We start from the raw sequence: 128,403 nt of genomic DNA, 5'->3' as shown, positions 1-128,403 counted from the left end.
GTTTCCAACTTTATAACCAACCATTTGATCTGCATGCTGACGCCTACATGCTAGGAATTGGTTCTGTACTCTACCAAGAACAAGAAAACAAGTAAAGAATTACATCACAGTCGCATGAAGCTTTATTCATTTTAAAACTTCATTCTCTGTACATCTTATATTTAGAAACCACTGTTACAAACCCTTATCTAAACTAAAACAAACCTACAAGAGTCATTTTGGATATTGCAATTCTGACTGTTTGAAACAGTTTGAATTGGAAAAAGAAGAAAAGGAAAAACAATCCTTATTAAACTTTTCTTTGACAACAAAGATTTCGGTGCCATCAACTTAAGAAATATTCTCCCTAATTTGATCAGTCTGTACCCATCATTTCCTATACCTATACCAAACCAATTGCAAATAAAATTTTCACTTATAAACACGTGTTAATTGCACCTGTTCTAGTTTCCTATTCAAGTATAACATGGCTGGGCACGTTATAACTGATGACATTAACCTTGGCAATAACACTTCGCTGAGAATTTTGTTATTAAAAGACCCGAAATATTGTGAGCAAAAAATCAATCAATTGGAAAAACAACTTCAAAATACTGATGGATTCAGTCGGAGATTATGGCTGGCGATGGGTATAACGAGAAAAAGAAGACGTGGATACTCTTTCCGAGTGGATTATCGCTGAGAGATTGTTGATACAAATCAGAAGTGATTAACTAAATGGGTCTTGAAAACCCATGCTACATCAATCTTTAAACACCCAAATGTTGCAAAAATAAGGGCAACAGTAGAATATCGCTGTTCAAAAGTCATAAATTGATTGAGAGTAAACAAATCCGGGTTAAACACTAAAACTGAGGGAAACACATCAATTATAATAAGAAGAACCAGATGCTCCGCAGGGCGTAGCTTTATACGACCGCAGAGGTTGAACCCTGAACGGTTAGGGCAAGTATGGACACAACATTCAAGCTGGATTCAGCTCTAAATTTGGATTGTGATTAAATAGTTGACACAGCATAGGTTTCTGACACAGAATGAATGTGTTCTAATGAACTTAAAATTTTTGTTTCTCTTAGAGCAATTCACTATGCTGTTGAATATTAATCCTCTCAAAAAAATGTTTGAAGAAATTTTCTTTTTTATTTATGAAATTTCAAATGAGAAAAATTGAACCCAATTTTTTTAATCACATCCCCCTTTCCCTTATTCCAAAACTAATCTCAATTAAAATTTCTAATGGAGTTTGCAACAATAACTACTCATTTAAATACATCATAAAATATTAAGATGTAAAAAAACTGCTTGTTATCACTGAATGGTAAAGATTATTTTAATTCATCAGTTGGTAGTAAAAAGTGAATATACATTGTATATTGTATATAACAAAGATTTAAGTTGATTCTGGACAAAGAAAGATAACTCCAATTAAAAAAAAATCTTGCTATTGCACAATATTTTGCAATTAGATATTTCTTGCTTACTATTCTGGACAAAGAAAGATAACTCTAATTAAAAAAAAATTTGATATTTCACAATATTGTGCAATTAGATATTTCTTGCCATTGCGCAATACTGTGCAATTGAAAAGACTTGCTATTGCACAATACTTAATATAATAATTTTAGATCCTGATTTGGACCAACTTGAAAACTGGGCCCATAATAAAAAATCTAAGTACATTTTTGGATTCAGCATATCAAAGAACTTCAAGATTTCAATTTTTGTTAAAATCAGACTAAGTTTAATTTTGGACCCTTTGGACTTTAGTGTAGACCAATTTGAAAACAGGACCAAAAATGAAGAATCTACATACACAGTTAGATTTGGTATATCAAAGAACCCCATTTATTCAATTTTTGATGAAATCAAACAAAGTTTAATTTTGGACCCCGATTTGGACCAACTTGAAAACTGGGCCAATAATCAAGAATCTAAGTACATTTTTAGATTCAGCATATCAAAGAACCTAACTGATTTATTTTTTGTCAAAATCAAACTAAGTTTAATTTTGGACCCTTTGGACCTTAATGTAGACCAATTTGAAAACGGGACCAAAAGTTAAGAATCTACATACACAGTCATGACAGTTAGATTCAGCATATCAAAGAACCCCAATTATTCAATTTTGATGAAATCAAACAAAAGTTTAATTTTGGACCCTTTGGGCCCCTTATTATGTTGGGACCAAAACTCCCAAAATCAAACCCAACCTTTCTTTTATGGTCATAAACCTTGTGTTTAAATTTCATAGATTTCTATTAACTTATACTAACGTTATGGTGCGAAAACCAAGAAAAATGCTTATTTGGGTCCCTTTTTGGCCCCTAATTCCTAAACTGTTGGGACCTAAACTCCCAAAATCAATACCAACCTTCCTTTTGTAGTCATTAACATTGTGTTTAAATTTCATTGATTTCTATTTACTTAAACTAATGTTATTGTGCGAAAACCAAGAATAATGCTTATTTGGGCCCTTTTTTGGCCCCTAATTCCTAAACTGTTGAGACCAAAACTCCCAAAATCAATCCCAACCGTTCTTTTGTGGTCATAAACCTTGTGTCAAAATTTCATAGATTTCTATTAACTTAAACTAAAGTTATAGTGCGAAAACCAAGAAAATGCTTATTTGGGCCCTTTTTGGCCCCTAATTCCTAAAATGTTGGGACCAAAACTCCCAAAATCAATACCAACCTTCCTTTTGTGGTCATAAACCTTGTGTCAAAATTTCATAGATTTCCATTCACTTTTACTAAAGTTAGAGTGCGAAAACTAAAAGTATTCGGACGCCGGACGACGACGACGACGACGACGACGACGACGACGCCGACGCCAACGTGATAGCAATATACGACGAAAATTTTTTCAAAATTTGCGGTCGTATAAAAACGGAACAACAGAAACACTGAAGTGCAGCAAAATCAAACAAAAATATACATGGAAACGATACATGTACAGGAATTTAAAAAAACAAATGCTGAGTAGATAGTTATCAAAGGTACCAGAATTATAATTTAGTACGCCAGACGCGCGTTTCGTCTACATCAGACTCATCAGTGATGCTCATATCAAAATATTCATAAAGCCAAACAAGAACAAAGTTGAAGAGCATTGAGGATTCAAAATTCCAAAAAGTGGTGCCAAATACGACTAAGGTAATCTATGCCTGGGATAAGAAAATCCTTAGTTTTTCGAAAAATTCAAAGTTTTGTAAACAGGAAATTTATGAAAATGACCACATTATTGATATTCATGTCAACACAGAAATGTTGACTACTGGGCTGGTAATACCCCCGGGAACGAAACGTCCACCAGCAGTGGCATCGACCCAGTGGTGTCAATAGTTAGATCCTGGTTTTAAGACTAGCCACAATTCCCGCTTATATGTCAATATTAAAGAATATCACAAAAATGACAGCATTACGTGACAGAAATACAACACATCTGTATTAGTCGTTATATCATGTAAACCACAGTTTCGGCAGTTTCTGCGAATACACTCCTGTATATGAAGTTTGTATAGTGTGAACATGCACGAGCATAACGTATCAATTTAGATTTATAAACACCATACGACGGAGCAGAGGTATATTACTCCTGAGAAATGGAAAATTGATAATAGGAAAGTTGAAAGGTCTTGAAAGCATCCCGTTTGTCATAGATTTTACTGTAAAGTCGTCCAAGTGTGTCAATATTGAGGAAAAAATAAACACTTGTCCAACATCCATGATAAATAAATTGTTATCGTTGTAGATAAAAGCATCGTTTGTGTGTGCAAATCACATAACATAAACTGCTTGATATACAATTTACTTGGAAACCAAAGAAGGCATCCTGGATAATCATAGGTCTGTTTTATATTCCTTATGATACCTTTACAAACAACGTTATATTGCTGGGTCTTCCAAGTGCCCCAGGAATCGTTTTCTAAATTATAACATCAACCAAACCCGGGCTTCAATTTCTTTGTGAAATTACCTATTACCTATTCTGGAGATTGCGTGAATTAGATATGGATACTGAAATGTTCCAAAGATCTTAGAGTATTTACAATCTAAGACTCTTTCATCTTGCAATAGTATTAAAACATTTGATTTTTCTACCGTTTTTGCAATTATTCCTAATTCCGAACTAAAAGACCAATTGCTTAAGTTGATCCTATCTTGTTTTTATTAAAAAGAATGACCAGAGTAGATATCTTGTCTAAGGAAGGGATAAGTCCAATTTTGTTAAAAAAAAAATCACTCTGATTCATACATAAAAATCTCTGAAACTGACATTATCAAGATGTTTGATTTCTTGATTGACAACATATTTGTTGCATCTGGAGGACGTTTTTTTTTCAACAAACAGTTGGCATTCTAATGGTACGAACTGTACCTCTCTTCTTGCCGCATTGTTCCTTTATTCATATTAGATTGGCTTCATACAGGAACCTCTTGGGAAGAAAGAACAGAAATTGGCAGTATTCTTTTACTTTACGTTCCACTAAATAGATGATTTTCTCTCACTGAATAATTCAAAATTTCCTGGCTGATTTATGTTGAAGACATTTATCCCATCGGACTGAACATAGGATACAACAGAAACATTTAGGTCTGCCTCATATGTCTAGAAATTGACAACAAATCCTGACGACAAAAGACACGATTTCAGCTTCCCAATTATGCATTTTATATTTCTATATACGTAGGCAACATTCCAGCAGCGCCTGCATACGGAGTATATCTCTAAATTGATATTACAGGGCTTGTGTTTTCTATCATGGTTGCCTTGGTAGCTGCTCACAATGAAGCTATTAAATAAAGTTTTGAAGCAGTAAAGTTGAAATCATCCCTTTGTAAATTTTACGGAGCAGTTTGACCGTAAACTAACAACGCCATGGCTAAAAAAGAAAAACAGACGTCAAATAATAGTAGACAACATAGAAAACTAAGACTAAGGAACACGAACCCCACCAAAAACTTGGGGTGATTTCAGGTCGTTCACAAATGATAGCTGATATGTTTCAAGTAGCGTTACTACAATCCCAATCACCTTCCCCCATGTATGACCTATAGAATTAGATGTATAACAAGGTTATGTACTAACATGACCAACACAACAGGTGCCACATGTGGAGCAGGAACAGCTTACATTTTTTGAACACCTGAGATTCACCTCCAGATTTTGATGAGGTTTTTATTGCTCAGTCTTCAGTTATCTATGTTAAAAGGAACAGTAGACATGTATTATATGTCTCTGGTACAGGTAGATCTCAATTATACATTTTTTCATATGAAACCCTCTCGTGCACACCAATCAAAAACTAATAGTTTAAAGGACAATGAATAGAAATTACAATGAATTGAATGTACATCAACAATTTTGAAGACAATGTTCATCACTATCTACGTTTTGGCCTTAAAACTTGTTCAGACTGTCCAAATAATTTTGAAAATACATCAATCTTGCTTCATTTTTATTGTTTTTCTATTAACTGTAAAGTTGATATGAACATGCAATCATAATACATTTGTATGTTCTTTGAATTAAGAATTTAAAAGACAATAATGATAGAAAATTCAGTATAATAAATTAAACAAAACAAAGATGAATTTGTGAAAGAGCAGATTGTTATCCTTTAAAAAAAATATTGTGCACCTCTGCTCTGCCTCGATAGACAATGTTTTCTCTGGTTAACAATCTGCTCTATCATCCTCTTAGGAGTATAAGCTATGTGTTATATATATTATAATCACTGCTCATCACCCAAAACTATGCTGTCAGAAGATACAAAAAAATCTGATATGGTAACATTCATGTTATAATTGTTTTCTAATAGATGATATGAGGCAAATCTGAATTGTGCATTGTTTATTTAAATAGAAGTATGAAACTATTTACAACTTATGATACATATGTATCCAGGATGTATATACAAATTTTCTGCAATATTTCATGAACAACATAAAAAAATGGAAGGGTTTCAAGTAATCCAGTGTCTTGCCTACCTTATGAATCTAATAAATGTTTTAAAAATTGTTAACTGCAGACTGTAGTGTATGTAATGTTAATAAAATTTCCTTCTTGGTACCAGCTTTTGATCATAAACAAGCTTCTGTCCAAGAATGAAGGATCGCTATGTCTCACTTTGGCGACAAAAGTCTCAGACTTGACGAAAATGAATAAAACAGAATATTCATTTTGAAATATATTAACATTTTAATTGTATTTAGTCCAACCATCATGAACATTAATAATGCTTGTTATTTCATTTGTCTAGCCAAACTTTGTTTCCCCTTTTCAGGTAAAATAATAAGACTTCCATAAGTCACACTTACAAAAAATTGGTCAATCCATTATCACGCTTGGACCCCAAATGAGACCAACCTGACAAATTATTTATCTGTAACACTGACTGTTTAAATGACTAAAATTTCTCTTTGTAGAATTATTTATATGTATTGCTTGTGGTGATATAATGTTATCTACTCTAAAGCAAAGTGATAGGCTGAATAATATGAATATATCATCCTTTTATAATTACATTAGATGTATGTTTCATTACAATATGTTATTCTGATTGGCTACACTACAATCTCGCATTATTCCTTAAGCAACTTCATTACACAATAAAACTTATCATTCATGATTACGCAAGGTCCCATAATAAAGTGCACAGGTAAATTAAACAAAAACTTGATAAAAATCGTGTTTTCATGATTCTAGCTAAAAATGTAATTACCGGTATAAGTATTGAATGCTTCTTTTTGTAACTTCATAGGGTTGTAAAAGCGTTGACAATGCACACATTTTTAGACTGAAGCACTTCTGTGCTTCATAAGCGCTTCATACAAAATGTACTTTGGTCAACGCTTTTACACCCCAATGAAGTTACAAAAAGAAGCATTCAATTCTTAAATGAAAGTTGGTCAACATACCTTTGAAACTGATGTTTCCTGATATTCATGTTGTTAGCTGATCTTATCTGGACCAATTCTTAAAAGGAGTTAGTTATTACATGTACTGTGTACTGTGTGATAGGGTATTTAAATATTTTCTTGGCTTACAGTAAATGATTATCAAAGACTATTAGATAACAGTACAGCAAATCTTATAAATAAAATAAAAATATACACAATAACTTTAAAAACTAAATCATAAATAATTTTTTCTTATATACATAGTTGTAACATAACCAATGACAAATCACATAATCTGGTCCAATACAAAGGCACAAAATTAGTTGAAATACTGTTGAAATCCCCTTTGGTTTGACAAGACTTCCATTTCAAACAACTTACTGGTGTATTTTACTTATTCTGTCAACCAGGGTGGTCCAAATAAAAGTCTATCCATCTATAGTCACAGGCATCAGAATAACCATTTTATTCATATCAACAACCCTACTGATGTTCTTAATTTGTTCAAAAAGATTTTCATAATCTGCTTGTTTTTCAGACTTGTTTTAAGGAAAGCTTTCATTGTCTTTTAATCTTTATCAACTGTTTGGTCAAATCATTTAATAAATATCATGAGAATGAAACAAAGTACATGTCAAATGAAAAACATATATATATTTACCACATGTTTTTTAAGTGTGACTACATGAAATAAACTAACCAGTCATCTATTTGATCATTAATATGTAGGGATAAATGCTTTGTTTTGTAGTAAAAACATTTTTGTCCAATTTTGTCTGACTATATGGTATTGTTTATGCACATTGCTTTAGACCAAACAATGACCAATAGTTGCTTAAATCTAAGTAATTCCTGTTCTCTTTACTATTATTGTCTATCTTTTTAAGGCAGTTTCTGCATTTATTGTATAACAATACACTGAAAAGAATAATTCTTCCCAGATGTTTACATTTCACAGAAGGAAAACCCCTTCCTAAATATAGAATATAAATTAAGCAAACCGTGCTAAGTAGTAATGAGAATCACATGATCAATGATTGTAAATGTTACCCGTCAATAAACTGCAAATCTGTATGCATTGCTTCCTTTCTCTTTAAAGAGTTCAATGAATTCTTACTTGATACAAATTTATCTTGTTTTGAGATCTGTAAAGAGCTAACATCAAACACTTTGTTATTCACTGTCAAAAAATCTAAACTAAGCTGTGATGACATTGATTTTCTTTTTCCATTATTGAGCTGTTCATTTTTCTTTCTTTCCTTTTCTAAATCAAATTTTCTAAAGCTGCGACAACTTTTAACGCATAAATATAATCCAATAGTCAACATAATACCAAAAATAAAAGACCCTGATGCAACAACTATCAGGTTTAACAAAGAGTAATTTTTCTCCGTCTCTTCTCGTTCTTTAATAGGTGCCACACCAATTCCTAAAATATAGTAAAATAATGTTTTGTAAGCAAGAATTAAGGTGGCAAATAACACTACAGGAAGATAACTCTGCAAAATCAGCTGAATGTTTCAATCCTGTTCTTTTGTTAATAAAATATTGAGCTGCTTGAAAATAAGTGTTTGTCAAACTGATATGTAATAATCCACTGAAATTTTTCTGATAAAGTGCTTGTGTTTGGTTTTTTTTATAGAAATTTTCATATTTTTGTCAAAGCGTCAAAGTAAATCTTTTGTTCAAATGTTATGAAAATTAAACAAGCCAAATTAACTTTTGTCAAGATGCTTGGTACCACTTTAACTACACATTTAAAAAAAAAATCATGTATTCTTCTTATGGTTGAAGACTAAAGACTAATGGATAAGGAGGTAAACAACTTCAGGCTTGTGATACAGTTATTGTAATGTATCATCTATAGCAAACCAAATGAAACATTTCCACAGAATCATCTCCTCTTGGTCCAGATATTTAAAATTTTGACTGATCAATTATCCCATTGAATAAGTTTCTGTAGAAATTGTTCATTTGGTAAGCAATATAATGCACAATAGAAATTGACACATATGACAAAATTAACAAGAATGTGTTCTAAGTACACAGATGCCCCATCCACACTATCATTTTCTATGTTCAGTGAATTGTGAAAATTGGATACAATCTCTAATTTGGCATTAAAATCATAAAGATTATACCATAGGAAACATGTTTACTAAGTTTCAAGTTGATTGGACTTCAACTTCATCAAAAACAACCTCAACCAAAAACTTTAACCTGAAGCGGGACAGACGAACGACTGAATGAACAGACAGACGAACGGACACACAGACCAGAAAACATAATGCCCATAAATGGGGCCTAAAAATATATAACACTAAAATAGTTTACTATTGTAATAAATTTTTACTGATAAAACAACACCTTTTCACATTTCCAGTTGTATCCAAAAGCATACTTACTGAATGGTATATATTCACAATTGCTAGTCTCTATTCTATGACCTTGACATTCCTCATTTGAGGGATGGTCTATTTGACACTGTCTGTGTCGATATTGTAAATCTTCTACTCCACACACAGTCCATTCAGACCAATGATTCCAACCAGCTGATACTATAAAGAACATCATATTGTCAACATTTGTTAGAATTACTCCTGGTAGGTTTGATTTCTATAACTAAGCAGTTTATATGGTAAAAAATAAAGAACTGAGACCGAACACAAATTTACATTGTTTGATTGATTGAAGGTTGGTGTTTAAAGTTGATGTTTTAAGCTCTTGGTTGTTCTTTGAACCAATCCTGTTTCATTAAAAGCATAGTGGTGCGTTGTTGTTTGAATTTTTGGATGTCATTTTGTTTTTTTGTCATATCTTGACCTGACATGTAGAACATGAATCCTTTATGGTTATACATTTTTGTATACAGTAAAAAAAAAATGTATATAGTAATAGGAAGGACATTTGGAAATCTTTTCCTTCTCTATACTCTTTCCTTGAATTTAATTCATGAAAAGTTAGAGTATAATCTAAATCACACATGTACTGTGCATGCTTCTAAACTAATTATGATTTACTTTCTTTTTCAATATATAATATTTCATTTAAGATAACTTGTACTCTCAACTAAACAAACTCCATCATTTGTATGTGTATGTTTAACTGTAAGTACATACCATTACACATCGACTAATGAAACAAAATCAGGCAAATGAACTAATTCTGTATCTAAGTATTATATTGTATGTTCTTACCATTACAAAGGGGAGTTGTGCATGGCTTGTAATCAGTGTCCTGTCCTTTGCAAGGAAGAATAAATTTAGTTCCTTGAACAGAACTGTCACATCTTCTCACTCTAACATGACTTCCATGTCCACATGTAGCTGAACATACAGAATATTCTGACCAACATCCCCATACACCTTCAAAAATAAATACTGTGTGTACTCATAGGAGAAATGAATGATCAGTAAGTGAAACATATAACTAATTTTTGAAGTAGCAGAAAAAGGAGTCAGTTCGGTATGGGCCATATTTGGCCCCGATTTAGAAATTGAATGGTACAAGATAAAATATGTTATAAGTTGTCTTAAAGACATGTGAAAAAGTAAAATAGAACAATGTGTGTAAAAGCTTTATTCCAAAGGGTTGATTTCTACATTCAAAATAGGTCAAAATAAGAGATTTAAACAAATTTGACAAAATTTGCCGGATTTCAATCAAATTTAGGACAAGGAAACATACATGATAGAGCACAGGTGTCACCAAACTAAATATTCAAGTTACACATACAAAATGTCATTACAAACATTCTGTTCAAAGATCTTTTTTGTGGACGTATGCACTCTATGTTTCCTGTCTAATGATCAATGCAAAATTAACCATTTTCATTGATTTTTCCGGGAAAATAAAAATGGGTACTGTTTGTGACGTCATCAGTAAAAAGCAGGAATGTAAATTTTCAACAAAAAGCTCTTTTCCTATCTAGTCAATGTATTAACTATGATTCATTGTGATATTGGTCAATAAATCATAATTTTAAATTTGAGGTAAACAAGAGGGCCATTTTAGGGCCTTTATAAACATTGAAGAACATTTATGTTTGATACAACTCAGGATATAATAAATTGGTTGAATAGTTAAGGGACGACATCAAAAGATCGATGTAGGATAAAAAACTTAAATCAAATAGTTTGGGGTGAGAGGGTTAAAATTCTGCAAGTTTTGTTTATCTAAAATCGATTTTTACATATATCCCTATTGGTAAATCAATTTTTCCCAAATCAAGTTAAGAGGGGGGTCAGTGAAAAAACTATATGAATTAAGTTTTTAATCCTATATAGAACTTTTGATGTCGTCCCTAAATAAGTAAAAGTCTGGTATCCTAAATTTTTCACTGGTTCTAAGAATATTATTCATAGATAGCTTAATTTGCCTCTTTGTATTTTTAGTAACAAAATGCTTTAAGATTGAAATTTGAGGGATTACCTTGGCAAGAATGTATGTTACACTGCCTAGCTTCTATGTCATGACCTGAACAGTCTTCTCCAAAACCCATTGGCTGAGGATTATCACATGATCTCTTCCTGTGTTGAGTTCCTCCTCCACAATCTTTAGAACAGTGTGACCATGGTTGCCAAGACGACCAGCCACCCACCTTTGTTAGGTTCCTTGCTATTTCTGATGGGACAAGAATGCATTATAAAAAAGTACAATATTCCAAGAACATTCCATAGGGCATTAGGTTGTTTATAGAGCCTGTAATTCAGTGGTTGTCTAAGGTTCATATCTGCCATATTAGATTTTTTTTTGTAAATTGACTTGTTATAAGGCTGTTAGTTAGAATTGTTTGCAATTTTTCGTGTCAGGTGTTTTTTATTCGACTACTCAGTAATGGGGATTTTCTCACTGTTGAAGGTTGTACAATGACATATAATTGCTTATGTCCATTTCATTTGGACTATGAAGGATATTTGTCTCATTGGCAATCATACCACATCTCCATATTTTTATATTTATATACAGCCACTAATATTAGAGTGTAGGACAGCATGATTGATATATCTGCAATTAATGCCTTTTTTTCAACAATTACACTTATTTCTTCATGATGTACTATTTAGTACTGTTTTAAGTATATTTGTTTTTGTTGTTGTCCAGGATACCACTGTCATAAAGTCAAGTACTTTACTGAACTGATGTTAAGTGTATATAATCTTCTATGATAAAAATTTAAAGGGGTGAGTTCAGTGTTCATCTAAAGGTGTCAGACCACCAATTTAAAATCCCCATCTATTCAACCATTATTTTAATTTCCACAGATTCTAAATATTTTACCTTAATTTTCACTTCATAGAAACCAAGTATATCCTGAATTGTATGTGTATTGACTTTCAACATGTCAATTTTTTCAACTAACGTTTAAAGTCTAACAATGAATCATGAGCGTACGGAAGGCCACTTGTACTTAAAGTAACCCTTGATTTTCTGGTAATCTTTAAAAAAAAAAGTCTTCTATGGAGCGCATTGATTCTCAACTTTTAATGTAATTCATAGATAAGTGAATTTTAGCTCAAAAGGGACTGAATACATTTTTCTTCCACCAAAATGTTCATTTCTGCTAATTTGATGGTTAGTTTAAGAATACAATGACACTAAAAGTAATATTTCTTGTTGGGGAAGGGCTCCTTTCACGTATTTTTCGAAATTAGAGAAGGTGAAAGACTTCAAAGTGAATTGCTGGTCTGACACCTTTAGACAAGCAGTATGTTCCTAAACCATTGTCAGTGTGTTGTCTTAGTAAATAAGTTGTATCTGTTTATTGTCCTTGAAGGAATCTGAAGATTCTGACACAATTTTTTTTGTCTTTATAAGACTGTATCATCTTGATAACTATTTAATATTTTCTGACAGTTTATCTTATTCAATTGATAAATCTAGTTGAAATAATTCCAACAGTATGGTAAGGCATGTATTAAATCATCAAGGTTAATAAGTCACATTTTTTATTGTTCTTGTTTGCATTAATATCATAAGACAAGGCTGTCACTTATAGTCTCTACAAAATCATCAAATATATGCAAATAAATATTACTAAATATACATACATGTCATACAATCATTACCAATTTTGTCTGAAATGAACTGTTACGGTGATTTGATTCTTAGAAAGGCTTTATATACAACATAGATCATAAGCTACATACACACAATTTGTAAAAAGTCTTTTTTAAAGTACATTTATTTACATATATATCCTTTATGAATTATTCTCATTCATTTCATCTGTACATTTTATATTTCTTCCTTGCATATAAATTCTTGTTATTTTTTTTTTAGTTACTTCCCCTTTTTGTTCCATTGCTTAACTTAAAGCATGTTTAAAGTCTTATCATCTTGAAATACATATCATTTCCCCCTTTCCGTAATGTGGACCATGGATCAATCAATTACAAATTATTTATGACATAACAGTTTTTAACTTTAATTTTGTTTTTAACTATTTATTCCCTTGAACTGGGTCTTTTCCTAAAACAAAGGAGAAATAGAGCTTATCAAAACTCTACATAATTTGGAATTTTACTCTTGTTAAAAGATTTGCAGCACTTGAATGAATGGTCTTGATGGACCAGTCATTTGGATTATCTGACACTTTTAACATTTTTGGATTGAAAAATTGCAAAGTGGTCCTCATATAGTCAAATTGGAAATGGAATTACATAATGAAATCATACCATTTTTCTTTTCTTTCCTAAACCCTGATTTTGTCACCTGTCTGTACCAACAATGTGTAAACTCTTTTAAAATCTATTACAATCAATAAGGGAGATTCACAATTGGAAAATCTTCAAATGAAAAGAAAAACCTTTGATTCTTTGAGTATAAGTAAAATTAGGTTCTTTTCTCCATTCCTTGAATTTCTAATAGAAAATTAAACACTACAAATGTACAAGGCACTATATATATATATATATATAATTATATATAAATGTAAAAATAAAAAAAACAAATGCAAAAATATAAATAAATCTTATATTTACATCTGTACAATATTAGCACTGATTAAAATATTTGTAGAATGTAAAAAAAAATTGCCATTTTCATCATTACTTAATCTATTAAGTGTTGGAATAATCGAATTTTCTGTTATGCAGATGTGATTATTAAACATCCCTATGAATTATTCAATGAGATAAGTAAACCTAATTTCTTGCCTGCTTTGTAGAAAGATAAAGAAGACATTTTTTACTTCTGAAACATACTTAAAACTAAAATATTCTAGTTGAGGACCTAAGACTAAGGATTCCTGCCTCAATATTTTCAAAGAAGACTAAAACTTAATATTAGAAAACTGGTTGATAGTTTCTACTTTAAACCAGTCAAAATGTTCTTCAGAAGTGATGACACTATCAATGCAATTGCATTGAAAACTGCAAGTACATGTAACAAATACATATCGTATCTCTGGAATTCAATCAGGTCAGACAAAAACAATAATCTCTTATATAAAAATCACATTAGCTTTTATTTACATATTCCAAGCATGTATTTTGAATTTAATTTTTAAAATTTGTTACTGAATTCAAGAAACATTGCAGCATAGGTTAGTTTTTGTAACAATATTGAGTTTTTGCAAAGCTCTTTAAGATGGTTCAGTATTTTGGCTACAGAGGAGGATTTATAGGAAGGGCCCAGGGCCCCAATTCCGCCCCTTTTTGTTGGAAAAATTTGGTTGAATAAATAAGGGAATCACTGATGCATGACCGACACCCTCTTAGGCAGTCAGTGGCCCCCCTTTTATGACAATTTCTGGATCAGCCACTGGGCTATGAATTATTCGAGAGACTCAAAGAAAGACAACAAGGATCTTTTATTTAGATTAATAGAATATGCAGGAAATGTTTTAGGAGAAACATATATATATGATTACATTGTACTACATAAAGAAGAAATAACAAGAGATTGGCATAACAACATAACAATATTTGGACTTGGATTCATGCTCAGTTCTGGAAGATTTGATTAAGCAGACGTTACAAGGAATAACTTCAGTGATGAAAATTGTCAATGAACATACACAGTTCCTTGATCTTAAACTTATGATTTATATGGAGGGAAATAACAATTTAGTAATTGATTCAATTCCATTAATTTAAACTGTGTAGATTTGTTAAGTACTAAAAACGATTCATAAAAATAAGAAACAAAATTACAAAGTTCACATTAAATAATCAGCACATTAATCAAGATATCTTATACTTATGCTGAGTTCACACGTAATTCGAATTCGATTAGTTTAATTCGTAATAGAAACGTTTTACATCCTAACATCAATTCTAATTCGAGATTGCAATTCATGTCAAATCCACTTTACTGTCCAAACGACCTTAACTTTAATTCATATTGACAAAAGTCAATTCGAATTAATTCGAATAAAAAAAGAAGAGTGTGTGAACGCGATTAGCGAATTTGATTGGCATTTCGATTCAAATTCAATCGAATTAAATATACATGTGAATGAGGCATTAATTAAAACAACTTAATAGGTACATATAATTCAAGTGAAAATATACTGGCTTTAAAAATATCAGGGTCCAGCCCTTATAACTACTTATAGTATAGTACAAAATAAACAAAAACAAAAAGTAATACAGAAGTGGTGTTAATATACATCATGCTGTTGCTAAGGAAATGTTGCTATGGTAACAAGAATGAACCCGCATTCTGTGAGTCTATATTCTAAAGGTGGAAGAGCAAGAATCCACATTCCACATGTGCTGTTATATATTTTAGTATTCCACACATCCATGTTGACGAAGTCACATACTAATTGCTATGGTTACGATGACGGAATCACACAATGCAAATATTCTGTATACAAAATGGCTGAACCACACAATGCTGTTTGCTATTATAACGATGAATACTCTTTGGCAGTGATTGTATTAGATGTTAAACTGGGACTATCTATGACGACACTTGGAACAAACTAAAAATATCCCTAACGTTCGACACTTGCAATAATCTCGGAAATATTGTCTCCTGTATTTGCACATACTTCTAACTGCTCGACTAAGTGGAGCATAAAATGGGTCTATAGTATTTCTAAGCTCACCTGCTTTGTGACACGTCCCATCATTTTTAAAACAAAACCTTGTATGTGTTTTCACATAGCTTGTTTTTATCATACTGACATCAGGAACATTTGCTTTACACATATAACGGAATCTCTGTTCAAAATGTCCACTAGAAGTTGAATTTGTTTTAATCCAATTGGTCCATGGTGCATATTTTTCTAATTCTGAAAAGTACATAGAAAGCTAGTGTCATGCAGTGACTACAAACGTGTATTCTGTCATTAAATCATCATGCTCAGTGTCTCAAATGTGTTTAACTAATTACTTAGTGACCTATATTTGTAAAATTTTATATAATTTGGTGTCTGGTGGAGAGTTGTCTCTTTGCAATCATACCACATTTTCATATTTTTAAAGTTGTAATAACATTTTTGAAATTGTTTTTTTATTTGCTTCCTAATTTAGAATTATTAATGAATTATGTGATAACCTATACAAAATAGTTGTGACAGAGGTAAATCATTGGTAATTTTCATATAAGCATGCTAGGTTTGGTATTCATTTGGTTATAAAAATGTTCATAAAAATATTTTGAAGCATAAGTATGTGTCTGAAGAATTTCAAAAAATACCACTTGGCCCTAAATGTATATTCTATTAGTATCTAATATGAAAAATAGGCTGTAACCATGGTAACAACCAAATTGTATTGTATCATAAAAGTGATTAAGCTTCAAACGATTGAGTTGGAAAATATGTTTGATAAACATTTTCTGCCCTTTGTTCAGGTTGTCATCTCTTTGACACAATCACCATTTCCATTGTCAATTTTAACAATATATTGGTGTGTTTAATTATAGGGCTATTTTTAATGCACCACAATGATGCATAAGCATCAAATATAATTCATGCTGACCAAAATATTTTGGAGCGAGAGAGAAATTCTTACAGCATTCTTACTTATCTCTGAAATCAATAGAAAATTAGATTACATGTACATTGTACTAAAATTTGTGTGTTCCATGCATTCTAGGAATATTCCATGAAATACTATAAAACATACTTGTTTATCATGACCATTTTTTGTGAACTTTGTGATTTCATGCATTATTCAAACATGACAAAAAAACATCAAACTGTGATAAGTATTACATCTATATACTTTATATTATAACTGTCTATCTATCTTACATATCAGACATTTGAAATAACTTTAAAATAAAGTTAAATAAATAATTCATTTTTTTTTTTCAAAACAAAAAATAATTTGAAATTTACATTTGCAAGACAATTGACAAACATACAGAGAGAAATGCTGAAACATTTTTACCTGGACAATGATGGGTATTGCACATCCTCCATTCTTGAGTATTTCCCTCACAAGGTCTTCCCTTGGGGGATGGTGGTGGTTGAATACAACGACGTATCCGTGTTTGTATTCCACCATTACAATCAGCGGTACAGTCACCCCATGGTGACCAAACTGTCCATCTACCATCCACAGGTGGTTCTAAAAAACAACACTCTATTAAATTTAAAGGGGCACTAGCTACAAGATATAGAAAAAAATAAAATAAGATCTTTATTGTCAATTAAGAACTTTATTGTCAATAATTGTAAAAACAAGAAAACATTGCTAATGAAATATTCATTTGCAAGTGAATAATTGGACCTCAATAAATCTGTATTCATGTGAACTTCAATTGAACCTCTTAGCTAGAGATGGGTTACACGTGAACTAGGCTTGATCAGCTAGAAAAAAGGAAAATAAATGCATTATAAGTTATTATTTTAGACTTTTTGTTTTATTAAAATGGATACATGTTTTAGAATGTTATAAGTCAAATATGAAATTTGCCCAAAATTGAACTATTCGATGGGAAGCTTCATTATATTTTACGGAATTTCAACTGCTGCTTTAGGATTGGAGAATGCTGATAATGCCACCTTATTTCTATACAAGAGAGGATCTTACCTGGACAGCTAGGGTTACCTGGACAATAACCCTCATCTCTGTCAGACCCTATACAATCCCTACCCATATATCTAGGCGGAGGATTACTACAGTAACGATTCCGAGATCTTGTTCCGTTGTGCCCACAGGTAATAGAACACTTAGACCAAGCAGTCCAAGCTGTCCACTGGCCATGTGCTATAAAGGATAAAACATAAAATAGATGGTTGATTTCTGCTGATGAGATCATCACCTACACCCACATAATAATTTGACTGAAAGTTTTTCTGTTACACATTTTTCACATTGCTCTCAGTAGCATTATTTCATTTGTGTTGATGTTATACTTATCTTTTTTAAATGGATAATAATCAGCATGTACACTCTTACAAACAAATATTCTTCTGTTTACTTAGTGTTATTGTAGCATTTTTTTTGTATGCTTCCAGGATCTACTGCTTGTTGATTATTTGTCTTGGAAACAAGAAGAATCTTAGTCTTGTGTAAATACATTCTTCACTAGGCCATATTTTTTTGTAAAAATATAATTTCACAGAATATAACCTGTTCATTCAATTTAATTAATTCAAGCAACAATTATTTTTAGGAAACATTTGTGATAATTTTCTGCCATGCTCAACAAAATTACAAAAAGTTTTTTTACAAATATATCAAGATGTTACTTTATGAACTGCTTTACAGCTTTTTCTTCTTAAAACAGTCAAAACATAAAAGCTTCTATATGCTATTCATGTAAAAAAATATTTTTCTATGTGATGTGTACCTGTACAATTGGTGACCTCCACAACTGATCCTACACAGGATTTCCCGCCAAAAGCAGGTTTAGGATTGTCACATGATCTTGTTCTACAAAGGCAATCCCCTGCTGAAGGATCTGGAACTGTCTGCTGGCATGTTTCCCAGGATGACCATTCTGACCACATCCCATCAATAGGATGTTCCACTATTGGACAGGATATGATGTCTTGCATCCAGTAATGTATGGAGGGGTCATTATCTGGAGCAGTTGTACATTTACTGGAAGCCTTGTTCCATCCACAGTATGGATCCATGGAATTTTTACACAGACTGGAATGTAAATAGTTTGAATAATCCAGTTTCTAGTTGATATTTTTATTCTGTAGCTTAGACTTTACATCTTATACTTCTTATACAAGGAATACTAACATTACAATTTTTGTATGCCTTCATATATATATTCCCCTATGACAATCTTAGGGTTAAGTCAAACACATTTTTTATAGTGATTTTTTTCAGGACTATTATTAACAGCAGAGAAAATGTTTTGACTATTGCAAAACCATCACTCCTCTACAAAAAAAAAATGAAGAAAAGGTTGGTGTAGAAAATAAAAAAAAACTTTTTAATAGTATAATACTTACTCTTGATCAGTAAATCTGTCACATCTTTGTACTGGTATTTTTATGATTTTTCCAGTCACTGTAACATACACTGCACCCTGCATAATAAAAAAACTAAATTGTTAGTTCCAACTATCAATGCATTCTGGTAAAAATCATATTCCTTTCCAAACTGGTTTGTCAAAACTGTAATTCCAATTGCATGATTTTGATTTGAAAGTAATTTGTAATTGAGCATGTTTTCAATTATATGCTATTGAAAGTAATGACATGACTTTTTAATTACATTGTTTTTGTACTTTCAGTTATATTTGCTTGGAAGTTAAAACATTTATTGTTTCTTTAATGCACTCACACCTGTGAAATATATATATTTTTTTAAATGTCAATTAAAAATGCATAACTGCATGAAGTAATGAATATTCTGTTAATGTACTGAAATCTATTCACTGGTAATGAAAGTGCTGCTTATGGGTGATACTGATTGTTGGACAAAGAATACACAAACAACTGGTGCTCTTGAACCTGTAGTATTGTGCTGTACCTTATCTTCTGATATCCTCAGATTTTTAACAGGTTTGTGATCCCCATTAGGTACAATCTTATGTTCTTCTATGAGAAAGGCCGAGTTAAGCTGAGGTACCTACCTTATCTTCTGATATCCTCAGATTTTTGACAGGTTTGTGATCCCCATTAGGTACAATCTTATGTTCTTCTATGAGACAGGACGAGTTAAGCTGAGGTAAATATGCCATTTTCCTTATATAACCATCAACAGTTGCCAAGAAGATCACATGGTATTGTTGACCTTTGCCCTTGACACTGTCAACTACTAAATGTGTCCACCTACAAGAAAAAACAAGAATTTGCTAATTCATATATTGCATTTTTCTGATATTAAATTAAGAAAGAACATATAGCCAAGGGTTCTTTTTTCTAATATTCAATCTATGGAAAATGTATTTTACAGATTATTTTTCTAATTCAATTGATTTAGAAGTCCCTCCTTGTGTAAGAAACTTTACCCTTATATACCCAGAAAAGATATCTTTAGTCTATAGACTCCTGTTTGAAAATTTAAATCTCACCTTTCATTTTGACCAAACACAAGTGGGTCTAGAGTGTGAGGTTGTATGGCATCATCCATCAATTGGTATTTCTGTGCTTGCATTATCTGCAGTGAAGACTTGCGTAAACCACCATCATCCGATGATCTTTTATCTGTACCACTATCATCTGGACACTACAATTAACAAATAAACCCACATTATATATGTCATGTTTTGCCTCCTCAAGCAGATTAATACACCACCTTTGTGGATCTTCTATTTCATATTTTGATCACAATAAAAATTTTGGGTTCCTCATCACAATTTTTTTTTTACTTTACCTTTTATCTATTCATGCTAACTCTAATTGATATGAAACAAACCTCTACAGAAATTCTTCATTTAATATTTAGTTGAAAATTTTGATTTTTCAGGTTTTGCCTTTCTAAATATGGGGAGGGAAAAGTGAGAAAATGTTCCTATAACATTGATTTATTATTGACAGAAACTTAACAAAATGGCTTTCATAATTCATACAAAATGGAGTTTTGTTCTAACTTTCCTGTTACCCACCGATAAAGGCTTTTCACTAGTGTCTTTCATCCAGGCAGATCTCACATTCTCCTGGTATTTGTAAGCCCCATTAAATACATTAGTGAATGATGTCATGTTGTAAATACACACTGCTGATCCTGCTATGCTATTTCTGTGAGAGAGAAAAAAGCAATGTTATATTATAACTGTTTGTGCATTTATAAAGCTAACAAGTTTAAAAACTGTTCTTCAAACTTTGATCACTTTATAATTAACCTATGGATGAATGCTAGAAGTATACTGTTGTTGTTCCATCATTGAGTCTTGTATATTTGGAATTGGAGTATTATAGTTTGAAACATGACTAAAACATTTTGTGTTTTCTGCATTGAAATTCTGTACTGTTTATACAAAATTGTGTCTACCTGAACAGCTTATTACATTGCTGTCTGAAATCTTATAATATGATAGGCATGAACTCATACCAGCGTTTTAAGGATTTTGTGAATCAGCTTTCAACAAGAGCGAGTATTCTTAGAATATTTTGTATATTATTGTTTTGTTTGTAATTTGATTTGTTATTTATTATACTTTTATTTTAAAGTTTTGGTGTTTAAAGTTATAAGCTCCTGTGTAGATTTTTATGTTACCATTTTTATTCATCTGATCAAGATTAAAAGGGGGAGGGTTGAGTGCTAAAACCAAGTTTATCCCACCACATGTCCATGTACCTGTTCCAATTAAGTGGATGTCTCGTTATATTAATGTGTTTTTTCTCATTTTGTCCTCGATCCAAGAGCTTTGATAGAGTTTATTATTTTATTTCATTCTTTTGTAGATTGGACAATTTTTAATTTGACATATATTATAGACACCAGCCCTTTTGTTGAAGACTATAGATGTCTAGATGTCTTTTTTATGATTTGTAAATTGGTATATTGGATAACTTAGAGTGTGATTATAAATAAAACACACATAAAAACTTACTCTGATGTAGTGAAAATTGCAAAGAAATATTTTTCAGTTCCAGATTCTAGGAAATATGTACTCTGTATTTGGTCAAAATAAAATGGATATTTCCCTGGTATAGAACAATTCATTCTAGCCTTATTGAATGTGGTCCAATTGTCTTCAAATAATAAATCTCCTCCTTTATCGCTCTGGAAAATAATTTTTGAGATGTGCAGTAAAATAACAAGAGTGAATTATCAATTATACAAAAATATTTAAATAGTTGGCGACTTAATCATTATAAATTACTGTTCTATGATGTCAAGTCAAAGTTAAAAGTGGTCCTTGCATATTTAGCATAACGGTAATACCATTTGGTGCAGCAAAACTCTTATTTCTATCAAAACTTAGTCTATTATTTACCTAGTAACCATACATTTGTATAAAAAGATTGTTGTTTAATTTTAAATAGGATTATTTGTACAACATGAAGAAAAAAACTGGTATAAAGATAGTGAAGACAAATAATGTTCTAACCTTACAAACTCTTGCCACACGGGAATAGATTCTCTGAAATAGAAGTATAAAATTGACATTTATGTTCATAGCAGCCATATTTTCCAGTTTTAGATCACCTTCAATACAGCTTGATAAAACATTGAAAAAGTATCAATTTTGGAACTGAAGAAAGGATGATTTCTATCTCCTTACATAGTGATGGTTACACCTTTCTTGAAGCCCTTCCAAAAAATATATAGATAAAGAAAAGCAAGCAAGTAGTTGTCTTTTGTTAATGTGGTTCATAAGTGTTCTCGTTTCTTGTTTTTTATATAGATTAGACCGTTTGTTTTCCCCGTTTTACACAAGTAATTTTTAGGCCCTTTATATCTTGCTGTTCGGTGTGAGTCAATACTCTGTGTAGAAAGCCCTACTTTGACCTATGTTTTACTTTCACAAATTGTGACTTGGATGGAGAGTTGTCTCATTGGCACTCATACCACATCTTCTTATATCTATTCATATGGTTATTCCAAAGAATCTCAGGTGATCATTTTCAGTGAATTAATTCTCAATCTCCTCTACTAAAAGGTAACATGCAAGTTTTGTTATTTAGAGATTTTGATGATGATGGAAGATATTTGATAACCAGATGCTCCGCAGGGCGCAGCTTTATACGACCGCATAGGTTGAACCCTGAACGGTTGGGGCAAGTATGGACACAACATTCAAGCTGGATTCAGCTCTAAATTTGGATTGTGATTAAATAGTTGACACAGCATAGGTTTTGGACACAGAATGAATGTGGTCTAATGAACTTAAAATAATTTTTTTGTCTTTGAGCAATCACTATGCTGTTGAATATTAATCCTCTCAAAAAAATGTTTGAAGAAATTTTCTTTTTATTTATGAAATCTGAAATGAGAAAAATTAAACCCCACAATTTTTTTTTTCACATCCCCCTTTCCCTTTTTTTAAAACTGATCTCAATTCAAATTTCTAATGGAGTTTGCAACAATAACTACTCATTTAAATACATCATAAAATATTAAAATGTAACAAAAAGTGCTTGTTATCACTGAATGGTAAAGAGTGTTTTAATTTATCAGTTGGTAGTAAAAGTGAATATACATTGTGCATTGTATAAAACAATGATTTAAGTTGATTCAACTACTATTCTGGACAAAGAAAGATAACTCCAATCAATTGAAAATTTCTTGCTATTGCACAATATTGTGCAATTAGATATTTCTTGCTATTGCGCAATACTGTGCAATTGAACATTTTTTGCTATTGCACAATACTGTGCAATTGAAGATTTCTTGCTATTGCTGAATACTGTGCAATTGAAAATGTCTTGCTATTGCACAATACTTAATATAATAATTTTGGATCCTGATTTGAACCAACTTGAAAACTGGGCCCATAATCAAAAATCTAAGTACATGATTAAATTCAGCATATCAAAAAAGCCAAAGAATTCAATTTTTATTAAAATCAAACTTAGTTTAATTTTGGACCCTTTGGTATTTAATGTAGACCAATTTGAAAACGGGACTAAAAATTAAGAATCTACATACACAGTTAGATTTGGCATATCAAAGAACCCCAATTATTCAATTTTTGATGAAATCAAACAAAGTTTAATTTTGGACCCCGATTTGGACCAACTTGAAAACTGGGCCAATAATCAAAAATCTAAGTACATTTTTAGATTCAGCATATCAAAGAACCCCAAGGATTCAATTTTTGTTAAAATCAAACGAAGTTTAATTTTGGACCCTTTGGACCTTAATATAGACCAATTGGAAAACGGGACCAAAAATTAAGAATCTACATACACAGTTAGATCCGGCATATCAAAGAACCCCAATTATTCAATTTTTGATGAAATCAAACAAAGTTCAATTTTGGACCCTTTGAGCCCCTTATTCCTAAAAACCTGTTGGGACCAAAACTCCCAAAATCAAACCCAACCTTCCTTTTATGGTCATAAACCTTGTGTTTAAATTTCAAAGATTTCTATTTACTTATACTAAAGTTATGGTGCGAAAACCAAGAATAATGCTTACTTGGGCCCCTTTTTGGCCCCTAATTCCTAAACTGTTCAGACCTCAACTCCAAAAATCAATCCCAACCTTCCTTTTGTGGTCATAAACCTTGTGTTTAAATTTCATTGATTTCTATTTACTTATACTAAAGTTATTGTGCGAAAACCAAGAATAATGCTTATTTGGGCCCTTTTTTAGCCCCTAATTCCTAAACTGTTTGAACTAAAACTCCCAAAATCAATCCCAACCTTCCTTTTGTGGTCATAAACCTTGTGTCAAAATTTCATAAATTTCTATTTACTTAAACTAAAGTTATAGTGCGAAAACCAAGAAAATGCTTATTTGGGCCCTTTTTGGCCCCCAATTCCTAAAATTTTGGGACCAAAACTCCCAAAATCAATCCCAACCTTCCTTTTGTGGTTATAAACCTTGTGTTAAAATTTCATAGATTTCTATTCACTTTTACTAAAGTTAGAGTGCGAAAACTAAAAGTATTCGGACGACGACGATGACGACGACGCCAACGTGATAGCAATATACGACGAAAAATTAAAATTTTTGTGGTCGTATAAAAACAATATAGTCTCAACTTAAATTGATCTAAATTTTTTATCCAATGTAAAGCACTGCTGTCTATTGGATTGTTGGAAGACTGTGCATTCAGCTCTAGATGTCTATCGGTTTTAGAATTATTTTTTTTTGTTTATACAATTTAGTAAGCAAGACCTCCTACTTTTGTAGACCATGTTGGAAGTAACCACCCAGGCAATCTACATTATGTTTTTATTTGTCATTGTGCAAGACTTAATCTTGGTATCCAATACATACCTTTCCACAATTGATATATTCAACAGCAACTTCCCTATAGAAAAAGTAAATGTGATCATCTACCTCGTAAGCTGAGACAAAATCTGGATCTGTGGAAAAAACAAGAAACAGTTGACATATTACAATATCTCGACTGCTGCAATACTCAAATACCATATTTATTTTTAAATATATTGAAAACTGCAAATTAAATTCAAAGTACCATTAATTTTTTAAGAATTTACGATGAAGTTAATTCAAGATACATATCATCATGATTAGATAAGTTATGGTTTTATATTAATTTCAGATTAATTTTAACAAAATAAAACAAATGTAAATTATCAACAAATTCTACTTTTACAGTTTCATATTTTTTTGCTCCCCTTAAATATGTTTACTAAACAACTGGTTCATTTCTTACCATTTAACCATTTAGAGTTATATTGTTTGGTCCTTAAAGGTCTGCTACCCATTGGTCTATAAATAGCTTTATCTCTTCCTTGTATATCTAACACTGTTCCACTATAGTACATTTTATCCTTTGTCAAGATTGCTGTTGAGTTATGGTCTGGTGTAAACGGACAATAGCCAACTGCATGGAATTCCTCTTGTTCTATCACAGTCAAATTTTCTGCCTGATTACAAACATAATAATATTGTAATAGAATCTTTTCCAACAAAATAAATCATCCTTAAAGTGTTCATATATTGTACAACATATAAGAAATCTAACATCAGCAAACTAGGAAAATCTCATGCGATTAGTAGATTTGCAGTATCAATCAAGACTTGTCACAAGTGGGAAGCTTCTCAGGGTGTTTTAGATTCCCAAGTCTAGCTCACTTGTGTTACTTTCTTAACCATTATAAAGATAATTTTATGTACATTTAGAAGAAGAACCTTATCACATTCTAAAACTATGAATTAATATTTAGAAAACAACCAAAGGAGAAGGGGCTATAAGGGTCAAAATTGGCCTCAACTTCGAGAATTTTTCAAATTCTACTTATTCGTATGTGTATGGCTTTCTTTTTCCATTAGACATATTCATTTTATGAAAAAAATGTTTTTTTTGTAGTTATGACGTCATAATGCCGTGTTTTGACAACACTTCACATGCATATTTGTTGACTTTTCACATTTTTTACTCATTTTCACTTACTTTTTTTACGAAAAAAGTACCAGCGCATTCTTGCCCCAACAAAATATTTTGTCAGAGCAATAATACCAACATAAAGCATCTTATGTTGAAATATTTCAGTGGGACAAAGCTGCGCTCATACTGAATTTTAATTAAAAACTTGCTCAAAACCGGCATCAAAGTTCCAAAATTTTTTGTCCGTTTTTCATATATACCGTTATCGGACTAAGGTTGACCAGGAACAGTTGTATTTTTTTAACATATTATTTGTCAATGGTTGATAATAATACAGTTTCATTATAGAAAGTAAACTATAAAGTGTTTTTCTTCATATTAAAGTATAACATAGCCTCTCAAGTACAGCCTACCCCTTGTCGTCTATATTTATTGTAAGTGATTACGGAACTGACAAACGGAATTTACTGGTTTCTGTTGTTACGTAGTTTTTGATAGCGGAATAGAAATCAGTGTATCATTCGTTAAATACTTGCTATTAACAGACAGAATTAAAAAAACTTTCAATATATAACTTAACACGTAAAATAAAAAATTCCACAGCACAGCAGGGGAGTGTATTTTTGTTCTTTGGTTGTGAGCCAGAAGAGGTCCCGATTTCTGTTGTTTTTTTTTTTTTTTGCATTGGGAAGATCTTCTGGCTCTCTTCCACCTCTTCCCTTTAAATAGGTGGTTTAGTCGACAGAGGTACAAAACAAAAATGGCGTTATCTAGTCGAAATGACAATAATGAATAGAGAGCCTAATTGCAACTGATTTGTGCAGGTTGTTTTTATATTGTACTGCTACGCTACTGTTTAAGCTTCTGGGATGGTTGAGCGCTCACAAACATGCTGTTATGCTGTTAAACCACTGTACTAGGTTAGGGGATGGTTGGGATCCGCGGCTTACATGTTTATCCACGCCAAATTATGTATGTAAAAAACTATATGCTTGTCCCAAGTCAGGAGCCTGTAAGTCAGTGGTTATTGTTTGTTGCTGTGTTACTTACTTGATTTTCGTTCATTATTTTGTACATTAATTAGGCTGTTAATTTTCTTCTATTGATTTCGTGGCCTTTTATAGCTGAGTATGTGAAATGTTGTCTCTTTGACACATTCCCCATGTCCTTTCTTAATTTTATTTTGCTTATTGTTGAAGAGCATATGGTGATAAATGGCTGTTGATTTCTGCGTCATTTAGTCTCTTGTGAGAAATTGTCTCATTGGCAATCATACTTGATCTTCGTTTTAATATCAACCCCTGCCATATTCTTTATGAACCTGTCCCAAGTCAGGATCCTGCAGTTTAGTGGTTATCGTTGGTTCACGTCTCTCAACTCATTTTTGACAAAATGAGATATAGGAAAGCACAAAGAAAATTGTAACGAACAGACAACACTTTTACAGTCATGCATGTCTACGATACGTATCTGAATTTTCTAAAAAAAAAAACAAAACAAAAGGTCATGGAAAACTTGATTTATGTCATCCAACATAACAAAAATCTGCTATATTCGACGTCAAAGTTAATTTTTATTTTACTCTTCACCAGAAGACATTCTGGAGATGTGCAGAAGAGACCAATAAAACACGCCCCAGACGAAAACCTCAGTTTCCATTTTGCACTATTTATAACGTCTGTTTGGTAAAACAAAAATGATTTAGACCACGACATAATCAACAATGATGAAATGGTCATATCATTGATATAAACAATTTAGTTGAATAAGAAGTAAAGAAATGAAAGAAAAAAATTTTTCCTACCGTTTATGAATCAAAATGATCAATATGAGTTATTAACTTCAAATAGTTGTGTCAATGTGGTCAAATCGCCTACACGCTGCGCATTGGGCATGATAGTGTACGTTCGAGTCCCATCAAATACAATTGTTTTTTCATCGCTTCGTAATTTTTTACATTTGTCTCTTTAAATCACATTATCATGATATTGTAAGGACACCTTAACAACAAAAAATAAAAAATGTGCTAACAATATTTCAGTTTTATTAAGGTTGAGCCGGTATATTGTTGAAATGTATAGTTTATGAAATTGTGATCTTTATTCATATATTATATGTATACTAGTGCGTAATACGTCCCACCTTCTTGTATTTTTATCAGCCGAGTACATAAAAGTACACACACACTCATTTTTGGTTATTCAAGTTAAAAGAAAAATAAAATAAGGCCGTTAGTTTTCTCGTTGGAATTATTTTACATTGTCATATCGGGGCCTTTTATAGCTGACTATACGGTATGGGCTTTGCTCATTGTTGAAGGCCGTTTGGTGACCTATAGTTGTTAATGTCTGTGTTATTTTGGTCTCTTGTGGACAGTTGTCTCAATGTCAATCATATCACATTTTCTTTTTTATACAAGCAATAACTAGATTTTCTCTGGTGAAAAATTTCTATAATTTGGTCATACATGTACATAGAACGAATGTTAACTTGTTGTTACCATAGCAACTATTTTAGTGATATTAAATAGTTAAACTTTATATCAATTTTGTTCTTCATTGTATTAATACAATGGTTCACTGGTAGTAATGTATTCACGTTGATTATTTAAGGTGCAATCTATTGTAAAATGTACACAATACATAAAAAAGGATAAAATACGTAAAAATCTGATATTTAAGCTTAGTCGGCCTACCATTTTTATGACGTCATAACAAGAAAACCGCAAGAGATAACTATAAAATTTTTGATGTTTTATAAGCTCCATATCATAGAGATCAATTGAAAGAAATATCAAGAGATTCTGAAGTGGGGCCAATTTTGCCCCTTATAGCCCCTTCTCCTTTAAAAAAAAAATAATGGGAAGAATATAATCAAAAGCAACCCTAAAATGTTTTTTTTTTTAGTTTCTCTGGTTTTGCAAAAACCTGATTAATACAAGTAATAATTGCAAACTAATAAACTCAAATCAGGAGATTAAATAACAAATCATAAGTCTTTTATTGTCACCTTCCTGATCTATCATGAAAGGATATTTATTTCAGATGAAGTCAGATTTATACCTCAACAACAAACCAGAGTTATTTCCCTTCCACTATAAGATCCTAACCATTTTGTCTTTCAAATTAATCCTATATGCTGAAAATTATTCATACATATTTTAAAGTAATTTAATTCATTTCATTCTGGTATAGTACATTTTATTTTGGTATAGTAAATGATATGAGGACAGTCAACAACCCCATAAAGAGGGAAATGAAAAAATATGAGGTGAACTAATTTGTAACAGAAGAGTGGCAGTTCCTACTCCACTAGTGAAACCTGTCCTGTTTCTGCTATTTAAATCTTTTTAAATATAAGGGCATGTTTAATATACTTACACTTCTCCAGATACATTTAGGTTTAAATGCATAGGTTCCGCATGTAAACAAGGAGTCTCCATGAACAAAAACAACTCTTATAAAGTTATGGCAAGTTTCCTGTAACAGAAAATACATTGTAAACAAACATTAAAAATTCAGCCTCACAGAGATCCTATTTCAGATTATAACTTTTCATTTAATCTTTTTGATAACTGACACAATCCTCATTTCGGAACAATAGAGGTAGTATTGATAAGATCTACATTGCTTATCTCAAAAACTTCTATGTATAAAAAACAATGTACTTAAACTTGTTGTGATGTCTAAGGATTAAACTATACAGTGTAAGTTATTTTCAATTTAAAAATTGCAGCCCTGTTTCTTGTGATCTGGAGAATCAGTAATGAGATAAGTCAAGTATTCTGTATTTTACTTACTTATACAAAGTACTGTGTATTATAGAGTGACTACTTTTATACTGGTTTGAACATTTTATATGCAGAACAGATAAAATTTTTTATAATTGTTAAGCACTTTTTCTATCAAATTCACAAAACAATAGATTTTCTATAAAATTCACAATACAGATCTATTGTTTTGTGAATTTTATAGAAAAAGTGCTTAACAATTTTAAAAAATTTGAAATAATCATCACATTTAGTCGATAATAGTTTTTACTGTTTTGGTTCAGATTTAAACAGTAATATGGAAATAATATGGAAACAAATTTAGTTTCAATACAGATATACAATAAGACATGTTGGTTTTATGGTGTTTTTAAGAAAATTATGTTTACCACACAACTACCGTGGATTCATTTATTTTTGTGGATTATGGAAAACTTGTATGTTTGTGGATATTTAATTTTGTGGTTTTGCCAAGGTCTGCATCCAAGTCTATAGAAAATCTGATTTTCGTTGAACTTTTAAATTCGTGGTAAACCTGTACCCACGAAATCAACGAAAATTTGTATCCAAAGAATAATAATAAATTCACAGTACTTTTATTTCTACTTTTTAGAAGTACATCAGTAAAACAGAAAAGGTAATTGTGGAGAGGAAGTTGTTGGCTTGAAAAGAGAAGTACTAATCAACATGTGAACTTTAAGTCTATCAATGTAATCAATTTTGTAAAAGTATAGCTTGGTTTACTGAAAAAAAAAAAAAAAAATGATAAACAAAAAAAATATTCACAGTTTATAATTCAATGATATATAACAATCTGTTCTACCTATGATTTGTATCATTATTCCTCATGATAAACTACCTCTGTTTTGTGCTGTCTTGTAAAAATTTAAAAAATGATTTAAACAAAGTTCTTTCAATTGATAGGTTACTGGACAAGGTTGTGAAGATATCATACAGATATCTCTTTACACAGTATGAAAAACCATAATTTATCCCATAACACAACTTATGGATTATAACATCACAAAACTATCATGTGCTTGCCAAAAGTTTTAAAATTTATCACTGTTCTGACAAACTAGAAATAAACTTTTCACCTTTTAATACCAGTTGAACAAGGGCCATGGCTAAAACTGATTAGCAAAGAAAATATTTTAAGAAAAAAAGATTTGTTCAGGACTATTAAAAATGTCATTATCATGTAGTCCTAGGATGTTACTGTGACAATATTATTGCAAATGTCAATGTGAATAGTATATGAAAGGATTATAAGATACCATTATCTTATTAAGACAAATATACTTCCTAACTTCAAAGCTCTTCAAGAAGGCAACCCAAAGATGATCTGAGAATGTCCTTCAATCCAACAACTTCCTGAAACTTTTTGACCTTGAAATCTACAGGTAGTTGTTTAACATATATATATCAATACATAAATACCTTTCAAATTTCTAAATGCTTAAGTCACAACGTTAGGCTCTCTAGATAGGATTATTAGTATCAAAAGGAAATAATTGAATCTCTATGACAATGTCTTTTTTTTATCCAATAATACTGGGTCAACCATATAGATGTTGCAATTCATATTCAGAGCATGGTAAGATTGGTTGACTGTTGGTATTTTAACACTATACTTGAGCACCACTTTTTGGGCTATTTCTTGGCAGCCAGTTTTTATTGGTGGAGGAAGCCATATTTAAATAGGTTAAGTACTGTTGCTGAAAAATGCTTTTATTCCTGACAAAGTTCTGAAAGAATCTGTCCTACAACAAGATCAATTCCTATCTTCTAAAGAACCAATATTTTTGTGATATACTATCTGAAGCAGGATCAAACGAAACCACACTGCCTGTGAACTTTTTATCAATTACCCTCTTTCTAGAACATATAGGTTAATTGAGTTTTGAGAAATGTTTTTGAAATGTCTTGTGGTTTGAATTAATTACTGATTTCAACATTTAGATCATACAAAGTTAATACCTATGTTAGTACTGTAAGTAATATAATGTTCTAGAAGTTTCCCAGACAAACCACAATATAGCAGTTGTGTGACATGTCTCATAGGATGCCGTTCATGTCAATGTACTCAAATATTTCAAATTGTTAACTTTCATCCAGATGCATTCAACTTGACAATACTTGACACTAACTGCAGGAACCACTATGTGCTGCAGTCTAAAGCATGGCTGCTACGTCACTAAATAAAATCATAACCTGCTTTTAAGAAAAACAAGAGCTTACACGCTGAAATGTCTGATTGAATTTATATTGAAAGTCTAAAAACACCTGCCCAACAGACATGTACACCAGCATGCAATTGTTCCATGCTAACTGACCTAACAGTAAAAATTTCTAAACAATGACCAATGAACCATAAAAATGAGGTCATGGTCAGATGAAGCTTACTAGAAGGACATGTACACTTTACAATCATTTCATATTATTATACATGTATCTGAGAAACAGACCAATCCACAAAAAACTACCATAAAAATGAGTAAAGATTGAAACCTGCCAGACAGACATACTGGTCTGTTTCTCAGAACTATAAATAATAGATCTATTATGTTTTATATATTATTCTAAAAAGTTAGTGGGTACTTTTGGGCAATATGTGTGGATGCACAATACCAACCAAAAATTTATTTCATTACTTTGTTGGTAGGATATAATAATTCAAGGGACATAACTGGTAAACATGGATGTATATCTGATCTTACTATAGAATATGCAGGATCAGGGTACAGGTATTTTTATTTTCAGTTATTCCATACCTCTGTCTGTCCTTTAAACAAACACAATTGTGTATTTTCTGCATTTGACTTCCATTCTGTTTTCTCCAAGGTCTCAAGGTCATCTAGGTCAAGTCGTAACAAGATATCTCTGAAATGAAATATCCTTATATTTCAGTTAAAGTACCACAAATTTTTGTTATGAAAAAAGTTGAATGCAAGTGGTATAGTCACAGTTTTCTTGCATGAAAGGTGTTTTCTATATTTTTTGGATTTTTATTATGACAGGCTATTATTCAATAAGTTTTGGACAAATTATTGGGTATTAAAGACATAATGGGTATCTTCTAAAAGAAGTGGCACTTTTTTATATTCCAATAACTGCACTCTTGTATACAAATCATAACTGGAAGTTGACATCTGTCTGTGCTATTGTTTGGATTCTTTCCAGATATGTATTCATAACTTTCATTGGGGTCCTCAGTGCTCTTAAATTTTGTACTTTATTTGGTCTTTTTTAACTCTTGAATCGATAGCCACTGATGAGTCTTTCGTAGACAAAATGCATGTTGGGTGTATAGATTTTTCTTGTTCCAACGATTTACAGAAAAGAGCGACGATTTACAGAAAAGAACTGAAAAGGACTGAAAAGAGGATACATATATATTTATATATACGAGTTTTTTATAGTGTGAACAATTCTGCGTAATAATTAAAATTAATGCATAATTCAATTACGGACTTAATAGGCGAATTATAAAGATTTATGGAGAGCATTAATAGGAAGAGGACCTTATACGCTTGTGAGCACACACGAACATTTAAGATTGCCAGGCATGTTTGGGCAAACAAAACTTTAATGGAAAGGTACAAATATTTTGTCAGGTTCCGCCGATACCGTAATAAGACCAAATTGGTTAAGTCAACAGATAGCAGATGGTCAATGAAGCTAGGTCGAAAGGAGAGAAGAAAGGTCAGAGGAAAAGGAAACTAGCTAATAGGACAACTACGGTAAAACGGCAACGTGTGCAGTAAATTAATTTCAAAAAACAAACTGTGTGCAATTCAATGTAATTATATGTGTATATATATTTCTCAGCACTAACTACTTATACTTCTTGTTTTTTTTTTAGAGATAAAATATACATTCAGGTATTGCAGAGCAAATTAATTCGTTCATAGTGTGTTAATTTACGTTTTTTGATTGAGCCAAGCCTTCCAATTGATATTTTATAGTGTGTTTTTCTATGTTGTGATGTTATACTATTGTTTCAGGAAAAGGGAGAAGGTTTGGTACCATAAAAATGTTTAATCCCGCTGCAAATATTGCACCTGTCCTAAGTCAGGAATCTGATATACAGTAGTTGTCGTTTGTTTATGTAATTTATACGTGTTTCTCGTTTCTTATATAGATTAGACTGTTGGTTTTCCCGTTTGAATGGTTTTACACTAGTAATTTTGGAGCCCTTTATAGCTTATTGTTCGGTGTGAGTCAAGGCCCCGTGTTGAAGGCCGTACATTGACCTATAATGGTTTACTTTTATAAATTGTTATTTGAATGGAGAGTTGTCTCATTGGCACTCACACAACATCTTCCTACATCTAATAAAGCTGGAGCACATGAGTCAATGTCAACACTAATATTAATTGAATTATTTGAATTATAGTATATTGCTATTATTATGTAGCGTGTTTTCATGCAGTATTTAAAAAAAAAAATATTTATAACTCACTTTACATATCTATTGTCTGTGTATTGAATATGCTATTGTTTATGATATTATTGTTTGTATGCTATATGCCCTACTAGGGGCCCTCATTTGGTGAATACAAATTTTCATTTCTATAAGATAGGCATCCAATCCTACCTTTAATTTTCAAATGTAAGTTAAAATTAGTCCTGTCACAGTATTAGGTTTTCAATGATATGCAATTTGCTAATTGCCTTCCATTACAAAAAAAAATCGATTTCCTTTTCAGTTCTTTTAGGTCCTTTACGGTTCTTTTCTGTAAGTCGTTGAACCTGATTTTTCTTTCTTAGTCTATAGGATGAGTTTATTTCCAAAGTGGAATGCAAATTCCATTCTTTTAGGAAGATCGTTACACATTGTGGAAGAACAAATTTTACCTTGATCCAACAATGAGCTGGTTTCTGGGTAGATCTACTGTCAGCTGTACAAATCCTGTAAGATCTTCATGTTGGAATGTCTTAAATGTATCATTGTCTTTGAGTAAATCTGAAATAAAGACAAGATTATGATTGTTACTGAAGAAGGTAAATCTAGAGAGTCTCTTCAGACACCCAAAATATATATGTGTATTTCATTAACAGACTTTTATAATGTACAAACAAGATATACATCTTGTTGACGTATAATGTAATGAAATTAAAATATTAACCTCGCTGAAAAGAACTTTTCCCATGAATGAGAAAGATAAGTTGTGATAATAATTCAGAAATAGGTAATATTATACATGTATATACAATATGCAGCAAATATAAATGTTGTTTGTCTTTAATTTAGACCTTGCAAAAAAATTGAATATGTGGAATTTCCATTAATTTTCACAGTAAATGTGCTCTTAGAGAAGCTGGTAAAACTATTAGTTCCCTGTGTTGTGGTTATACTATGTAATTAAGTCTATGCTGTCTACTGAGCCTTCTAATTTAACTCTTAAGATAGTGTATAATACCTTACATTATAAAAGAAGTGTAAATACAAGGTGGGTCTTCAATGAAGGAATTTCATTATATAAATATCTCTCTCTGAGAATCCAATTTTGACATCAAATACTAACTGAGACATGATCAAAATATTACTGGAAATGCATTAGTCAACAGTCAATTTAAGTTTGTTTTCAACACCTTTTCTCCTTTTTTCATTTAGAGAAAAAATATTTGATCTACATTTATCTTGAGCTTCTAAAATGCAGACACATGAAGCATACAAAAGACTTCATTTATTGTCTATTCCAAGCCACAGAACTGAGGATCATTACAATCAGTGCTTTCATACTAGATAAATGTGAGACAGACAACAATCCATACATGTTCTTCTTCAGTACATAAAATATAATTCTTAAAGAAAAAAAATCCAAAAACTTCTTGTACATCGTGTTAAACATAACTGTTTGATATATTTTACCTGACAAAATCCTTACATACAGATTTATTTGAACAAGAACAAAATCATTAGTTGTACCTTAAAAAAATATATCACAAAACGACAAATACCTCATATATTTTGAGCATTCTGATACAGTAACCTAATATATGCCCATCTTTAATCAGTAACCCAATATATGCCCATCTTTAATCAGTAACCCAATATATGCCTATCTTTAATCAGTAACCCAATATATGCCTATCTTTAATCAAACTTACAGTTAGTAACTTACTAATATTAGGAAAAGCTAGTTCAGTTAATTTCATATGACAGTCATCTAAACTGGGAGATGAAACTCAAGAATGCTATTCATGTTGATCACATAATGTGATGTTATAAGAGAGGAAAGATTGTGGGTTTAACAAATGAATCATGTATATAGGTGGTCATCAGGAATCAGGTGGTCATCAGGAATCAGAAAAATCAATAATGATCAACCAAACCTTTAAGGATCTAGTCTACATATGTTAAAGACATGGTTTTAACTTCATGAAAAGAACCTTTAGAGCAAGAATAGCTTCCCTCTTTATAATCAACACCGTTTTATCAAATCTTAAGGGAATGCTGTAGGAATGTTATTAAATAAAAGATGGAAAGTTCACAACAAGAAAATTGAAGTCCTTCTTTTTGTCATAAAAGGCATATTCCTCAACAGGATACAAAGCAGACACCAACAAGAATGTGTCCTCAGTACACGAATGCCCCACTCGCACTATCATTTTCCATGTTCAGTGGACCGTGAAATTTGGGTAAAAACTCTAATTTGGCATTAAAATTAGAAAGATCATATCATAGGGAACATGTGTACTAAGTTTGAAGTCGATTGGACTTCAACTTCATCAAAAACTACCTTGACCAAAAACTTTAACCTGAAGCGGGACAGACGGACGGACGGACGAACGGACGCACAGACCAGAAAACATAATGCCCCTCTACTATCGTAGGTGGGGCATAAAAACATGTTTTACCATCCATATTGTATTCAATGGAGATACTGTCTGATCACTTATGTCATTCTTATTTTATGTTCTATTATCTCAATTTTCAGATTATTCAAAAATTACTTTTGAATTTAAGGGTAAATGTTTGCAAGGAAGTATTTAAATCAGCTTATATCTTGATAATTGTTTTGCTGACAATGTTTTCTTGCTTTGGCATTGCTTTAAACATAACATTGTAATCAAAGTTATAAAAATCAACATAGGTAACCATCCCATCCTCACACCTGTTTATAGAACAGGAAATGACATCATCACAGGTGCTTAAACAGCAAAACACTATACTGCCAACTGAATCTGATACATGTACGGATTAGATTTAAATAAAAAAAGATAAACTAACAAGTACAGACTGTATAATTGTTGATATAATTGTCTTGTCTAGTAACATTATTTGCTGTGCAAGTGTATAATTTTTCCACTTACTTCTTAAACGGTTAAAAGAGATTTTGTTTTATAAAAGGTTAAGAGATTGTTAGATCCAAAGCATTTGATCGTATTCTAGACATGTCTGGAACTTCCTTACTCTTGAGAGAGACAGGTGTAAAAACGATTTAATAATAAAAGCAATTGCTACATTCTTTAGTATTCTTGCCATACTATGATTATTATGAAGTGTGCTAATGCAATTCTAAAAAAATGTACCTAAATGTCAATTTTGGTTTTGTTACAATGTATTTCCGCAGAGGGTGGATCCAGTCAATTTTTAAAGGGGTAAAAATTTGGTTGGTTATATAGGGAATCATTGAAGCATGACTGGAGCGGGCCCCCCCTTAGGTCAGTCAGCGGGCACCCCCCTTGGGAAAAGTTCTGGATCCGCCACTGATGTCCCTATTCAAATGCATTGATTGTCAAAATAAAAGGGGGGATCAAACCCCCAGAACCCTCCCCTGGAACTGCCTCTGTTCCATCTTTCTAAGTTGTTTTTTTATAACTAAAATCTTATTTAAATAGGTTTGCTCCATCCTAATTTCCCAATATGGATAAACCCAAGATATGAAAAACATTATAATTTTGTACACCTGAACAGTATGTCAAGTTCACCTCATTAGATATCCCAATTATGTGAAGTAAATTATATGTCATTTACAACTTTATTGCTGTCTATGTCAGTCAGACTTTTCAATTAACAAACAAAATTTCCTTTGAATTGTATACAACATGTTGGACATGCTTATTTGCATTTGTGAACATTAAGTAATAGTTAGTATATAAAGCAGATGGTGAATCTATTTATATGTAAATCATTCCTGCTATGGGTCAAAGTTCTACTCATAAAATACATATTAAAGATACTATTTTGTAACACGGTACATGCACTTAGTTTTTCTTCAATCATCTTGTGGTTATGATATGACGGCAACACTGGCAAATTTTCAAAAATATTACGCAAAATCAATTTTTTGTCATTTATTGGTATCTACATGTAGCTGCACAATCAATATTGTTTTATAAATGCAGAAAAATAAAGATAAGCATCATCTTTTCTGCCCAAAAGTAGCAAGGCGTCCAGGGGAATAATTCCATTTCATCATTAAAAGTCAGCACAACAAACTTCCAGTATCCTGTGAACACCACAGTAGACATTTTAGGTGAACATTCTATTTTCAAATCAAAAGAGCTCACATTTTGTTGTGAAAGGCACTTGGTATCTGAAAATTGAACTTCAGACATGGTAAAAAAGCAACTATCGGTCACTATTTGATTCTCAACAATGAGCCAAACCCTTATTTTACAGTAAGCTCTGAAAGAAAAATATGAAACAATTCAAAAGATAAAAACATATAAATGTTCATCATTTATAATCAATTATTGAAGACAGTAATCAATGACAACTTGAATATATACATCTTACTTGGGACATGTACATAAGAAATGTGGTTGGAGTACATAATGAATGTGATTGGTTTAAATATCTTGACTCCTTTCATAAATTATAAATCTTTTACAGCAGTTGATACCCTTTAAACATAGAGATCACCCAGAAACTAGATCTTTTATTGAAGAACTAAATGTTTATGTCTTTTAAAAAAAGGTAATAATAAAAATACTGCACTCCAAGGAAAATTCAAAATGGAAAGTCATTTAAACCACCCCTTTGCACATTTTGTATACAAATCTTCTTGCAGCTTGCACATTTTATCCAAGTCATTAAATTTTCTAACCTTTTAAAGAAATAGGAAATTGTTTGATGTGTAAAATTTAAAAAGCTCAATTTGTTTAAAACATGCTTATGTATTTTTCCTATCATCTTTATGTATTCTTATATTAAGATAAATCTATTTCAAATGCAATAAATTTTTAAATCCATTTAAATTTTCACTACAAAAATATGTTAATTCAAATAGATAAACTATTCATGCGCATCATGTTACCATTCATCAAATATGTAAAATCTGGCAAGATTTAGTCTTTTTTAGCTCATCAATTTAAATTACTGTATATGTTCAACCAGATTTTAAGTAAACATCAGGGAACATCTGTTTCTCTGCCAAATTTGTAAGTGCCAACTTTTTCTTCTTTTTAATATCTCAGAATGAATTGGCATAATGTGAAGAGTATACTCAACAGTTTGATAATACCATGGAACATGGGTATTTCTCAATTACAAACTTTTACACAGATAAGGGACAAGTGACTCATTCATATAAAACATGTAAATTTAATTCATTAATAAAATCTATCCAATGAATTCATTTCATAACCCACTTTGTTGACCAACTTTTAGAGGTTAAAATACCATATATAACAAGAGGGTAGGTAATAAACTACTTTCATCAACTGATTTTTTTTTATAGATTTTTTTTCTGACTTTATATACTCTATTAATGTTGCCTTTTTACAAAGAGATATTTCATAAAATATGATAATGATTATGATAATAAATATAAAATAGTTAAATAATTCTATAAATGAATGTTCAAAAGTACAAGACCTCTATTTGCTTATTTGCAATAAAGAACAATAAAACCAAATACTGTTTTGTCAGACTTAAAACAAATTATCTGATTTTCATCTGCTTGCTTCTGCAGAAAAACTGCTGACAATAATAGCTTAAATCCTAAACTAACACCTGCACAATTAAAAAGATTTAGAATGAAACATAAGATAACTCTTGCACTTTAATTTATGGATGGGAATAATTTTGATCTGTATAAATTACCTACACACCCTACAAAAAATGATTTTTACTTTGATAACAAATAGGAATCATCCCCCGAGACCAATTACTTGTATATTTTGTTGTAAGTTGGTCTCCTTAAAGAATCTATTAGCACATTTCAATTTAACTTTATATAATATACGTGAATTACTTCACATCTTCAAATGAAAACTTCTCAAATTTTTTTACACATCATAAATTTGACATTATGTCCATCCTTTTATGTAACTAACAAAAAGGATTTGATAAATTAAAAGACAGCTTTTCTCAAGTGGAAAAAGGGAGGATTTTGTAAACTATCAAATTTTAACATAATATCTATTCTGAATCAAAGCAGAACCTTTTTGACCTTTTCGTTTGGATAAAGTATGCAAATTTGTCCTTAAATATCTGTCAGCTTTTCATTTTCAAGTGTTCCATAAGAATTATTCAAATATTTATGAAAACTATACTGGTGCAGAGCTATTTGTTTAGCCATGTACTTGAGATGTTAAATGTTGGTGAATACAGAGCTGCAGTGCATGACTTATTTAGATTCAGCTAAATTACATATATAAACACTTTAATGTAATAAGAGTTTTTAAACTTCAAACAGATGTTTTAGGTCAATGAAGAAAACTGAACATTTTCACTGAAAAACACAATCATATTAAATTATTTATTTCAAGATGTTATAATTAGAAAATATCAATCTTACAAAAACAAAAGAATTAAGAGTACATGTGTTTGCTACCTATTGTAGTAAGTAAGATGTAAACAAGGGCCTGAACAATTAAAGGTCACATTGCAACTTCCTTTGACAATTTATATTAAACTATTCAAAAGAACTAATTTAAAAAATAACCAGTAATGTGTTCATAGTACACAGATGCCCCACTCGTACTATTATTTTCCATGTTCAGTGGACCGTGAAATTGGGATCAAAACCTGTAATTTGGCAATAAAATTAGAAAGATCATATCATAGGGAACATGTGTACTAAGTTTAAAATTGATTGGACATCAACTTCATCAAAAACTACCTTAACTAAAAACTTTAACCTGAAGAGGGACGAACGAATGAACGGACACACAGACCAGAAAACATAATGCGCTTCTACTATCGTAGGTGGGGCATAAGAACCCAAATAAATTAGATATTCCCAGAGAAATTTTATCTATCATACAACAATAGTATACCTTACTTACTGCAATACACCAAATATAAAACATGTGCAGTACATCTGCAGCAATTTCTGAGATGTTACATTTGGCGTCAATTTAATTTTTTAGTCTACAAAACCGATTATCAGATATGCAAGATGGCACAGATCAGATTAGCTTAACTCCCAAGGTGACTTTCAACAGATTACCCAAAATCCCAGGCTATACAACTTATTGAGAAATGTTACAGATTGGCATCAAAATAAAACTTTATTGACAACTACTTCAAATAATAACTTTAAGTGCAATGTTTCTCATATACCTGCTGGGATATAATATAGATGTTTCCAAAAAATTACACAATTCTCAAGAGAACAACTTGTTAATGTTACATTTTATTAGAACAAAAACTGAAGTCTCTGTGTTGTTAGTGATTTATTTCTATGCCACCCTTACAGAAAATAACATGTAAAACCTTTAATACACTCTTAAAATATAATTTATTTCCTGCTCTGGAAATAAAATATCCAAGGGCAATTTGTAATATTTTAATTGACGTATCAAATTTAACTTCCCTTTTTTAAATCACATGAGTAGTCTATGCACCTGCATCAATTCACACTATTCATATTAGTGTATTGTAAAAGTAATGTCCACTTAGCTACATAAAAGTTTTAATATCCTTTTCTTCAAAAACCTTCTTTATATACTGATTGTTAACTGTGATGATTATGAATTACCATGATATCAAATAAGTCCTATGATTAATGCATGTACACACATCAATAATTGTACTGAATTTTTTGCTATTTAGACTTGTCAGTATATTACAGAATTTGTCATATTATTGAAATTTTTAACATTTGGACAGTGAGTTGCGTCTTCATCATAGAATCTAAAGATTGATATTTTATATTTAGCAAAAATGATTAGAACATTGTGATTTCTTTTATATTTTTCAAACTTATCTTTACTTTTTAAAGAGATTTTCAGACATTTCCTATAGAAAGATAATGATGGTGATGGTAAATACAAAGATATATGCATATTATTGGATGAGAACATGTTAATGTGAAATGAATAGGAATTTTGCTGTGTACTGGACGACATGCAAAACATTATTTCTTATGTGCTTAGTTAAGTCCACATGATAACAGTCCATAGGAACACATGGATGTCACCCTACCCAAACTCATTTTATGACTCTGCTGTGACAAGTCTTTGCTCAAACTCTCAAATGCTACATTATAAGCGAAAAGCAGCATATCCATTTCTTTCAAGTTTTTGTTTTGACCCGACTGTGGACAAAACCAACAACCAACAACCTCCTACATTCAAGGCAAGTACACTTCCATCAGACCACTAAGGCATTGGAACAAGGAGGAAGACCAGTTGGATAAAAAAAAAACACCACATACATAATATGCCACAAATATTGTTCTATCAAAAGACTTTTAAGTTGCCATGATCATCGAGATACAGTCGCATTAACCATGTGACTTGTTCTCTATATTAAGCTAAAATTTGTTTTCAAGTTTGTAAGCAATAAAGTTCAATTTTAAAAATTTGCATTTTTTGCTTCCCTATAAAGTAAACATATGTGATCATGTACGCTTGTAGACACATTTTTTGAAGCAATCAAAGTTTTCTTGATAAAAACAACATTTATCTTTATGTACATGGTTTATCAGTGATCTTAAAATTGAAGAAATAGATGAAAGTGTGATTGCTTTTCCAGCTATAGTGCTGATGAAAATCTTTAGCTTGACAAATGATAGTTTATCATCAAAATCATGCAAGCTGAAAAAGATAAAGGGCATTTAACACTTGTTCTTATATTTGACAATCTTTCAAAAAAAAAAACAACCTTGAATCCTGAATTTAAATAAAAAAGACATGATATTCATCTTAATTTGACTACTTTCAGCTGGAAAAGCCTTCTCTATATATCAGTCACTCCGAATATCTTTCTTATTTTTTTTTCTAACGTTTTGCAACTTCATATGACATATTTTTTTGTTTCTCTTCATTGTTTCATCTTTCTTTTTGACATTCTGGATAAACAAGAAGAACAAATTCCAGTCAAAAAGTACAAAAAGTTAACAATCAAAGGTCAAAGTATAGCCTTCAATACTGAGCCTTGGCTCACACTGAACAGCAAGCTGTAAAGGGCCCCGAAAATAACAATGGTTTACTTAACTCATGGAGTTAACCAGTATGTAGGATTGATCAAAAACTAATTTGTATTTCTTAATCTAATTTCTATTTTTTCATTATTTCTACTCCTCTACTGAAATATATTTGATGTAAAAATGAAAATATTGTTGAATTTATTACCAGTATAAATCATTGTCAATAAAAGTATAGGAATAAAAATCATATTCTGTATTGAGAATAGTCAGACAACATATTTCCAGATCAGTATTTATAATACTGTTTTAGTTTTATCTAGATCATGAAAGTAGACACTAGCAAATAGTGAGATCATCTTAAAAGAGATAAAAATCTTCAAAATACCATTTTCTGCCCCTATTTAAAATGTTATTACAGTTAATAACCTCTTCAGAGTAATCTGACTTTTATTTGACACAGAGTGAATAAATATTGTATAAATATGATGAAAAATTTACTGATATATGGCTTAGATTTGTGTCTGCTTTAAATGGTCATTAGAATTTGTATAGGGACAAAAAGCCTACGACGGGTCAAAAACCTCATGACCAGCATTATATTTCATATCTATTTCATTGGTACATCACCATAAAAAACCTATGTAGGATCTTTACTATACTGTTGAGATAAATATGATTTTATCTTATGGCGGCAGCTTCCAGTACTTTTATATAAAAACTGGTTTGTGAAAGCCGATATAAAATTGAGAATGACAATCAGAAACGTGTCGAAAAGACAACAACCGGACCAAAGAACAATGAATTTATATGATTTGAGGCATTATCTTATATCATAGCTTAGCTTACAAGAAACGTAACATAGGTTATGTTTTGTGCCAGTAAGAAGCATCCACAGGCTATAAATAAAACCTAATAATTAAATTTCAAACCACTTGTCACAACTTTTTTCATTTCATTGAAGAGAACAATGTAACTAAAATAGACTATTTCTTAAAAAGGTTTTAACCTGTAATTAAATTCTAGCTTCACTGTGAACTTATCACTTTAGATACCTCTGCAAAAATAGAAATAAACCCTGAAGCTATAAAATATATACTTTTATACAAGGAAAACTAAGGTACAGATTATACATTTATCTAAATATTTAAATTTATTACCTGACAGTGTTATATTTCATAGGTTTTTAATGGTTTATGTTATAACAGTGATTAATGTGATAAAATATATTGAAGTAAACATTAGAACTATGAACTTCGAAGGTGTCCATGCTTTTTTGTAAACTAAGAAAAAGTTTAAATCTGAAGCTATTCATACATTTGAAAGAACAAATCAAATACTTAAGACAGATCTCCTATTTAGGTGCTTATAAATCGATGGTATATGTGTCAGTAAATAATATAGTACCAATTGTTTGTAAATGCAACATTAATAAATATTTGTCAATCATAACAGGAAATTTCTGTCAATACACAGATTGTAACTTTCTGACAATATGTTGTATGTAAATCTTTAATCTGTACACTCATAAAATTACATGTCTATCAATGCTATATCCCTAACTGATAATAACTCGTTTCTCAATATATTGTAAGTAATTGTTAGTAATATAATTGTGTCTATACAATTATGTAATGCATTCTGCATATGCTATGTCAGTAACTTTCAAAAAATTGATGGTACCCGTCTCCCAGTGTATTGTTAGTAAAATGAATTGTGATGTGACAATGTGACTTCAGTAAAATGTTAAACTGAAGGTAACTTCTATCACTGCTATGTCAGTAACTGTCAGTAAAATTATGGTATATCTGTATGGTATTCATACATCTGTCAATGCTATGTACCTACAAATGGTAAGTAACAAAAGTCTGCCAATACATTCATGGTAACTCCGTCTGTAAATACTTTGTCAGTAAAAGTCTGTCAATACTTCAATGGTACCTGTATGTAAATGTTTTTAAATACTCTCATGCTAACTGTCCGTAAATGATCTGTCAGTAAAATACTGCCATACACTCATGGTAACTGTCTGAAAATACCTTGCCAGTAAATGGCTGTCAATAAACTAATGGTAACTGTCTGAAAATACCTTGCCAGTAAATGTCTGTAAATAAACTAATGGTAACTGTCTGAAAATACCTTGCCAGTAAATGTCTGTCAATAAACTAATGGTAACTGTCGTTGAATTTTATGTATGTCATTGTTTGTTGATTCATTGTTGTTAATTTTTTGCCATATGATAGAAAATGTCAGTCAAAGTACACTCAAAGTAATGTCATGTCATTTTATCAAGTTTTTGGCAATGCTATGAGAGTAGCTGTCAAAACAGTGATGGTAACTTTACAACAATTCACTTCAAGAAGCTTTCTGGCAATGGATTCTTATCAAATTGCTAGTTTTTTCAAACATGAGTTAAACTGGAATAAAATATGGACAATTTTAATTAACAGATAAACTGTCATCTGACAAATAATTCACTTAAAATGATTAGTTCTTAAGAAATAAAAGCATTAGTAGACATGTCTGACAAGGCAATATATACATCAGGGTGTGTAACTAAAACTGTTTATACTAACCCACTTACAACTGTCAGGGATATATTGACTTTCTATAGACTTCATCAAAAACATGTCAAAGAGAAAGCCATAAATTGTTCACATTTTTAGTAATGAGCTTTTGTTAAAATACAACCTCTGTTTATCCCATTTTTTAAGAAATCATGTCTTTGTCTAAGAAATGATTTAGTCAAGGACCCACGCAAACACATTACCATTCAAAATTAGTTATAAAAATGTGCAGAGTGACTGCTACTTGAATTAAGGGAGGACAAAAGTTTGTAAAACAATGCTACATTAATCAGCTTTCACATTCTGACTGTACTTTGGAAGCTGATCAATTTAAAACAAAGAAAAATTTGAAATTGTGTCCCGGACAGTTCCGACACATTATTTAAATGATGCCCCCACATGCATATAAGGTTATAAAGGGACATAACTTAAGAAGGGTAAAAGTGACGCTACCCAATTTTGTACTTGATCTGAGTTTTGTAGTACAGTTAAACCTGTTTAAACCCAACCTCTTCTGGACTTAAGATTTTGTTCGGTTTTATCAGGTTCACAACACATAATTTGATATGACCGTGCTTATGAACATGTTTGGTTTAGACAGGTGTTCGGTTTATGCAGCATTCAGTTTAGTCAGGTTTCACTGTAATAAGCATTATGTATAAGTTTCATAACATTTGATTGAGGCAAACTTAAGTCAGAGAACAGAAATGAAAAATTTTTCCATTTGTAAAGGGGCATAATTCTAGAAAGATAAAAGTGACACCACTAAAATTCAAACTTGGTCTGTGTTTTGTGGTAATAAGCATTGTGTACGAGTTTCATAACATTTGGTTGAGGCAAACTAAAGTAAGAGAATGGAAACCAATTTTGGGACGTACATACGGACAGCCGGACGTGACTGACAAGGAGAAAATTTAATACCCCTAAGCTATGGTTGGGGCATAAAAATCTAGAAACCAGCTGAAAATCCGATAGATTTTGTGTAAATAACCATGTCAAAAGGATAGGAACTATCCTAAGATTCATTTTTGTAAAATTTTATTATTTAGAATTCTTTAATTAAATCTGACAGTCTCAACCTCAAGTGCCTTGACTGATTTATGTTTATACCACAAATTCCTGAACTGTGTGCACATCCATTGTTTAAAAGTAAATTTGAATTTGTTAACATGTACTTAAGTAAAAACTTTAAATATGACATAGGTTTGTTTATCTTAGTGCCCCACATGAATAACAATTAATCTCTAGTTTTATTCATGTCCAGAGACCTATATTAATATATCACTGACTTTTGATCAGGATAAAGTTATTTATTTTGGCGAATTATTTTTTTTTTAAGGAGACAACTTCTTTATCAAGTCTATTAAGCCTGGCCTTCTCTATCAGGAGAAACGAAATTATACTGATCTTCAAAGGATATACCAAATTCTTTATGTTTATCCAAATTATCTTGAAATTAATTTTTGTAATACTTCATAAAACATCTTAACTACTGACAGTTTAAAAATTCTATTGATGTTGTATCATTAGAATACTGTTTAGATATCGTAATTGTCAATAACACAATGGTACCGCGTTCCAGTCTGAAGGGTGACTATTTTAAAGACAAAGAACCAAGAAGTGCCTGGTAGTAGAAATACAACATTTCAAAAGACAGAAATAAATCAACCATTATGATTTCATTAAAACTAACATTTGTCAAATTAATTTATTACTCAGACCTACTCTTCTGCATTATTAGGGTCTCTAATTACTTGCTAATTTAATTTAATGCCTAATTTGTTGTTAACATAAAAGGCAGATTCCTATCTGATAACAGCACAGTAACTTTAGCTTTAAATCTGTCAATTAATTCTTTGTCCAAGTTAAAAAATTATTAAATTTGATCTTAAATGTGTATAACTTTTGTCAAAAATAATCATCATTAATCAATGTATTAGATAATGTTGTTAAAATGGTGGCTACCCATGAACAGTATAAAGTCATCCATATCTTATGTTATGATTTGACATCAAGCCATCTGTTCTGGTTTGAAATAACAAGCATACTGACATTCCTTTCTTAAAGCAAGAAAACTTAAGAAATAAGGACTACATGCATATCATCCATTGAATTTTTACATTTATACTGTAAATTCTGAAAATTATTGCATGCATAGACAATAACTGTTTAGTGTCTTTAAATATCAGTTGTATTTGTACGAGGCTAGGAAACAAGGTGTATGCGAGCTTTTAGCGAGCTACTACACCTGTTTCGAGCCGAGTACAAATACAGCTGATATTTAAAGACACTAAACAGTTATTGTCTTTATCCTGCAATTAATTCTGTTTATTGCTTGTGTTTTGAAAGACACAAAAACTAACATATTTAATTAATTAATTTAATTAATATTTAATTTGTAATCCCTTGAGGCCCGCGTAGTAATATCAAAATCACACATTACGCTGAAGACGGGTTCGCAAAAAAAGAATCTCGAATGGTCAACAATAATACATCGCTCAAGATGTATAATTATCTATTTTAACATAACAACTAATTTCAACAGTAAAAACAAATACCAAAACATTGTCAAATTTGAAACAGAAGTGTACGAGTTGTCCTACGCTTCAGACTTGAAATTCACTAAACATGCATGCTGAAATTGACATGGTTGATTGTGTAACACAATTATACACATTCGACAAGTGTCATCGTCGTTGGAATGCAACTGGAATACACATTCTGAGGTCACACAGGTTCAAACAATACTCAGTCCGGCAGTGGGCGGAGCTTTAAAGCGATATCTGTATAGTAAACAGATACAGCATAGCGATATCTGTAGGGCTGTATCTGTATAGTAGGACACCCAATTGCAGGATAAATTTACATAACATGACATAACGTTGCAAGTTTTGAAGAATGGACGAAAATTCTAGATTGATTATTGCTTTGTCAGGAGAATTAGCATACATATATATGTACAAGTTATCAGATTGTGAGTTCTTACCATTGCTAAATGCACTTAGCTGCATAAATGTAAACATGCAATATTTTTTAAATTTACAGTACGGTAATTAGATGAAAATTAATTTTACATTCAAATTTCAGCGAAAGGGAATGCAATATCATTGATTCAAAATTACAAACCTAACCATCCACACAGTACCCATTTCATACTCTTATTAATATAGTTTATGTGTCAAAGATAGTATAACACATAATGCAAAAAAATGCATCTATCACAATTTGTCTGTAGTAAATACCATCAAAAATTGCTGACGTCATATCTTTTTATACATGTAATTTTAGATATTCTGTGAGAAGCTGGGAGGTCATGGGTGTCAACTGGGTAACAATCAATTCCATAGACATTTAATGCCTCAATATACCATCTTAATTGACAAGTCTCCCTACTTTTACTTAAAAATCTTAAAGAGAAAAAATGTGTCAAATCTTTGTCTGTTGGTGGTATTGTATTTCTATTACCAGATTTTATGACAATTTACATGTTTGACATATCATGATTTCTAAGCCTCAAACTACTTTTACATATTTTATGAAACTTATATTGTAAATAATTACTTAATTTTCTAAAACTTTAAAAACCTAACTTTCACTAAATTAACTTTCATATAAAATTTTAACAACTGTGAAAGATGATGTCGTGATAACTTAGAGAAAAAAAAAGAAATTGTAGGAAACTGCAGCTGATGTTTTGGTGTATAATGTTATAATGGAACTAGACTGGAGCATTGATGAAGGCCGTACAGTGACATATAGTTGCTAGTTTCTGTGTCATTTGGTCTCTTGTGAAGAGTTGTCTCATTAATAATCATCCCACATAGATCTTCTTTTTATATCACCAACACAACTAGCAGCTCAAAGGAGTCTATATCGCTCATATGGCACTAGAGTAGCATCTGTTAATAAAGTGTTAGGGTAATAACTTGTAATCAGTTTCAGGAATGCATAATTTAGCATAATTCTGTATTGTTGCCTAAAAAGTGGTAAGAACCTAAACCATGCCATTCCTACTCAATGCAACATCTGTGTCTTGTATGTATGCATGAGACTTCATGTTCCTGTTTTTTTGAAATTTTACAAACCATATGTCCATAGACCCAAAGGATGATTGCAATCAAGTTTTATTTCAATTAATCAAGTTAAAGGAGGAAAAAATATTCAAAAATATTAGCAACAACAAGAGACAGTCAAGTATCTCATCACAGGTGTCTAGAATTTGGCAATTAAATCAGACTCACACTCATTAACCAGGTGAGCTAAACAAAAAAATTATAAGTAATACAAATATATTTAGGATCATTTATACTTAAATGCTCTCTTGCAAAAAAAACTCTGGCAACTTTTTATGCTAGTTTGCCTTGTATAAATAAATCTATTATCAATGAACCAAGTCTCAAATTGTTGAAAGTGAAAAGTAAAGGGAATTAAAGTCGAAACAGCTCTATAAACTAATCAAGAATAATAACAACTATGTCTGGATTTATCTGTCTTCATGTCAACATAAATATAAAGTAATAATCAATAAATATATACTTGATAAAACAAAGAATAAAACTGTCATCTACAATCAAGGGGGAGATAACTCAATCAAAATGTCTTTTGAATATAAAAACAGCATAAACCAATTAATATTGGATAACTTGTAAGATTTATCTCAAAGTAAATATACAAGAAAGAATATAGTTTTATAACACTTAAATGCTTGGTAATTTAAAAAATAAAAAAGTCCAATTTACTGTGTCAATGACAATACTAGGCTACTCTTGATGTCTTTCGTGGTGATATAGTGTCAGTGAAAGTGTGTAATGTACCTAATTAATAATGATAGTGCACAACTACAACTTGTACTCTAAGGTTTTATAGAAGTATTTAAAAGATCAGTCAACATTAAAATTTTGTGAGTATGATCTATGATGTTATAAACACTAGGATTCATTGGGAGGTCTTAAAGTACACATGATACAAATGTTGCCATATCAGAAAATTTAATTACCCACATGCCTGGCTGTTTATATTCTGCATGGTTCATTCAAAAACAAATTAAAAATATCTCAAAACACCACTGCTCCAATTAAAACAAAACTTTGGCAAGGAAATCTTAATTTGTTCACTAATAGTTATCAATGACCTGGTCTAACCTCTAACCAAATGCTGACCTTAGCTGGCCTAAGATGGCCTCCCATTAAGTAGTTTATTATCAGAGTCTGGACAGTGTTTATGTACATGATAATGTAAGCATGATTTACCAATAATTAATAGTACTCTGATGTAACAGCTCACCTAAGATGACCACAAACTGACCACTAACACCTACCAGGTGAAACATATATGTAAAACATGCTTACAAACTATACTGATATACTAAGAGTTGGTTTGTAATCAAGTATCTGAGTCATGTCTTTATATATATATATATATATATATATTTAATTAATTAATTACCGAGTAATATGCTGTTTACATGATCATTAAATCAGGATTTATTGACAGGGGTCATTTTGTTTACTGTAACAAGTTCTCAAAACATCAAATAATGTCATCCCTTACCAAAAAGTGCTAACATGTTGCACATAAGTTGCACATAAGATGCTCACGTTAGAAACTAACATGATTGCACACAAGTTTTTTAACATGCAAATTAGGTGAGCATTTTGTGAGCAAAAAAATTGCACATATGAAACTAACCTAATTTGCATGTTAAAAACCTCACGTGCAACTGCTCATATGAGCTTTTGTTTCACATGTGCATTTTATTAGATTGCTCATATGAGCAGTTGCTCACATATTGCACACGTGAATATTATAGTTGACCAAAACAAAATGGCTGCTTTAAAAAAGGAATATTTTTTCAAATTTAAATGAAAATCTTAAATAATTCAGTTGAAAATAAAATAACTGATACATCATGTTAAAAGAGTTATTCTTTAATTATTGTCAGTTAATTATGATTTTCATATGATTTTCTTTTTTTTTTTATTTAAACAATAATCCTGATCATGACTAAAAACATAACATATACATTATAAAACTAATAGATGGACTTGCAAGTTTAGTACACAATGAAAGTCTTTGATTAATAAGTACTGTATTTCAAAAAGTTTTAAAAGGAAAAATCTTTATACATGTAGTACTTATTTTGAAGCAACCTGTATATATATTCCCATAAAGGACTTAAAATTGTAATATATTTCAAAATCTGACACAAAAATGAAAATAATGAAATAGAAATGATATAACTTACAAATAATTAACCACAGCCACACTGGTTTTATCAGATTTCAACAATGCCTTTCTTCAAATAGCACACTATAGGACTTAACATTTTCCATATCCATCTACCTCCATTTATTGCATGCTTTTCATGAATTTGAATTTACAGGAAGTACATGACTGGGCATGTCATTTTGAAAAAGCTCATATGATGTAGGTTAGTTTTGAATGGTTAGAAGAATGGAAAAACTTTTCAAAGTACAAAACTAACATAAAACTAACATGGATGATAAAAGCTCACCTGAGGTTTGAATTGCACATGTGAGCATTATGTTAGATTTTTGTGGGCACATATGAACTACCAAACTGCACATATGAGCAACCTGATTTGCATACAATTCTTACTTGCATCTCATGTGCTTCACATGTGAAACTTATGTGCTTTTGTTAGCAATTTCTGTACGGGATCACAGTGGGCCATTGTGGACCTTCTCAAAACAAACATAGTTCTGATGTACCTGGTAATTTGGATATGAACCTGGCTTTGAACTCGAGCGACAGGATATTTTTTTTTATCACTATATATGCCTCTTGTCCTTGCTGTGCCAATAGAAAGATGTTATGATCCGTACGGTTCATACTTCATTTCAGCAACTTTCACCTTTCGAATCTTACACCCCTTTTTTCCACATCACCCTACCTGCAACTCAAATTGCTTTAAACTAACCACACCTGATTACACATATCAATGTAAGAAAATAAAAAGGTAGTCTCTAACAGAAATCAAAACAACAGTCTGCACTATTACCACAAAGTACCCAGTAGCATGAAGTGCCACAACTTCAGACACTACTCATCTGATAAAACATTACCTTTGACATTATTAGATTGACTCTGTTTGACCTTGGATGAGTTACATCAGCTTCTGCAACATGTGGTTTGTTTACTTGAATGAAAAGGTGCATTAAAGATGCTAATTCATGATAACCACTGACAGAACATTTTGATGTAATAAATAATAAACAAATTTGGTTAGTTTCTGCACTGCAACACACAGTACACCAGAAACTTAGAGATCACATTTCAAAGAGATAAAAAGAGATGTTTAAAATCAATAGAAGAAGAAAACCAGATATCAAACCAAAGGAAGATCTAACGTTAAAAAATATACACCATTTTGGACCATACAAAAAGTATGATAAAGTCGGTGGAACATATTTTTTGTGTGTGTATCATCCATATGCACTAAATAAAACATATTGTTTATATTGTTTTGATTGGCACAAATAATATCAAGACATGATAAATTAGACTTTAGCACTACACCAATAAGCTTTCTTATTCTAAAACAACAAACATGATTACTGTATGATCAATACTCATAAATAGACTTTAGTATTATAATAGAAGACCACTCTGGAGCCTTTCTGTATCACTCACCAGATTGTGAGTAACACATTAATGAGTGCTACTAACATCAAACCTCTTTGTGTTTTGCATTAAACTCTGCTATGATATTAAGTATAAATATAAATAAGAAGTGTGACAACTCTCCATTCAAGTCACAATGTATAGAAAATTAATAATTATAGGTCAAATTATGGCCTTCAACTAGGAGCATTGGCTCACACCAAACTGCAAGCCATTAAGGGTCCCAAAATAAGTAGTGCAAAAAAATTCAAATAGGAATTGTCTGATGGAAACCAAATTATACGATGGGAATCTAGTAGGATTAAAAATTTAATCTTCTATTCATTTTTTCCATCAGAGTTTACAGTTCAAAGACAACAAACTGTCTATATGGGAGGTGAACGAAGCTGCCCTTCATGTTATAACTCCTCAGTTCCAAACATACGATATTTTAAACACATTCCTTATACAATTACTTTAAAATAAAGACTCAGAAAAACAACTAAACAATGTAACAAATGTTCTAGAAAAATTTGCAAATTAAAATTTCAGATGCGACAAAAAACAAGTAATTGTCACTTGAGAGAAAATGCGAATAGATTATGTGTCATTCACGCCACTGTTTGATGTTGTTCCAACAAGGTTTTAGATGTGTAATCTTTGTTCCATCACATTTAAAAACTAACAAAACATAAATCATTGTTGTCTAGAACAAAATATTACAAAAATTCAGACTTGCCAATCGCTTAGATCAAAACAAACTAACAAAAAACTGATAAATGGCTTGTCACTTGGTTGTTATGTAATACACTAAATTCCACCAATGATGTGTGAGAATGAGAAACAAAGAAATCGCTACATTTCCAGACAAATGGATTCATTCCACAGAAGATTTTTACCAGGTTTAATAAGTACAATACAATGTTTTTAATCTTCTAAATTTAATTACAAGTCTAACAATTTTTTTGCAATCTGTGATGAGTAGCACTTCAGCTGAAAATGGTACAATGGCAGACATTGACAAATATACTTTCACATAACTCATTTTGAAATTTTGGCTTTAGCACAAGGGTCAAGGTCAGAGTGACCCAATAATGGTATTTTACATATTCTGACCCTACGAAGTTTCTGCATTTATAGTTTTTTCAAAAACTAAGCGCCAAAGTGCAAAAGTGAAGCACCATACACAAATCAAATAATGTTTTACTATCATCAGGGTCAAATCAAGGTCAAGAGAGAGCTATGACACACACCATCCCATGAAGCATTAGGTTTGATTGATTGATTGTTGGTGTTTTAACACCACTTTAAAGCAGCACTTAAGTGGTGGTCAGGTTTTATGGGAACTCAGGAAGCTCGAGTGCCCGTAGATTAAACCATCAACCTTCAATAGGCAAACTAACAATCCTAGTCAATTAAGTTTGGAGTCGAGTACTCCTGCATGAGAGGGGTTTGAACTCACAACCTCAGTGTTGACTGGCTAGTGATTACAGTAGTAGACCACTTGGCCACTGAGGACCCAGCATTAGGTTTGTAAGCTAGTTCTTAGGTATAAAAGTTATGGAAAGGACACAAACCTGACAAGGTTCTACTATCACAGGGGTTAAGGTCAAAATGCCCTGACTTAAATTGATAAATTTTCCTGATGCAACTACATACCATGTTTAGCTAGCAAACGAATAGGACAAGGATTTACTTTAATAAGGGTCATATGTCAAAGTCAAGGTGAGAGTGGCCTGACTTTGGTATAAGAAATATCCCTAGCCCATGATACATCTGTAAAACAAGTCTCAGCAACTCAACTTCAATGGTACAAAAGTCATATGCCAGAAAAATTGGACAGACAGACTGACACTGGACCATAAAATCAAGGTTAAAACTTCTATTTGAGGATATGATAGTCATATCTCATCAGAGTTCACTGTGGAATAGCTGTGCTTTAATCTCCAGATAACTTGTCTTTATCACTCAATAACTCAGGAGATTTAAAGAACAAATCAAAATATGATTGTGCCATAAAAAAATCCCTTTTCAGTCAGGCTATTTCAAAGTTTTATTAGGTTTTCGAATATATTGCTTTTATATAAAATACATGACATGGTACATGTTATTTTGTAATTATTACATTTTCATGTAAATTTGTTTATGCAGTCATTTTCTGCAATAAACGTGTCATAATGTAATTATTCTAGAGGAAAATATATGTATACTTTGCACACTTATATAAAATTACTCATGACACCAGTTTATATCACTTTTTTAAGCACTTAATCAGCATTTAATAAGCACTAAAGATGTCAGATTTCTACAAAATTTCCTGGTGTCCCACATCATCAGGGAAAATTAATGAAAGGTCTTCAAGTCTAACAAAAGTTTTAGGTCAAATGCAAAATCTTGGTCATTCTTTACAACTAACTCCATGTATTTTATAGCACATCTACTTTAATTAATTACTAACCTTAATTTTTCAGCAGAAATGCATGCTTATTTTTTTTGACTCACTGATCATGAATCCACGGGGGGTCAACTTCCTATTATTGGGTATACGGGGATGTGCCAAAAATATGGGTCATAATTTTGCGAGATTTTATATAAAAATGACCCTCCTTTTTAATGACATCCTATATTAAAATGCATTTACGTTTGATAACTATATATTGATTCGGGGTATGATCTACATATCATATATAAATATGCTATTGAGAATCATACATTACTGATTAATGGTCAATTATTATATTAAATTAAATCAATTCATTTGAAAGTTCACCTTTCAAACAAAGTGCTTTCAAATAAGTTCCCAAATGAACCCCGGTGAGTTAGTGGTCATATGGGTCATATTTTAAATATTGTATATAAGTATAGGTCATTCTTTCTTAAATATTTATATAACTATAGGTACTGAATTTCAGTGAATGTTATATTAAAATGGGTACGTTTTTTGATGCAAAAATGGCACACCCCTACCAAGAAAATATCGAAGTTACCCCCCCGTGCATGAATCAGGATGACAAAGCAACAAAGGAACAAAAGAACTGCTCTCCATTTTTTGTCTTTTTCTTTGTATGTCATGTGATGTTGTTGAATCCTGTATAAATAACTGTATACTGATTTTACATGACTTGTATTTTGAATTTTTTATGTTTTAATTCTTTTTCAGGCACTGAAAAGCCCTGGGTTTTTTTTTAGCACTTAAAGCTGTCCATCTGCCAATTTATATGCTTCTTTTTGCCATTTGCAGTAAATGGCAAATCAAAATGGAAGTCAGAGTACTTCCAGTGCAGCTACAGTTAAGGGGGTTATAAAATGCACCAATAATCTGTTATATAATGTCATACCTGAGGAATAAAAACTATTCGAGAGGTTTATGAATGGCATTTATATTTTGATGTAAACAAGCTGTTTGTGATCGCACTATTGTCGCATATGTAAACCATATTCCAAAGTCATTTAATTTGGTCAATGATTACCATCAACTTAATATACTTCTTAGCAAGGCTCATTACATATGTCACCAATAGTGTATAGTAGCTGAAAGTCCTTTGTACTAAGTTTATATTGCTGCATTCACCACTATTCCATCTATGTACTTGAACTGTATAATTATGCAATAGAGATTTCTAATTTTTTTTTTATAAAAGCCAGTGAAATTTTTCTTGACATAAAAATTGTACATCTAAGAAAGTGGAGCCAAATTCACTTTAAAACTAAGCTCTTATCAGTTGTAAATTTTAATTTATGGGAGAGAGTACCACACCATGTGGAACCAGGCAAAAATGTTTGCATAATTTGGAAACTTTTAAATGAAAATCCTCTTTATTGCTAATTTGGGGTGCTCTCTAAGGCGCTCTTGCTACACCCCTGCTAAGGGTATTTTGTTTTGATACATCAGCCATAAATTATTGCAAATTATTTGTGAAATTTTATACAAAATTATTAATTTAAAAACAAGGTATTAGGATGCTCTCCTCTTTACAATGCCAGCTCTGCTTTTTGGTAGACTGTCTTCACACATTAATAGACAAGTTACAGTTGCATAGCAAATAAAGGTAATTTTACTCTTGTCTACTGAAATTGATGTATTTTTCATAGAGATAATATCAGTTAGATTATAGGAGCATGCACTGTTGATATAATCCTTATCTCATCACTGATAAACTTCTATAGTCAACAGCAACTGTTACATGAGGTATATAGATACTAACATTGGCATCAACCACATGCATCTGATTTTGACCAAACAAACAAAAATTAAATAAATAAAAACTTTTTGGAAGTGTTGGACATTTGTGTCAAATGTGTTTGCATTTCATCAATCCCAACAATCTCAAAGAGAATATACATGAACAGTAATGCATCTGAACTTGTGACATAAATTGTGTGCCTCTTTGATTTACATGAAGAAGCATGGTTGAAGACTGAATAAAAAATATAATATATTTAATTATCTTTTTCTTATTTGAGGAAATACTAAAAATCCAAAATATTCTTAAACTTTGTGTATTGTTTAATCTTCTAGATCCCTTTCTCCTATGTTATAGAGTTCTAAACTCATTTCTTTTCTAAAAGTACTAGAAAACAATCAACAAAGATGCTCATAAAACCTAAATCTTTCTATTGTAAACTTTTTGTCTTGATTGACTTACTAAGTAATATCAGACAAAAGAAGAGTGATAAAATTGATATAAAAGAGGGTGGAAGGAGTATATTTGTGCAATGTTTTGCAGTATAACAAACAAATCTTTAACTCTAACACCTGGTATCTGTAGATAAGTTTCCTATCAGAAATGTTTTTTATGGATTATTGGCTGATTATGTCTATTGGTAATTTCTGAATCCTTATGACATGATAAAATCTTTTAGTAATGTTTACATTATTTGTAATAACCATCAACACAACATGCAAGTTCCTTGACACTTTACAAGTTAGCTGTACTATACTAGTTCTTGCCAAACAGAAGTTCCCACCATCACACTTTAGGTATACCTGAGTAGATCTATTCATTTATATTTGGGTGTATATAAGAGTTGTTTTTCAGCAACTCCTATGACAACATCAATATGTTTGATGGTTTGTAAGGTATAGTAGTCATTTCCATAACTGAATGAAATGGCAGACGGCATATTGTAATTACAGCACCCAAGGTCACTGAAGAGTAAATCATAACAAAAACTTAAATTACTTCACATCTTTTAATTAGGGAGAAATATGGCTGTTTATTTAGTAAACAGTTAAGTTTAAATTAATGAGCTTGCCATCCTGAGTGATGAAACCACATGTAGTTCACCAAGTGCAGCTGCATGTGATGAAAAAGTTTGTAAAAAGAAGATTCCTACCAAATGCACTGACATCTGGGAGATTTTATCATCTCTGTGATCAAAATACAAGATATCCAAGGGCAGTAAGTCAGACTTCAGGTATATGGTACACATCTTGTTTGCTTTGAAATAGATGTTACCAAGATATCCAAGGGCAGTAAGCTAATCTTTAGTTATATGGTACATATCTTGTTTGCTTTGAAATAGTCAATAGACAACTTTTGAGTTCGATGCATTTCCGTCAAAAACTCTGGTTTTAGTGAACATCATTTGTGCGTTTAGGGGCATCGTCACTTCTGTTCTAATGTTGAGCGAGTGGTTGGAAAAACTATAATACTTTATTGCACCAATTATTCGGCAAATTAAATTCTCATAATTGATAATCAGCACTGCTGTCATTAAGGAATTTTGATTAAGTACTTACAAAACAAAATTTATTTCTAGTTTATCCTGCACAATGATGATCACTAAGACGCTAGAAGAACGTTTATAGTGCAGGGATATAGGCGATCCCCTCTATCTGGTATATGACGTCATGAAGGCACGCATAATTGACGAGTTTTTCGGGTGATGGATGAACTCAAAAGTGGTCTATTCTGATACCAAGAAATCCAAGGGCAGTAAGCTAATCTTCAGTTATATGGTACACATCTTGTTTTCTTTGAAATAGTTGCTTAAATCAATTTTGATACCAAGATATCCAAGGGCAGTAATTCAGACTTCAGTTATATGGTACATATCTTGTTTGGTTTGAAAGTTTGCTTAAATCAATATTGCCAATCAATGGAGTGATATAGGTCATTGAAATATATATGATACTATAAAGAAAAAGAATTGATAGGAATTCACATAAAAAAGACCTTTATTGTTACATAACAGTTACATAACACTACATTTAATGCCTTGGTTTGAGCCAAGTCAGCTCTTGGTAAAAGATTACCTTAATACTGATAAGAATTTACTTTTTACTTATCTCAAACAAATGCAATGTTAAGGCATCAATTATTCTAATCTCAAGGGAGAACCTGGGGTTTTATGTTTTGAGAAAAAAAGGAAAAGAAAAGTAGAAAAATTGATTTATCACCTATAAGACAAGTAAGCAATAAAAAGATATTTTCAGAATTTCTACAATGGCCAAAACAAGACACTTTTAAAATCAAAGCTTGTGACCTTGAAAGTATATTTTTCCAGAACACCTATCAAACTTATAAAAGAAGTGATGCCCATGTATGACTTATCTCCCTCATATCATTTTAAACAAATCCTAATATTTAGCTAGATTGGCTTATTATATATTTTACATCCTTTTTTTATCACCTGTCTGCCAGAGTAAATCATCTTTAAAACATGCCACTGTACTATGGAGATCCTAATTACCAGTAATGAAGAGAAACAGACCATTTAATTTGTTTTGGACAAATGGTAATTGCTGATATAAAACTGTAAACAACATGTCACTGTTAAACAAACAAGAAACTGCCCATGTTATTATTCTACACATAAACTTGACTATATCTGTCTCATAAAAACCTTCACTTACAGTCTTTATACATGTATAATTGGCCTGAAGTATCAAAAACTTTGAAATTTTATATCTTTTAAGAGTCTGTAATGTATACTACTCAAACTTACTTTCCTGTATCTTTTAAGATTCAAAAGCTTTTTGGATCTTATGATAATACACATGCTTATTAAATTGTCCCATATCCCACAAAATCTATAAGAATATCATACATGTGAGACTTTTCATTTTAACTATGATTAGAAATTCATTTGCCATATTTATGCCATATTTACGAACTAAGTAGATAGCAACTCATTCAAGTTGATGCCAAATCAGGCTTCAAAACCAAAAATGAATCAGTTTAATGCATTCAAGATGAACTTACTGGTAGATACATGCATGTATACCATTCTATTTTTACATTCATTATAGACATTTTTAAGTCCTAAAGGTTACTGATTACACACATTGTTTAGGTAGATTTGAAGACAAAAAGACACATTATTGGAATATTAATCAAAGGAGTAAGTTCGGTAAGTGCCATATTTGGCCCCAATTATAAAGATCATGGTTACAAGACAATAATTGTTTTAAGTTGCCTTAAAGACATGTGAAAAAGTTAAACAGAGCTGTTTTTGTCAAAGTTTAATTCTAACACAACGATTTTTACATTCCAAAACGGTCAAGATAAGGGATTTTGGTGAAATTTGACAAAATCAGCGGGATTTCAACCAAATAAAGGACCAGGAAACATAGAGCGCAGGCGTCGACAAGCTTAATATTCAAATAAGACATGTTAAATGTCTTCACAAACATTATTTTAAAAGATCTTTTTTGTGGACCTATGCGCTCTATGTTTCCTGTCAAATAATCTTTGGAAATTTACCCATTTTCATTGATTTTTTCGTGAAAAATCAATATGAGTACAACATGTGATGTCATAATGAAACGCAGAAACGTAAAATTTTAAACAAAATTGCTTATATCCTATCTAGTCAATGTATTAGCTATAATTTATCGAGATATTGAAATCCGAATTTGAATTTTACGCTAAAAAAGTGGGCCATTTTAGGACCTTATCGAACATACTCCTTTCTTAATAAAACATTACTTAATTAGCTTATTTTGACAAATTACAGAATACAACTGTCACTTAATAACACAATACCAGTGTCACAAAACCTCTGTAAGAAAAGAAGCCAAATTAATAATATCAGTTTGATTGAAGAGGCTGTAGTGGACACAGTTTTCAATGTCCAGCATTTGTCTGTTTAACTTCTTAATCCATCTGTTATTAAAACCATGTTATTGTAATCTTGACATTGGACAAATGACTTCTTCAGTCATCCATGATGACCTTACAAATATCCTTAAGTAGAGGAGCAGTCCTAAGAAAAGCTAATCTTTTTCAACAAAATTAATACTTTAATTTTATTTTAGAAACACAAAACTACATACCGGCATCAACACTTTAATTTTGTTAAACACAAAACTACATACCTGCAAGATGTCTTGTTAAATTGAGTGAATATTAAACTGTTTTAATCACTTATTTTTTCCCAATTTGATTTTGTCATTGTTAATTTAAAAAAAACCAAACTGTTTCATGCCATTAATTAAATTTGTATGACAGCAACTATGACTATTCTAGTATGTTTTCAATAGTTTGAAGTATTGTCCAATATGCAGTAGGCACTCACTTACTGTGCATGCTGGTATCATTTGACAAATGAACAGTGATGAATCAAAGCATTGTTAAAGTGGAAAAAATTATACATGTACAATGTATACTCAGACATTATTGTTGGGGGAGATAGCATTGCCATGTCATATGAAAATACAAAACTTATCTCAGTCAAAATCTGGTATCTTATAAACTAAGAAAATATGGAAACTCAAAATTATGGATCAGGGCAGCAAATATAGAACAAGTCAGTGTTATAACATTATGAAATATGTTTACTACTACATGTGTATTGAGTCTATTGCCTGAATAAACTAGAGGCTCTCAAGAGCCTGTGTCGCTCACCTGTTAATGTGTTTACTGATGTCGGCCATCTTTGTTGGTAGGCGGGGTCATTAGACACTCTTTTTAAAAATAGATACCCTAGTATTATGATTGTGGCCAAGTTTGGTTAAATTTGGCCAAGTAGTTTTAGAAAAGATTTTTATACAAGTTACAAAAATGAGGAAAAGTTGTTTAATATTGACTCTAAAGGGCAATAACTCCTTAGGGGGTCCTCTAACAATTTTGATCATGCTGACTTATTTGTAGATCTTACTTTGCTGAACATTATTGCTGTTTACAGTTTATCTCTATCTATAATAGTATTCAAGATAATAACCAAAAACTGCAAAATTTTCTTAAAATAACCAATTTAAGGGCAGCAACCCAACAACAGGTTGTCTGATTCAACTGAAAATTTGTGAGGGGATATATCTTATTCTGATGGACATTAAAATCTTGATAGATTTGCCCTAAATGTCTTGGTTTCAAAGATATAAAGCAAAAACTGCATTTTACCACTATGTTCTAATTTTAGCCATGTCGGCCATTTTGTTTGGTAGGCTGGGTCATCGGACACATTTTTTAAACTATAAACCACAATGATAATTGTCGCCAAGTTTGATTAAATTTGGCAAAGTAGTTTTAGAGAAGAAGATTTTTAGAAAAGTTACAAAAAATGATGAAAAGTTGTTAAAAATTGACTATAAAGGGCAATAACTCCTTAAGGGGTCGACTGGCAATTTTGGTCATGTTGACTTATTTGTAGGTCTTACTCTGCTGAACATTATTGCTGTTTACAGTTTATCTCTATCTATAATAGTATTCAAGATAATAACCAAAAACTGCAAAATTTCCTTAAAATAACCATTTCAGGGGCAGCAACCCAACAACAGGTTGTCCGATTCGTCTGAAAATTTCAGGGCAGATAGATCTTCACCTGATAAACAATTTTACCCCATGTCAGATTTGCTCTAAATGCTTTGGTTTTTGAGTTATAAGCCAAAAACTGCATTTTACCCCTATGTTCTATTTTTAGCCATGGCGGCCATCTTGGTTGGTTTGACGGGTCACGCCACACATTTTTTAAACTAGATATCCCAAGGATGATTGTGGCCAAGTTTGGTAGAATTTGGCCCAGTAGTTTCAGAGGAGAAGATTTTTGTAAAAGTTTACAGACGACGGACGACGGACGACGGACGACGGACGCAGGACGACGGACGACGGACGCCAAGTGATGAGAAAAGCTCACTTGACCTTTCAGGTCAGGTGAGCTAAAAAGAGAGCAAATTTTAATACCACTGTACTGCATTACATAACCTTCAATTCTGTGGGATACATACTACTTGCCAAAATAAAATTACATATCTAAGTAGAAAATAATGAATATTTCATATTTTCCCAATTGACTTCATAAAACATCCTGCCAAAAATTGGAATCATAGAAATTATATAATTTGACAGTAACAACTATATTTTAAATCTGATAGAGAGAACAAAAACCAACTGTAACCATTTGACTGCACAACACTTCGTCACTGAACTCTCTAGATGTTCATTAAGGTCTGGAGGGGTTCCAAATGTACAGAAAAAGTAAATAAGTAGTATGTAATTTGTAGGATAAATGGAGTAAGTTTATATATAATGATGGGTTTAGAGCTATAGTTTTATTACAAAACAAGTTAGTAATGACAAATCCATCTGTTTTCATCCACTAAATTTTACACAAATCAGTTCTGAAGAATTTCACAATGGTGCCAAAAATGCAGTAATTTTTGCACAATTAAAATGATATGACGTAAACAATAAAGCTGAAACAATGCAGATTATTCGATTTGAAATATTTGTTCTAAAAAAATCAAATTACATCAACCAAAAGTACGTTTTCATGTCATGAAAGTGTTACAGCTAATGAAATGTATCAAATCTATTTTTTAATGATCTTCATCCATCTTGCCATAGATAATACTGCCATGATCTTACAGATAATTTTACTTAGCCTATCACAATCACTATGATTTCAGTCTACATGCAGTCCTTTGGTCTATACCTTAGTTTGCAAAAAACAAACTGATCGGCCCCAACAATATAACTAACGATGAAATTATACGAACAATTATGTCTTTTCTAGTCCAATAATGTTGTTAGGTTGCTGTATCACAATTATATTCTGTATAATGTTCAGCATTCATTCTTTTCTTTAATGCTTTCAAATTCAAAATTAGTGAACATGATTTTGGCATGTACTAAAACGTTGAGTGGAGTGGAGTGGAGCGGTGGAGTGTTGAAGTGCTGGAGTGTTGAAGTGGAGTCGTGGAGTGAAAACATGGAGTTGATAAATGGAGTGTAGTTGAGTTGTTGGGTCAATAGTTTTAAAATTGAACCAATTTATAAGATATTTTTTTTTAGCTTTAAAAATCATAGAATGAATCTGGATGTTTGGTCTCAACAACTTCCAACTGCATTCATGTACATTCTACCAGTATAATTCACCTTGAATGTGCCATGGGTATGATTTAAGGTTACATCTCCAAACATCGGTCTATGTCGCACGCACATTTAAACATGTCCTGAAATTTGTAAGATGCACCAAGAGGGCGTTAGCCCAAGTAGGTGTTTAGTAAATGTATTTAATTTACACCCCAAAATATTATGATTAAGTGATAGATTTCTATAATTTAGGAGGGGGTCTTTCAGCAATTTTACCTTAGTTAACAACATTCTGGTGTAAAAGAGAGGTGGGAGATACCAGAGGAACAGTCAAACTCATAAGTGGAAAAAACTGACAACGCCATGGCTAAAAAAGAAAAAGACAAACAATAGTACACACAATACAACATAGAAAACTACAGACTGAGCAACACGAACCCCAACACAAACTGGGGGTGATCTCAGGTGCTCCAGAAAGGTAAGCAGATCCTGCTCAACTTTGTTTCTTCCATCGTGTGGCTCATGTTAGTACAAATCTGAAAATAAGTCCCGGTTGGTCACATTCGGGAAAAGGGGACGGGATTGTAGTTACGAAATTAGGTACATACCGCTATCATATGTGAAAACGGATATTTCTTAAAGGTCAATCAACTCGTGATGGCGTCCTCTAAAACCTAAGAAGGGATGATTTCAATTTCACCACTTGGAAACTCTTGGTTTAATAGCTTCCTTGTGAGCAGCAACCCTCTATCAAGGAAATCATGATAGGAAATACAACCCTGGAATATCGTACCAACTTGGAGATATATACTGCGTATGCAGGCGCTGTTGGAATGTTGCTACATAGAAATGGAAAGTTCACAATTGGGAAGCTGAAATCATCTCTGTTGACGTAAAGTTTAGTTTTCTACTAACCCTCATTGTCAATTTCTAGATGTACGCCAAGATATGAGGCAAACTTAACTGTAACTGTTGCATCCTTTATCTCAAGTTCGATGGGATAGATGCGTTCAACATAGTCACCAAATTTTGAATTATTAAGTGAGAGAATGATTTTACTTGCAAAGCAAACTTAAAGTTATAAACTACAAGTTTAAACAAAAAGCACAGTATAGACAGAAGTCTTTTGTAAGAAAAACAACACTTGGATTCTATATGATTCATTTGAAATTTGCTTATTTTTTCACTCCATGACTCCACTCCACTCCACTCAATGTTTTAGTACATGCCCATGATTTTAGGGAATCTGAATTTAGGATTATAAAAGGAGTCTTATTTTCTTTATTTTGCTGGCTTGTAAATTGCTGGGGGATACTTTGTATTGAAAAGAATAGTGTCAATCAATAAGAGTGTCTGTCTAGCTCAACAGGCTCAAATTTGACCATGTACTTTTGTAAATTATTGATTTTCTTTGACAGAAGTGTTTTGCTTGATAACAATGGTATTTTAGAAAAAATCCTGTATAATAAATTGGCACTTCAACCAAATCTTTACATTTCAACACAAAAATTATTCTATCCACCTTTCAAAATTTACAAGGAGGTCATGCTAAGATTACAAAATAATGAACATGACTAAAATTATAAATGGTACTTCTTGTCTCATAGAGTGCATAATTGGGGCACTACAACCCCATAGAATGTCCAATACAACCCCATAGGATGTCCAATACTTGTGTTTAAATAGCTCAATACTTGATATTGTTGTTGATTACTAAGTGTTCACAATCTGTCATTTATCTTTTCACCAGGTGGGCCGAGTGTGATAAATAGTGAATTCAAATGTCTCAGATCACATGCATTCCACTGAATTATCATGTTCTTACCAATTTTAAATAATTCACACATACTCTAAATTTAAATTTACAAGATTCTTGTCTGAATTTACCTTCACATTTCAAAAGATTTACAACTCACTAGCTTAACTCAAATCTTCAGATTTTACCACTGACACATATGACAGTGGGGTGTCTAAATATCTGCATACTTTTTAAAGAAAAGTTCTGTATAGTGGATATTTGATTACAAATATAGAAGATAGTTATAACTTGATTAAAATTTATGTTTGACAAATATTTAATTACTTGAACTCAAATTATACCACATATAACATGACCTTATATGTAGAAAATGAAAGGACTTTAACTTAGCAATCTCACTTAGAATGCAACCAAACATAAAAGTGCAGGAGTTATAACGTTTCTGTTTCCTTTTAGTTGATTCTTAAAATTATCTGATGATTACAGAGAGTAAAATTAATCCCAATCGTAATCAAATTGTCAGTTTACTTCAAATGTAAATATATGGAGAATGTGTCCAATGGACACAGATGAAGCCCCCACTTCATATAAAGATACAAAGGAGGACATCTTTGAGAACAGTTCAAGTAACACCACCCAAATTCTTCATAAAAAAGGTAATGTTTCAAGGGACCACTAAATCTTGATTATTAATGGTCTGTATTTCAATCGAAGTAATTCAAATTCAACATCAGACTTTCTTAAAATTGAAATAAAGTTGTGCAGGCACTTACTAATAAAAGTTGAAAACACATGTATACTTTATGCTATAACAGCTGACAACTATAAGCCTGCATATAATGAAACAGATTTGTAAAATAAAGTCTTCTTAGACATGACTCATTTTAATATGAAAACTCAATAGCCCGAATTAAGTCAATCATTACAAAGTGCTCTAAAAAACAAAGTTGCTTTATCATTTTTATTTGAAGAGATCACACATGAACAAAATCACTCCAATAGAAGGACATGTTTTGTCCATGATTGATAACCTATAACAAAATATATCATTACATAACACGTTGTGGTAACCAAATACCATTTTGTCATTCAAGTTTACTTTGCGGGTGTTAGAAAGATGGATATTATTCACATCGATTTGTCAAAAATTATGTCTTAATCAATAACGTAAAACGTAGATTAATCAGCCAGACAAATGTTTATTTAACTTGTTATAATCTTAAACCAAATGTTATGTGTCATAGTCCTTCAGATAAAAAAATAAAGTGAAAATGTCAAGAAAGACCTGCTATTTGGTGCAGATACTTGATGTCAAGAAAGCCCAGTAAGTTGGTGCAGATACTTGTCAACTATAGTACCATGTCATTTCTGCACCAATTTTTCACATGCATAAAAAAAACAAAGTTTCATTCATGATGCAAATAAGTAGATAAATGCATTTTACTCTAACATCTCAATTCACAGCTTTAAAGTAAATGCATTTTGCCTTTTCAGTGTACAGTCCCACCTTAAGAGAAATAAATTCTTCAATATACACCCACTTTTTTGTGGTGATACTGAAGTACAAGTTGGTCCAACTTTAAGTCCAGCTTCAAAATCTCAGGATTCAATCTTGACCCTTGTATAAGACAGACAAAATTTTGGCATTTTGTTTGCAGCTGACAGTAACTGACTGCCACTAAAACCAATGCAAATCCAGAAATTTATTAATTTTCTGCATGAATGTTTGTTTGATTATGATTAAATTGATGTTCATCATAATAATTTATATTGATGTATATATGTTTCTGTCCTGGATACACATACAACACTATCTCAAACTCATCTCAAAGTATTGAAAAACTTACCTTCATAACTGGTAAAGCGGAAATCAAACTCCTTTGGGAATGATGGGTTAACTTCTGTTGTAGTGGCATACACCGTTGTTATAACAACAAATTGGAATACGATCCTCCAAAATGTCATTCTGGATGTCTATTTCTTGTCCACATTTCCATTTCACTGCATGGACCACAAGATTTCTGAAAAAAGATCATGAAATTCATTGATTAATTTTTTGTAAAATTTAAAAAAATATTACATGCTATAAATTTCCAATTTACAAGATAAATTACCTTTTAACTTTGTACAACGTGACTTCTCTATTAGTAAACTAAAAATTTGTTTACTAATTTTTGAGACTATTATGTAAGAGGGTACTTAAAAATAATAATAGTTGATGTTTAATATAATTCAATTTATAAGGTTGACATGCATGGAAGAAGTGTTTCTTAGATGAATAAAGAATTATGGTAACTGCTTCAATGGGCTTCATTTATCATAATTATAACTAACAGTAGTTCATATACATGTATAGTATTAAGTGATTAAATGAACATGCACACTGCCTTCAATCATACACTAGAACACACCCGCGAAATCGCGGGCATTCAGAGCGTAGTTTAAAGTATCAGTATGTAAAGTGTTGTTGGAAGAATTTTGTTAAATACAGAATGACTGGAGACATTCAGTAAAAGTATCATAAGTCATAGGTTAAAGGAGCCTGTAATTCAGTGGTTGTCGTTTGTTTATGTGTTACATATTTGTTTTTCGTTCATTTTTTGTACATAAATAAGGCCGCTAGTTTTCTCGTTTGCATTGTTTTACATTGTCATTTCGGGGCCTTTTGAAGCTGAGTATGCGGTATGGGCTTTGCTCTTTGTTGAAGGCCGTACGGTAACCTATAATTGTTAATTTCTGTGTCATTTTGGTCTCTTGTGGAGAGTTGTCTCAACATGGCAATCATACCACATCTTCTTTTTTTTTGTAATCAATGAATTTTGTAAAAGATTTAATGACTAAAGAATTTCAGAAAAAGTATCAAAAGTTCACATGAATAATTTTAGCGCTTATCTGTATATTATGAACATTCATTACTATATAAATAAAGCGTATTTACTTTCAATTCTAAGTTTACTAATCGATCCATGGTAATCATTGATATAGTATACAGACCCTCTCTATTTAATAATTTCTGTGACTGCCGTGGATAGTAAACTTGAAAATGATAGCAGATAAAATTCTGAAAATACACTTTATTCGTAGTATATGTATGTTCAAAGTATACAGAAAAACGCAAACCGGAAGTCTAATCTGACTTAAAATTTCGTACAATGACGGGACAATACCCGGATGCCTTTTTTCTCGTTTTTCTCCTAAAATACCTCAATCTGAATAATCATATGAATGGATGACAAATGCGACTATGCACTGTACCTATAGGACACAGAGGCGTGTTGATTAATTTATTGTGGAAAGAAGAGAAGCGACACCAAAAATGAGGTCTTCTCGTTTAATAGTATAGATATAACAAAGTTTTATGAAGACTGCAGACTTTTTTTATGTTCTATCAATTTGTCTTATTATGACTAGCTTATTTTCAGTTAGCATGAGATTCTGTTTTTAATGCCTTTAATCAAATTTTGCAACTAAAACCATGAAAAAGGATTCAAAGTTGTTATAGTTTTGATTTATTTTTCCTTTAATATGCAAAATTATAAGAAACAATCAATTGGGAATGTGTCCATGGGAAACATATCATGCCCAAGTTGCCCATGCTTGGATATAAATTTATAAAGGGTTGGTAAAAACAACACTATTTGTACTTAATCTGGGTTTTGTTGTAATTAGCATTGTGTACAAGTTTCATAAAATTTGCTTAAGCCAAACTAAAGTTAGAAAACAAAAATGTAAAATTCTGCAGTTTTCCATTTGTAAAGGGGCATAACTCAATAACAATAAAAGTGAGGCCACCAAAGTTCAAACTTTTGGTTGAGGCAAACTCAAGTTAGAGAACAGAACTAATTTTTCAATGTACGTACAGACAAACAATGGTAAATCTTAATGATCTTTCCCCTAAGTTGGGGAAATACAAATGTTTTTGATACATCATAAGAGAATTTCAAAAAATATTACTCTTCAGAGGTACCTGAAGCCAAACATTGGAAATTCAAAAGTAAATTATTACAAAGCAACAATTAACATTCCTCCTCAAAAATAACTGAAGAAAAAAAACCAGCTAGCTAAGGAATAATTGTATATTAGTAGGAGATGCCCAAGTCAATAAAAAGAATCTAAACCTCATTTTGTCAATAACATAAAACATATCAAGCTACAGCATCCCATAAAGATGTACTAAGCTAAAGATTGCAATTCAATATGACTGGCACACATTAAGTGTATAGTATATGTATTATATAATAACAAGATACCACAACTACTTTGATGCACTCAAAGTCTATACTTATATTTTCCTCTCCTATTAGATAATATACTCATATTGTACAGTTCTTATTACAGAAGGCTTTATATTTATGTCTGCATATGTGAATTATTACTGAAGACAGATGAAGACCATTAATTATATTGCTGATCTATAGTTTTATAATTCAATGTTTTTTAACATGCTTTCTTATTTTCATTTGAATGAAGGTACACAACTGTACAGAAGGAGTGTATACCTAACAGCAGGCTGGTTGTAGTGAACCTAATCCCCTACATGACACCTTCATACAACTCATTATCCTATACAGGTGGTATATATTTTCTGTCTATAAAGAGCAATAATTAATACGTCCTTATATGGTTTCATATTTACCTGTCGACCTTACAAACGAGATGTATCAAATACGATAAAAAATATCATAAACAATACAATTTGTAGCCAAAGGGTAATTCCCAAAGCTGATAAATATTCATTCATTTAAATTTCTTTTTTCTGAATGAATTTTACAGATTAGCTGTCTAGAACATCAGAATAAGGAGTAAATTTGATCGAAGGGTGGATCTGAGGTGCCTGATACCTATTCTGCTGCAATCTTTTGTTTTCTGAACTATTAACACTTTATCTAACAATTCATTCCCTAACAATGCTGCATGATCTTTCACTGATAATATTACCTAATTTCTTGAATCAAAGCCTTTCAAAAAACTATAATAAGGTATCAGAACTATCTACTTAAATTTCCTATTGTTTTGATTAACTGACAAACTAAATCTGGTTATAGACCAATGCAACCAAATTATAAACCCTTAAATCTAATAAGATCAGAAGTATGATGGTAGTTTGGATTGTCCATGCTATCTATACAGTGTAAATACCAGGGGAGGATCCAGTCATTTTTAAAAGGGGTCCCAACCCAGGAGAACATGGGGGGGGGGGGGGGAGATTCCAACTATATGTCCCCATTCAAATGCATTGAACGTTGTAAAAAAGGGGGTTCCAACCCCAGAACCCTCCCCCTGGATCCGCCACTGGATACCAAAAGGTCAATCTCACAAGTGGAAAAACAAATTGACACCGCATGGCAAAAAAACAAAAACTGACGAAAAGACACACAACAGTACACAAAACACAACCTAGAAAACTGAAGACAAAAATGAACCCCAACAAAAACCTGGGTCGATCTCAGATGATCAGGTTCAAAAGAAAATTAATTATATAAACTACATATGAATAAAGCGACATATAATAAAGCCACATGATCACGACAAAGTAAAACTTTTAGTGCACATTAGATTATAATAATATTTTGTAAATGGAGTAAATCCAATGGACTATGTAGAAGTGAACCTAATCCCCTACATGACACCTTTATTCAACTCACTAATACAGGTATACATTTTCCCTAATACAGGTATACATTTTCCGTCTATAAAGAGCAATAATTATTACATACTTTAATACATACTGAAATGGTTTCATATTTACCTGTCAACCTTACAAACCCTATGTATCGAATACCACAAACATACTAAAGGGGTTTTATCATTGTAGGCTTCCAGCAAAAAAAAAAGCATACTCATTATGGGATTTCAAAAAATCAAGAGTGCTTTTCAAAAATTATTCCTCTAGTTTTCAAACATCAGCATAAAAGGTTTAAAATTAACCAAGTACAGTGTAACCTGCCTAATCCAACACCTGAGTATTTCAACATCCTGCTAAATTTTAACAGACACATTTTCGTGGTCCCAAATTATGCCTTTCCTTGCAGAAAAAAACCTGAGTATTTTGACACCCTGCTTAATCCAACATTATTTTCTGGTCCCCTTGTGTGTTGGATAACACAGGTTGCACTGTATTTATATCCATCTTTTGTGTACATCCCAACCAATGCACATCATTTACTTTCAAAACCATTATAAATGCATCTCACTTTCATACAGTTTAATTTTAGTCTAGAAATCAAAACTGCCTCTCTGTAATATCCTTGACTTGAAAGCATGAGGTTATGAGTTATATCCTTGACCGACTCAAACCAGAGATTTTTTAAACTGTTTTATGCTGTTTTTCACATGGGCAAATTTTACTTATAAAAGTCTAACAGCCTGTTAAGTAATGCTCAGTAAAGAGCAAGATTAAAATGGCCAGGCAATGAGAGAGACGTTACTTCGTGAACTAAAAAATTCAAAATCCCACCCAGAGTGTCAATCTAGTACAAAACAGGGTTCATATTCATATCACATTCCTAAAAATGCATGTTATTATTAACATCTGGTCATTAAATATCCATTCATCCATACTTAGCATTTTGTAATTACTCAAGTTATGATATTATAGTCAAGTTATGATATCATAGTAGTATAGTAACTGTGGTTTGCGAATTTTGTAGCTAGACAGCTTGCTTAGTATGGCAGACAAGAAATAAACATGGCATAAAACTAAAACCACAATACAAATTTTGAATAAACTGCAGATAAAACCTCTTGTATTTTGTAAATGTGCAAATTCCCCCATCTTTAACTGATAATAAAACCTCTTTCTTACCCATTCTTACATCTATAACCTTCTCAAGAATTATGTAATGAACATTCCAAAAACTACACAACTAGTTTATACATTTTATTCTAATATAAACACATTCTCTGAGCCATTATTTTCAAAATTATGTAAATTAATATATTGGCTCATCTCCTACTCATACTGTTAACATTTTATTTGGATCATCATTTTGTTGGGTTTTTATTGTATAAATATCAAAACTTGGCTCTATTCCTACTTGCACTGCTGTTATTTAAACTACTGTATTGCCAGAACTGATCTTAATAGAACATTTTTGTGATTTATTGTGAAATTATATCATTCAAATTAGTGCAAATTATTAATCATAATCAAAATTAACTATTACGCCTACATTTCTGAGATAAAGTATAAAAGCCTTTTCAAAAATATGTCTGTAAATGCATGTTTTCATTTAGATTTAAATCAGAACTTTGTATGTAAAATCTATTTTCTGCTTTAATCAGGTGTTTTATTCTGAAATGATTTTGTTTCCATTATCAATAAGACATGCCCTTTCAGAAACAATTAAATAATACTGAGAATGGATATGGGGAATGTGTCAATGAGACAACAATCCCAACCAAAGAGCAGAAAACAGTCCAATGCCAACAATGGGTTTTAGTCTTCTTGGATTATATTGGAATGTACAAGGAGACATTCCATCCCCATAAGATCTTTCTAAGTTTGGAGAAATATAGGATAGAAGTAAAACTTTACCAAACAAGTGAAACTGCGAGCTACTGTCCACTGATGATACCCCCGCCGCAAGTGGATAATATTAATAGTGTAAAAATATGCAAGTGTTCGGTAAACAGGAAGTTGTCGAGTGATGAATCTGAAAACGCATCACACGGTATAGCTGACTTATATAAATCCTGAAACCAAATTTCAGAAATCCTTGTATTGTAGTTCCTGAGAAAAATGTGACGAAAATTTTCAACTTGGCTGTCATGTGTAAAATCATACAAGTGTTCGGTAAACAGGAAGTTGTCTAGTGATGAATCTGAAAACGCATCACACGGTATGGCTGACATATATAAATGTTGATACCAAATTACAGAAAGGGTGGATGTGTAGTTCCTGAGAAAAATGTGACGAAAGTTTCATGGGACGGACTGACTGACGGACGGACGGACGGACGGACTGACGGACTGACGGACGGACAGACAGAGGTAAAACAGTATACCCCCCCTTTTTTAAAGCGGGGGTATAAAAATTATTGAACACTATTTTTATAACATGTGAGTTTTAAAATATCAATATATGCATTGCCACTGGTTTTCTGAGAACTGAACTTAACCCGAGCCTGAAATGTAGTTCATGATAAAAGTTTTTATTTAATAGGACTCGTGTTGACATGGACTCATAAAAAACAACCTTAATGCAAAAGGTATTTTACATATCGTAAAGTTGGGATGGATAGATGTACATAGAGGCTTTGCACCTACCATTTTCTACCTCAGTGATGTAATATTACTATAATACTAATGCAAAGAAAACAATGTTTATAGATGGCTTAATGTCTACTGAAGAATTCAGTTCATCAAGAGCTGGCTGACTTCCCAATACTATTTATTGTAACATTTTTGGTTTATTACAATTATAATAAACATGCTTTATTTCCTATACATTGGCAAGTTCTTTATCGTTATTTGTATGTAAACTGTTCACACAGTCATTACAAAACATAAGTATCTTATATCTGTCCTACTTTGGTTTCAACTGCATGTATCATTAATTAGTCCACATTTTTTTTCATTTATTGCTTCATAATGCTGAGTAATTAAATTTCACTGACTATCCAAAATGCATTTATCAAAATTTTTACCTAGACATATGAAATAATTTGAATACTTTTACCTGAATGTATCAACATTAATTTATGCTTTTTTGACAATTGCTTTCTTCAAATTCATCTAGTATTTTAGCCTTTAATGCTTTTACTTATAACTGAATATAATTAGGATAAATACAATACCAATACATTAACAGGATTAACTGACCATAAGTTGTAAGAAAAGTGATATTTTATTAAGTTAATGAACAATTAACTCTACCTTGAATGTAAATTTTATGGACTAAAAGCCACTTCCATCAAAAATTAAACATTAAAAAAGAATTAATTCACACTGTCCAGATTTTTAATATCCATAAACTGCCTAAAACTTTTCACACCACAACTGTGAAAACTGTTATTTATCCATAAAAATAATAGTCCCCCAAAGGTATATACTGGATCTGGCTAATGTACATTACAACACCTGATACAAGGGGAGATAATTTATGTCTAGATTTAGGACATTAATCTGCTTGACCAGTGGTCAGTTCTTGTTAGGCAGTGATTTATGTAGAACAGATTGTTCTGACATGGACATCAAATAACAATTAGTCACATTTTATTTGTTGTCAAAGTAAGTAAACATATGTCTGCTTAAGCCATTTCAATTTTCTAACTTGACCCCAACTTTTGTACTTTTCTGTAAAGTATGTAACGAGTGTGACATCTTAAAAATATGACCTATATACAGTTTCTCCCTAAAATTATCTAATAAACTTCTGATCAATCTAAAAGAAATTGAAAAAAAACTGCTGACATACAGAAAGTGCTTCTTTTTAACTTCAATTAATGTAAGAGTATGCAATATCAACCCCCATAATGCAATACATAACATGCTTAAAAGTAAACAAATTGTAAAGGAACTGAAATTTGACATTGCTGCTGCTGGCGTTTATGTCTGAAGATAGGTGCCTTATGTCTTACCCTCACAACATTTTAGCAATTTTGACATAAACTCTAACAAGAATAGCCAGATTCTGACACCTTCTTTCTTTCCAATGCTTTATCACATTAAAATTCAGTGTTCTCACTACTAAGGACATTAAGATCAGATTTTTTGCCTTGAAATTTGAATATAACTAAATTTGATCTGTTTTTGTAAAGACAAGAAATAAATCATTTTATCATATTTATATTAACAATGTAATAATGATGTTGCAAGCTGTACAGTTATGTCACAAAAGATAAAACACTAACAAATCTTTGCAGATTTTCACAATAAGTTCTGCTTTTTGATAAAAATCCAATGTAAAATTAAAAATGTCTGAGAAGAGATCGCATTCACAAAGTGGAATACAACTACATAAAGTAAGGAGCTTATGCACTTTCTGCAGTATCAAGTATTAGATATACCCCTAAGGGCGTTAGCCTGGTACAGTATATACATTTATCATATATTTAGTACAAAATACAGCTATTTTGTATATCTAATAAAGGTTGTTTTTCCAGTCTGTATCACCTACCCTGTATCGCATACCCCGTATCGCATAGCTAAACCCGTATCGCATAGCTAAACCCGTATCGCATACCCCGTATCGCATGGTAAAACCCGTATCGCATACCTTTTTTTTTTTTTTTTTTTTTACATAAAGTTTTTTGTTTTTTTTTTGCTTAAGAAAAAATTTCCTCAAAATAGGTCATTTTTTTGAATGACGTCATTGTTTGGTATGTAACGTCACGAACGTCAAGTTTTCATATTGTATGTGACGTCATGAACATCAAGTTTGCATATTTTTTGGCACACTAAATGCAACTATAAAAAATACAAAACACTCAAATAAATACAATAATAAACAAAATATTTTTAAAACAGCAGCAGGCAAATGGTAAGGTAACCCAGGTGCTTTGTATAAGCAGTTATTTTAAGGCTTTGAACCAAGACAAAAGCAGAACTGAAGGTAACCCAGTGCTAATCTATCGGGATCAGAAAACAGTTCATATAATATAATACTCTTCTGTTGAAATATATGATAAAGCGTATAATACATGGCAAAATCCGTATCACATGCCGTATCACCCTCGACCAATATCATCCCTCGGGCCTAAAGGCCCTTGGGCTGATATTGATGTCTCGGGATGATACGACATATGATACGGATTTTGCCATGTATTATTCTCTATGTATCTAAATTACACCATGATATCATAGATAAATGCAAAATGATAGCTTTCAATAGTCAAGATGGGGTCAGGAAAGTGACTTATTTCAGGAAAGAGCAAGATAAATGCAGGATATCTTATTTATGCATGCAATTACATCATAGTGTAATTAAATTTACACGGAGGTAATATTGCACACAAAATTTATCTGACATTAATCAAAAGCTTTAGGTCTTCACTGACACTCATGGTGGTGGATCCAGAACTTTTGTAAAGGGCCTGCTGACTGATTTAAGTGAGGACCCCTCCAGTCATGCTTCAGTGATTTCCTATATAATCACCCAAATTTTTCCCTTGAAAAGGGGGGCACACGACCCTCAGGGCCCCCCAGAATCCACCTGAGGTCTAACAAGGCTTCATCTAAACTTGAAGATAATCAAAAATGTTGCTTCATTTGCTAAATTTAGCGAACTTTGAACCCATATGTTATCTGTTTTTTTAACAAAGTTTGATGATGATGTTGATTATGAAGATATTTCCTGTATATCTTATCTATAACATCAGGAAGTTATCCTCATACTGAAAACAGGTAGTTTTTATGTACAGGCTTCAGTAGAAATAAACCATTATCTGACATCTTCATTTATTATTGATCTGATCAGGTAAAGGATGGGTATAGTGAGGATAAGATATACTCAAACTCAAATAAGAAGGACCATATCATCATTTGGAAGTTAATATTAAAATCATATAAATCATTGATGGCCATTGATTCTGCATTAACATTAGCTAAAACTTAAGTATAGTGTTTTAGAAACACGAGAATGCTCACTAAAAGTTAGTTGTTGACTTACAGACTTTGCAAAGAATTGTTTTAAGCTAGCTCTTTGTTTTATTGCCTTATTTTCAAACAAATCTGTAAAGCCTTTAAAATTGACTGTGTTCTTTTGGATCACCAAATTTCTAATTACTCAATGAGAGAATCTTCAGAACTTGTCTCTCCTTACTAAAATAGACTGATATTACTTTCTATACTGTTGTGATTGTTACTTTTTTTGGAATAATTAGCAGACTTTTTTCAAAATTCATAGAAATAAAGGAAATATAACTGTTGCAGCTGCATGTAAAATATTAATATATTAATATATCTTCCTACATAGAGAGTGTCAGCCTCCAGGATGCAGCTTAATGATGTAATTATCAGGATCATGACCTTCTATATATTACCCAAGAACAGGTAGTTACAGGTAATTAATGTCATATGTAATTAACAACAGGTAAAAACATTCTACATCTAAATCAGCTGATCTTGTACATACAGAGGGTAGTGACTGCACATGAAGGGCAAGATGAGCTAAACTAAGATATGACAATGCAACACATTCTCTGCATGCTGGATCAGTTGTGAAATGTTGGTCAACCAAAACAGAGCAAGTCTTCATTGAACACTAATGTACTATATACTTTAAAGCAGCTCTGAATCTTTAGGTATAACAGTTAAACAAAGGCTTGGTAAAGTTCAATTTTTAAATGAAATGAAGCCAACCTCAAACTGCCAGTCATAATCATCATACACTAATAGAACAAAAATCAGACAAATTTTCAGCAGGTAGGATTTCAGACAAACAGACATGGATAGAACATATAAAATACAATTCAAAAACTAACAGCTTATTTCTTGTCAATCAAGGTTAAACAATCATTTTCGTGTGATGACAAATAAAGCCATAATATGTTACAACATGATACCTGACTAGAATTGCTTTCCTTTTACATTATCTAGGAATGAAACATTTATATCTATGATCTTAAGGTTAAATAATTTCCTTGTAAACATTATTCCTTCTAAATATAAACAAGAATGTGTCCATAGTACACATATGCCCCATCATTTTCTATGTTCAGTGGACCGTGAAATTGGGGTCAAAACTCTAACTTGGTATTAAAATTAGAAAGATCATATAATAAGGAACATGTGTATTAAGTTTCAAGTTGATTGAACTTTAACTTCATCAAAATCTACCTTGACCACAAACTTTAACTTGAAGCAGGAGCTGCGGGACACATGAAGAGAGGAACAGACAAACAAAAGAAGGAACAGACAAACAGAGGGAAGAACAGACAAATGAATAAACAAATGAACAAATTTAAGAACGAAATCACAGACCAAAAAACATAATATCCCTAAGTGGTGCATAAAAATACAAAAAACACTTTTGGATGGTTCTTGTTTAATAACTTGCTAGATACACAGTGAAGATTCAAAATATTTATTTAAACTGCTGCACTAATACTGGTCTGAATTATTTCACAACAAAAGATTTTAGACAGAATAGAATAATATGATTCAAAATTGTTTAAAAAGTTAACAATAAAGTATATATAAGCTGATTAAAATACATATTTCTATTAGGTCAAAATACTTGATCTCTTGTCAAATACACAGATCTGGGTAAACAGTATTTAATCTGCTTAGGGTCACCCTATACATGAAGATTTAACTAGCTCAGGGGTTTATAGCTATAGGATAGACCAAATGACCAGACGATAAACTAGTTCAATGATTTAGCGGAGAGAAAATACAAAACCTTATGGGGTCTTCCAAGCCCATGAAGATCTGTCAAATTCTAAACTTTTCATTTTATAAATTCTGAAATTTATGTAAGTGTGAATCATTATCACCTTCTCAAAAGATAAGTTTATTAGATTTTCCTCTTGATAATCTAAACTGACAATCAATTATAATCCAAATAGGGTACTTATCACAAATTCTCACTTTTTATTATGTGTTAATAAGCCCTTTTGAAAATATACCATAAATTAAAGTGTCCCTTAACATTATTTAAGTGGTAATTTTGACCCTCCTAAATTTGTACACAGCTTCAAAATTGTGAATGACACCTATCTACTTAAGTATAGAAGTTGTTCAAAATTGTTCTTTTCTTATATATACATATATTATGAAAGATTCATTCAGCCAAAAATTAAATCAACCGATTTTGTCATCAAAATATTTACAGAGGAAGGCTTTCAAGAGGACAATTACACAGGATTATTAACAGACCTTTACAAAAGCCAAGTCTAAAAATCTCTCACATTCTTGTTTAAATAATTCAATAATCCTGGCAATACATTCACTGACCACACTCAAAGTTTTTATTTGTAAATATGGCCTATTGATAGAAGTTTAAAATATTTGAAGTTTATATTGGTATTTAAGTTTTATTGTTATGGTTATGTAACTATAATACTATAGATAGCTATGGGATCATGTACACCATTTAAGGCTTACTGTAACGTATGATAAAATGATAGAGGATAAACTGATATCAATGTCCAATAACTATAAAATATGTATCTTATATTATCACAAAGGTATGCAGAATGGAAAATAAAATGAGTATATTAACTAATGACATACCTTTTATAAACTATTACAATTTTTCTGGATTTTAGCATGTTCTAATTTTCTTAAACATGAAAACTCTATCACTAATTCTGATAAATTAGCAGTACTTAGGCAACAGACCGGTAATTGGTAGAACTCCACCAAATATTTGACACTTTAAACATAAAAAATGACCAACTGGACAAAACAAGGCATTAGTTCAGACTAAACACTCTTGAACATCAAAAATACTTCTATCTATCCTATCACTTTGTTTTTACATATGTTATCTTGTGGCTCACAAAAACAACTAAGTTAACAGGTTTAAATGTTTACTTTTTTAATTAACTGTTGGGTTTATCTTGTTTTGTCTGAAAATTCTTAGATTTATTCAATATAAACTGTGCAACATCTCAAGTATTTACAAAGCTGTACTAGAAAACCAAGATTACAATGTATATAAGATACAGTGTCTTATTCCTGATATGACCTGAATTGTTTTTCTGAATGAGTAGTTTGGTTGAATCTATACATAAATTCTTAGGGCATTCTTCAGGCTGTACTATAAAATATACAAGAGTTGTTAGATACAAGAACAATTCTTTAAGTACATGTACTGAAAAAATGTATGATTTGTACAACCTTAGGCTATTTAATAATTTAATGTTTAAACTTGCACTAGATTCACAACACTTTAATACGGATATTTCAATATTCAAATTCTCAGAAAAACAAACACTGTATATGACCATCATGCACCAGCATGGTAGATAGACCCTCCCCCTTTTCATGTGTGTATGCTTATTCTGTCAACAGAATTCTCTAAATAACAGCTACACAATTCTTATTTCAAGATGTCACTCACTATAAAGTAATTATTTTATAGTTTATGTTTGGATATACATGTAGTAGCATGGTTCAAACTCTTTTATCATAATAATTTATTCTTAGTTGTCTTCATTAAAATTCACCAAAACTCTCTTCATATATATATCTGTATATGTCAGTTAATATCAGTGTAAAGGATTTTAGGAATGCCAACTGAAGTCCTTTTACATACATAACACAAACAGAGAATGTTGTACATGTAGTATTAAGATCCAGTTTACATATATTTTCAACCAGATATGTTTTAATGTTGCATGTCTAATTATAATCAAAAGACCAAATTGGCTGTACATTTATCTAATCAAAAATTGTGTCTAATCTAAAATGATTTGAGTAATTTCATTGAGATCATAAGGGCTTCATCTTTTTATAGTTTTAAAGGACTATTTTGACTGATCAAAAAGTCTTGGATATATTCCAGCTATGTCAAAATAAAATAATCTACAAAGACTTGGCTATGTCAATGAGAGCCCCTCTTGAAAAGTAAGATTTAAAATCCACCCCATCCTATTGTATATAACCTGTCTAATACCATTAATTATATTTACCACTGTGTTATCTGTTTTATCAATAACAAATAAACAATTAAGTGATTAAATCTATCAGAAATATTTTAATTGACTGTAGAGATGTGATAAGACATACAGGCCACCAAGTGACTGGACAAGCTAATTGCAATTAACTTCATTTTACCAGGGTACACATTAAGTATCATTGTGTACTCTGTGATAACAAGAGACATGAGTATTATGTTATTCTTTTACAACATTTCAATTTAGTAACATATTGCGTCAGTGACCAACTTATCAAGCAAATGCTAAGCAGGTAAACTGAAGCTTACAAATTTGGAATCCAAATCCCATACAAGAGTCAATCTGAGACTACTATAACACATGTGTATATAGTAGTCTCAGAGTCAATTTACTGGCATAAGAAACTATAGAAATTTCAATCTGCAGCATTTTCCTGAACACCATCTGGAGTAATAATGATATGATGCATTTTAAGACAATATCTTATTCATTTAATAACTGATATTTTTTTTAATTTGAATTTATATGACATTTTACAATGTGTCCCATACAACCTTAGTATAAATTATGCCTAAAATTTCACAGAGGACATAAACATACTTGATTTACCCTGTATATAATATTTTTGAAAAAAATAATAATCAAAAAATCTTTTGAAGACTCCCCCCCCCTCCCCCTTCCCCCATTGCTCTTTTTTTTTCAGTGTGTTGGCTTGTTTTTCTTCTCTAAAATCTATAAAAATAAAAATAGGTAACATTCAAATCTGAGAAAAAGGCTTTTTTATTACAAGAATACCAATAGTCAAAACATTCATTTCCACCTCAATAATTTTGATAGAATTGGTCTAGTTTTGTCATTTTGTGTATATTTTGTCTTACTGGTCATCCATATTTTAATGACAAGACATTTAATTAGCATTTTTCTCTCCCATAAATTTCAATGTTAAAATTTTATCTAATTTTGCACTCTACAAAGCAAATACCGGAGACATTTTATTTGTATAATTTAGTTTAGTTATCAGATTTTAATTTTACTTCCATTGAAGGTGTTCTACAAGTTAAACTCAATTTCTGATAATATCTTCAGGATTTATTCATTCAAAATAAAATCTTAAGCTACATTAATACTTACTTAAAGAAAATAAAATGTACATAAATGAAACCTAACATCAGATTCTCTAATGATACAAATAGACTTTTATTTTGCTTACTTTTAAGAAATAGAATTCTTATTATGGCATAATTCAAACATTTATTCACAAAAAATAAAGTCATCCTGCATAAACTTTGAATAATGTTCTCCCATTTTTTTATTCTTTTAAGCATATGAAATTAAAGTTCATGAAAAATGATTTTTATCTTAATATTTGTAAATTTATGTACATGCTTTAAACCCTTCTGTTCAACAGAAAATGTGTGGGATGGATAATATTGTTTGAATTTCATAATCTTTTAAATAGATTCACAAGAAACATCTTGGTTTAGACATAGTTATCTTTACCCATAAATTTATTCCACCAAGTTCCCTACATACATCACTTTCCATCCTAATAATGTGTATTTTTTTTTTATAAATCTCATTTACATAATATTACATAGACCATATGGTCAATCAGAAATGTCAAAAGTTGATGGCCAACATACTTTTTGGTCATAAAAATATTAATAGATTCACTTTGAAGTGACATATTACATCTGTTGTAATAAGATGTAGACATACATATTTTGGTCAAACTGACCAATTAAAATAACGAACTTTATTTGATTTATAGATGTGACCTGGGAAAAAGTAAACCTTATTCCATTCCAGGTTGTGACTACATCTAATTGTTAGGTGTAAATATCGAAGGAATCTTTTTCAGCATCAGGGTTAAAATATACCAGTATATCTGTCCAGTTTGAGGAATAATTAAATTTAGCATATTAGAAAACATTAAAAAAAACACAAGGGACATTAAAAATATTGTATTTGTTTATCTACAAAGTTGTCATGATAAGATTTATAACAATGAAACATGGAATGTAAGAAAATACCACTATACCACTGCTCAACTTGTCAGGACAATAAAAGTCTTTTTTCCAAAAAGGGAAGGGGGATTAATAGGTATACTGTACTGGGAAATTGTAATATTTCTGTTTACTTCACACCTATTTTGGGTTATTAAAGGCACCTAAGCGTTATGAAAGATAACTTTGTGTGTGTCCCTTGATAGCCTGGTGTCGAGGCACAATCTCATCTTATACTGATAATTTGAGCCAGGAACTTAGACTACTTCCATGATCCCTAAACAGTCATTTCATCAAAAATTCTGTAATGTAAAAATGTTTACTGTACCTTTAACCAAGTTGTATATATTCCATTGTAAGGAGAAAAACTTATCCCTATCAATTTCTAGTTCTCATCAAGTGAATTTTGTTTTAACAGTATCAAACGATGCAAGCCAAAAGATGACGTCACCACACATGAGGAGTTGAAGATTTGTATTTTCTTTGTGTTTATCTTCAAAGTTAAAATATAATTGATAAGTTAATTTGAAGTTGCATAAAAAATGTTATACAATTTTCCAAAAATCCACACTGCAACAATACATACGATAAAGTAGTATTCATCTGATCTTAAAAGTATTTTGTTTATAAATGGTTATACAATATCTCAATCCAAAATGGAAAAAATACTTCAGGAAAAAGTAAAAATTTGGTAGTTTCAGTTACATTATGAGATGTATCTTGAATATGATATCTAAAATACTTTCTTTTAAAAGGACAAATCTATGTCCTTAAATCTATATTAGTGCACTTACTACACGTAAGAAGGTCATAGTGTTATAAGGTGTCAATCCAAGGTGAAATGCAATAATTCCATGCTTATGTCAGACTAAAATACTTTTGGCAAACTTCAGCAAATTCCCCATTTTACAACCTTAGTGATAAGCAACCATAAAGGTAGGATATAATACCATTTTATGTGATGTAACTGGTTTTATATCAAATAAATAAGGGGCTCCAAATTCAAACAAATCATTATCACCCATTTTATATTGCTTCATTCACACCAAGGTAACAGGTGCCCTTGATCTAATTAACAAGTAAAGATTTTACCTATCAACAATTGTCTACCTGTAATTAAGAAAAGTTTTTGAAGTTTCGAGAGAGGAGGTAAGGTATTCATGTGTATTGTTTGGCCCAGCTGGACTGATATTTGTATTAGGTAACCAGACTAGTTTTAAACCCAATATCAAATTTTACCAAGTAGCAGTTTTACTGTGTGATTGATGGATTCATAACTTCTTAAATAAACACCAGTTTTCAATACCAGCGTGTGAGTCCAGGACTGACAAATACTTTATACAAAACTGCATTTGATAATTGAGTTAAAAAGAGTTGTGATCACATAATAAACTCTAATCGTATTTATTATCAATGAATTTGCAATTTCTTTATAATGCAAACTGCAAGGTCATGTTTGAATAGATCAATCTTTTATAAACTGCAACTTAAACAATAATATATGGTTACAACTTTCTACTCGATACTTGAGTCTATCACTTAAGACTCATCCAGCAAGAATAGTGATTTCCATTTTAAAGGAGGTAACACAAATACTCAAAGTTTGAGATAATCACTTCAAAATAACCCATCTATATGTATATCAATAGTTTAAACAGTAAAATTCGTTGGGAATTGATGAAATTTTAGTTCTACATGCAATGGTGTATGAGCTTTTCTCATAGTTGAAGGCTGTACAATGACCTGTAGCTGTTAATTGCTGTGTAATTTAGTCTCTTGTGAAGTTTTCATTTGCAAAAATTATTAAAACACCCCCTTTTCATGTGTATGTTTCTATAATTTTTTAACCAGTCTATTTTAATACTTCATCTTATTTAATATGTTCTTGCTCTTATCAATAGCTGTGGTTTATAAAAAAATCAATCTTTCTAAACCACAGATATTGCAAAGACTGTACTGAGAATAAGAGCAAGAGCACTTAGTATAAAGGAAAAATAAGTTGAATTTAAAGACACTGCTATCAAAAATCCTAATTTACAAAGTAACACAAAAAGAAAAAGGGGGAGGGGTAATTTGTCTTTCAGTAATCCAAATAACAGCTGACTAAATTTGTCTATCAATTGTCAATCCTCAACCTAACTCTTATAATTATGTCCTCTCTAGCGGCCTACAGCCTATCATAGGCCTACCGAGATAGCAATCGGAGATAAGTCAGAAACAACTGACACTTCAGGTGTTCCTCACCTAAAAATCTGGGATTTAATTTCCCAAATCACTTTACTTTACTTCCCCACAACAACTAAATTAATTTGTCTGTCAAATATTACCAAAAACAACTGACTTAATTCTTGCTAATCCTCACCACAATCCTCCCCTAAACAACCTCTGATATAATTCGTCAATCCCCCTATTGATTACCAATTATTTTTACAAATCAGTAGTCTATACTCCCCCAACAACCACTGATTTAATTGATGTTTCTTAATATACTCTAAACAGAAGTATCTACTTAAAATAAACTTTTTAACTTGAGTACATCCTTCCGAAAATCTTTAAGGGAAGCGGAAACTCCTATTCATAAACTTTATATTTGAAACTAGAACAATCCTACGGTTTTCATTCAGCTTCAAAAGGTGAATGGTACAAAAATTAAAGACAAAAGGATTATTAGATCACAAAGTCTATTACCTAAATTTACACTTCAAACAAATGAACATAAAAGCCTTATGATCACATTACTATGTGTAGCCACTTTCAGTCATATATTTTCTTCAATGAATTTACAAACATACTAAATGAAAGAGCAACAAAGACTCAATTGAAGTACATGTATATGAATAAAGATATACAGGTATAACTTTTAACACAGTTACTTCATTTTCTCATTTGAAGATTTCAACCTAATGAGCACTTAAACGGTTCTGTCCAACCAAGGATTTATATGGCATAACCGTATATATAAATCCTTGGTCCCACCATTTTATCTGTTCAAAGCCATGGATGGAACCCAACTAATGGATTGATTGGTGAATCCTTGGTCCAACCATTTTATCTGTTCAAAGCCATGGATGGAACCCAACTAATGGATTAATTGGTGATTAATGCCATTTTCAGCACTATGGCTATTTTCATTAAAACTTTGTAATTTTTTATTGGTGGAGGAGGCTGATTGTCTGGAGAAAACCACTGGACTTTGGTAGCAAAACTGACAATCCTAGTCTATAAAGATTGGAGTTGAATGCTACTGCCTCATGTGGTTTCAAACTCACAACCTCAGAGTTGGCAGACTAATGATACAGTAGTTAGACTACTTTGACCAATCCCACCGAGGAACCTGGATGGAACAGTACATGTACTCTGCTGAACTGATTTTAACCTTTTTATTGGTCAAGGAATAAATGTTATAACCCCATAAAAGAGGACATACAATTTTATGATTAATCTGTAGGGTCTACATGTGGTCATATTTAAGTCCTTAATTAAATTTTCAGGACCTAATTTTCTTTTTATGTCAACTGTGAAAAATGATTTAGAGATTTAATTAATTTTTTATGCAAATGAGCAGGTAAATATTTGCAAGACATGTATGTTATTTACCATTAAACTATTCCCAGGATGTTTTCGGTCACCTATATCTCCATTCATGGACCCAGAGATTTTATGATCACACTAAAGAATACGGAACATCAGATTACTTCCTTTAACAGTATAAAAATCTTAAAGGTCATTATTAAATTCTATTCCATTTTTCTATAAGTAATTTAATTTTCAGAGGTGACATTTTATTCATATTCCAACTCATCAAAATCTTCAAATTAAATCTACATTGAATCAAAATCAAATTTAATTACTTTTAGGTGGTATCTAATATTTATAACAAAGTTGGGTTTTTCTTGGGTTTTCAGTTTTTCCTAAGCCACCCTTGTTATTTAAAACATTTTTTTATTGAAGTTTTAGATCTAAGATCCACTAAAATTAACACCTCAATTAAAACATTATCCCAGGGAGTCTACAAGATTGTTATATTCACCCACATCTATATTTTCAGAGAAATTAAAATTCATCTTTCCATGTATACAATTTACCAACATTTATATCCCTTATTAATATGCAGAATATATACCAAACAAATAATAACCTATCAAAAGATTTTTATGTGGATTTTTCGGTCTACTGTTTTCAAAAGAGAAGATAAAAGTGGAACAATTTGAATGAAAATATTTGGCTCTGATGCACACATTTGGTTTATAATGTTTGTTTTGTATAGCCTATTGCATAAAAACTTGTGCATGTATTTGATTACCAAGGAAAGGATCAACCCTCTTGGCATGTTTTTCATATTTCACAGCTTCTTTGTATTCAATTTTTTGCACCTATCTTAAAATCATAAAGAACGAAAAATGAAAGTATTTTACAATAACAGATCCACCCAAAATTTTTAACTGAAACAATTTAAAAGAACTATTCTCAATCCAAATTTTTCTGAAAAGGTATGTTTTTACTTGATGTTTTTTTTCTCTGCAAGCCATGAAATAGACGCAATTTGTCAAATACCCAGTGGGTGAGGGAAAGAGATATGGTGAAAGGGTGTAGGTAAAGAAAATAATTAATTATTAAATTGTTAATTTAAAAACTGTTGTTGTCTTTAACATTTAAATAAAACATACTTTTATATGAAAACTTTACCAAAACACCTTCAAATATTGTCTTATGTAAACGAATGAAATTATTAAAATCTATTTTTAACATTCCCTCTTCATTAAACCCTTCATGCTAATGTAATTTTTAACTGATAAAGTAAGCTGAACCATTAAGGCATTTTACTTTATTTGTTTCATCAAACATATATTTATAAAAGTAAACATTCAATAAATATATATCACATTCAATAAATTTCATATTATAATCTAATCTAAACTTACCTTTAATTAAGATTGTAAAGTTGCAATTAATCCAAATCTACTTTTGGAAACGTAATTTTTTTTATATTTCACATTGTAATACAAAATTTAGAACCTTATAATTATTCCAATAGAAAAAAATCTTAACGATTCAAACTGTTCTTCAATTGTAAAATAAATTCTCCAAGTTTATGAACGGGTAAATAAAATAACTCCTCCACATATCATCTGTATATAAAGTTGGTCAATTAGGATCAAAATCTTTTTTACTTCATTTAAAATGATTATTAGAGTCTGTTAAACACATCCTGAATAAATATCTTTGATCAAGATAAAAAAGTTTTGTGTTTAAATTTATCTCACATCCATAAATCAGTCACAGATCTAAAAAAAAAAAAACACTTCTTAAAAAACACCTTTTCGAAAACACGTAGAAAAAATTGCTTATTAATTTGAAAACACGACTATTGTACAAGTGCACATATTACATCCATTTATTCTGTCAACATAGCATACCGACAAAAATGATCTGCTTACCACTTATGTCTTTTGGTAGAGTGAACAGTGTATTATAAAACAGGTCACGGTTCACTGCTATTCCCCTATGATAGTACTACCACCCCTTTAACAGTTTAATTTTTCAGTTAATGGTATTCTGTCTGGAGGGAAAGGGCAACCTTATTATGTGGTTAATGTTTATTACAACTTTGTCTATAGTTATATAATCTATGGAGATATATGACTATGATAATATATTATATACTAAAATGTGTATTAGAGGTTTAACTGAATATGTTGAAATATAAACTTTAATAAATCAATTTAAAAATAAGTTGATAAATATTAGTAGAAAAAGCATAAACAAAAAAATTGTTACAGTGGATTCATTACATTAGATGGGGTACCATTTTTTTCAGATTTTGTTAGTACGTGTGAATAGATAAACCACAAATTAAACATTCAACAATATACAAATTTACTAAGGGTTGTATTCAGACTTTTGCAAAACCACAAAAACAAATATCCACTAAATACAGTTTTTCCTCAATCCACAAAAATAAATAAATCCAGAGTTATTAAGAATACACTTAGATGACGTTTAGGAATTTGTGTCAGATGTCAGGGGCGGATCCAGGATTTTCGGTTAGGGGGGGCGCAAACTTAAATTTTTTTTTGAGGTATTATTATCGAAATTTTTTAAATATTCTTCTAGAGAAGGTGCAATGTAGATATCTTGCCAAGCGTGGCGAGAAATAAATATTTTGTGGTAAAATTAGCGAGAAATTTAAGTTTCAAGCTAAACCCGCATAAATCCACCCCTGCCAATCTGCAATCACCATAATTAACAAGAAATCTGCGAGCTTCTATTCATTAACTCAATAATAGCACACCGACCAATATAAGATTTTGAAAACAAGAATTTCTACTTTTGCCAGCGATTTTTAATTGTCTTTTCTTAATTTTTCTTTTCTTCTATTTCCGGAGGTCGTGTCAAACTTTTTATATACATTTCTACCGCAAACCAGTAAAATCAGAATGAGGTCCCGTTGCGAAGATATATATATATATATGTTTATTTTCGTGGCATCCTATGTAATACGGTAGTACGGGTTGGGGCCTTGACCGTTTATGCATGCTTCGGCAAACTTTACAGGTTGAAAGTGAGAAACATATATTGATATCATACAGAGATATTAAACAATGATACAAATTAATAAACGAACCTTTCGCTTGATCCAGTATTCCTATCTTTCATTAAGAAAGAATTTAAACAGGACTGTTTTCTTGGCTGTGCCATAATGAAATAACCAACCCAACCGCGGGTAGGGCACTTTGGCCTACTTCGTGGGAAAGTGAGGTAGGGTTGTTTTTGAACTTCAATTATCAAAGAAATTGTTTATAAAATCTGCAACTACCCGGCACCAAACGCAGTACCGCGATTGACACCTTTCTTTGATTTTATAGAACTTATAAATAAACCGTAGGTCAGTTTATTAGTAATCACGTTGATTCTGTTAAACTTACTGTTTTATATACTTCGTTGAATGTTAAAACAGATGCAATGCGATGGCATTGATATTCGTCGTCTGTTCAGATACTTTGTTGAGCTGAGGACAACCCATGCTTTGCAAATTTTAGGGGGGGCGCACGCCCGCCACGCCCCCGCCTAAATCCGCCCCTGGATGTTCAGGTTTTTTTCCTACAATACAGGGTAAAATATTTTGCCCCATAACACCCATTTTTCTTTTCAAATAACACTTCAATAGCTCACAAAAAAAAGTCTTTTACCAAATTTTAAGCAGATTCTAGAGTTTTTCTTTCGATTTGAGACCCAAATAATTCCAATGCAAATGCAAAATGTATAAAAATCCAAGTCAGCCTTTTCCCGCCATTTTTAAAATATCAAATATCTCGAAAAGGAGCTCATTGACCTGTCAATATATTTAGCTGATTTTGATCCTTAACTTAAGACTTGTACATGAAGTATCAATTTTAGATTCTAGATTTTTTAAATTTCACCTGAATACATCCTTAAGTATCTGATATGATACATTTTTTCAGGAAAAAATATCAGTCAATCAGTAGAATACAGAAAACAGTAAATACAGTATTCCTGTTTCTATGACATTTCAAAGCTACTATTTTTCGACAGTGAGAGACCAAAAAAGTCAAAAAGTTCAAACAGAACTATTCTCTATTTATTTACTCTTAGGGTCCATTACTTGAAGGCATACTTATTTGCAGTTAGAACTTTGGTCAATGCCTTACAATTAACCCCTTCTATCTATATATATGTAAAATGCATAGTAAATGAATTTTATTCTAAAACGGTTATTTTGATCTTTACATCTACTAAAAAGTCTGAAGTTTAGGAACAATAAATTTTCATTCATGTTAAGCCTTTCAGATATTTTCCAGACTTATTAAGTGCTGTAAATTTAGTGTTGTCTAAACAACTGGATGCTCAGTATGATTGATTGATTAGTGTTAAACACCACTTTCAGCACTAAGTGTTTTCTCATGGTGGTCAGTTGTTATTGGTGAAGGAACTAGGAGTGATTGGAGATAACCACTAACCTTTGGAGGAAAACTGACAATCCCACTAATAAAAGATTTGAGTCAAATACACCTGTCACATGTGGGATTCAAACTTACAACTTTAGTGTTGACAGGCTAGTGATACAGTAGTTGAACGATTTGCTTATTTTTTTTCTCTTGGACTGCTCAGATTACTCGTCCACCAAGTTCTACTGTTCAGTAATTTTCAGAATATAAACATTGTCAGTGTACATCTATATTTCTAAAAATATAAGTTGCATGCAAGATTAAATTCTGTTCTTATTCAAGAAGTTAATTTTGTATACTACAACAGTTAAGAGTCAATTAAAATACATTATAAGTTTGAAATGTGTGATAGATGACAACTTTGCATGTGATTCAGACAGGCACTAACAGGATGTGTAACTTTCACATGGTTATGGATGTTTTAAGCAGTGGGTTGAAGTGCCACCACAAATATTAATTAAGCATCATACTGGGTACAATTATGAGGTATTACCATTTGACAATCTTATGAAATAAGTTCAGACAGCCTATTTTGGTGGTGGGATTGCTAAATGTAGTTTTAAAATATCTTGCTATCAATGTTAAAGGGAACACTTGTCACGTTAACAAACTAGAGGCTCTAAAGAGCCTGTGTCACTCACCTTGGTCTATGTGCATATTAAACAAGGAACACAGATGGATTCATGACAAAATTGTGTTTTGGTGATGGTGATGTGTTTGTAGATCTTACTTTACTGAACATTCTTGCTACTTACAATTTTCTCTATCTATATAGACTTAATTGGCCCTTTAGATACAGAGGAAAATATTTTGTAAAAATTTACAAAAATATACCAAATTAATGAAAATTGTTAAAAATTGACTATAAAGGGCAATAACTCCTTAAGGGGTTAACTGACCATTGTGGTCATTTGACTTATTATTACATCTTACTTTACTGAACATTATTGCTCTTTACAGTTTATCTCTATCTAAAATAGTATTCAAGATAATAACCAAAAACAGCAAAATTTCTTTAAAAATTACCAATTGGGGGGGACAGCAACCCAACAACCAGTTGTCCAATTCATCTGAAAATTTCAGGGCAGATAGATATTGACTTGATAAACAATTGAACCCCGTCAGATTTGCTCTAAATGCTTTGGTTTCAGAGTTATAAGCCAAAATCTACATTTTACCCCTATGTTTTATTTTTAGCCATGGTGGCCATCTTGATTGGTTGGCTGGGTCATCCCACACATTTTTTAAACTAGATACCCCAATGATGATTGTGAGAATGGAAATAGGGAATATGTCAAAGAGACAACAACCAGACCAAAGAGCAAAGAGCAAAAAACATCAAAGGCTACCAATGATCTTCAACACAGTGAGAAAACCCATGACACGGAGGGAGGCTTCAGCTGGTTCCTATACAAAAATGTGTACTTTTCCAGTAAAAATGAACGTCATATTCAAAGAGCCACATAAAAAAGATATAAGCATGAACCAAAGCACCTATGTAAGCCAGTGGAGCATATACGTAAGATCAACATGACCCTACAATGGATATGTTCCACTTGACATAGTCATGATCCCGTTCTATTTGCTCATTTATGGTACCAATGAATTCACTTGACATAGTCATGATCCCATTCTATTTGCTCATTTATGGTACCAATGAATTTACTTATCACCAGAATTGTGTTTTCCATGAGAAGCAGGATGGTTGTGACTAGCGGAAAAGAAACTGCCTTCCCATCTATAAAAGGTAACTTAACTTCTATTCCAATGCATTAAATACTTGGTGAAACAAGTCAGAAAAATATTTCACTTTTAAATGATAAATATAGTGCCATATTAAATCAAATTTTTAAGTCTCGCTTAAGTGAATTGTTTTTTTACCATTACATTGAATGTATGTAAAGCACATGTCCAAAGTCCTGTTTAGACTAACTTCAAGCAGCCAATCATTTAATGGCACAAAGCCAAAAAGAAGCACAACCAGAGCCTGTATCGCTAACCTAGGTTTGTGCAATGGGCACTCTACAACATTGAAGCCTACAATATTATTCATGACATAAACCTCTTTTTCATTGATCTTATATTGCTGATAATTTTTGTTTATAGTTTCCTTCCATCTTTCATAGTTTTTGCCAAAAACATATGTAAAAATCATCATTTAAGACCAGTAAAATTAAAATCCAATAAGGAGTCAACTAATAATTTCAGCTATTTTGATTTATTTAAAGATATTTTCTTGCTGATCATCTTTGCTTTTAAAGTTTCTATCTATCTATTAAAGTTTTCAAGACAAAAAGCAAAAAAAAAAAAATAATAATGAGCTAACCAACAATTTATATGCAAGAGTGAATTATTTGAAGAACTTGCCTTGTGGACCATTTTTGCATTTCAAAGTATCTACCCGGTATCTATCACTTAAAGTTTTCAAGTTTATAAGCAACAACTCATAAAATTAATTAAAGGGCAATAACTCCATTACAGAGTCAACTGAAGATTTCAGCTTGATTTTTTTGTAAATCTAATCATGCTGAACATTTTGGTCTTTTCAGGGAAGATTTATGTAAATGTTAATGGACAGACAACAAAGCTCACACTGGTTGTTGTGCAAGTTGAGCTAAAAATCTGTTGATGTTGAAATTTTTTACAATTTTTTTTCAATATTATAATTGATAAATGTTTGACATGCTGCTTTACGCTATAATTCAAAACCTACATTTGACTGCATCTTCAGTGTAGAATAAAAAAGATGACAACTTTCACAATGACGTGTCACATATCAGAAAAATTTCTGCTTCCACAATGACAAGTAATCTGAATGTGGTCAAATGAAAAAGCCTTAAGAATATAATTTCACAACTATTCCTCCCCATAATTGTAGCTCATGCACAAAATAATAATGTAGGACCATGGAAATACCAATTAAGTGTAGTTATGCCACAGGCATGTATGCATCTACAAGGACCATCTAACTAAAGCAGCTGTCATTTTTTTGGGTCATTTTTCTTGCACTATCTGCAAAATGAAAAAAAAAACCAAAAAAAACAGGAGGCTAAACTTACCTGTTAGTAGACTTAGCCATGATCTATCTGTGTGCATTATCCATAGACCTGGGCTTTTCTATAAAGAAACAAATGTAAAAATCATTCTCATTGAAAGAACAATAACCTAGAAAATGTTACTAAAATCTATACATACATCAAGCAGCAAGGAAGATTGTAAAAAAATAGTATTTTTAATTATATTCTATTTAAGTGTAGGAAAAAGGGACATTTATTCATTTTGCCTCTGAAAATATTATTTTGAACAAGAGGCTCCCCAGTTGATAGCTTTAGCAACACAACAGTCTCAAGGAACAAAATGCATACAGTTTTCATTAATAAAATATTGATTGATTGATTGATTGATAGGTATGTATTGCCACTTTCAACACTTTTGTAATATTTCATGGCTGTCAGTTTTTATTGGTGGAGGAAGCTGGAGTCTCTGGAGAGAACCACAACCTTTGGTAGGAAAACTGACACACCTAGTCTATTAAGATTGGTAGTCGTGCACACCTGCCACATGAGGAATTCAAACTAGCAACCTCAGTATTGACTGGCTAGTGTTGCAGTAGTTCCAACTATTTAGACCACTTGGCCATGTGAGGCCAGCATTATGAAAAAATATTGAAACTTTAAATGTGCATTTCTGTATATACCATCTATTGTTGTATGGTTGACTCATATATACATCTCCCAAAGAATTATCTTTAGATAAATTCTGTTTTTAATTGATTGAATTGTATAATACAAAAAAATTAGAGGACAATTGCCACAAATTTGTTAGGCAAAGTCTTTTGCTTATGTTTAAGTCAATACATTTCACTATGTGTTTGTTTGTATGAGTGGATATTTGCATGTGTGTGTATGTTTTAAATGTGTTTTTCATTGCATGCTTGTATTGGTTATGACATTATGAATTGCTTAAAGCTTACGAAAGTCGCTGTAATATGTAAGGATATTGCTTAACTTATACAATATACTTATCTTGGTATTTATTTTCTTATTTAATGTCAATAATATGCATAACCTTGATATATACATATAAGTAATTAATACATATTAACATAACAATTTCCTGTACAATAATCATACCCTGATATTGAACCAAAATTAAACTACCATTCATCAGCACGACTGGAACAAATGAATTCATTTTGATTGCAGTGAAGGAAGGGTTGCCATTTTCTTCTGTTCAATTACCTGAAATTGTAATACAAGTAATAAGACCAAATTTGGACATATTTGCAATTGAAATTAATATTGATTTCAGTTGCAAATCAAGGATATCTAACAATTTCTATGATTATTAAGCATGAAATCTTCCTTAAACATTTCCCTGCTTGGCAGTATTTAATACTTTTGTAGAGTTATCCCCCCTTTCAAAAATTATAGATCATTTTTAACTGTAGTTGCTATTAAGATCTATCTGTCTCCAACCATATGAGGCTTTTCAAAGCTTTAAGTGATGGTCATTTTTATGAATTTGCCAAACACATAAATGTTATTTTCCATTCCTCATTTAAAAAAAAAAGAGAAAGATTTGAATAAAGGGATCTTAACATCAAACCTATACATACATTGTAATTGAACACTTGTGTTTTCACTAGAGTAGAGAATTTTTTTTTAAATTAGATATCTAAATAACTATCCTTTTGCAAAAATATTAATTGGTTATTGTCCTGAACATGCATGAAATATTTGTCACTGGACAACCACATTCTGTATGTAGGTGCCTGCCTATTTGTGTTTTGTTCATTTTTGTACATAAATTAGGCCGTTAGTTTTCTCGTTTGAATTGTTTTACATTGCATTATCATTTCGGGGTCTTCTATAGCTGACTATGCGGTATGGGCTTTGATCATTGTTGAAGGCTGTATGATGACCTATAGTTGTTAATTTCTGTGTCATTTGGTCTCTTGTGGAGAGTTGTCTCATTGGCAATGATACCACATCTTTTTTATAACCAACAACCATTCCTATCAAAATCATGTGTTCAATAGTAGTGTTGCACATTCTAGGGTCAAAATTTATATAATACAAGATTAAATACCAATTCCATTTCAAAAGAAGCCCTGCCATGTTTAGACAATTTGAGTTCTCACTGGCAGATGGGAAAAAGAAAATAATTATACAGAAAAAGGTATGATTTTATCAAATATCTAACCAATGGCACACAAATACTAGTGAGCTAGGTACGTGTCATAAATTACAGAAACAAATTATTGAAACTTGTAAAATTATTAAAAAGGAAAGATATTGACGTTGGAATTAGCAATAAATGCTTTAAAGCACTGTTGTCAAAACTTTGTATTAAAGTGCAGAATGCAAACTGGGTATCCCAGTCCAAAACCCTGGTGGGATCCAAATCCCTATGAGCAATAGTGCATTTGCCAATTACCGATTTGATTCTGTTATTACACACTTTTTAAACAAATTACTTCTCTTTGTCAATTGTAGACTGGTTCCATACCGGACAAAATTGCCTTTTGCCAATGCAAAGTATGATGAATTGAAAGTGATGTATCGGCTGTTATACTAATTTTTCATAAAAAATAATTTCTGATGTCAAAAGTATTTAGATTAACATAAACAACAAAAAACAACGGAAGATGCTCCAAGAGGAATAAGATGGAACCTTTCAGCAACATTGGAGGATCTTGATTTTGCTGATGATCTTGCTCTTTTATCGCATACCCACCACCATTTACAAGAGAAGACAAACCGCCTAAATACTTTTGCTAGTCAAGTTGGACTTAAAATCAGCCAAACCAAAACTGAAGTCATGACGCTAAACATCAATAACCCAACTCCTATCCTAGTAGATGGAAAAGATCTCCCCATCACAGAAACATTTACATACCTAGGAAGTACAATAAGAAACGATGGAGGTGCAGGAAACGACATAATGAACAGATTGAACAAAGCCAGGAATATATTTAGATCACTTAACAATGTATGGAAATCATCACAGTATAGTAAGAAGACCAAACTAAAACTGTACCAGAGTTGTGTACTATCTACTCTGTTATACGGATCAGAATGCTGGAGGATGACAGTAGTCGATCTTAACAAACTGTCAGTTTTCCATACCAAAAGCTTAAGGAGAATCCTGTGCATTTTCTGGCCAAACAAAATATCTAATGAAGATCTTCTAAACTAGTGTCAGCAAGATAGCATGGGTACAATATTAGTGAGAAGGCGTTGGAAATGGATTGGGCATGTGATTAGAAGAGATAGTAATTCCATCACTAGAACAGCATAACATTGGACTCCAGAAGGAAGGCGTAAGCGAGGAAGACCAAAAAACACATGGAGACGTACTGTAGAAGGAGAACTGAAGACCATGAACAAAACATGGGGAACAGTAGAAAAGATGGCCAAAGACAGACAGAAATGGAGAACCTTTGTTGCTGCCCTACATGCCGATGGTATACCATGCAGTAAGTAAGTAAGTAAGTAAACAACAAATTAATGTAATTAAAATATTTGAAAACCTTAAAGATTACTCACATTACGCACAGGTAAATTTGCTCGTTCTGCTAGCTCTCCATTATAAATGAAAATTAAAGTCCCTCATAAGGGAGACAACTGAAAGAGGGATCTCTATTTACAGGGTCAATAATGGGAATTGGCAAATAGACTTGATGTAACGATGGATAAGTAAAATCTGGAACAAATTCCTAGGAGGAAAAATACTCAAAATGAGAAAACTCTTCACCAGAAACCAAATGACATAGAAGGTTAAAAGCTTTGTCACCAAACAGCCTTCAACAATGAGCAAAACCCAACCCTAATAGAAAGCTATAAACAGCTGGTAACTGAAAAATGAAAAAAACAATTCAAAAGAGAAAACTTATGTTCTGAATTTACAAATAAAACAAGAAACAAAAATCAAATATGATATTCAGCAACAAGGACTATAATGTAACAACTAACTGACTAATAAATGTCCTTGACAGCAACAAACATCAATCACTGTATTACAGGCTCCTAACTATAAAAGCATGGACTTTCACTTATATTCAAATTTCAAATAGTTAAGTCTATTTCTTCAGATTATTTATACATCTGTTTAGAAACCAACATTGCATGAAATAAGTCTCTTTTTCTGAATTTCTTAATTAACAAGGTAAATAGTCCTACAGAGGTTAACAAGTGCAGAAAGAATTATTCCATTCTTCAGTGAATATAAACATATAATTATATTCATTTAAATAAATATACATGTATGATCAGATATAATCAAAATCCATACCCTGGACTAAATGTGTAAAAAAAGTAAATTAAAATAATTATAATGGTAGTAATGCATTTATATTTTTCATTACTCTTAATCTATATTTTCCTACACCTACAATCATTATTAAAATTTTCAAGCTTGATATATCAGGAATAAATCAATATATAAAAAAAGTTTAAATTTTTGCAATCTCAAGGAACTACAAAATGTAGCAACAAAGTCAAAGATCAAATTTTCATATTCATATTTTTAATATTACCAAGGATTTATATAGTCAGAAGGATTGGAATCTCATGGTTTATTTTTTGCGTGGCTTCAACATTCTCACTGCAGTTACTTGCCACATCAGATATCAGAACAATTAACAGTAATATACCAAGTAGTTGTTCTTATTCTATAACAGAAGAATTATTTTCACCAAATGGAAAGATAAATATGCTGCTTACAACAGACTTCTCGTGAATTCTCACGTAAATGTATGTACAACAAAGCTTGACAACATAATTTATAATCTTCATGTATATCATCATCTGATCATTCCAACACTTACCATAGACCTCTGGACAATAGTATAGGTCTATATTCATCATAAGTATCTATGGTGGATTCAGATGAAAACCAAAATAACCAATGATGTAGGTCCATCGTCTCATCATCAATTGATACATCTCCAAAGTATGTACAGAATGCAGGATATTAAATATTGCATAGCAACATATATATGTGAAACTTTCTGAAACTTTGGAATATATATTTGAAATCAATATTAGTACCACAAAATTCCATTTTATAATGCTTACTACATGTTCAATGCAAATTAAAGTTTTTTCAAAGGATAAATAAGCTTATATAATTTACCAGCTCAGAGTATAATCTATAATCCTGTGATGAAAAAAAATTTATAGAAATTTTTGATGCAGTTGCTGAGTCTTTAAAATGTGATAAAGGACAAAGGCCTTCAAAACATATGGCATCTATGTATACACAATATGGAGTACATTTTGTATCTTGATCTTTAACCCCTTCCCATGTATATAGATAAATACAAACACTCGCTGCAACCCTGTCGCCGGTGTCATCTTAACAGGTTTACATCTCCAGTCTCCAATTCTGCCCCTTTTGTTGCAGGCAAGATAGTAAATGACATAATTTATGTTGGGTCCTTTCAAGAAATATAAAACTTGCACTGTTATAAACTGAATGATCATGATGATGTTCCACCAAATGTACATTAAAACATGTGTATTTCAATGGTTAAAACAGTTTTTTTTTAACATTTTAAAATATATGTACTATTGGAGCTAATTTTTCCTCAGCATACATGTGTAACAATTTCATAGAAAGAAAATATTCCAAAAACCATTTAAAAATATTCTAATTGGTAATTAAAACAGAAACATTGACCTTTAACATTTTGACACCAAAGGCATATTATCCATATAATATATAGGATTATTTCCTTCCCGATATCTTTCTCATGCATAAGTCTCTTTTCAGATAAGCAAAGGAAACTCATTTACATCACCCAGAGTAGCAGAAAAAATTTCAAGTTTTATTCTGGTATTATTGACCTTGACCTTTGGCCTCAAAATCTTCAATCTTTTTAAAATGCATTCCAATCAAGTATGGGAAACTCAATTCAAGTTGACATAGAACAGAAAGCTTCTTCCCAATTCCTATATCTTCCATCTATTGACGGAACCAGTGCATCCTACACAGATGACATCTTTTAGTGTGTACCCATGAAGCAGGAAAGAACTGAAAAGAAAACGTATGTATCGGCTCTCGCCTTTGGATAGAACCGGGAGCGGGGAAAGAAACATGAGCAAACAGTTTCTAACTTAAAATTTTTAAGCGTAGACACTTGGGGCGTGTTTTATTGGTCTCTTCTGTACATCTCCAGAATATCTTCTGGTGACGAGTCAAAAAAAATGAATCTCAGTGGCGGATTCAGAGGGGGGCGTAGAGGGCGTACGCCCCCCCCCCCCTTTTGCTGGGACTTTTTTTTTTTTTTTGTAAAATAATTAATCAGACTAGACTTCGTGAACTTTGCCGCATTTCCCGTGTATTTAATTTTATGCGACAATTCTTTACTTATAAAGATATTTACTGATTATGTCAAAGTCATGTGATTCTCTATGGTGGAGTTGACCAGTGCGTCAAAAAAACGTCACTCAGTCATTTTGAAAATTCAAATTACAGTAACACATTGCTTAGGCTGAGGATGTCAACCATGATACTTTCAAAGCGACGCAGGATTGAGCAAGAACGAAGTGACTTCTATTTCACAATTCAACCAAACAAAAAGTAATACTCTATTACTCTTATGGAAAAAAATCCACAGCAATATTATTTACCTACGAAAACGTGTTGAACCCCAAACGCCACAGCCTATTTTAAAATAACATGGTAGCTGAATAATAATCTCCAGTCAGTATAAGCTCTAGATAGATTTAAAGTCTAAGGTACAAACCATTTGATTTGAGGAGGCAGTCTAAGGTATTTGAGAGAAAAAAATCTGACTGTGATTTTTGCATTAAATAAAAATTCTGGCCGTATCTGGATTGAAAACAATAATCTTGTCCACTTTTTTTGCTAATTAGAATTTCCAACAGAATTATTTAAGCATTACCGAATGAACATGATGAATAAAAAACGGGTGTATTATTTTGAGGCCGGGGTTTGCATGTCTGGCCGGAATGTCTTTTTCGCCGAGCTGATATATTGAATACTTTTTTTCAAGACCAGACTGCAACCTGACTGCTGAGTGTGGCCTTTATGTCTCCACTTGTCGACCGTCATTCACAAATTCGTTGTCATTTCAGACTCATTCGTAGCCTTTGGTTGATTTGGAACTCCTCACCTCCCTTAATTCTGTTGGGTGAAACATATCAATCAAACATTTGGATAAAAATGGCCTGTTTGGCTTTTTTAAATCGTGTCGGTCGTTTTGTAAATCATCGAATAGCCCGGCGTATTTCTTGTTTACAAGACATCTGTGAGGTTACGCTAACTTATTAAACATACAACAAACGAGAATTTTCCATGTCTATTTTTTACTGACAAGTCCCACATCAAATATATCAGTACATAGCTTTGGATCCATACTATCATTTATGATAGCCAATCAAAAGGGAAAAAACAGCATAAAAAATGTCCAACCCTTACACTTTACAGCAACTATAGAATATACATACCCCACGCCAGGAACCGTTCAAAAAGTGCATTTTTACACTTATTTTATGTTTTTTAGTCCAAAAAAGGTCCCAAAATTTTTTCGCCTCGCTCCGCTCGGCGATCTTTAAAAACTTCGCCCCCCTTTCCAAATTCCTGGATCCGCCCCTGAATCTGGACCTCTTCTGGAGATATTCTACAAGAAGATCAATAAAATGAAAATGCAATTTGCCGTCGAATATAGCAGGTTTTTTGTTAAGCTGGACGACATAATTAGGTTAATGATTTTTTTTTTAGAAAATTAAGATACGTCCAGTAGACATGACTGTATACGTGTGCTATGTTCGTTACCGTGATTTTCTTTAAGCTTTCCTTTAACTCAATTTTGCTAAACAAATCAGGCTTAACCCCCTACTATTTAATTTTTAAGAATAATCTCAAACTGCACAAGAATTCGTCAATGTAAAAAAAAAAAATGTTTGTCTGGAATATGACTGATCAAAAAAGGAATTCTTAATTTTCTTATTCAAAAGTAACCGAACTGGATTATTTTTGTAAACAACATAGATATCAGAAAGTTCTCAAAATTATTTCTCTGGTGGTCCTTGAAGAAAATCTTCTGGTCCTAACTGTTATTTGTAATGCAAAATGTCGATGGTCAAGACCTTCGGACTACCATTTTTCAAAAACTTTCATTGTATATGGATATATATGTAATTATACAACGTATACTAATACCATCGGCGTTTCTTAGACTTTTTTTTAATAAATCAGTTGTTTGTGTACTGCTTGTTACTTCAGTCTTGGAGAACAAGATTTATTTCAGTACTAGTGGCAACTCAGTAGCTTTGAACAAACTTCCAGTAATTGGAAATACTCTTAGTTCGATGCTTTGAGTCTATTGTTTTAATGTTAGTTGGCCGGTTTCTTTTGTTCGTCTCGCACCGATCTAATTGCAACTGATTTGCGCACGTTGTTGTTATAATGTACTGCTACACTATTTTTTCAGCTTCGGGAGAATTGAGCGCTCACAAACAAGTTGTTGTACTGTTACATCACTGTCCCAGGTTAGGGGATGATTGGGATCCCGCTAACATGTTTAACCCCGTCACATTCTGTATGTATGTGACTGTCCAAAGTCAGCCGCATGTAAGTCAGTGGTTGTCTTTTGTTGTTGTGTTACTTATAATGTTTTTCGTTCACTTTATTTTGTACATTAATAATGCCGTTAGTTTTTACCATTGAATTGTTTTACATTTGTTATTTCTTGGTCTTTTATAACCCACTATGTGGTATGGGCTTTCCTTATTGCTGAAAGCCGTATGGTGTTCTATGGCTGTTAATTTTAGTATCATTTGGTCTCTTGTGAAGAGTTGGCTCATAAACAATAACAAATGGAAGTTTTTTTAACGACCTTGACTGGCTATACAGCCCTTACATGGTCGGTCATTGGCAGTCATACCACATCTTCATTTTTATATCAACCCCTGCCATATTCTTTGTGAACCTGTTCAAAGTTAGGAGCCTGTAGTTTAGTGGTTGTCGTTGGTTCATGTCTCAACTCATTTTTGATATTTTGTAAATTGTTTTGTGTTGTATAATTAGGCCGTGTTTTATCGTTTAAATTGTTTCACACTTTTCATGGCCTTTTATAAACAGCTTTACAGTATCGGGTTTTGTCATTGTTGAAGGCATTACGATTGCCTATAATTGCTTACATCAAGTTCATATAACATTAGCAATCATATCACATCATATCACATATAATTTAAAAAAAATCCGGGTTTTTTTTAAATTATATACCCGTGTTTTCCTGACCTATAGTTGTTAATGTCTGTGTCATTTTGGTCTCTTGTGGACAGTTGTCTCATTGGCAATCATACCACATCTTCTTTTTTTATATGAAATATTTGTCACTGGGCGTTAAAAATTAGCTTCAATTTAAACTTGTGTTAAATAAGAGAAAACCATCTGATATTTATATATTTGTTGGGATGGGGGACAGTAGGATTTTGTATATGAATATGGTTGCCTGGTGAAGCTAAATAATAGGCATGATAAGCGACAAATTAAAACAAAAAAATATGCCCTCTTTCCTTCTTCATTCCTCATCTATCGATTTAAACGGACTACTAGCCCAATCATTAGTCAGTGTTGAAAGAAGCGTTAAACACCAATGAGCAAAATCCCTTCCCTAGAATTTCAAATAGTTGTTCCTCAACTGTTATTGTCCGTGTAGTTCTTATATTCATCCAACTTATCGTCCTACAGAGATGTCCTACCAAGGCTGTCTTACTATAAAAACGTTTATAACACAGCTCACTTTCTAATATATCTTCATTCTAATTTCATAAATTTATTAATGTCATTTAGACCAAACGACGCCATGTTTGTTTTGTGCCTCTGCCGTCTAAACCACCTATTTAAAAAGAAGAGGTGGAAGAGAGCCAGAAGATCTTCTCAATGCAAAAAAATAAAAATAGACCTCTTCTGGCTCACTACTGAAGAACAAAAAAAACACGCCCTTGTTTCTTGGACGGTGAAAAAATTTGGGAATAACGGGTCACACATGAAACACTTAAAACAAAACAAAAATATCGAACTACTAAATTCTAAATGGATGTGGGGAGTGGTTTATGGTGGTGCTTCAATTCTGGATTCTTTACGATTTTTCTACAGTAATTTTTTTCTCTTCTTTTTATTAATTTGCCCATTGTTCTCTATTATTTATATTGTAGTACTTCCTTCTCCTTATTCTCCTTTTGTTTGTATAATAGTCCAAGTTGTACTCTGAGTTGTACTGTAGTGTATATTATGATAAATAGTTGATGAGAGGACCTTCCCATATGATTTTCGTCCCACTCCGGCCGCATAATGGGTTGGCAGGAACATTTGAAAATGAAAACCCTCGCCTGGAAAGAGACGAAAAGCTTGCACAAGAAAGGATGAAAATAAGTCTCTCAAATGTAACAAATGTCAGGACACAATCAGAGGAGGGACCGACACAATTGAATTTATGCACTTTAAAATGTGAATACATGTATGTCATGTATAAGTATGCGCACCAATAGACATTTTGAAGTGACATATTTAGTTATTCCGGCAAAGACAGTTTAATTATTGAGGGGATAAATGTATGGGAATTCTATGTCAGTCTGTAAAATGATAATCTTGGTCATTTCGCAAGGGATTTTGTGTTGTACTTTGAATTTAAGGGGGCACAAGACTACATATTAAAATATCCAAGAACATTATTATTCTGAATTCTATAAAAAAACAATTGTACTGAGTTTTGTTCATTTTCTTCGTTCCCTTAATATTGAAAAACCATTTCCGCAATTGACCCATACTTCAGTTGCATATCATCAAAAATTGGTCTAATAAATACGAGACTATAATTTTTCCAAATTTTGTCGGCTAAGTTGATATTTGAGTTTTCGTAGTATATTCAGATGCCGTAGTTTTATTTTTAACATAGTTGTTCCATTTTGCGTCACTTGTAATTGTAATTCTAGATGCGTATGCCTGAGATCGCACAATTGGTATATATTTGTATTGTTCATTGGGGGTTCTGATCCCGGATCCCGCTCAGTAATGTTTTGTTAGATTATCGTATCCCGCTTACACTATGTAGTAAGCAGTTACATTTTGTTGTAATTTCCTGTGTCCCACTAGACTTCATTTCCCAATTTCACAATAAAATCATTTGACTTTCACGTGTCACGCTTACAAAAAAATCAGCAATCCCGCGTCACGCTTAGACCCCAATGAGACCCACTTCATAGTAAAATTAACATATTGTATCTCATTATTCGAGGATATCATTATTTCTGTTCTTTCAGAATTGAAAGACATCAGCCACTTTCTTGACCTTTCATTTATATATTAACGATATTGCTGAACAGTTAACTTTTTGATGCATTTTTAAATGGGATAACTGTACATTGTATTGTACGTCCATCGGTAGTTTTACTGTCGCAAATTTAGTTTACCTGGCGACGCGGAGTGGAGACAGGTAAACAGGTATTTGCGACAGTAAAACTACCGATAGACATCCTTAAAACTTCAAATACAATACAGTTATCTCTATTCTAATGCAAAACAAGTTTATAATTAAATTTCAATCATTCTTTCAGTGTAAAATGTTCATTAATGAAAATTATGCTTCCGGCGTCAAACATAATCACCGGGCGTTTTCTGGCTTTTGTGCCGCTTCAGAATGTAATAAAATTTGATAAAAAGAAGATTTTTAAGCGCAACAAGTGAGTTTTTTGTTTATTATTGTAGAAATAACATGTCAATACATTCCGAAATTCAAAATGTCGGCTTCCTTAGTTACAACAGACAAGGAGATAGAGAATTTTACGCTTGCTGTTATCCAATCAGAACAATTGTTACAAAATAATTGCATTAAAATTATTTATTTGCAGGTGACACTCAATTCAGCTACTCGGGTCATGACGAAGAACTCGGTATACATTCAGTTGTTAGTCGTGACCTGAGACAGGCAACTGGATGAATGTTTATTCAAGACTAAAGTATATGAATCAATACAAATCTTAAATCAGGGGCGTAGCTAGGGATTCATTCATCTGTAGGCACAAATCGGCAGGGGTCTGGGGCCGCTCATGGTCCCCATTAGGTCCAAATCAGAGCCCCCCCCCCCCCAACGGAAAACAGATTTCAGCGTTTTGGCTGCAAAATTTTATGCACAAAAATATTAAATTTTCTGGTTATTTAATCATGATAGTTATAATATACATGATGAAAAGTTCGAAGAATTATGAATAATTTACCATAACATCTTAATGGTGAATTAAATAACGCAGTACAATTAGAAAATCAAATATTAAAAAAAAAATTACAATATGTACTGCCCAGCATAGATCCGCGTATCCCTTTAATTAAGCAGCACACCATGTTTGGTATTTTCAAATCTATTCCGTTATGATCGATATATAGTACGTTTAACTTAATTGATAGTACATATTGACGATCCTTCATTAAAAAAAAAGGCACGTGCACGTAAACACTGATATTACTATATAATAACACTATCCTTTTGGCTAGAAAAACATCAACCATCAATCTTTTGATTCTTAAACCTTCACCCTAGCCACACAAACACATACACACATAGTCGATGCCTAATGCAAAAGTTCTGTTCTGTTCATACTAACTTAACAAAATTCAAGAAATTCGTATTTCTTTATATCCCGCTCTTCTGTAAAATCCCTACCTGCTTAGGAATAAGAATAATTGTGGTCATTACACGTAGAACTGAGAGTACCCAAAACTTCTGGAAGCTAGTTGGATTGATTTTTAAACATCCAATGTTAAATATTTATTCAAGTTTAGAACAAACAAACAAAAAATTGATTATTTACAATAAACACAACAGGGAACATAGTCCTGTAATAGGTGTTGTACAGGACGAAGGTCTGGAAATTTGAAAATGCCATGCATTGGAAAATGAGGGATTATTGGATAGGAGCAGAAACTTTGCCTTTCAGTAGACCAACTACGAACTCCTCAAAGAGTGGCATTCTCTCTACAACTAGGCATAAGATTAAATGTCCCCATTCTGACAAGATGTGACTACGTATTTAATATTTATACATCCTGCACAGCCAAACGAACGACCAACATTGGCAAGTCGGGTGAAGACAAAGTGGAAAGCTAGTTGAAAACTAAAAACAACTAATTAAAAAACTCATGTGTTTAAGTTCAGGTTTATTCAAGTTTTTGTTGATAGAATTGAAATGATCTGAACAAAAGTTCTAGTTTATAGTTTCTATATAAGGTACACACATAAAAAAAACTTTCAATTCTATCCAATATTCCATTCACTAAGGACGAGAGACTAGTGTACACATGACATTCGATAATTAGAGTTGTGACAACTTCACTGGAGTTCATCTACATATAACGTTGTTTATTATTTTTTTTAACAAAAAAAAATATTTGTGAAAAAATTATGTGTAGGCACGTGCTTAAAGTGCCTAACGGCAGCTACGCCCCTGTAAATGATCTTCTCCATGAGAGTACATGCAAGCTCATCATGTCATACAATTGAAGCTTCTGTACAATGGACATGGAACCTTGTCGAAAGTTTTTTCAAAGTCTATGAGTATGTAGGCAACCTAAGCTTGGACATCAGAACCATCTCGAATTTTTTTTTTTTTACAAAACAGGAAACAACAAGTTATACTGGAAAGGGATATAACACAACAATTAAGATAATGAACTTTCATGCGTCTCACAGTGCTATAGGACCGTTCTTATTCCTGGCTGACATACAAATCCGTCCTTATACCCAACTCAACCTCTATGCTGATGAGAATCGAGTGCACACAGACATCGGAAACCCTAAGATACTGACCAACTAAAAAAGAGACATATACCGAGAAGATCTAGAAAATTCAGTGAGAAAAGACATTGCCGGATGGTGAGGTAGACAATATATATTTACACATAAGGATAAGAAGCCATATATATATATCTCTACACACCGCCTTTTATTAGAACCTCCATGTTTTAAAAAAGGCCACATAAGTACATCTTCCCAAACCAAGTTTACATCTTCGTTTGAAGCAAACATATATAAAAAAGGTAATTGCTTTTTTATATATTTTTTTTCTTTGACGTGTCGATTCTGACAGACAGACAACAGGTATTAAAGGGATTGCAATTAAGTTGTTATCCATTCAGTCTTGTAAACAGAGACGTACAATTTAATTATTTCAACAAACTTTCATATTAAATTACAACTTTCTCCCTTGATCAAAAACATAAAACGAAGCAATTTATTTCAAATTGTACAAAAAACGTGAGGTCCTAAGAATTTACGATATCTCTGTGTGATGATCTACTAGTTGTAAGAGTTTTGACAATTCATAATGAATTATGACAACCTTTAATTAAAAGGAATTTTACTAATAGATAAATAGTCAGGACCATTTTTTGTATTTGTTTAAACTGAGTACTAAATTGGGAATATTTTCTTTTCTTTGAAGATAACTAGCCTATTGAATCGCATTAAATCATCGTTTCTTTGCCAAACGAAGTATTTAAGAAATATTTTTGTGACTATGTATGTTCTAATTACAGAGTGTATACAACATTTCTTTTAAGAAGAGTAGTGTGTTTCAAAGGAAGTATTGTTAGTCAAAAGATTGGTCCGAAAGCATCCCATTTCAGTTTGTCATTATTTTTAACTTTAGCCTTTGAAAAGACACCTGTCCTTTAACAATAGAGGTCAATATAGTCGTAACATAAACAGAAGAAAACTATTGGACAGTGTATATGTAACTATTATAGTATAGTATGCGTAGGACTCGCTTTCCTGGTACTTATTTTATTGCCGCTTTAGGTGGAACAACAAGCAATTCAAGCATTACAAGTCACAAACGGAAATTCGAAATCCAATGAAATAAAACATTTATTCACATAAGCCTCCTTATACAACGTTCTTAAAAACTCGTATCTTACATCATATTGGTCCACTTACATTTTCTATTTGCTATGCGTGGCAAACTCTTTTTCCATGTTGGGTATGATGTCAAGTTTTATGTGAGCAAGCTTTGTGATGGATTGCGTTTTCTTATCTACGAATCACCAACTCTCTCTTTATCGAATACTTATAGCAGGGGTATCATCAGTAAACATCAGTGAGCAATACAACGCAGTAAATATACAGTTAAGGTTTGAAATGTTAAATTCACAAAGGCACTAGCCTTCAAAACGTCTTATAGAACAAACAAGCCATAACACCCCAAGTAACAAATAACAAGAACCATTATATTTACAATAAGATAAGATAGATAAGATAAGATATTTTTATTTCCAATTATGGGCCCCAAAGGGCATAAACATTACAACATCAATAATTTTTTCATAATACAATACAAACAATGAGATAAAAAAAAAAAAAAAAAGTTAAACGAGAACTATTTAAGTTCTTAAAGAATACGTAGATAAAGAATCTATAGTATGTTGGTTTTTTTTTAATACTAATGCATTTTATTACAAGTGTGGTTGATATAGATAACAAACAAGCAGCCCAAAAAGAAAAAAAAAAGAAAAATAGATATCCACATATGTATAGTACACAAAAAGTTGGATCAATTAAATATATAATAATTAGCCAAAAAGAAAGTAGAAATTAAACATGTCCATGACTCATCCTGTGTCAGCAGCAAATAGGAAAGCATTATGGTTTCCTAAAGGCAGCTGACACCAGGGGACGATACCTTATGGGCCATAGGCATGTAAAATGTGTGTAAATGTCTCTTTCATACCTGTATCAAAAGCAAACAAGGAAGCATCATAGGTAACTTGAATGCAGTTGATACCAGGGGACGATGCCTCAAGGATATAAGAGAACATTTGAATAAATAATATATCTTAACAATTATTTTTTTTTTTTAATCGGCTAGTATGTTTGTGATATTCAGATGAATATAATTTTCTATGTCCAATCAAATGTATATACACACATAGATTTCCTTTAACTAATCTTCACTAAGGAAGATGTTTGTATATAAAATTACATATTATTTTAAGTAACTCAACATTTTCTACACTAAATAACCAGATAATTTTGCTTTGACTGTTCATATGATTAAAATAAGAATTATATTGTGCAATACTAGCTAACATACAATTTCTATCATCCTCAAATTTGTTACAATCAAATAGAAAATGAGCCTCATCTTCGACAGTATTGGAAGAACATTTATTACATATTCTGTTAATTCGGGGAATACCCTGATATCTACCTAATTCTATTTGTAATCTATGAGAAGATACACGTAATTTAGTAAAACTTCTTCTAAGTTCAAAATTCTTGATCAATGTTAGATATTTTTCAAAACCAAAATTTGTTTTATATAAAAGGTAGGTTTTCAGTTTACTGTCTGAAAATTTATCTATTTGTTTTTTCCAACAGCTAATAAACAATATTGATAGCTTGGTTTGTATATATTTCTTAAATTTGTATAAGGATTCACAAAATGGAGCATTTATGGCATTTGTATAGTCAATACCAAGTATTTTAAAAACAACATTTATTGAACCATACCATGATGTTATATTCATGTGATGTAGTGTCTTTGATTGTGTATATGCCTCTTTTAATAGAGGAAAATTATTACCTAAATTCTCTAATCTATACCAGTACAATAACATTCCTTTTATAATATTAAAATATATTGGAAATCTTCCAAGTTCAGATAACACTGCAGCATTTGTTGTTTTCTTGTGTACCCCAAGTATAAATTTACAAAATTTTATATGAAGTTTCTCACAGGGTAAACCTGAATATTATTTTTCAAAAGATATATCTTCCTTCTTACATTTAGAGGAAAGAGAATTAAACATCCCCCATATTTCGCTACCATATAATAAAATAGGTTTTACAGTGTGGTCAAAAACATGAATACTTGTTTTTACATCAGGATTAAGTGATAAAAGATCTTTCCTTAATTTGAAATGAGCTTTCAGGGATTTTTTGTATAGTTCATTTTGAGCATAACTGAATGAACCAGATGAGCTTAAATATAAACCTAGGTATTTGTATTTTGAAACACATTCCAGATTTATATTCTGAAATGTGAATATCTGTTTTACATGTCTGCCTGCCTTGTTGAAAATCAGCACCTTTGTCTTATTAGTATTCACATTGAGACACCAATCTTTGCAAAATTTATCAAGCATTCCCAGCTTTTCTCGTAGTCCTTCAGCTGATGTAGATAATAAAACAATATCATCAGCATACATTAAACAATGTAGATCTTTGTCATTGACATTAACTGGGTCTCTAGTATCTGACAAATATCTGGGCAAATCATTTATGAATATCTTGAATAAATTCGGACTGAGGTTGTCACCTTGTTTGACTCCAATATCTAATGGGAAAAAATCACTTACTTGATTTTGAATTTTGACACATGATTTGCTAATTTCATACATACTTTTAATAATGTTATAAAAATAAGACCCAGCCCCAATATCTAGTAGTTTAATCTTGATCCCTGTATGTATAACAGTATCAAAAGCCTTCTGAAAATCAACAAAACAGGCAAACAGTCTACCTTCTTTTGAATTACAGTATTTGTTAATAAGACAGTTTAAAATAAACATATGATCTGCAGTTCTGGCTTTCCTTGTGAATCCAATTTGACTATCATGTATAATATTATGTTCCTGAAGAAATTTGTCCAGTCTTAGGCTTAATATTCTATTAAAAAGCTTTCCAATTGCACTTGTTATTGTTATTCCTCTATAATTGTTAGGGTCACTTGTATCGTTGCTTTTAAAAATTGGTGTAATATAACCTTCAGCCCAAGATGTTGGGTATATACCTGAAGACAGACAAGTATTAAACATCTGTTGAAAACTTTTTAAAAGGAAAGTCTGTCCATTCTTTATCATATTATTACTAATGTTATCCAAGCCTGATGATTTATTGCATTTTAAGTGTGAAATGGCTTTGGATATTTCAGACTCAGTGATAAAGGAGTCCAACTCGTTGAAACATTTTGAGTTTTCTAACTGTTTCAGTTTTTCACATAGCTCTGTATATCTACTTTGAAATTCACCTTTCAGTTGTGACAACTTTTGGAAATGTGATATCAAAGTTGATGGTTGTACTCCACATTTTTTTTTAGTTTCATTTTTTTCCTGTAGTTCATTAATTAAGTTCCAATACAGTTTTGGATTCTCTTCGTACAAGGAGTCCAGCTGACTAATCAATGATTGTTTGTATTGTTTGTATTTATATTTCCTTAGTTACTCTGTATGAGAAGTTTCGACGACAAGGTGGTCTACTAAATGAAACTCAACCTGTATCTAGCCATCTAGCCCCCTCTCCCTCCCAAATTATGCCCATGTCATTCTGCGCAGTCTCTGAATTAAGTAAGAGGTGAATCTTATAAGGTGAAGCAGACTATATAAGTAAACTGAATGATATGTATTGCCTGTATGTAAGACGACCCAATACACTATTTAAATGTGATACAAGGTTTCTTCAAACGATTATTTCTGATTGAGAATACGATATATGTGGCACAGTATTTCTGGTATACGAGATGCACCAGGTTAATCTGAAAAGTCAGCAAATAATTTGACCAGGCAACTAAACGCGTGTTATTTATCCGTTAATGTATAAGTATCTTCGGTTGCTTCGCATTCCCTCATAAAATTTTAATCATAGTACTTAGAAACGTGTAAATCATTATCTAGTTGTAAGGAAAATGTATAAATTCTTTCATATCAAATCTGTCCTGTAGATAAGTCAACATAATAGACAACTAATTTCCTTTAAGAGCCCATCTTATTCAGTGGTCACTAAGGGTCAAGTAAGTGTTCATTTATACGGTCAGATTCCAAAAGATTATCACATTAAAGTGTCAGCCTTTAATTATGTTAGCTATTTATGGTTAAGTTAAACATACGTGGTGATTTTAACGGTCTAGAATGTCTACCAAAATTACACAAACCAATGGTCACTACTGTGACTGAGGTCAATTTATCGGCAGGTAATAGTTTTCTTCTTCTGTTTAACCAAAGGGTGTAATATATGCTGTACGACATATATTCAAAAATTGTAAAATATGCTCGGTTTTAGGAAAGCTACCTTGATATATTCGTACACGCGCGTAATGATCATAGTTTAAATTTTCATCGCACTTTTCTCTGGAAATATCCGTTGGAGCTTCCTTAACTTTCATACCAAGTTACACGTGTACCATGTGATGCGTTTCTTGTCAATAAAAAATCAAATACCTTTTTAATATTCATATATAAATATAGGAAGACGTGGTATGAATGCCAATGAGACAACTCTCCATCCAAGTAACAATTTAAAAAAGTAAACCATTATAGGTCAAGGTACAGCCTTCAACACGGAGCTTTGGCTCACACCGAAGCAAGCTATAAAGGGCCTCAAAAATTACTAGTGTAAAACCATTCAAACGGGAAAACAAACTCTGTTTTATGAATATACTCTGTTTTCTCCATAAATATTTTTCTCTCTCTCGGTAATTTCACGGATTTAATGCATATGCATTTATTGTTTCGGATATTGTTTGAACTTATTAATGTTTACAGGAATGAATCAAGTTTATAGATCATGAAAACAACACTGTATTAATTTCGTGCGTCCGAAGCTCCTGATACTTTTCTTTATTCAGAGGATGTAAACTATAAAACAATTTCTTTCAGTTTATTTACAGCCGATTTCATTGAGTGTGTAGGGAAAGGTAGAATCCTTGGTTAGCTTGCTTGTAAGCTGAACCATGAAGTATTTATTTGGTTAGGTAAACTACCCTCTTTTAAGAGTAGACTAGTCCGGCAGATAATCAATCTATCTGTCTGTCAGACTCGACTTCTTCAAAAGGAAGGTAGTTTACCTTACCTTATAATGACTTCACGGTTCAGCTTACAAGCAGGCTAACCAAGGATTTTACCTTTCCCTACACGTTCAATGAAATCGGCTGTAATATTAGCGCTGATGACGTTTACTTATACAAATATAATACATGATCACGAAATCTGCATGGTTTGACGAATTATGATACAAATATCCAGACCATGTAAAACTGTGAAATCGAGAAATGGCATTACTAGCATTTTTAAGCCTGAAATTATAAATATGGTAGGATGATTTTGTCGATTTCAGGGTAACCCTACACAACCATTAAAAGATATTTCGAGTTCAGATTTCAACAGTAAAAAAATGTCTTTATAACACTTTTAGCTCTATATCTGTGAGGTAAAGATAGTTTGAACACAACACGATACTAGTTTATGAATTATAACGATCAACAGCATTTGTATGTCAACCCATAACTGATTGTTCGAAATTATTAGCTTATCTTATATCTTTTTAGTAGCAGTACATTGAAAACCCCACCAGAAGATGTGCATGAAAACCATGTACATTTATGATTTTTGTAAAATGTGCAGCTTGACAAGGCCATTTGACATTTGTAATTGTCGTCTATTGCTCCATAAAGCTATATGTACGTGCGCTTTGGAAATATGACCCGAACGAAAAGACTATATTGAGTTTGATTTTAATCGTATCTTTTAACACTAAGAACTACCCTTTTTTCGAATAAAAGAACATAATATCAGTGTCAATATCAAACATCTGTAGATATACTTATGCATGTGCCCAGTTAACAAATATACAATGAGTCAAAGTAATTAAAATTTGATTAGGAAATATTACGAACAGCATATTACATTCCAATGCTTTTATGTAAATGTTTAAAGCAACTTTTCAATTATACTGTTTAAATTAAAAAACTTTATAAAATAGCATTTAATGATAGTACTCGAAGCAATAAAATTTAATATAAAATTACCATATTAAAGTTGAGAAAGGTACGAATGAGGTTAATCATTTATTTTTTATTAGAAAAATATTAGTATGAATGGCTTATATAGTCTCTTTTCTTTCTTTTCAATTATGGAATTTATACTTATTTTTTTTCTGTGGTTAAGTTTTCGTGTCATGTAAAACACAAAATGATTGCATTTGTTTCTAGTCATATTCCTTAACAGCACTTATATATATATGCACTGAAATATTTGAAGGTTTCATTAACTTATGGCCCCACACATCAAGTCACTGGGTACAATGCATCCAGTGCATAACTTACGGTTACATGTATATATACAGTGTAATAGTTTGTCTATAATACAGGTATAGCTGTTTCTCCATGGTCTTTAGAAACTATTGTTGTTTTGATAAATATAGTTATACCTTGTGTATACCCATTCCTACATTGTCTTTGTATTACCCACACCTCTATTATTTTTAAGACCCTATTTTTGATTGATAAATATGAAAAATCATCAACAAGAACAATTTTTCCATAACAACAAGACTGAGTTTCTTCTGCAAATTGTGGCTTTGAATTCTATTTTTTCAAATAGCATTGCATTTTTTTTGTTAAGTGGAGAAATTGTTTAGTCTTATAATAATAATAACAAATTATTTATTTATTGGAAGATCTTTGACTTCAAGTCTTAATTTATTTACAACCTATGAAGTCTTTATGCAATTTATATATATATATATATACTAAAAGATGCGCGCGAAATCGCTGAACAATTGGATAAGTATTGAAACAAAGAGTCAGTTTAAATTTCGCGGGCAATACCCGTCGGCTGAGCATGCGAGAAAGCATATAAGACACGGATCGATAGCGATCTCCGAATTTGGATAATTACTCAAAAATTGGCGTATTCTGTGAAAAAAAGATTGATTCAAAATCAAATTTAGAAAGTTCTAAACACTCAAATGCACGTCATATTACAAAAATCTCCGACTTTGTATGGTTTCAGAGGAGTTGCAGCTCAATGAAATCGATCTCTTCCTTTATTAGTATAGATATACCTCAAGATATACACATGTTGAAGGTATAATTTGTGTCATTCGGTGGCTGTTTCATCTATGATCATCTATGTATATCCCCATCTCCAGTTGTTCATGTATTCTTAATTCTCTCTCTTCTGAAATAAACAGAACAAAATATTTATTTATTTAACTGGGGAAACAATTCATCGATCTCTTAATACTTTTAAGTTTATATGGATATATATATAAATACTCTAAGCAATAAAGAAAATTTAAGGGAAGTTTTATCGTTTTGACATCTAAAATAGTTTCAAAGTTTATAAAATTTGTATTTTATTTTTTGATACGATTGATAGGTCCAAATGAAAATTTCATTCATAGATTCAAACAACGCTGTCTGTTATGCCCTCCTAAAATACCAAGAATAGAAGAGTTGTTGGTAGGTAGAAACTATTTGAACAATTCAAATGTTTATAACAGAAAATTTGCATTTTTATTATGTCTACCTTTGAGTACAATACAAACAACAATTTAAATTGGAATTGAACAAAAAGAAGAAATATTTATGACCTAACGTCTTGCTGGGGCAGACTCTGATATTTTTCATACTAATTGCTATATTAACCTTGTGTCAATTTGCCATTAGCATGATATATTATTGTATATATTGAAAGTTTGTTTAAAGTATACAACACCTGTTTGTTACGATTACTTTTTTTATTTATTTAAATTAGAACATTACAAACTGATAACGAACATGTATGTTTTCTTTATATACATGTTGTTGGTTTAATTTTACATTTACATGTAAATGATATTTGCAGATACATATGGCTTTTTACAGACTGAGTTATGAGGGTCAACGTAGACTTCAAGCCACGCGTTCTAGACTAAATTGGGAGTACCAGATATATGCTGGATCAAATACATATATACATTATTGTATTGTATCATGTTTGTGTCTCTGACTGGACTCATAAACTCCTCAATACAATTGCGTGTTTATTCTAATATCTATTTATAAACGTCAATTCTAAGACGGGAATCTAAATGATATACTAAGTAGTTTGCGTGAGTTAAAGTTTCCAGATTATTTTCTAATAGATTCGCATAAAATAAATACATAAATTATTCTAATCACAAACTGTAGCTTTGAAAGTTTGGCTTTTAAAGCTAAAAAAATATAAATATTCGAGATGTTGTTATTATAAATCCGGCATCAAGCTTGATATACTTTCACTCTATCTAATTAGATGTTTCATTATATTCGAACCATTGCAATAAAGCACCAGATTTCCCTGCTTGTTGTAATTTGTGTAGAAAACTTTAAGCGCTTTTTTCCCTTGCTTTAATGAGTTTTTTGTTGTTGCGCTTATGACTGATTTTGAGTCATTGATGGATACCTCACATCCTTTATTCTTGTAAATTATTTGAATGTCAAACTCTTTTGTATGCTTTACTTATACCGAAAAAGACTACACTAATTTGTCTGAATCAAGCGCATTAACAAAGTGTTACTTATGATATTTAAAAGCTGATTTACCGCTGAATACTCCCTAGAAGAAGATGTGGTATGATTGCCAATGAGACAACTCTTCACAAGAGACCAAATGACACAGAAATTAGCTTGTTCTTATTTAGAATTGTATTTGGTTTAAATGAACGAAACATGATAGCAAGAGTCAAATCTTGTACAAACCAAGGTTAATTTTCATTAACACCATACATATGAATTGAATTTGCTACTTCAAGTACTCGACCTTTAAACAACCATCCATCAATACTGTTTTTAGATTTTATACATAGAATTTGATTTGACGGGTTGCAATTTTAAGAAAAAAAGAAAAAAAAAACTCACACAAAAAAATAAAACACAGCCAACAAGAGAATCTCATAAAATAAGGGATAAACCCAAGTGATCCAGAAGCTGGTAATCAGTTTCTGTCGCAGTCTTTCAATGGCTGCCATTGGTGTTGCTTAGGCAAGCCAAATTCGACAATATGTGGCATTACCTGATGTCATAAATATGACAAGCATCAATGTCTTTCCAATGAAATGTATCTGTCGTTGTCCATGCGACAGATATTCCAAAACGGCCAATCAAATTATAATGGCGTACATATGTATAAGAACACCTTCACAGTAGCCTAAACATGTGTGCAGCAATATTCTATCAATATAAAAAAAGCCTTTATATCAACTTGGAAATTTTATCGATCGTCACTATACAAAACACGTGCATATATTGAAAAACTCCATCAAAATCATACAGAAAACAACCATTAAGAAAGCGAAAATGACAAATTTGATATGAAAATTTGCCCAATTTTGTCATTAAGTTGTATAAAGATTTCCATGATACATTATAATACTATACTATTTTAACAATTTATTTAGTGAGATAAGTTTAGATGTGGAAATTTCATTTGTATATCTAGACCGATAATCAGGATATTAAGTAAAATATGTCGTCTCAATGTCGACAGGTATCGTTAAAATAATTATCAGGTGTTATATTTATTTTTAACATTCTGAATTTTTTGTCCCAATGGTTAAGTCATAAACTGCGAATCATAAAAATCAAAGGAATGAGTTTGTCAAGATATTTGTTTACGAGGAATACAAATTCTATTTCAAGTTTTTTTGTGACCAAATATGTGGCATTACCTGATGTCATAAATATGACAAGCATCAATGTCTTTCCAATGAAATGTATCTGTCGTTGTCCATGCGACAGATATTCCAAAACGGCCAATCAAATTATAATGGCGTACATATGTATAAGAACACCTTCACAGTAGCCTAAACATGTGTGCAGCAATATTCTATAATATAAAAAAAGCCTTTATATCAACTTGGAAATTTTATCGATCGTCACTATACAAAACACGTGCATATATTGAAAAACTCCATCAAAATCATACAGAAAACAACCATTAAGAAAGCGAAAATGACAAATTTGATATGAAAATTTGCCCAATTTTGTCATTAAGTTGTATAAAGATTTCCATGATACATTATAATACTATACTATTTTAACAATTTATTTAGTGAGATAAGTTTAGATGTGGAAATTTCATTTGTATATCTAGACCGATAATCAGGATATTAAGTAAAATATGTCGTCTCAATGTCGACAGGTATCGTTAAAATAATTATCAGGTGTTATATTTATTTTTAACATTCTGAATTTTTTGTCCCAATGGTTAAGTCATAAACTGCGAATCATAAAAATCAAAGGAATGAGTTTGTCAAGATATTTGTTTACGAGGAATACAAATTCTATTTGAAGTTTTTTTGTGACCAAATTCAAGTTAATAATTATTTTTTTTAAATATACCCATTTTACATAGAATTATAGATATCACCATCTGTATCTCATATTTGTTGTGTCGTAATAAGTGTTATTTTCGAACATTAAATTGTCACATATTTACATTATAATTTCGTAATAATTGACTTTTTATTACTACTCACAGACATAAGGTAGCCATATCTAATTTTCATCATGAACACTTTACTGCAAATTTATGAATGAAGTTACTTTAAATTGTGTTTAAATCTGTTTTAAATAAGATTACATGAATTAGAATCGGTTCAGCTTGGTCTTAATGACAGATCTTAACACTCCAACTTCACAGTTATGAAACTTTATACATTTTTGTGAAGAAAATAGAATGCCGTAGGCCAGTTCTCTCTATCATTGATCGTTTAATGATTTATTATATTTTTGTGAAGCGAAGTTTGAATGTACAAATATTAACAAAATACATTCGAGTTCGTTGAAAGTCGGGGTCAACGAACACTAGTTATTCCAATGATGAATGTGGCCAAGTTTGGTTGAATTTGGCCTGAAGTAATTTCAGAGGACGTACGACGCCGGACAGACGCTGGACGACGAAAAACTCACTTAGCCCTTTAGTCCAGGTGAGCTAAACACGACTTCTCCATGAACAAATATAGACTGTTCACTGTGCTTTATCTGTCTGGCTCCGGCCAGGGTGGCTGAGATACCCGTACGCTGCAAGGGAGAGAACCAACATAGGCAAAAAGAAGAACAAAAAACAAACAGAAAAGCGACGCTCCAAAACACTCAACAGGAAACAAAAGATTATCCAACAATTAGAAATGTGTTTGAAGAAAATTTAAAGTACTGCCAATCTGACACACGAACTTGTGATTTCCATTCCCTCTTAAATTCGACGGTGTTTTTATGCTCAAAACAAAACATTGCAAAAACCCATGCTGCATACCTACAACAACACAATAACTAACGGTTAACTTTAGTCATGTTTCAAGATCTAGAACAATATACAAACAAACATATATATATATATATATACAGAAAGTCACGAGCACGTAATCCAGTAAATATCTTTACTGAGGTACACATGTATCTAGCACTCTTTGATTTGAAAATAGTATTAACCTAAAGCTGGCAATCTTTTTTTATCACCCTGTGTTGTCTGATTGCTGTGTCATTGACATTTACCCCATATACCTACTTTATATATATGGTAAACATTTTCTGCAAGTCAAAACTAAATTTTTATATTTTTATAGTTACTTTCATCTAGTGATTCAAACGGGTCATCGACCATTTTACACATTCACCAACTAAATGTGTTTAGTATTGAGATATAACAAAAGGATTCTCGAAGTCCACAAAGAGATCCTATCTATCCGATTACGAGTGTATTAGTTTACAAAATTTTAATTCAGTTAATTTATACATTAAACAGTTGGTCAACAACACTAGCTCTCTTACACAATACGATTTAACATACCATTTGGGTTATTGTGCTCTCTCAAAATAAAAAGACTGTAATTATTGGGCCGTAAAATGTTATGTGTAAAAATACAATTAGCACCCCATTGCATTTTAGACCTGAATTGAACGTAACAATGCGCTGAGTTGTGTGGTTTCTATGTAAAAAACTCATAATTCACCGCAAATGACCTCAAACAAATTTAAAACTATGTCGGTATTCTTGTACAATATTTAATGACACTGGCCAGGGGTTTAATGCCAGATTCTGTTACACGCTTATTTTACGGCATGTGAAATTTAACAATGTAACCACACATAAATAAAAAATGACATTATGTCTTTATTGGTCTGATGGCATTTGTCATATTCTAAACGTTTTTATTATCTGAAAATCTATTATTCTAAAAAGTACTCTATCCTGTACGCTCGTGTTCCTTTTTTGCACTCCCTATAAAAATTCACTGTAGAAGATGATATTTAATTATATAAATATATAGACATAAAGAAGGAAATTATAATAAATTATTATAACTTGATAAATATCACTAACCAAATAAACAATATTGTTATATTATTAATAATAAAGTATCCTATGAATTTGACTTCAAATGGTTTGAAGCGGCTATGGCTGGTGTGGGTAAAGCTAGGTTCACACTGCCGATCAGATCAACTCGATGATCCCGATTGTCCAAATTTCCACGACCAAGCTCAACCAAATACTTGATCGACCATTTACGACTCCTTAATGACTCCATCGCGACATCAAAATGAATACTTATTCGATAATTCCGATCAATTCACGATCTTTACACGATCTTTACTCGACTATCTAGACCAAATCACCTATTCACGATCTCAGCCTGATCTCGACCAGACCAGATCGACCTGATCGTATATGGGTCGTAGGGATAATGGTCGGGTATGCACAATTTTTGTATAAAAACGTCTGAAATGTTTATTTCACCTACTTCGGAGTGGGCATTAAGTGTTACCCTTGTCCGTACGTACGTCTCAACAATATTAGTTTCCGTTCAGTCTAATCTTATTTTGCCGCAACCAATTTTTTTGAAACGCCGTATACACAATGCTTATTACCATAAAACACAGTTCAAATGCGAATTTGGGAGGCCGTTCTTGCGTAATTACCCTTTATAATGTTTAATATGCTAGCTGGACACATTCTCCGTTTTAATATTTGAATATATTCAGTAGAAGGTCAGAGTAAAATCATACATTTAAAATATCAACATAGAAATAAAGCAGTTGGATTTGTGAACAAGATGGTAAGTGCTCAAGAGAGACAGGTTAATAGCTGTATTTAAACGGAGCTTGAAGAGAGCATAGTAAACGAACAAGAAGGTGTAGAAAGCAACGGTCGCCGCGAAATTTAGGTGAGGCAGTGGCTGACACCACAAAATGAGATTTGTCACTGGATTAGTTCGTATGTTAGATAGCAATATACATAAACTTTACCACCCCTTGTCCTTGCTATCTTACAAATAAAGCGTATACCGTTTGTGTCATATATTGTGCATACGTATGTAATCAGTATTTTTCATAGATTTGATATCCAGTAGTTGAATGCATGGTTAAAGATATTTATTTTCTTTTTGCTGTATGCCAACAATCTGCATGTATTTACTAATAAATATTGCAAAAGAGGTCAAAGATGTCACATATTTCCCCAAAATTTGACCCAAAGTAGAATTTCAATCCCTGGAGTGATACCTTTTCTGACACTGTTTACAATTTTACATATATCTATCAAGAATTCAAGAGTGCATTTCTTTCAAACCAAAGTTTGGTAAACGCTGTGTGCCGCTTGTTATAGTTTGTTAAACGTTACAGAAGTAGAAACAAATGCATCGTTTAATCGTTTGCTGACCCTGTTTGAACTGTCAAAATCGCATGCACATTTTGTTGTTATTTGAACTTATTACGCGTTGAAAATAGCCTCCGTAGAAGATGTTATAGACTCAGAGGACATCACTCCTCTGTGTATATTTTATTTAATTGGCAGTTCTTCATCTTATATTAATCGAATGACTGTATGAAGATAGTGACGATAAAGCCTTTTTTTTAATTTTAAAGAGGTATGTTCTTGTTTGTACTTACTCAAAATATCGTCTAAAATTACTCAAATTTTCTTTCATAGCTGTTATTTTAATCAAAGAAGGAGGGTGGTACCTTAATTTGAGTAACTTTAGACATTTTGTTGAGTTATGACAAGCAAGAACTCGTTTAGATAATTGATTTAGTGTTAAAGTTAGAAAGGAATGGAAATTCGTTTGAACTTACAAACGACGAACTGTAGACCCATTTGCAGCGAGTGTATAGTTTGCTTATTTCTCATTTTTGTGTGAAATTACGTCAAAAAGTTCGAATGGAAAACAAATTGACTGTAATGTGACCTATAGTTGTTCTTAATAATTTCTGTGTTATTTGGTGTTCTGTGAAGAATTGTCTCATTGGCAATTGTACCACATCTTCTTTTTTTTCATACTACAAACATTTCTGTACAAACGAAAAATACGGGCAAACAAAACAGAAAAATAGCTCATAAAAGTAAAATATAATCTTGATGTTCTTATAAACCAACTTTGATAGATAACTTAGTCATCAGCTGTCTAATAATGAATGTCATTGCACAATTACTTTCCTATTTGAAAAATCCGCCGATGCCAAAATTGCAGGATTTTCTTCCCTTCCGGAACACCTGAGATCATCCCAGATTTTGTGGGGTTACGTATTGCTATTAAAGTTTTTAGTTTTCTATGTCATGTGGACTGCTGTTTGTCTTCTCACGGTTACCTTTTTTTTTTGCTATGGCTGTGTCGGTTTGTTTTCGACCTTTAAGTTTGATTGTTCCTTTGGTGTCTTTTGCCTCTCTTTTAAAATGTTATCTCTCCTTACAAAAGTTAAGACACGTACTGTACACGGAGGAATTTTTGTACAGTTGAAAATAATGTTGCCAATATATTTTTGCGGAAGCAGAGTTATGAGAGTTAATCAGATCTGCACACATTTTTAGAGAATCGTGTAGCAGTCATTTGTTCTCGTGTATGGCCGAGTAGATATCGAAGAGTGTTCGAATGTGGTCGCGAAGGGATCGGGTATTGGTCAAATTGGTCTGGGATAAGTGTTATTTTGATATATTTTCATGTCTGTGACCTAAAAAGACCCGATAACATAGTTTTGCATGTTTTTTTGATAATGACGCATATACGATCAGGTCGATCTGGTGTGGTCGAGATCAGACTGAGATCGTGACTAGATAGTCGAGTAAAGATCGTGTAAAGATCGTGAATTGATCGGAATTATCGAATAAGTATTCATTTTGATTTCTGGATATAGTCGTAATGGAGTCATTAAGGAGTCGTAAATGGTCGAGTTAAGGTCGTATATATACAGTCGGATAGCGGTCGGGTAGAAGCCGTAAACAGACCCGATCAAATATTTGGTTGAGCTTGGTCGTGGAAATTTGGACAATCGGGATCATCGAGTTGATCTGATCGGCAGTGTGAACCTAGCTTTAAGTCAAATACATACCCAAGATCGGAATCGTGTAACAGCAAACTAGGCACGGAAACAAAGTGCCAACTTTGCTGTAACACGACATGCCATAATTACTTTTCTTGAAACGAAAATTTATTGCACACTTCCCCATTGATAAATTTAGAAATCACGAAGAAGCTATTATATATGAAGGTTCCGACTCATTCAGTCAAAGTGGACCTTATATATGAATGTATATCAGTCTCATGATTTGTTTGATGTCTTTTCCTACCATGTCAATGTATTTGTACATCCCTGGCTTTACAGTGTGTAAGTTTGAACCTTTCCAATGAAGGTAAATCCAGAAAAGTGTCCGGGCGCACGGAAATGTTTAAAGTGTTATTTTATTCAAATTTTGATATCTGCAAATTATTTCGATATCATGGATTTCTATCAATCTACTGTTCTAAAATATGTCTATTTATCCAAAATGACAGCGAGGACCATTGACCTAGCTTCTTATATTATAAAGACTACTTATTAAATAAACAAGTAGATGAAATTCAAACACTTTCAAATTTGAATTCAAATACTACCCTGTAATCAGATGAAGAAAAATAAATATAATATTTCTGTCAAGGGCGGTTTTATAACGACAATAATTGCTACAAGCCTTTTTATAACCTTCTGCAAACTTTCAGAGTATTCACCTTTATAACAAGTGTTTTTAAGTTTGCCTCCTTTTCTGCTTAGTCGTATTTACCTTATTTGAAACACTTCGGAAATAAAATGCTTCAGCACATAAGATAATCTGACAGTTATACGGACCGTTTGAGTGGTACCTTTATTGGCTACTTGACGTGAATTAATTTTAGTTACTATTTTAAACTTTTTCTTGTCACTAATATAGCTGTCTACTGGAATTTAAAGGCGAGACAGTGTATCCATTGATAGCGATTTCTCGGTACAGAAACTTGTCAATTCAGCAATTTTTGTTATAAAGTTTAAGACGGTTATATATTATCAAAATAATAATCTAAAAGTAATTTTATAATTTTATAAACCTTTCTACCTAGACAGGGGACAGTCATGTGGGACTTGTATACTTAGTTTGTAACAAGACAAAATATTTAACACAAATTTTCTAGTCAACTTCAGATTATTTAAGAGGAATCTTAACTGCCACTTTATTGAATTTTAATGAAGCTATTTATCATTATATCGAGTAAAGAGATCAAATTTAAACTAATCAACCTATGCTAATTGACTTCACGCCACCCCAAAGCAAATTAAAATTCTTTCAAATTTAATGATTTGAAAAAATACACACAAAACTAATGTCTTTTGTGCTTGACAAAAATCTTTATTATATGGTTACAACTATTCAACTGTTCTGGTGCAAATACACTTCATGAAAACATATATTCATTCAATTTAGAACATCAAGAATATAATATTGTAATACTTTTACCGATAAAATACAAATTACATCAGGTAAAACCGATACAATAGTTAACTACAGACATATCAACTCCTGGCCAGTCCTTGGAACTGTTTTACCAGGCTGGTGAGCCTGTTAACATTTGCCTTTGACTAATCACGTAGAAGTATTTGGGTTAAAATCATTTCAAAGTTAAAAAAAGTACTTGAAAGTGAATAGTTAAACAATGTATACTCTCAAAACAAAGCTATCATTTTTATAAGGTAGCTCTTCATCAAGTTTGCATGTTTTGTTTTCCAAAAGACCTACTGCCAAGCCTTTTTTTATGCCCGCGGAGGTACGTACATGTAAGACAAAGTAAGACACACAATCACACGTAGCAACTGGCTGTTAACAATCCTCCGTATACAAACTGAATTTATTTAAGTGAGGCTCAATATTGTAAGTATTCCTAGTAGGACTACACACCAAAGCCATGTAGGTCGGCATATATTGCGTAATACAGAGAATCGCGGATTCCACTTTTTAAAAGCTGTATGAATGTTTTGTTGTACAAAGAAACCAGAGGCGGATTTAGGGGGGGGGACCCAGGGGGCCCGGGCCCCCCTTTTTGGGATAAAATTTGGTTGCTTATATAGGGAATCACTGAAGCGTGACTAGAGCGGGCCCCCTCTTAGGTCAGTCAGTGGGCCCCCACTTATGAAAATTTCTGGATCCGCCACTGGAAACCAGTCTTTGGAACAAAGTGATTTTAAAAAAAAACACTTGAGTGTTATATATGACATATGACTATTTTAACAGGCCCTTTATTTTCTATAGGGCGAAAACGCGCAATAGAAAACGCCAAATCTGAAAGAAAATCCAAGTACTGAAGTACTGAACATCGGATGACCGCAATTTCTTGTGGATGATCAAAAGCACGTCACAGAAAAAGATCACATCTCTATACCTAAAACTGAGATTAATATACAGAGATATATTTTTTTTCTGAGACAAGTTCGTGCGTGGATGATGAATAAATGACAGGAAATTCAACCGGAACGTAATAGCTATTATATTGTAGTGATACAAATATAATAATAGTCCCAGAGTATACACTGGTTTGCTGTTATATATTATATTCATATAACAGTTATAACATTGTGTCTTAATCATATTGAATCACTTGTAATCATTTGTATTTAATTAATGTTGATGGTTCTTCTCCTTGTGGGCGCTTTGATTAGCAATAAAATATATTTGATTTGATTTTGTATATATAATTTTCGATATGAGAAGCCATTCATATTTTCCCGCAAAAACAATTACAGAGTTACCGGTCCTTGCCGGGAGTGTCTCAAAACGTTCTTGAGATATTCTTCCGCAAGCTTTAACACAATTTTTCGATACGTGTGCAATGTGCAATAGATATTATCAATGATTTTTTACTTTTATATATATTAATATATATTTAACGACAAAATGAAAAAAATATATTTATAGGAGTATCCATTGAAAAAATGAATTTAGAACAAGCGATAAGGAATGTTATTTTGCACTAATTAATGTCCGCGGATCTGTAATTGTTATAGATCGGTTGTAAACCCTAAACTAATTTGCATAATGGAAATTTAGGCTATAGCAATACATCGGAATGACCTCAAGGTCATCTCGATGTAAAAAAAATATTGCGGTTCAGTTTGAATTTTTTCGACTTCTCTTTTTCGCCCTATAAGATATGAAGGGCGAAAACGCGAAAGTGACGAAACGCGAAATGGCCTTAGGTAGCACTCCACAGT

The 128,403-nt window shown here is 31.8% G+C and overlaps 1 protein-coding gene across 6 annotated transcripts; it reads right to left on the bottom strand.

The window, feature by feature from the left end:
* Positions 1-7,061: 7,061 nt before the first annotated feature.
* LOC139512667 (semaphorin-5A-like) lies at positions 7,062-100,029 on the bottom strand. Of its 6 annotated transcripts, XM_071300453.1 has the most exons (23): positions 99,924-100,029; positions 96,253-96,333; positions 95,152-95,209; positions 68,401-68,574; positions 34,876-34,984; positions 32,790-32,898; positions 29,627-29,725; positions 25,572-25,785; positions 25,169-25,257; positions 22,329-22,361; positions 21,828-22,000; positions 20,880-21,012; positions 20,346-20,500; positions 19,905-20,103; positions 19,279-19,355; positions 18,660-18,964; positions 17,897-18,073; positions 17,252-17,431; positions 15,961-16,146; positions 11,334-11,525; positions 10,100-10,267; positions 9,308-9,460; positions 7,816-8,331 (listed from the first exon to the last, which is right to left on the bottom strand). In XM_071300453.1, the coding sequence occupies exons 4-23, from the start codon at positions 68,516-68,518 to the stop codon at positions 7,949-7,951; spliced, it is 3,252 nt and encodes a 1,083-aa protein (XP_071156554.1). In that variant the 5' UTR covers positions 68,519-68,574; positions 95,152-95,209; positions 96,253-96,333; positions 99,924-100,029; the 3' UTR covers positions 7,816-7,948. The 6 variants fall into 6 exon arrangements, with proteins under 6 accessions (XP_071156552.1, XP_071156554.1, XP_071156555.1 ...); XM_071300454.1 differs by lacking the exon at positions 99,924-100,029 and having other exon boundaries at positions 96,226-96,334; XM_071300452.1 differs by lacking the exons at positions 95,152-95,209; positions 96,253-96,333; positions 99,924-100,029 and adding exons at positions 89,048-89,410; positions 89,564-89,585.
* Between the last annotated feature and the right edge of the window lie 28,374 nt (positions 100,030-128,403).

This window comes from Mytilus edulis, chromosome 2 (assembly GCF_963676685.1).
Source record: "Mytilus edulis chromosome 2, xbMytEdul2.2, whole genome shotgun sequence".
Lineage (NCBI taxonomy): Eukaryota > Metazoa > Mollusca > Bivalvia > Mytilida > Mytilidae > Mytilus > Mytilus edulis.
Note: the sequence above shows the minus strand (reverse complement) of the source record. Positions and strands in the feature narration are given on the sequence as shown.

What these genes read in the sequence shown, in the direction of transcription:
- LOC139512667 (XM_071300453.1), bottom strand. Translation starts at nt 68,518, where the DNA reads ATGACATTTTGGAGGATCGTATTCCAATTTGTTGTTATAACAACGGTG. An exon ending in TGTTTAAAGGACAGACAGAG is followed by an intron (nt 29,726 to 32,789) that starts GTATGGAATAAC and finishes TTTCTGTTACAG; the next exon opens with GAAACTTGCCATAACTTTAT. An exon ending in GTGTTTGGTCAAAATGAAAG is followed by an intron (nt 20,104 to 20,345) that starts GTGAGATTTAAA and finishes TTTTTCTTGTAG; the next exon opens with GTGGACACATTTAGTAGTTG.